The sequence below is a fragment of the Streptopelia decaocto genome, assembly GCF_964273445.1.
Source record: "Streptopelia decaocto genome assembly, chromosome: 6".
NCBI lineage: Eukaryota > Metazoa > Chordata > Aves > Columbiformes > Columbidae > Streptopelia > Streptopelia decaocto.
Genome location: NC_138660.1, coordinates 41504648 through 41648826, shown reverse-complemented (window position 1 = coordinate 41648826; position 144179 = coordinate 41504648). Strand labels below are relative to the sequence as shown.

The 144179-nt window shown below is 38.2% G+C and overlaps 2 protein-coding genes and 1 long non-coding RNA gene across 3 annotated transcripts; 1 reads left to right on the top strand and 2 right to left on the bottom strand.

Annotated features, from left to right (window-relative positions):
- Positions 1–26398: 26398 nt before the first annotated feature.
- Positions 26399–77510, top strand: COL3A1 (collagen type III alpha 1 chain). The gene is made up of 51 exons (XM_082057196.1): positions 26399–26611; positions 44404–44609; positions 46393–46431; positions 47012–47128; positions 49252–49323; positions 52758–52823; positions 53436–53489; positions 53706–53759; positions 54504–54557; positions 54715–54768; positions 55206–55259; positions 55755–55799; positions 56004–56057; positions 57020–57064; positions 57769–57822; positions 58206–58304; positions 58432–58476; positions 58595–58693; positions 59426–59479; positions 59622–59729; positions 60932–60985; positions 61110–61208; positions 61948–62001; positions 62355–62453; positions 62626–62679; positions 62811–62864; positions 63407–63460; positions 63762–63815; positions 64015–64059; positions 64151–64249; positions 64344–64451; positions 64985–65038; positions 66034–66087; positions 66192–66245; positions 66849–66902; positions 67238–67345; positions 67558–67611; positions 68094–68147; positions 69507–69668; positions 69783–69890; positions 70679–70786; positions 71201–71254; positions 71432–71539; positions 72199–72252; positions 72364–72471; positions 73094–73147; positions 73377–73484; positions 73892–74174; positions 74640–74827; positions 75018–75260; positions 76289–77510. The coding sequence occupies exons 1-51, from the start codon at positions 26533–26535 to the stop codon at positions 76433–76435; spliced, it is 4383 nt and encodes a 1460-aa protein (XP_081913322.1). The 5' UTR covers positions 26399–26532; the 3' UTR covers positions 76436–77510.
- On the bottom strand, positions 73113–83960 carry LOC309441917. Its single transcript, XR_014184498.1, has 3 exons — positions 83825–83960; positions 82929–83025; positions 73113–73174 (listed from the first exon to the last, which is right to left on the bottom strand). It is a non-coding gene; the product is annotated as an uncharacterized lncRNA (long non-coding RNA).
- Positions 83961–84726: 766 nt separating this feature from the next.
- Positions 84727–138438, bottom strand: COL5A2 (collagen type V alpha 2 chain; the record flags this gene model as incomplete). The annotated part of the gene is made up of 52 exons (XM_082055982.1): positions 84727–86381; positions 87248–87472; positions 89295–89482; positions 90555–90846; positions 92329–92436; positions 93139–93192; positions 94051–94158; positions 95489–95542; positions 95659–95766; positions 96097–96150; positions 96303–96410; positions 97495–97602; positions 97723–97884; positions 98977–99030; positions 99223–99276; positions 99384–99491; positions 100311–100364; positions 101502–101555; positions 101692–101745; positions 103516–103569; positions 103694–103801; positions 104660–104758; positions 105221–105265; positions 105592–105645; positions 106213–106266; positions 106750–106803; positions 106902–106955; positions 107066–107164; positions 107551–107604; positions 108324–108422; positions 109132–109185; positions 109690–109797; positions 110795–110848; positions 111294–111392; positions 111498–111542; positions 112012–112110; positions 113729–113782; positions 117040–117084; positions 117931–117984; positions 119208–119252; positions 120477–120530; positions 121254–121307; positions 123588–123641; positions 125137–125190; positions 125763–125816; positions 126353–126397; positions 128420–128497; positions 130979–131089; positions 135208–135261; positions 135927–135959; positions 136665–136697; positions 138316–138438. 52 exons carry the CDS (start codon positions 138436–138438, stop codon positions 86235–86237), a joined length of 4272 nt encoding a protein of 1423 aa, XP_081912108.1. The 3' UTR covers positions 84727–86234.
- Between the last annotated feature and the right edge of the window lie 5741 nt (positions 138439–144179).

Genomic DNA, 144179 nt, shown 5'->3' with positions numbered 1-144179 from the left:
AGTCTTGGGGTTCTATCACTTTAAAAACATCACTTTCTTTGAGAATAGCCCGAACAAATATCACACATTTCTCTTAAGATTCCATATTATTCTGGTTTCAGTCACCATCGTCACCCCCAGTTTACATCAGAAGTAACCAAAAGGGGAAACCAGGCTAAAGCCACAGCTGCTGCTCTGATATGCTGCTTCATGCCAACATAGTTCTCTCAGATCTGATGTTCTGAGGAAGTTTTGTATTCCGCGTAAGTGGGAATGGGGAGGTGGACACATGTGAACTTTAATTTCAGCCTTCACAATGCTGTCATGCTCAGCACAACTTCAATTTGCATTATTCCTTTTACTGCAAATGAGATCAGATCCTAGTTCTCATCTTCATGTAGATTATATTGTGTTGTCAACTGAAAGCTGTAGTTCTCCTCAGCTTCATCATGAGCTGAATCACAGAGCTAAACATTCTCAAATTTGTATTGGAAGGAAGTGAAATATAACACATGCATATGAATCCTGTGGCTTAAGTCCACCTATGCATGTGATTTCTCAGTCACTGTATTTTTATTGCTTTTTTGCTATTTAAAGTAAGAATTGCAGAGGTATAGGAAACCTCTTACATCAGCCAAGTATAACCATCAGCTCTATTCTCTGTTTTTTTCAACCTTTAACAGTTATCATGATTGGAGAATGACAGACACATTTGGCCAGGCAACCTAAATGTATAAAACACACTTTTATAGCAGAGTTTTAATCTGGCAAACTGAGTCTCTACAGCTTGTAGGCCAAATGGGAGTGAGACAGAAATAGCAGCACTTGCAGAAGAGCAGCCACCTAGGTCTGTGCCAGAAGGAGAGCCCTACCAGGGCAGGCATCCATTGCTTCAGCAGCCCTTGGTGCTGTGGTCATAGGGAGCATGAACCTCACTCAAAGTTCTGGATATGGTCCAGAGCAAGAAGACATATGGGTGTTGTCTGGTCTGTCTCCAAGAGGCAAACCTCAGCTTTTGCATCGTAGCCCTTCATGCTTCCAAGTAGTCTACACAGCAAAATACTAGAGAAATTGTGAAGAATCAGTCAGGGTATCCATGAATGCTAAAGCTATCATATATTCCAGGCAGGTATTTGGATTGACCCAGGTATTTATTCAAGGAATGTGCAAGCATCTGTGCTATAGCAGTTATGCTCAGTATCACATTCTGTTTACCTCCTCGTGTTTTTTCTCCATCTCTCTAAAAGTACAGCCATAATGGAAATGTATCGTCAGTTCTACTGCTCACTAATTTCCTACTCAATGTTATCAATCTCATAATGAGAAACTCGAAACACCCTATGGTGATATTCCACTAGAGTAGAAATGAAACACCTGAAGAAAATACCTTGGAAGCATCCTACCCTCTGAAATTCTAAGTCAGGATCATATGCAAAATGCTCAGAAATGTAAAACTAGTCAAATCTTCAAAGTCAGACATTTCTATTTTCTCTCATTAGAACATTCCATCTGCAAGTAATATAAGTAAGTGTGCCTGAAGACTGGCTTCTAATGGTTTGGGGGTTTTGGTTTTGTTTTCGTTTTTAAGTATAAATTAAATACAAGTTTTCTTGATGCATTATTTTGTTGTTTAGGAAACTGTTTTCCAATTTGTGAAAACCATACTGAATTATTGTTTAAAAGTATCTTTTACTTTTAATGCTACTTATAATCATGAATATCTCTTTCTTAAGTACTTAATACAGTGTATAATTTAAGTGTGAGCCAAATCTCTGTAAATGCCATCAAATAACCTGGATTTCTATAACTAACTTTCCAAGTAACACATTCTGATTTACTGCCTTATGGGAAACACAGGAAGGAACAATAGGACTAGAATATCTTTAAGGGCTGCTCTTTAACAGAAGTGGAGAAATCTAGGTGCAGAAACAGTCTTTGTAGCATTTATCATCTCCAAGTTTTCTTTTAATTCTAAATGTGAATTTAGTTATTTATGTTCACGTATTTATCTTCCTTTATATATATAGTAAGATTCCAGTGGGCATAGGATAAGGTCAAAGTCTTGCTTCACAAAGTATGACTTTCAGAAAGTCTTGTTCTCTCTGGCATTTTCCAGCTCAAGAATTCAGCAGTCAGTTGGAGAGAGAAATAAGAAGGGAACATTTCTGGGGGCTGAGCAGCAAAGCTTACCATCCAAAACTGAAAAGACTCCCAGATGAATAGAGCAAACCAGACAGTCCAGCAGACATAAACTCTGGCCTGTAACCTGCAGATAAATCTGTTTGCATGGACTATTACTTTCACAGTGCAATGATGTCAGTGGAAATCCACACAGAGGTAAGGATTTGCAGGCAGAAGCCTGGCTCTGCTCAGGTTAGGGAAGCTGCTCAGGTGTTCCATTTCTTTGTAAAGTGAGACAAACATTAAGCGCTTGCTGCCATTACACACTTCTACAGTACACTGCGATTCAGTTCAAGACACTTAGAGGTGCTAGCTGTCAGTCAGAGCTGGGTACTGTGTTCTTCTTTCATTACTGGGAAGTTAGCTCCATATCTTAGGGAAGGGCGTGAGTGAAAATAAAATTTTTCATCCTGTTATGATCTCAATTTTCTTGCCATACAACAAAGCTGTATTCAATTTTGCCCAGTTTTTGGTCATGCATGAGGAGACACAGTCTAAGAAAAGGTGAAATTGGGCTTTTAGCAGAGTTTCTTGGGACAGTTGACTATTATGTAATTAATAACAGCAATGCTATAATGTTTATACTTTCATGAGAAAATTATTTTCACAACTACATTTTTTATGCCAGTTTAGAAATGCTAAAGGTATCTTCTGTGCATACACCCTGTTATACCCCACTCATCAATTATGACATACGGATGAAAGGTGTTTTATTCATTTATTGCACAATGTTGTTATTCCAAACATAGACACATATTTTACAAATATTTTTAGTTCTGTTTCCTCTTATTGTCTCTACTTGCTTTTTCCTGTCCTGATTTTGTATACTCTTAGCCAAAAAGTAACAGATGTCCCTTTCATTACTAATGCGGAAGACTGAATTTACTCTCGGAAGTATTTAGAGCGAAAAAGAAAGTCCTCCGAGTAATTCAGACTTCTGTGTCTCTTTTCTTTCACTGTGTCTTTGCTTCTGTTTTGTGGGGTGTTTTTGTTTTTCTTTAGAACCACATGGTCCTTAAAATAACCTTTTTCTCTCTGTGTTCAGAATGCTCTTCTGAAAGTGTTTTCTTTTAGGAACCTACACTAGTTTACACTAGCTTTTTATGGACCAAACCTAAGAGACACTGAACATACAAACTTTACTCTAAAATGTATAATGTATCTGTCAGGTTCGGACCCTAGTTATCAACTTCAGAAGCTAATTCTCATGGTAAATGTCATCCTAAGAGAGTCTTGACAGAGTTCTACCTGAGGCAACTGTCGTACTTAGTAAAGAGTAGAAAGAATTGCCTTTTTTTTTTCTAAAGTAAATTATTTTTGTTTGAAAATCTCCTTCTGGTATCCTGTAAAAATTCTGAGTTTGTGAAGTTGTTCAGGAGGTACATAAGCTTTGTTCTTCGAATGCTTTAGGAATCCATATAAGTATATACTTTATACTTTCCGAGCTTGCAAAGACAAAATTCGTATTGAGGGCAAGTAGAAGAGCAAGCTTTCTGGTTTGAATTTCATGCAGGCATAAAGACAAAAAATAAGCCACATGTTAACAGCAGTTACCTGAAAGTTTTGTTGAAGTCTCCCTGTGGCTGGTTTAAATACATTCTTGTTTCTTGTATCTTCTATACTTATAATTTTGTTTTATTTTGTCTTGCCTTTACGCTACTAGGATTTCCCACTCACCATCACTTGGTTCCAAGAATAGTGAAGAGCCACCAATCATTTAGATTATGAATATAGTTGGATAACTTTCAGCTTGTATTAATATCTATATATGAAACAACCAGTTGCCCTAAATTCAATTTGTTGCATTTGCATATACATTCACAGAGCTCCACAAACAATTTCTTAAGTTTATCAAATTTTAACATCCAGTCTGCCAGGGATAAAGCATGTGACTGAGAAGAAGGGGCTCTTGCATCTGTGCAGGTTGTTCTGCCTGACATTTTATTTTAACACAGGTATGCCATCTAAAACTTGTTGCTTCCACTAGCACACTTCTAATGTAGATGTTTGAAAGAATTACATATATATACACTTCGAAATGCCACAGTGAAGGCACATTGAAAGAGAATGCAAGATCACTATGGCAGTTCTAGCCTTTTCACTTTAGCATCTAATAAAACATAGAAGGCTAATGATAACTGCAAAAAGAGTGTTCAGTTCATTATTAAAATACATTTTTAAGTTGATTAATTTTAGCTGTAATCTGCACTGTGTTAAAGTCATGCAAGGAGCATCACTATAGGGAACAAGCATAGTAGCTCAATATCCCATGGAGCACCACTGTTGTGGCTAGAGCTTTCCATATCACAGCCTTGAAGCTCTGGATGAACGAGGCTATAAAGGCCTCTTAGCCTCTCCAATGAGTTATTTCACTGCTTTATTCACTTTAAAAAACACAGACTCCTCTGACTTTAGCTACTACTGCTCTCTGGCATAGCTGTATTATTTTATAGGACACAAACCTTCCCACACTTCAGCTTATGTCTCTGGCAAGTCAACCAACCTCTCTTCCTAAGGGCCAGAACGTATGGAAGGCAGCCATGCAGCTGACATAGGTTGATTAAAAAGACTGAGATTTGAGAGAGCAAGGTAATGAGTCCTCCAAAATGGGAGGCTCTTGGAAGAAGCTGTTGCTGCTGCACCTGACTGACCTTTCCGTTCATTACTTCTGGTCTCTGCTAAAAGCATCTTGACCTTCACAAAACATACTTCAAAAAAAAAAAACCTTGGACTAAGCAGAGAGGAAAAAAATTGTGTACCGTATTGCAAGTTTTTTACTTCAGCTGTTCATTTGCCACTCAGAAATCCATAGGGTTTAATGCCTTCTTTGCCACAATTTCTTTTTCCCTTTCAAGTACTTACCAAACTGAAACACCAGGGAAATCTTCAAGAGCCTTAGACCATGCTGTCTGCTGTGCATTTATGAGTTACCGTAGTGATACTTATGGCAGTCCTTTATCCTAGCCCCCTTTTTAGTCTCTTGTCAGGGTGTGTATTAAATAATAATAATGTGAAAGGACACCTTTTACTGGTTAGATTAAATGCTTCTATTTTACTGCTAATTGTGTCATACATAGCGAACAATGTCTGCATGAGCTCAGAGGGATAACTTTCTTGATAATCTGTGTTGTAGTCCAGCACTGTTGCCTATTAAGTGCTATCTGCACACAAAAAGCAGAGCATTCCCATAGGCCAATGTATTTGTTCTTGCAGGTTTTGTCACTGATACATCTAACAAAACATTTAGGGAAACCACATTGTGATGACAATATTTTAATCCCATTCTTTTCGTACACATTTTATTTCTTTGCACAGAACTGTTAACATCCTAATAAATATTCAGTTTGGAGTATTTAATTTAGAGTATTAAGCCCAGCTTAATAGACTATGTTATATTTAACCTAAACACATCAGGTGAAAATCAACAAGTTAGGGCTTTAGACCATGCAGAACACATTTATGAAATGTTGTCCTGACCTAACTGGGATTATTCAGTTATTTAATATTAAGTTTAAAAGCTTTGCTGAACTAGGACCTTCTTTAACCATAATACCCTTCTTGCTTTTACAGAATTAGGAGGAAATATGAGAAAACTAAGCAAGACAATCTCAAGATCTGTGCGGCTTCCCTGTTATTAATCTGTAGACAACAAAGAGAAATAAAAACAGAAGCAATACCATGAAATGGAATTCAAGGTGAATGTGAGTAAAAGGCTTCTATTGAAATATAACACAGAAAACTTTTGAATATGTTTAAGCCAGAGACATTTTTCATGTTTCTTGTTAACATTAAAGCCCAGTAGCCCATTAAATAACGAAGAGATGCTTGTTGTTTGTTTTTTTTTTTTAACAATTTTAGCGTTACAGTCTTCAAAAATCTTCCTGTCCCTATTTAGCTACATTGCAGATAAGGCTTAAGCCTGTAAGGCTAAACTTGCTTGCAGCCACAGAGAAGTGCCTCTAAAAATAGTACAAGTTAAGGCTGCCACAGTGTCCTATGATGATGACTCTTAATTTATATATAATAGATAGTAATTTTTCAATATTTTTTTTGCTTCTGCCCTGTGTGGGACCCCTGTGTATTTTCTATGTTATTTTTGTATTATCATAATCTTTTATGCCCAATTTTGGAAGGCAAGGTTCAAGTCTTCTGTAATCCCTTAGACTCCCGTAACATCTTTTCCTAATCTCAGGCATAAATAATTTTCTATCTTATTTTCCAGTTTAGAGAACAATAAGCATAGTTTTTTATTGCATTTACTCTAGGAAATCTCAGAAAAAATGCAGAAGCACTAGCTCATTTATAGAAGTTTAAAGTTTCACAACCTTAGAAGAAGGAGCAGTTCTGAAGCTACACACCTCTTAGTGTATTTTGAAATCCTTGTTTTTTTTCTGTAAATTGTGTTTTCTAATTTGCCAAATGTAGAAAAGTATAGCTCAGCCAAGCGTGAGGCTGGTTGACTAGTTTGTGGTAAGTCATGCTTTTTCAGCCTGTGGTGATCCTCTGCTTCCTTAAAATTGGCCATTTTGTGGGCATTAAGTATCATTTTGGTGTTTAAACCTCTTAGAAAACAGTTAGCCAGCATATACAGCAGAACCTGAAATGGAGAACTGAGTTGAAACAGGTAAGGCTTGGATCCGAAACATCTGTATCGCTTTATGAACATGGCACTTTGAACAAAACGATGAAGTATAGCAGAGATGGTGCCCAGCAGGAAGGACGATGTCATTCAGCATGAATGAAGTCTGATGAAGCTATAGCTCGTGACTGGCCTGAAGTTTAAGTGTTCAGCAACAAATGAAAAGTTAGGAAGTCATTTGAAAGAACAGAGTGAAAGAATTTATTATATGGTGCTGAAATAATCAGAAGGCACCAATTAAATGTATATTGTTAGGGTTCTTTTCTGAAAATTATTTTTTGTGTTCAGTATCTTCTGATGAGTGTGTCACATGATTCCTTGTCAGCCCAATTATTTCCAATAATTATTTCCCAAAAAAAGGCAATTTTTGCAAAAGCAAATATTCTGAACTTTCTAGTGATTGTTATCCATAGTACCAAACTGCTCACTCTGTTTTTCAAAGGTTTTTAACAGTCTTGTGAACTTTATGTTTATGCAGTCTTGCATTGTAATTATAAAATCACAAAATATAACCCACAAGGTACCACTGAAAGAATTCTGATAGGAACAAGTTCAGGCACAGTTTACGTGAAATATTCTGGCACTTCTCTGTCCATTTCTGACCCAACCATTGCTATTACTTTATGTCAGTTCCAAGTTTATTTTGAAAGTCAGAATGTAATTTTTGTTCATGGCATGATGATCAATGTGCTGCCCACCAACAGTGACCATCAGATGAGAAGCTGAACACTTTATGGAAAAAAGGGAAATCGCTGTGTGTTTTGGTGTTTTGTGTTCTTTTGTTGTTTTGTTTTGTTTTTCCGAGGTCCCTGTTGCTTGGGCACAGAGCAATTTGATACCTTTCCTTCCCAGTTGCCAGAGGAGGATTTGAGACCACACATTATCTAGAGAACAATGATTTGACCAATACTCTTCAGTCTGAAAGGCAAATGGTTGAAGAAAGCTTTTGTAGCACTTTATAAAATAGTGAGTAGAATGAAAGAGATACATAAGGAATAGTTCTGTGCTCCCCTGAGCTAGAGGGCATCAAATGAAACTGGCAAGTGGCAGTATCAGACTACACAAAAGGTTTATTTCTTTACAGAACACGACACAGTTTGAGTTGCCAAGGCCACGTGCCTTGCCATGGGATGCTCTGAATGCTGTTTGTCCGAATTCAGAATGCTCCTGGAGGACTCGGGGGTGGTGGAGGGGTGGAAATCACATTTGGAAGCTATTAAACACAAACCACCACTTGTGGCTTAGGACATCCTTCAGCTGCAAATTGCTAGAAGCAATTTTACTCCAGGAGAGTATCAGTCTGTAATTGCTTTTCTCTAACACTCCTCCTGAGGGATCTGCTGGTGGTCACTGCTCAAACTAGAATATGGGACAAAAGGGACCTTTAGTCTGATCCAATATGGGGAAAATAATTTTCTTGTTCTAAGTAAGAGATGCACACTGTCTTTCGTAGAAAAATCCATGATACACAGTGGTTCATCATTAAAAGGGCAGTGTTAAGCAAAGCTAAATATCTTTTTGACATAATACATGAGCTGGACATATCACATCACATTTACAAAGATGTTTTGCTTGGTAGATTGCCAATTTTCTTATCTGTGACCTAGATTCTGTCACATATGTTTCTTCATGAAATAAGGCTGCATTGAGAATGCCAGTCTGTGTATTAGTCCTAAATGGCTAGAAATATTTATGGATCAGGTGAGTTCTCTTGTAAAACCCCAGGCATCTAGTATTTACAGCTCATTTAAACTTAAAAGTGTTAATAACTTCCTTGGGCAACTATAGGACTACATGGAAATATACATAAATAATCAATAGTTATTACAACAAAAAGCATTCAAGATTTTGGATGTCTCTCTGAAACACAGTGAAGCAGTCCCTCTCACTAATGAGTTCTTAAAATTGAAGTCGAAGTCTCTTAACAGATTATTTCAGGGAATACTGTCAGAGAAATGGGAAGGCAATAAAGGAAATTATTTATATATTATAGAAGTTGCATAGGTATATAATGTAGTAACCATATAGCTATGATTGCAGAAATAAAGCACTGGATTCATAGGTTTTGTAGGGCTTTGTGTACATCACAGTTAATGATGACAAGAAGAAGACCAGGTTACTGTTATCACTGTGCTCAGATAGGAATAACATGTAATACTGTATTTTGCAATGACAGGAATTTGCAGAAATTAGAATACATTTAAAAAAACAAAACAAAAAAAAAAATGAAGCTCTCAGAGAAAAGAGGAGACCCATTTTTTTTTTTAATAATGATTTTACGTCATCAGTTTAGGACATGAAGAAGTAGTTTGCCTGCATAGAAGTCAAAGACAGATGAAATTTGCTATGGAGACAGAGTGAGATGCAGACCACATAAATATGCACAGTATGTTATTTTAATTCATTCCAAAAGCTGTAACTCCGAAAAGATTTTCAGTCTGTTCTTTTAATTTACTGAATAGACTCATTTCATACTCTTTTTCATTCTGTACAAGGGTAAAGGGCTAGCAATAGTTTGCTTAATTTGTTTGCTTTGTTTCCAGCAAGTCTTTGGAATATGGAAGTATTAAATGCCTGCAATTTTTGCAGTGGAGTAATCCTGCTCCAAAAAGTTAAGCTACTAGTCAACTGCTCTGATATCTCATACCCTTAGTTTTCTAAATTAGTTAAGAGTCCTGTTCTGTTTCCTTGCCGGTTATCTGACCAGTACATTTTGCTTTAGAACTCCTGTGTAACGTACCTGAGGAGAAGGCACTGAACTGGCTATTTTTGTTCTTTATGCCATGTCTGTGTTTTAAAATTAGGTTAATTCCTTTCAATAGACTGACATAAACCTCATGACTAGTTAATACTGAGTTGTGACAACAGCTGTTTTTTAAGTGAATGGATTTTGCATAGTCTGCTGGTTGCATATTCTCTTCTCCCATTGTCAAGTTGTAATTTTACCATCACTTCTGGTTTAGAGTTGCTTAAATCTACTCCCAGCCTACCCACACTTACTGCAATGCTGTGTGGGGTCAAGGATCAGAACGCAGACAAGGTATCTCATTTTGTATTATACTGACACCTAATTTAAAGCTTTGCAATATCAGCCATTGTATTAGTTTATATCTTTTTACTCCATTGTGGAGATTTGAATACATAAGTACCCATGTGATAATTCGTAACAACGTTTGTTTACTTTTGGTTCCTGATTCATGGACTTTGAAGTGCGGATATGAAGATACTTCACACAGTTACTATCTTGTGTGTATTTTATAAACAACTCTTACATCCTAAGTGATCATAAATAAATACTGAAATGGTCTCTGGTGTAAACCGTACATTTACTAAAATCTTATTCCTTGACCATTCTTGTGGATGATTATTCTCTAACAAAGAAAGCAACACTAATTCAAGGAGCAGTATTATCTAGCAAAGCTAAGAGCTGTATGTTTTTTAGTGGCTTGTACACCACAGAGCCTTACAGAAGATTCAATATAAAATCTAATGCTACCCACGCTGTCAGGAAATACATTTTCCCTTAGGTAGCATCTCACATCCCATAAGAAAACATGTGGTCTAAGAACTACAATCCTTTAAGGCCACATCATGTTGCCTTAAGTTCATCATGAGCAGCCTTTATTTAACTGTTTATAGGATAAATGAGTTTGCAACATAGTCCTGTTACTTTGAAACTTTCAGTCTTGATTTGTAAATCGACATCTTTTAGAAATCTTTTAAGTGAGCAAATATATTTCTTGCCAAGCCAAGCAGTAGCAGCTGTTTCCTTCATAGTAGATGTTGAAAACCAGCCTTTCAGTCTGTACAGAGGACACTTCCACATTGTGCATTATCATCATCCATAGCTGCTCGTAGCTGCAGAATGGCCCCATTCTATACTGGCTTTACGTAGACGTCTTCCAATCCAGAATCTCTTCCACAGGGCCCACAGAAATTTAAAAAAAAAAAAAAAAAAAAAAAAAAACCAAACAGGCAGTTGTGTGGTAGGATCTGGAAAAAAAAAAAAAAAAAGGAGGAACCCATTGATTGTCTCTGGTGAAGATGGCTGTTCTTGCCAGCAGCTTAGGGTGTTGTAATTGAGTGCCTAATAACCTATTCACTCCTTTTGAGCTGAATCATGTACAGAATGAGCTCTAGTGTATCCCAATAGTAATAGCTCTTTTCTTGCCCAATCTTTGAGCAAAGATTAGACTTCTGAGTGTTGCACCTTGGAGTACCATTACAGTTAGTTCATATTTGAAGTACTACACAGGCAGTAGACAGTGGACTTGTTATCAGTGGCATGTACTTTAAACAAGTAGTTTTTAAGCATCTCAATTTAGTAAAACTCCAGACATTCAGAACGAAAACTGATTCACTATTTCCTCAACAGCCATACTGTAGGAAATCTTCAGAGAAACATCTGTGGCACAAGGTCTCACTGAATTACAGCATATTTACGTAAAAAATTATTACCATCCTTAGAATATGGTAACACTGTTCACATCTTTCTGTGGCCTGCTCATGTCCATCAGACTTTGCTTCTACTTAGGTGCTGTGTTTTCACTTCACATAGCAATATGTGCCTGGCAGAGCTGTCTTTAAGTGTTAGCCAGCTCACATCCACACATGGTTGTGGCTGGGACCACTCAGAAATCCGGGGACACACAAAGATTAAAGGAATTCAATGTAAGAAAATTTCAAAATAATTTAACAAGGATTTCCACATCAGTTATGTGCAGTGAAAATTATCCAAACATTAGATAGTTGCCCAGGAAGACACATTTGTTTTGAGGACCAAAATGTGTAACATGGAAAAAACTAACTACCATCCTGAAATTATTAAATCAGTGGATTCTAACCCAGGCCATGAGAACAGCACCAGTAGCCATCCTGAGTGGAGATGTCAGAATAATATGATTGCTACAGAGCTCCAGGAAAACAATTAAGCTAAATGTAATTAAGTGGTATAATTTGATTTTAAACTCCAAATCTAAATAGTCCACAAATCCCTGTAAGGTCTTCTGACACACTTTCACTTTTATCTTGTTACTATGCTACAAAGAAGAGGTGCAGATCTAAACATTTCAATAGGATTTGGCAAGTAGTTTAGCAAAGGATTATTTTGACTGGTCTCCACATGTAACAGTATGGTAAAGGTCTAAATTCATAATAAAAATAAGGAAGTCAAGGAGAGCATTGCATTTGTATCAAATATGAAGTGAACAATTGCAGAACATTACCCAGATTACTGAGAACTGAAAAACTTGATGTGTCATGCTGTTCTCTGTTGTTCTGTCCCTGGCATATAGGAGGGAAATATTTAATGACTTTGCTAAATGCTGTAGTCAAAGCAGCCCTCTGGTTTGGCCTGCCTGTAGACATTGCCTACTGCTCTGGATGCCATCAAATGCTGCGTCAACAGTTCATAAACCTGCATGGAGAATTATTCTTCTCTCTTACAAAAATTGATAGTTTTCCAAACAAGCTCATCTTCAGTTGGCATTTTAATAAAAAGACTGCTCTCTTGAGTATATTCACGAAGTCTTGGAGACTAGAAGTGGAAAGGGTTTATTAGGTCATCTAGTTTACCCGTCTGCCAGCGCATGATTGTACACTGTGGTACAATTTTTAATTCTTTGGCTGTCAGCATTTTGTGTCATGTACAAAGCGGAGCAGGATTCATCAGTTTAGACAAAAATTCTGTGGAGGAAGGCCTCTCACTGCATGTCTTGTTGACCTTAACCAAGATAAAAACTGGGAGATTTTGCATGTTCTCCTTTCAGACTGATACCACAACCAGTATTTTTGGCATAAAATTACATCAAAACTGAAAAAAAAAAAAAAAAAACAAAACCAAAACTTTAAGGCTTACTCTTCAATTGTTCCTCTAATTCATTTTCACCAGAATATAAGACCTTATGCACCAAATCAATTGCCTAACGCATGGGCACATACTGTGTACTGTTAACACCTTGAATCTTATATTTTGGTTCTCTTTAACTATTGTAAAATCCTTGGAGGAAAAAAAAAAAAAGCCCCAGCACAAATGCATAGGTATATAAAGGCACAGTTACAGAACTGAACACAAGTTTCTACACATGGTTAGAAAACACATTAAATCTCCGAAGGTGTTTGGGCTAAAATCTACTTTATATACAGAAGTAATTGCTTTCAACGCATATAAACACAGCGGTTCCACAGATGGATTTTTAATTCAGCTGCTTACAACTTCTCCTGACAGTAATTTCTAGGTGCTTTTATTGATTGGTCTCCAAGAAAGCAAGTGAAACAGATTCAACAACAGGAACGAAGAGGTACTTACTTCAAAATACTTTGTTTGCCTTGAAGGACACTTATCCAGAAAGCAGGAGACCTTAGTTCAAATCTTTCCACCTAATTAAGGAAGTAGCTTTGAACTTTGATCTTCTAGCATATTATTTATAATAATAAAAATCAATATTTGAGATAGGACATGAATCTAGAACACCAAACCACAAATTCTAGTCCATTTTTTTGGGGCTCTAGGGAAAGGAATGGGAGCTCTTATGGATGTGAGCACCTTAAAAAGAACACCCTGTAGCAAAAGCAAAAACAAAAAAACACCAATAAACAATGCAAAAAACCCTAAAATAATTCATTCTGAATTGATTTATTTTGTTCGGCAGCTAAAACAACTGAAACTTGTTTGCCTCACCTTATTTATAACATGTGTTTAGTAGTCATTACAGTATCAAAAGTTACAGACAGTTTAAGTGCTTTATAGAAAGAAGAAGTCAACTGTTCATTTTTCCCAGGCTTTTACAGACTTACTGCTATCTAATCTAGTGTCCACAAACCCATTCTAAACACAGACTGATGTAAAGTAAACACTGAAGCTTCAGTATTAGATAAACAGAACACTGAAGATTGAATTTTTTTTCTATGCAAGTCTTCTCAACTTAATTTACAAAAACTTTCCATATGTATCAATTTTCATGGGACTTTATAAACTTCGCATTTTTTTCTTTGATGAAGTCTGCAGGAGCTTTGATACTTTCAGTAGATGTGAATTCAGAAAGAAAAGGAGGTGCTGTGTACAATAACAAAATGTGTATTTAATACATGGGTCAAGAAGAAAATATTTTTCACTTATTCCAGAAAAGGAAAAAAAAGATAATTTAAGAGACATATCTTAACTTTTGAGAGAGCTTTTTTATTATTTTTCTGAAACTTTCATGCTTCTCTGACATTAAGACTTTCACAAAAGAGAGAAGTTTTAGTGGGAGCTTTAGTAGATTTGCAGAAAGAATTGTGTCTAAACATGGCCGCTTTTGCTTAATTTCACAGAAGCTAAGAAAAGGCCTGGGAAGTGGTTTTCAATGAACTGGGTAAGGGTACTTAAAATGGCATTTGATAATTAACACTGTAGAGGAAGATAGTGAAACATTTTGTAGGAAAAAACATGCTTGACCAGTTGAAGATTGTGGTATTAGGAAAGACCAAAGTGATCAAGTATGAAACCAAAAACTGAGGAGTTGTGACTAGCTTTATATCCAGATCATACTATGGGTGTTTTTAGAAAGATATAAATTTTAAGCATAGTAAACAAAACCATAATTTTATGTGCCAGAATAGGCAGAAGCTAATTTTGCAGATGAATGTAGATATCTAGTTACTTGGATTTTTTTAACTGGCCCAGAAAACTTGGTCAACCACAGTCTGAAATTTTCTAATTAGAAAATACCAAGGATATTTTTATTGAAAAGGTTGCAGGAAATCGTACATTAGTAGTATTTTCTTTAAAAATACCTGTTACATTTTTGCTTGGGTTATCTGACTAGAAAATACAAAATAGGAACATTGAAGACAGAAATAAAACAGTGCAGGACAGTGAACAGGGCAGAGGTGTAAAACTCAGCCAGAATGGAAAAGGCAGATGTGGCCAGGATAAAGGAACTGCAGTCCAGACATTCCAGAGAAATATGTAACAGCTTTTGCTAACACTCCCCTCCTTAATTAGTGCTTAGTTATGTGTGTTCTGATCATCAGAGGAATTTTCACAGTTGAGAATCCAAAGATATTCAACCCTGATGCAAATTCCTAACCAGCTTTCACCTTGATTTTAGTTAGGTGCTCAATAACTAATCAATAATTTTTTTAAGGTTTTATGATAAAGTAATGTCTACGTATTGCATAACATCAAGTTTCTTCACATTACCACTTCTGTCTGAAGCACCAAAAATACAAATTTATCCAGGTGAGTTAGAATAATCCCTGAGTTTACACACATTATTTCTGGTCTGGATAAATTTATGAGGAAATGTTGCAAAAAATACATGCCCTATAAAACAAATCTCCAGGCGGTTTCTTAGTCAAGACATTGGTCATAAATTTTCCAAAAACAACAAAGTAGCTTTTACATAAACATTTGTCCTTCAGGGAAGATCACGTGTGGAAAAACAGATTCACCATAAGGTCATTTTATTCCTAGACATGCCAGAAATTTGCTTATATGAGTGGATCAGTGAAAGGTGAGCAGACAGATCAATACCTCTGCTTCTGCTGGTCTGAAGTAACCAGCCAGTCATTTTTTGTGGGTGGTTCTTTTGCTTTTAAAATCTCAGCTGAATAACTGTGACTCTGTCCAGGCTCTGACTTCCCAAAGTACACAGAGATTGGGGAGTGGATAACTAACAACTGTGAAAATATCTTGAACATCCAAATATGCTTTCCAAGTCAGTCATCTCATGAAACACATCAAACCTGTGAAAAGCAAGGCCAATATATAATAAAATATAAAATAATTATAAATATAAAATATATAAATATAAAAAAAACATAAAAACAGCTGCATTTTTTAAGAAGTTGATGTGTGTCATTAGAGTAAACAGGGTGGGACTTAATGTTTTCAGATAAGAAATTTTAGGTTCAGGTTGATGAGCCAAAGACAATTAACAAAAAATGTTTGTTCCAAGAGAATATGCTAAAAACATAAAATGATACAAATAAGCTGGTAAGCTTGCAGAGAAATATGGCTGTTATTGTCCTGTTCATTAAGTTGTCTGATATTCAAATATATCATTTTATCATTATAAAAATCAATGGAATTAAAAATCATACCTGGTTTCCGAAGTCTTTCTATTCAGAAAATTTTTACAAGCTCAAAACTTGCACATCCCTGAACTTCTAGATGCACTAAATTGCAAAGGCTAAAAGCCCAGGTAGTGTTTTTGTTTATAGGGTTATCTCATACCAGAGTGTATTGTGGAGAACAAATGGGTCAATCTTTATATTAATTTATTTCATGCATCATATATTTCATTCATTAATTTGTCAAAATGTCTGACTCCAGCCTAGTTCCATGGGTGGAGATTGCCATGTGCTAAAGAAAACACACTGCTCTGCCATTGCCGGCTTTGCCAGTGAGTTTGAAGACAGAAGCCAGCAGCAGAGCTGCCCCTGCCCTCGGACACACTCCTTCTGCAGAGCAGGAAGGCCCCAGCGGGGCTGAGGTGTCAACCCTCTCACATTCCTGCATTTCTGCAGTGTGATCTGAGGCTGCAGTTGTCGTCCATCCACAGAGTCTGTGGCTCAAACATCAACCTTTGCCTGCATAACTGGCCTGCTCTGGTTCCTACCAAAATGTGAGTCTTATAGTCCCTGCATCCCTTTTCCTGCTTACTTCAGCAACATTTATCCTATACACCTTGACAGTTCTGCTCCTTGAATAGCTGGTGCTCTCTGTACGTTTTTACAGTTGTCTGTATTAATGCGGAGCTGTTTTGATGGTTTTCATTAGTCAAGTTTGAAGGAAGGCAGAATGGCCCAGTTGGCTCAACAGAGGTTAGGTGGTAACTCATTGCAGACAAACCTGCTTTCATGGAAATAAAGTTGTCTAAAGATAAAGATCAATTGTGAAAATATTCCAAATATTTGTATTAATGTGTGACTATATCATGTGAGGGGAGCATTTTACAGTATTTATTTCACAGTCTCGCATGTGCGAAGATCATTTTATAATACTTATGGCTTAAAGAATATGAGGTGTCCTTAACACAGATATTTCTTATCTGGAATTAATACTAAAAACATTAAACTTTAGTAGTCAATTTGAATTTGACCTACTTGTCAAAGCAAAAGGCAAAGAAGAAATACTGTAAGCTCTTTGGAGCAAACTTTTCTGTTCATGCTACAAATGTAGTTGCAGTGACAAAACAGAACACAAGGAAGAACGGATTTAGATGTCCTTAATTTTTTTATTCTGTTAAGTGGTTAAGAAAATACTCATTAGTGTGATGACTGTGAAACTCTGAGATGGTAAAAGAAAGAGCAGCTTCTAACTCCTGATTCCCTCGAGATTGCAAGAGACTGCAGGGTCAGCCAAGTAGTGACTTGTTGATGTGAAGTGTCTGGGTTGTGCCGTGCTGGCTGTCAGGGGGATCGCTGGATCGCTCTCTGGGCACTGAGGTGCGGGGTTTGGAGAGCCGGCTCTCCAGCCATCGCAGGGCTGAATAGCTCATCTTGTTGGGGTTTTTCCTTTTGGCCAACTTGACTCCAGATGTTAGTGGTGCTCTTTGTTAATCCAATTATGTATAATTAAAGCGAGGACCAGGTCAGAAGCTACAAAGAAGAAAATGCAGTGAGTGAAAATGGCAGGTATATACAGCACTCAAGTGTTGGAGGGATCCTTATCTTTTACAGGTGGATACAGATTCCTACTGCGGAAAATAGGGCCATATCTATAGGGGTCCTATTTCTATCTCCTAGTAGATGCTGTATGAAGGTGAATTTATAGTAATTTTGAACCTAGACCAAGCCAGCCTAGATATATAAGTGTAACTTTTGGGTATTCAAAAGCGCTTCAGTAGCAAAGAATGTGTTTAGTCACTTTGTATTGACATGATGGAACTGTGATGTTTGTACTGTGTTTAATGTATTTGGGGGTCTGGCTTATGTGTTGTTCAGCTCATTGAAAATAATATACTGCATTTAAAAATTGCAGAACACAGTCTCTTGTAAATTTCTTCTCTATCCAATGTTGTTTCCCACAGCTATTCTTGAAGTGGTAGGAATAACTCTACAGTGAGAGAATATTAGTTCTTTCATGTACCATTTTTGCCAGCTTATTCCACAGAAAAAGGAAATAGATCAAGATTCTTGCTTGTTCATGCTTTCTTTCCAGTGTTCACTTCTTTAAAAAGACCTGGATGTGTCTATAAATGTGATTCATATCTACCTTCACGTTATTCACGTAATGAGCATCTATGTGGTTTCACTTCTGTTTTATTCTAAAAAGAACATTCAAAATCTCCTTTCAGCTTGAAACCTGTAAGAGTATCAGCCTTCAATATCAGTTCCAGAAACAGATGCTGTATTTCTGGGAAGGACTAATAGCTATTTTTTGCTTTTGAGGAGTTATTACCTCTGCACAAATACCTCTGCACTGCCATGCTAATTGTACTCCAAAACAACCAGTGCACTAGGTCCAAAGGCAAACTAGTGCACATTGTTTAATTGATAACATTAGAAGTTATTAAAGATCATATTCTTTTAATTCTCACAGTTTTAATTATTTTTTACTCTTTGCTTAACAGAAATTGCAATTCATACTACTTGTGTACTTTTACAAGTTCCACGTTAGAAACATCTCATGAATATAGAAGTATTGCTTCTGATAGCTTTGCAGCTTTCCTGAGATACTGATGAGGTGAGTTTTTCTGTCATTTTTTTGAAAAGAGTGTTTCAATAAGGTTTCAAATTAAAATTCTGAAAAGACACCTCATTCTAATTTCAAAAAGGTTTAAAAAAAAAAAAATAGAAAAGACCCCTTTACCCCCTTCTCCTGCACCTGCATATAGATGTTCGATTTAAATATATGTTGTTTTTTCACCTACATGACATTTTATTTGCAAGTTAATAAAAAAGAATATGACCAAAATGCAGTGTCGAAATTTTGAATGTTCTCTGTTCATCTTCATTAGAAAGCTGCTTTAAGCTAAAATTTGAAAATCCTCTGATCACTAAAATGATGGTACCATAAGTTTGCACTTAGGGTGCATATGCCTTGTACTGCAGGGCATAGCTAAATAAGCTTGCTCATACTGTTTTTTATCATGAGCCTGCGGCAACTATCTTGAATAATGCCTGTATGCTCCAGGTCTTTGCAGAGTTGTGTTCAGATTGTACGTCACTTTATATAGCTTGCCATCTTACTGGATAGCAAGTTCTCTGGAGTTTAAGTAGCTACCTTAGCACAAAAAAATGCTGTAACTAGTGTTTTATACTAGTGTTTTATTTGTATCATAATGTAATCTGCACTGAGGGGCAGTTACACTGAGGCTGCACTATGATATATTTTGTGAGATTTTATTTTAAATAGGAGGTTTCTGAGGACTAATGGTGAGTGTTCTTTGACTGATGAGAAACAAATTTGAGATACATGACAACTCCATAACTGTAATTCTTTAAATATGGCACTGGATCAGGACCAGGATATTTTTCTCATATCTTCATTTTGTGTTTGTAGAAAATATTCTCTGTTCTTTATGTTGTAATTTCCCATTTGCTTAATGTAAAGATGATACTTGATAAAGTTCTTGGAGACCTAGAGATAGTATATGTAAAGCAATTAGCAATCTTGAAAACTCTTCCAAAAGAAGAGCTTTCCTTCACTTTCTGAGTAGTTAATATGCTCATGGGTGATATCTTGGGAGCTGGAAAAATAACAGTATGCAGTGGTTTTGTTCACAATGGCAAAACATGAAGAGGCACAGTAAGGCAGCTTATGGGAAAGATAGTACAATAACAAGATTGACCTTCTGACCTTAATAAATTAGGAAGTGCAATTTCTAAATCAAAAACAGCACCAGAAGCTCTGGGAATGGAAACAGGCTTAATTCTCTGTTGTGCAAAGAGCCCAAGATTTCCATAACAGCAGATCAGATAGTCAGTCCTGTGTGTCTGCTCATTTCACAAATTCTCAACAGCTGTGTGTTCTGCTGGCCTTGGGAACAAGCAGAAGCCCGTGGGGGACATGTGGGGTGGGTGGCTGGGGGTCGGCACCCTTTCCATGCCAGTGAGATGCAGAGATGCCCAGGAGAGGGGGGATTTGAACAGTCCTTGGTTCCCCCCGGGGGATCTCTTTGCTCTCCTGCAATGTCTGCTGAACTGACTGAACACTGCCACTGCAGTAAACAGCGCACTGCAGCACCAGGCAAGAATGATCCAGACCTCTAATCTTAAAATAAGTACTAATCAGATATAGTGGCATTCACTGAGAGGTTCTTTCCACTGCTGCTGCTTTTTAATTTTCTGCATGCAAGATTTCTTCAATAGTATGGGTCCTGGAGCTTGACTGATCTCTAGCAAGTGTTGGGTGGAATATTCCTTTGAGGATGGGGAGTTTGGCTGGGCCTGCGAAGGTGGGGTTACGTGTATTTTCATTTAAAAGCATACTCTTAATTCTTTGCTCTCAAAATCATGACTATGGTAGTAAGGAGTAAAATTTCACACCTCTACGCTGTTTATTAAGAAAATGTTGCTATATTGTTCCAGTTAAAAATAGTTTTCTGTTATATTTACTTCCAATTTTCCATGAGACACAATTGTTAAGAAGGGAGATAAAAAGCATTTCTTGTCTTTAGGAAACAAAGAGTAAATAGATCTCAAATAAGTCATCACAATCTTTTGATTCACAGACTAGTTTAAATCCAATTCATTAATATAATTGTTTCAAGTAAAAACACAAAAATAATAATATTAATGCCACTCTTCATGCCACAGAGTTTTCAGGGACGAAAAAGAATGAAGGTGTGGTATTTTCTTTCTGTTTTCCAGATTATTTTTCCTAACTGTTTACCTTGGTCAACAGAGTCCACCACAACTTCATTGTTACTACTTTGGGAGAGTTTTGTAGTAGCTTTCTACTCAGAGTATCCAAGAAAACTTTCCCAGACTTGCCTATCATAGCCCAACGAGTTCTTACTAATTTACAGTTGATATGTCTGAACTAGGGTTTTCCACTCTGTAATATTAAAACAAAACCTGCTAGCCCATATAGAGCTTAGCCATAAAATTAGTTCAGATCAGTACCATAACTATAATACATGCCTGTTTATATTTTTTTTAATATCTTCTTTGTTTGCCATTGTACCTGATGTTATTAGTACAGACTTTGAGGCTTTCAAATACCAGGTGGTGATTTAATATTCTTAGGACAGGATTCATCTTGAGAGGTACTTTTAAAGCTACCTTTGAAAAGCAGAACAGATCAACCCATATATCTAAACTAAGGTCCTGAGTTGTTTTTTTATGCATGACATTGGACAGATTACTTTGTAAGAGCTGCCACTTTCCAAGAGCAGATATACAGTGAGCTCTGTGACAATATACTAGAGTTAAGAGCAGAAAAAATAATGTGACAAGAGGTCATGGATCAGAAGAAATTCCACAAAATAGATGTCAAGAGAACACTCGCAGTCAGCCTCCCGGGCCACCCACCCGCTGGTACGAGCAGCGGCAGAGCTGGCCCCGCGGGACGCTGCCCCTCCTTCCAGAAACCCAGCTGGAGCCTGTTCCTCCATTCTAGGAAATCCGGGTGCTCCTGGGGACACAAGCAGCCCTCGCAGTCCAGAGGAGAACGTCATACCTGCCTCATGCCATCAGCCAGTGAAAACTGCTCTGACATTACTCCTCAAGACTGCTATTTCTTTTTTTTTTTTTCTCCAGACTGGGATAATCACTTGCCATGTTCTCTGACCTACTTACATGTCTCTGGTGGCCTTCACTTAGAATAGTTATTTTTTCAAAATTTAAATTGTTTTGCCTTGGTAATTCCTTTTGCTTCTAATCATGTCAATACTGAACAGACCAAGAGTTAAAACATTTAATCCTGTGTTCTTCTATTTTCTGTTTTTTTCTAAAGGATGAGTCATACAAGTAAGGATGGTCTTTTGTTATTCCTTAGTAAACTCAAACAAGAATATTTATTCCTTCATTAGAAAAACAATAAATCAGCAAACAGAAAAATGTGAAACAACAATTTTAAAAAATCTTGGCTGTATCTTACAGTTATTGTTCTTTTTTTATTAAAAAAAAAAAAAGCATTCACAAAATGTGCAGGATTGCTGGTGCTGAAGCCTGAAAGCAGGATCCCCTTTCTATGCTGGCGCCCCATGTGAACCAAGAGCTGGAGGGCAGTGAAGTCCAGTCCACATGAGCCCTCTGGGAACTGCGTGGACTGTCTGCAGCAATGGTGACTTCTACACAAACCCCATGGCAGAAAGGATAACCTGCTTTTTATGATAATTTCTTATTAGACAGGTCTTTCGATGGTTTTAACAGGGTTTTGTTACTTACAGATGTGGCTGTGTAAAACTAAACATAGACACCATTTCACAACCAAGTTTTTTCTTAAATCTATAAATATTTTCTGCCCTTTTATGTTATTTTGATGCTCAACAGCCTCAAGTTGTAGAGCACAAAAGCCTTTACAATACACTCTCCAGCCACAAAGTTGTGTAGCTATTTCATTAAGTAACTCCTTAGGTGGGTAGGATTGTAGTATTTCTTTTAAAAGTGAAGGTCTGGGGTTTTTTTTCCATTGTACAGTGGAAATCTGAATTAGGGACAAGAAGACAGGATTTCTTGCAAATTGATTTTGACACCTCAGTGAGAAGGAGGAGCATCCTTACAGAGGCATTGGGCCAGCATTCTAAATTAACAGATTCCATCATTGGCAACAAGAGTAGGTCTGTGTTCAGTACAGAAGAACCACACCCTGGCCATAGATTTTGAATTCCCCAGCATTCAGTACACCCAAAGGTCATTAAACTAGTTTGGCTTGTGTCCCTCCTGCTGTGAAGAAAAAATGCTGTGGGTGCCGTCTGCTTCACCCTTATGCAGTCAGAATGTTGGCTCTGCCTTAAGAGCCTTCACAGCTGTGCTGTAACACAGTTCCCAGCATGACTCAGACGAAGAATTTTATTTAATCTGTACAGGACTTCTACAAACAAAAAAAAAAAAAAAAAAGAGAGAATTTTGTTTGTGAAAACCATTGAAGCCAGGTGAAGCTGAAAATGGAGCACATGTGAACAAGAGGCTGCATCTCAAAAGCTGATGTCCCAATGCCTTAGAAAATAATTTCAGTGAAAATGGAAAGATGAGAGAAGAATGAAACAATTTCATTGACTTTGCCACCTTAATTCCTGTAATTGTCTGTTAAGATGTCAGTCATAATTTTCATTCCTTATAGCTCATAAACAGGAATGGTTGAAGAAGTGTGTGGGGTTTCTTTAGTGGCTCTAGATTCAGCTTTTCTGGTAGGTCAAATGTTTTTAAAAAGTGGGCTTTAAGAGAAAACAATGTCATAGATGCATCTTAACAGTGTGTGTTGGTTCACTAAGTACAATTTGGGGAAAAAGAAGTTGGAAGTTGCTTTACACTTGCCTAAATGCAGCCTATTTTTTTTTCATTCCACCCCTGTGCCTTTGATCACTATTTGCACTGTTTGCAGTATTTTCTGTGAAATTCTACACTCCATTTTAAATTCCAAGATTCTTTACTGTCATTAAAATCCACACAGAACACAAAATAAATATCTTATTCCTGACACAGGGGTAATTACAGTGACAAAAACTGAAGATTCTCAGTTCAGATTAAGCCCTTTTGGAAACAAGGGATGGCTGCCAGCCTGTTCTAGAGGCCAGAACTTTGGGAACTCTGAAAGTAACACTTAGATCATTTGCTTAAGGACTGACCTTCTGGGGAGGTGTGGTGGACCTGAGGTCACCTGTAAATGTGTAAGAGTGTGTCTCTCATTTGTCTTTCTGAGAAGAACATCACTAACCACAAGGCTCAAACATACTCAAGGAATCCCAAATTGCAGGAGCAGCGTGCAAACTCCAGTCATCTGACATAGAGGTAGGTCAGTAGTTTTTGTCTACACATATGTGATAGTATCTGCAGAAAATCGTGAATACGTCCAATAACTTCCAGAAGTGATTATTGCATGTTCTCCCACACAAGAATGGTCCAATTCTGTTATGAGTAACTTTTTCCAGTTTCGTTCAGATGCCAAGACACTACAACCCTGGGAAGGTGTGTGTTAACCAAGAGCTGCTTACTAAATTCTCCAAAACACACTGCAAAACTCCAGAATCCAGACAGCTGGATTTTTAGGGGGGCTGTTTCTGTGCAGAGGATGTGTAGCTGAGCATTTTCATTTGGTATTTGCTGAACCACTGCAAACATACTGCAGAACCAAAGGAAGACAAGTTCTGTAGGTTTTTGTGGAATGTAATCATTAAGTGATATTGGTTGTGCTTCCATGCAGAAACTTCAGGATTCATTTCTGTACAAAATCAAGCACATGGATTGATATTGCAGTGCCTATGGGAAATAGTAAGTGTAAGAAACTAGTTTATAAACAAAGGTAACCAATCCGGAGCTGTTCTTGGAATTTAAGTTTTACTCAAACAATCAAGTGATGTTGTGTGAAAATGGAATGAAAGTGTTAGTGAAAATAAGGGAGTCAGCAAGGTTATTGCTTTTTTTGAAAGTTTAAACTTCAGAAATATAGAGAAATGTTTATTGCGGTTAAATGGTCTGAAAAAAATGTAGAATTCAATGTGAAAGTGGCTTTAAGTCAAAGACCGTGATCAAATTTCTCTTACTTTGACCATTTAAATGTGAACACTTACGATGTAACATTCATTAAGTTTCATGTAAACTAAACAGTTATGTGGTGAACACAAAGGCGTTAATAAAGAAAACAGAATGCTAATAAAAAACTGATCTGCATGTGATATTGATAAATAGTTAACTTTAATTGTCATTCCATAGCTGAGAATGCTTTGGGTCCAGTGTTTGGTCTGTTTGTGCATTTTTGTTGAAGAAAGCCAAGCAAATCAGTCCAGGTATTATTAGATGCTGTGGTTCTAATTTATGTCCTGTATATAACTCCAAAAGAGAAGAAAACCTTATAGACCCATGCATAACAATTGGAAGCATTCTGTCTTACATTCTAGGATAGCTCAACAGGAGGTGGTTATCTGTTTGTTGATTGTAGCTACTTGAAGTTTATAAAACAAGTAACATAACCTGTTAAGTAATGTAATACTGGGTATGAAAACCCAAAGGTGCCTGAAATAATTCCACCATCCCAAAACAGGTGATGTGGGATACTGGGCAGGGGGTATTTAATGAACGCAAAAAAGCAGTGTACAATTCCTTTGAAATGCATCAAGCCATTGATACCTTATGAGTGTAAAAGTCACAGAAGAGATCCTCTGCATATGTTGAAAATGGCATCAAATTATTTAAGATCTCTTCATACTTGCTTCAGCCTCTTCCACCTCATGTGACCCCAGCAGAAGAGGATTTACCAGTTTAAGTGCAAATGTATTTCAGATAAATAGGTTTAGAAATGAGACCAAATACCTATTAGATTAAAAGGTATCCTCAAATTGCTCTCATTTGTTATGCATACAGAGATATGGGTCCCTTTTTTGGGGTGACATTAATGAATTATTGATAGGAGGGATGGTTCCCTGGGTCACTGTAATCTCAGCAACACTTAAGAATAAATGAATGAGCACTCCTGCAGTTAATGACCTGGATCAAATTAAGTGAATGAGACCAGCAATTAGTTTGTTCATTGTTTTAGCAGAGATGCACACTGTGGCAGCTTTCTGCATTCACTTTGGAGTCTCCCAAGCTTACACTTAAAGCTACATTCCCAGCAAAACTACATTCATAACAAAACCTGCTTAAGACATTTTACTTGGAAAAGTAAGTTTGTGTGTTCTGGTCCTAATCTCAGTAAAGTTTTGCATGGGGTAAAGAACTAGGTTTAAAAGGGATTAGTAGCCTCAAGATTTCTTTGTTACTGTTGTTGTTCACCTTCTTGCTTGAGGAGCACAGAGTAAAGAAAAGGTGGTACTTGTTCTGCATTCCTTTCAAATGTCATAATGACAGCATCAAACTGAATTATTTGAAAAGTTTTACTTTGAGAGATCAGTGCTTCTGATTTGGAATCTTGTTTTCTTCTTTTTTTTTTTTTTTTTTTTCTAATGTAAGGTTTATTCCCAGGTTGTGCAAAATCATGGTGCAAAGCAGAGATGGTGAGAAAAGCACTGGAACAGAAGTGTTGTAATTGTCAGACCTTCCTCTCATTAACTCTGGTTGCTCATCAGCAGAAATTCCCAGGTTTGCTCCTCCACTTCTGGGGTTCTTTCAGTTTGTGCAGCCACATCAGGTATTTACCTTTTATCTTCATTAAGGAGGCCTAAGAATTAAAAATCCTCCTTGGGCTGTACCCATTGACTCCTAATTAACATGAAAAAATACTTTGCCACAGAGGGTTTACCACAGGACTTCCTTTTTCACATGCATATATCTCACATGCAGAACACACTAACTAGTCATGTACCGTCTCAGTGTGCATTTCGTATGCACACAAAAGTTCCAGATGTGCTGTGTATTTTGTTTAGTTGACTTTATTCTTCCGTAAAGCCAAGTGAAATATTAATCATTCATTTACTGTTAGGGGATGGGTCTTCTTCTCATGTTTCAGTAAAGGGGGTGGAAAAGTAAAGTAAGCCAATTTTTTTCCTATTTAAGGCCAAAGCTGGGGAATGCTTGTGGCTGAGTTCTGTACATGGCCCGGTGCTGGAAGGGCAGGGAACAACCGATGTTGCTATTTTGAATAGATTTTTCTTCCCCCCCCATTTTTATTTTTGCACAGAGAGTCTCATGTCTAATATTTAGACATGATGAGCTTTGTGCAAAAAGTAACTTTGCTCATTCTTGCGGTGTTTCAACCCTCAGTTATTTTGGCACAACAAGACGGTGAGTAATTCAAGCTTCTTATTACTTAATGTTTGTATTTTATTTTTATTTTCACCAATTATTTTAATAGCTTTTAAGAAATATGTATTCACAAATCTCACCAGAACACTTTTCCTTCACTAATTCAGCAGAGTCAGACATTTAATGCTGAAGCTGAAAGCTGTAGGAGTTTGCATTACCATCCCAAAGGTTTCTCTTTACTTTATTTTCTTCTGTGGTTAAAAGAACTGTACAGTGCTGCCTGCCCTAGCTGCATTTGTTCTTGTTCTTACTTGTTTTCCTGTGACAGACACCAGAGAGTTTTTAAACTATTTCTTTTAACTCTTGGAACAACATTTTAACTTTTAGCTCCGTGCTGCCTACAAGTTACTTGCCACAAGCAGTAAGTCTTTGCTTCCAGGTTTTTTTATTTGGAGTTCTCCTTTGTACTTGTGTGTTTTCCACTGGCAGCGTGGGGGGTTGTTTAAACAATTTGCATGCGGTGAACAGACTTAAAATTCTCACCAACAGTTAGAACTAACTAACGGTTTTTAAGACTGATATAAGAAAATACGTTAGCTTACAGGATTTTTACGTTGACATAAAGCAGGAGGGTAAATTAATTCCCTCATCTGAAAATTTGAATTGTGCATCTGCAGACTGTTTCAGTCTCTCTTGAGCCTGATTAGCAGCTGATGGTATCCGGGACTCCATGCAAGTGTGTGTGTGCATGTTTACAGAGAGTGAGAACACCAAAAACTAAGTGAACATGGAACTTAGAGGGGGAAAAAATTACTTTGTGTATAATAATTCAACTCAGAGTGAAGATAAGTGTGGTATGAGTATTTAAGTTAAACAGATGACATTCCACAAGTACAGCTGACCTTTTTTGGATGTGCTCTGTTCCTGCTTGCCAGACATTGTAAACCAGACCTTCCTTAAGATAAAACATTTTTCATTCTTGTAAATATAAAAGATCCGCAATGTATTTATTCCCACAGCATGGCAATGAATAACTTTACAAATAACTTGATAAGCAGGAGCCAAATACACTTTAGTGTAGTAAAGGAAAGCCAAATTCCTTTCAAACCACACCCTCCCCCAGTCTGTATGACAGAAATCATGAAAAAGATTACTTGAGCCATTTCATGGCAAACCTGTCTGCCTCAGCATACCTGGAAAGGCACCGCCGCCGAGGCAGAGGCTGTGAGTCCACCAGCAGGCTCTTGGCAGCGGGGCAGTTGGAGCTCAGGGGCTGTGTCCATGCGCAAGGCAGGTAACAGCATCTGCAACAGCACCGTACCCAAATACCAGCCTCCCTCACCATGCACAGACACAGGCTTAGCCTTGGGAAGGGTCTTTAAAAAAATCCCCATGCATGTAAAGCTGTTCTGCAGAGAACAAACATAATATACTGTGAACTGATGCTTTTCTGTTTCTGCTTTTCCAGTATATAAACTATTTCTTCAGTAATCCTGAGAGAAGAAAAGTTTATTAAATTTGAGCAAACACATGCTGTGACTTTTCCTCTGCTTACAGCAGCAAATAATATATGTATTGCATATATTTAATGTGCATTACGTAGATCTTTACAGATGCATATATATCTTTACAGGGATAAGGGCTAAAGGACTATCCAATAGAAAAAGAAGGAACATCAGTTTTATTTCTCCCAATAAAGAAATCCTCCCTGAGCATGAGGTCCCTTTCCTTCACTCTGGTCATATCCCTGGACATTTCTGAGGTGCAATATATGTATGTAACTCAAGAAATGGTAAATTTTGGGTAGAAGAACGATATGTAAATGAAGTGTGAGGGAGTATTCTCATTTTTCTGCCACATTCCTGTTTCATGGTGTAGTAACATTTCCTTACTGGGCTAACTTCCATACTACTTACAGGGATGAGGTTACACAGAGAGACTGATAAAACACCTAATTATCCCTTAAAATAGCGAAGTCTCTTCTCTCTTTGGAATGTTCCTTTCCACACATTTGAATATGATTTTCTCACAGCGAATAATAATTGAAGGAGTTGATTATTAGCATCAGTAATTCATGTGCAGGGCAGTGATGGATTGTGAAGCCAAAATTTCCACAGTTCAAAAGAAAATTTCCAGACATGCTAAAATGCTCTCTCTTGTCAAGAAAAATGTTTATATGGTTAGTATCAAATGTAAGTCAATATAAAATTTTCCTTGGGAAAGCCTGCCAGGAGGCAAGACTTGGCAAGATATTAAGGAAACTGCTTGATATACATGAAATTTAGGATAGTCAGATGTATCTCTGGGCTATATTTCTTTGTCTTGCTGTAATAGCTAGGAATGGAGATTTGAGTACAGCCTCGGGCTGAATCGCTCTTCAAAAGCTTGGAGCTGGATATCCTGGAACAAGCCATGAACAAAAGCTGTTATGTCCACTAGGGTGCTTTTAGCCTGCAAATGAAATCACCTTGACACAATCCAGGTTTTCTGATGTGTGTCAAGTCAGTGTAAGTTGTTTGCAACCCTTTACCATGTTCAAGATAAAATGCCTCCTGGTGACTGACATGACATGACATGAAACTGGTTCTTCAGAGACGAGAGATTATTCAGATTCCAGCAATGTCTGTTCAGTTCCACCATTCGAAGGTACCTTTACATCCTGCATATTAAACTCCAGAAAGTGTAAGAACTTTGAATGGTCCTTTAGGAAAGAAATCCATTCCCTACCCAGCCAGCACAATTTGTGCAAGCATTTATTAGCCTTACAGTCTGCATTCATACCATTTATCTTGAGTTTGTGGAGCTGATCTAGGCAGCTGCTTCCAGAAGACAGCATAAATTTTAGCTAGACAGACTGGAGGTATTTGGCAGTTTCCACTGACTACAAAGGAAGCACGTGCACAGCCCCGCTCACGTCCGTGCCAAATGGGAGCTCAGGGGGATTTGGGCCTGTCTCAGCCGCATCTGAGATGGGTAAGGGATGTCTCAGTCACCTGGAGTGTGACACATCTCAGAAGTGCACCCCATAGTCCTTTGAGAACTTGACTGAGGTCATCCTGAAAACCCTACTGCTCTCGGAGCTGTGTGAGAGCAGAGCCAGAAACCCTTCATTAATATTCCAAATATTTTTTTGCTGTAATGTAGTTTAGTGTTTCCTTTGTAATGTAAGTATTATCTTGGATGTTTGGTCAGGAAGCACATTCTGAGGTAATGACTGAATGCTAAAATATTTCTGAGAAGATTTATTGATCTTTTGTATTACTTCAAGTTGCAAATTACAGTTTTAAAATGAAATAGAACCATTACACGTAGGTTTCAGAAGGCAGTATGCAAAGAACTCTTTATGCTGAGCACCTACTTCTGATGTCCCAGAAGAGAAGGATGACATTTTAGGAAAACTTGTGAACAGCTTTGTTTAGCCATTTTGCTTTCTTCTTTTATTAATTTGAAAGGATTAAACAGGTAATGAAGTGGATGGGTACTGCACAGATGCACTATATTTGTGAGACAGTTAAACTGACATTTTTAGCTTTTACGTATGTGCAACATTGCATATATGCATATTTTGTTGATAAATTAGCTAGTTTAAGGGTAATGCTAATGAGAGTCAGAAATACCTTTCCTCAAAGGTTTTGGTAACATGGAAAAGTCCTTCTGCAGAGTTTTGAAGGTAAAACCAGATGATACATGTCTGTGTGCCAACAGCTAATTATGCTCTCATAAGTAACCTAGACTATGTGAAGATATGAAAGATCAGGGGTCTATGGCTCTTCCATTTTTCCTAACTTTTTTACCAAGCACACAGCAAGCAAGGTTATGCTTAGGAAAATGGAAACATTTCTTTCTGGTCTGGAAAAATCATGTTAAATGAAAGCCTGGGGAATCCACCCCCTCTAAACATTACATATATATGTTCTTGGAAGTATGACAAATTTCATAAACACATTTTAGATCATACATCCCTGGAAGACATTAGCCTTAGGACAATGAGACCATAATATATCCCTTCCATTATTTTCCAGATTTGTCTTTTCATTTGAGACCCAATCTACATAGACTGATTTCTTTTAAAAGTGGGGATGGAATTAGAAACATTCATTGCTTTATCATAGGAGGAAGAGGTAGAAGGGCGTTGTCTCTCTCACAAATATTACTGTTGGTGCCTCGGAGTCCTTACATTTGCTCCCTTCTCAGTGCTGCAGATTACAAGCAGATCCTGTTTCCTTCTCCAGCTTCTGCCAGAGTTCTGAGGTTTCGCATAGGCAGCCAGGTGACAATTGCAAAATGTGAGTGGATGCCAGCCTTACACAACAGCTGGGTGTTAGTCTTAATTAATGCTATTCAAGAGAAAGGAAGGAGTGAATTGCTGTCACCTTTTTGTTTCACAGGCTGGCTGATAAACTAGACTGACATGGATCAGTTAGTCATTGTCCCAGCTGTGTGCTGATGTTGTTCGAACCTTGCTTTAATGAGAAATGTGCAGCAAATGGGAAATACCTGGCATCATAATTGAGAAAGTATGCTCTAGGCCAGTAACGGAAATGATGCAGACTGTTGTTTAGCACTTTGGATTAAAAGCAATTTCTTCAGAGTTGAAAGGTTCATCTTACCAGTAGGGGGAAACAATAACAAAGCGTATTTTCCCAGGCTAGCGGGCACTGTGAAAACTATATTGATCCTGATGTTTGTATGGTAGGTTAGTGATCTGGAGAAGAGCACAAGTCACAGCTTCTCTTACAGTTGCAAGTTTTAATTTGTTGGTTTGAAGTTATAATTCATCAAAACCCACAGAAGTGGAAATTAGTGCAACAATCATGTCTTTCAATGTTGCAGATTATGCTGTCCTTTAGTCACACTTGTTTAAGAAATTAGGCAAAAGTTCTCAGCTAAGAAAAGGAAAACTGTTGGCAATGGTAAAGCTGTTGTTAACATAGGGGGGGGTTTCGGTCTTGAAGTAACTGGATTCGATTCCCACATCATTGCAGAAATTTGATGTGATGGAGCAAAATTCAATTTGTTATTGGCAACACCCAGAAAAATAAAACTGAAACTTGAAAAGGGTGTAATAAAATCTTTTCTGATTCAACATGAGAACTGATAGCCAGTTGTCCTTGTGGTAAATTGTAAATTGCACAACTTTTATGTGATTTAGAGTTCAGTACATACCATCTGTATGTCTGCAGTTTTGAGATGTTCTGATTTTTTTTTTTTTTTTTTTTTTTTTTTTTTTTTTTTGTGGCAGATGATAAATAACCTTCCACCCAAAATGGAACAAAAATGTTAGTGTCATCATTTTACCTGCTGTAATACTTCACTAGCCTATAAGAATATACCATGTACAGAAGTAGAACTCGACACAGATGTGATTCCTTGACTAGGAGTGATGCAAGAATTGTTATTTTGCTTCTGTACCTTCAGGTCAGGCTGTTGAGGGGAGTGTGAATGGGTGCAGAAAGACGCTGGATCCCCTGACCCTCAGCATGCTGCCCATCTCCAGCTGAGGGGATCCAGTGGATCCTTCCTGGAGAGGAGGCTGTTTGGGGCTGTGCTGCTCAGGGTGATGTTATCTCTGTTTCAGAGATGCTGCCTGGTGACTCACTGCAGTTGGCTTCCCATGGCCATGTTGCTGCCAGGTGTGGGAGCTGGTCCTCTGGCTTTGTTACTGCTGCAGGGCAGCTACTTCTCTATGGGTTTTCTTCCTTCCATTGAATCTTTAGAGGCACTGGGTTTATAAAACTTTACTTCTGTCCTCTCCATGGCTTCCCTGACAAGAGATGGTTTGAAACTGGCAGAAACTATAAGAAATTCCCACAAAATTTCCTGATCTTTCTCCATTCAGCACAGTCAGACGCTTTGTGTTTCAGGGAAATAAGATTTATGTGGAGGGATCATGCCATTAATATTTCTCATATTGCTTTGAGACTTTGTAACAGTTTCAAAGATTAACCCTTACACTGCTCTTGGCTGTGACTGATGAACTGATAATCTCTACTGGCAGTAAAAAATTACATCTACCAGGAGTCAGTTTCTTCTTTAAGTATGACAGAGATAGAGAGGTGTGCTTAAATGTCAGAAGGGTGCAAGGAGGAATGAGTTCCATCAATTACTGTAGACCAATACATCCTTCACAGAGAGGCATAGTAAATTGTATTTTGCATTTATATTTTCAAGCTGTCATTGTATTTTTTGTCTTGTATTTCATAGGAAAGGCTCTCTCCATTTTGCTCTGAGAAAACTTAACCTACTTCCAACCACTGCTTATATTCATTTATTTTCACTTCAGAGCCAATCTTCTTGTCTCCAAGTTTGCAAAGTTGAAGACTCTGCCTGTTTCATGTCAAAATGACAATGGAAAACATGATATAACCCCCTCCAACAACAAGCGTTTGTTGGCTTTAGTTTGGATAAACTTCAGCTCTGGGACTTCTGGCTTTGTTTAGTGAAAGTACAGCAGGAGAGATTCCTTTCAGATTAGCTAAGAGACTACTTCCATTTTCCTTCATTTACGTCAAACCCTTCATTTAAACATGAACTATCAGAGTGAGAATGAAAACGGTACCTCTTCTAACAATGTGTGCACATTTTTGCCTTGCTTTGATTCACACAAGTACTCCATGAAGAAACATCTGCCAGGGAGGAGAAAGCATGCACAGGACATTAAACAGGAAGAATGTGATGATAATGGAAAGATATATATTTTAAGGCTGAATGTGTTTTGTTATTTTAAAAGCCTAGGCCTTCTCTTACAGTTAAGGGGAGAGACAAATGCCACTCAGGAAATGGGGGATGTGACTTGTAGATTTAAGACTTTAGCCAAGTTTGTACCAGAATGGCCATCAGCATTACACAAAGCTCTCCGCAGCCACAGGAGATTCGTCCCTTTCTGCTGCTGGTTTTCTCTTTCTGTCACTGTGCATCCCACCCCGGAGTGTGGCACAGGCACCTCTGCCCTCCTCCCAGGCAGCAAAACATTTCCTTCCATGTGCAAATCTTGTGTGGGCTGCTGTGGTGGTTTCGGGTGCTGCTCTGTTCCCAGCCCCACCACGGCAGAGGGCAGCAGAATTGCAGGAACAAACACCCTGTGCACGTTTGCAGTAGTAGATATGAAAGAATTTGTGAAGAATCCAGGTCTGCACCTGAAAACTACTTCCCACACCAATTCAGCATTGGTAGTTCTTGGAAAACTTCTGGACATGATTAGTTCCCACTGACATTCCCCACAGTTCACGCCCAGTGACCAGTTGGTGCGTTAGCAGACTGTCTGATGCAAACATCTCTTTACCTCTGTTCTTTTCCTTTGTGCTGCTGCTTTTTCTTCTTTCTCTTTTTCTTCTTTCCATCTCCTTTTAGGAAAAGAAGTAAGTGCAAAACTGCAGCTCCTTTTTCAAGTAAACACAAAAGAAACAATTTCTCACCCAAACACAGCTAATGGCAAATATGGGAAGCGTCAGTCATTGTTCCTTTGATGTTCAGTGTAATAGCCACACTGAGCATCAAAGGAGGATGAACTACACCCCGCCATGTGTTCCTTCAGCTATAAGCAGTGAAAATAGTATTCATATGATCTTGGAAAACACTTCTATGTTCATGAGAGGTTCTTTAAAACAAAATTATATATTTTCTGTGTTTGGCTTTAAATCAACTGTATGGTGTTTGCTTGTTTCCCTGCACAGCAGTAGTCATTCTCTGCCAGCTGTTTAAGAGAAGAATGTCCTAGTGAAAGCAAACAATAGGCTGTGTAGTGGGAATTGCAGATCTTTGAAAAGAGTAATTGAAATCTGCTCAGACATTTTGAAGATTCGTTGCACAATATTCTAAGCCTGTTGGTGGCTTAGTCGTTGGCAGGGTGGTCCTCTTTGTAGATCCATTTTTATTTTGTCTAAACAGAAAAGCATAAATGTGAAGGAAAAAAAAAAAAAAAAAAAAAAGGGGGGGTAAAGAAGAGAGGCGTTCAAGTCCAAATGATTGTTCTTCTGTTAAAGTAGCTGAAGAGAGAAACAGCATTGTAAACTTCTTTCAGTGAAGAATCAAAAAAATCTTCATTTATCAGGTTTTCCCTGGCTTAGGCTCTTCCACTCCTGCCTTTTAAGGACTGCAGCAGATAAGCTCTGGTGGATCTGGCGTGTCTGCTGGAGATGTTCGAGCCCTCCTCTGCGATGCAGAGCTGCTTATTGTCAGCCTGTGCCAGCAGCTGTTGCTGCACAGAGCAGGGGAGCTGCGTGTGTGCCAGGCTTCAGGCAGCCGCTGCAGTAGCAATGCTCCTGACCTCTGATATTAATAAAAAACCCAGCTCTGTGCACGCAAGCCCTTCACTGCATGAGAAGTGTGGCTTTTCCCTGACAAGGGAGCTAGTTAGGAAGATGCTTAGGTCTTCACACTTGAAAAACAGGCAAACTTGATAATTAAAAGTGGCCCCAAAATGGTCTGTGGTACCCTGAGAAAACCCTCACAGTATTCACTTTCGTAGCCTTAGAAAGTTGACAATAAGAATGTTGTATCCAGTGTACAAATAGCTATTTAACATCCAATATGAGGCAGATTAAGAAGAATTTCAAATACTGCTGTCTGTATCCAACATGCTGTCCAAAATGGATGTGGGGTGAATTAGTTCAAACTGGAATGTGGAGTGAATGAATACAAACTGTTTTGCAGATGAAGCTGAGTTAATGATGTTCTATGCATTCAGAATCTCCCTCCTGACCTTCTGAATTACAAATACCTTTAATTTATTGGCAGCCAAAGATATGATTCTTTTCTTTAGACAATATGCCAGAGTTCTTTAATCCATCACTGGAATATGAAATACAAGAACCAAAACCTTCATTTACTTTCAACATTTGAAATTACAGGGAAATCAATAAAATTGTGCAGGGAATTGTGTTAGTGTAGAATTTGACCCCCTGCTGCTTTACTCATCTCTGGTGTAAATTCACTATGGCCATGGGTTTATATTGGGGCTGACTTTGTCCAGCGTATCTGAAAACATAAATGATATTACCATATGTACCATACTGCATTGTAACATTTCCCATCTGTTTCAGTCTCGGGAGAGAAGCATTGAATCAAGCTGATTTCTTCCAGGGGAAAACACAGAAACAACATTGCATAAAATTGTTAGCCTCTCACTGAGCTAAGGGGAAAGAGAAGATCATGTCCCACTTGAAATGTTAATCACCTGATAAAAATCATTTTAATGACTAAGTTAGGCAGTGAAAAACAAATCATACATTTTTTTATCCCCACAGCCTTTGTGCTTTGTATTGAGAGAAGTGTAAACTACCCTGAATTAAGTAGTTTCAGTTCAGCCTTTTACATGAGGCGCTATGTGTAAAGCAAGATGTAACAATTATGTTTCCAATAGTTTCCACTTAGTAGCTCAGAAGCTGAATCTCACTTTCATGATTCTTTGGATCTGTCAGACTGATTGTACAGTTTGGGAAACCTGCTTGTACACAATGACTTTTCCAGTTTTTCTTTATTCTTGCCAGGACAGACCTATTGCAAGAAATGCTGCAAAGCCTCCTCCAGTGTTATAAACTATTTGTGTCCTAGCTAAAATCAGAAACACAGAATTATATGTCTTTAAGATATAGCTTGGAAGTGATTTTTTTTTTTAAAGCTCCGACAAAATGTTGTGCTTTCTTTAGAAATATGTATGGCCAGCTTCGTATGGGATTAAATTTGAAGTGTTCATGTGTTCAAAATTAAGATTACCTTGGCAGTTGAACTCTGACTGTAGAAGTCTTCATCGACTCCCCAAGGAGTGGGCAGGATTTATGTTTGAAGAAACTAATAAATCTATAAAATTATCAGTAATTACATCAGACCTTGAATTTCTGTCAGTTTCTGTTTGGTTTAAGACTTAGAAACAAGTCTCTGTGCCATTTGGCATCATTCACTTTACAGACAAGGAGCACATAAAAATCAGATTACTGTAGTGAGAATTTATGCCAGCACTGCACTAAATACCCACAAATAAAGTGATTGCAGCCTGCTGCTTATTTTTAGAGTGACACCAAATGGCACAAAAGGTAACGAGCCAAACAAATATCGTAATGTAAGGACAGAAGGCATGGAAAAATCTCATAGGCCTTTTACCAATAATTGGAAGAGTGTCTGAAAAATTATGCAATGCTCCCTCTAAAAGGCATTGAATGCACTGAATTAAGATGCACTTCTTACTGTGTGTCTTGCTCTAATGTAAACAGTTGCCCTTATTAAAAGCTTTGATACTGTCAGGTGCTGAACACCTTCAGTTCCCTCCAGAATAATTTAAAGTGGAGGTTCTTTAGGTCTGATCCAAAGCCCAAAATCAAGGCAGATTCTGATTGGGTGCTGTTTACTCTTCATCAGGAATGAATGATACATTTTCTGCACATAATAGCGAAATAGGTCTATCTCTACTAAAAGGGCAGAAGTATAAATATATAATTGTCTGAGTTACAGATTCAACATTTTGAGAGAGGACCTTGGAGAGGAAATCCCAGAACAATGTCTCACTGCAGATGGTCATTCAGGAATATCTTCCTCCCTTACAAAAAAACAATTTAGACTGTGGTGTTGTCAAGGAATAGCTAACAACAAAGGTAGTATAACCATATCTTGGATGCATCGGATATTTTCCTCAAAATGACTTTTTTGAATTCGGAAGCAGGTATAACAATTCCCTGGGCAGCCCAAAAAAACAGCAAGGTAGATATACAGCAGTCTACTCTATCCTGCCCCTCATTTGACTCAGTTTGAAATACTAGTTTTGCCAAAAGCAACCCCCACCAACTAAACAAACAAACAAGCAAATGTCTTTGCATTTGATTTTCCTATTGGCAGTTCTGAAACAAGAGAACTCTTCTGCCATTGTTCTTCGTGCCGGTCCCCAGCTGAAGCCAGAGGGGCTGTTGTGTAACAATATCGCTGATGGGATATTGCTGATCCCTACTTCGAAGCAATGCTTCTGTGGCAGGGTGACCTTTAGAGGTTGTATGAAGAACATCATTCAGGGTTGTCAATATGCGTTCCTGAATAGAGCAATTTATGAAGCATAAATGTTGAGGCAGAACTATGTGACAAATTCAGCCACTTTTAGACCACATTACCTTTGAGGAGAATAATAGCCCTCTGAAGATAAAGGAGAAAAATTAGAGTCCTTAACATAAATCACACATTGAAAGATAAGAAAAAAGCCAATAATCTGCAAGGAAAATAGAGCTATTTTGTGTTTTACTTGGTAGCAGATAACAGCACAGGGATATTTTTTAATCCTGATATTTCTAAAACTTCTAAAAGCCACAGAAACGTTGCAGCATGTGGAGCTTATAAAGATGAATGAAGGCAACAAGCGGTGATTTGTTTAAAATGCAAATACTTGTTTGTACCAGTGTAGGCTTTTTTTTTTTTTTCCCATTTTGTAATCTGAAAGACAGATTGGGTGGGTCTCAGAGCAAGGAGAGTTCGGCTACATGACATAATGATCTTTTGCCTGAGAATCCAGTCTCACTGTACGCTGCCAGTGAAATGGTGTGTGTCTCCTTTCTGCAGCAGCTCTGACAGGCAAGTGCAGTACTGTGTTTAACCAGCATTCGTTTATGCTGCTTTCTCTTTCTTGCTCTGCATCTGGGAAAAGAGGAAAACATCTGGGATTGGCACAGGGGCAGAGCTGTTCAAACACCAGCTTTTTTGGCAGACAAGCTTCCTTAGCAGTAAGAAAGCTTCCATTTCAGTCTGAAAGCACAGGATGTAGCTCTTCTTCTTGTTGTGAAACCTGGGAAATCTGTGAACCATTCAGTCATGCTCCCTTTCCATTCCACCCAATAGTTATTCCTCTTACAGTACATGGAGTGGAAAAGGATTTTCAAGATGGACCTGCACTGATTTTTCACAGCCTGCATTCAAGTGTTTTAAAAATTGAGGTTTCATCCCTTGATACCTCAAATCACATGGTGGAAAAGCCTCACAAAACATTACGTCAGTATCATTAAATCTGAACACCTGCTAATAGGTTGGTATGCACAAATTGGTCCTTATGTCTTCATGCAGTCATGGATTCAATTAATTAGCTGATTGTTTTAATACAATTCTAGTTGAGAGAATGTCTGTCAGCCTTGCAGCTGAAAAAAAAAATTGTTAGACCATTTATATTCTTGTATGTCTACCTCTTTCCCTCAGTCCTATAAAACAGACACACTTTCAGACTTTTCGAGTGCTCAGCACTTACCTGGCAGGAGAACAAGCGGCCAAACCAGGCCATCCTGTCTCAGCAGGCCAGTTAGTTCATTACGAGAGTCCATTTGTTTCCATTACTGATTACGGGATGGAATGAGTATGTTTGATTTTCTTATAAACATCATCATAATACCAGACAGGGAGCTCAGACCATTTGGTTCGAGGTAGACACTGTGGCATTCTTTTCTGCTCAGTAAATGGAAAGCAGCAAAGCTGCAGACACTGGAAGCGATTCCTCCATCTACTCTGGTGTAGGGGAGAACTACAGCATTTCCATTGAAAATGAACAGTGTTATCTCCTTTCTACTTTGTTCCTTGGTTAAACAAGGTATAAAATAGTGCTGGAATACACAATAAATAGATGTATTTACTATAGAAGAAAAGTAAGAAAAGTTTTTGAAGTAGCCATCCTATAAATCCAATGGCCAAAACCAAGTCAGAGTAAGGAAGTACAGGCTTTGTACAGTTAATATTCCATAAAAAGCAACAGAAAGACCCTTCTTAGCTTCAGCACACTTTCAATCTAGTCAAAGTCAGAGGCAAGACCTCCTCCATTTCAGTGCTTTAGACTTTACCAGAGTCACTTCAAATAACAGCAAAACTTGTTTGCTGCGTTCATTGTGTTTGTAATCAGATTCTCACAGATCAAAGCTCCTGGGCTTTGCTTCCCAAGCCATCACCAAGCAGCTGCTGGAAGATCGTGAGTCACCTCTGTGTGGACAATTGCCCTTTCTGAGTCAGAACCAGACAAGTTCAAGACGTTCTTTAATTTCTAACTGTTTAGTCACATCTCTGCAAGTGGGATATGTGTGTCTGCTACTAATGCAATAGCTGGACATTTACTTTGCCTGAAGTGGAAAAGCCTGTGGTTTTTGAGGATACTATTAGGACATTTTTTCCTTTTGCCATAAAAATATGGTTAAGTCATGATCATAGCACTTGAAGAAATGCAAAGCCAAAAGCAACTACAAAACAAGTCGCTTCTTGGGTTGTAGCACTTGATAACAAATTCCCATTCACCCCAGTGGAGTTGGGATTGTGTCCCATACGACATCTGTGATCCTTTGAGCCTACAATGACCATATTCGTTTCCCCTGTACACGTTTGGGCTCCTCTATATTCCACAGTTATAGGTCCTTTGAGACCAAACGGTGATTTTCTTTTCAGCTTTCTCTATTGGTCTGCTTACATACAGCTGCTCATCTGCTTAGAAAATGGGAAAGAATTCAAAAGCAGCATATGATGAAGATGGTATTGCCTTTTTTTCTTTTCTTCACTTTTTAGGCTGGCCCAGGGAAATCCTGCTCACAGCAAAATGTTTTGAAATGTGGATGCTCAGTTAACAGCATAAATGCAAACTTTCGGCCTTTCAAATATTAAACTTCATTGTTTTGTACAATGAATGAGAGACTAATGCAGCTTCCAACAAGCCATTGCAATAGCTGCCATAAAAGTAAAGTGCTGTATAGCCACCGTATTTAAGGCTTTGGGAAGAAGATGATTTTGCATTGCCATAGACAAATACTGTTGACTCTCAATATTTTTTTTTTTAAATCTTAGGCTAGTATATATGTTTAGGAATCAATAAGAAATGCTGGCTAAGGCAAGTATTTGACTGTTTTACTGCAAGTCTAGAACCTGGCAAGTCAGCTTTTTTATAACCTTATTATTATTATATGTTACTTGCCAGTGCTTTAGCACAAATCAGCTTTCCAAAGGATTTTGGAGCTAACAGTTAATCTTTATGAGCAATGCAAAATGCATTATGTCATAACATGCTGACACACAGATCTACATCTGAGCACAGAGGGGGTGTCTTAAACAGACTAAGTCTTCCCAGATGTAAGTTTCCTTTGGAAACCTATTTAATACTTTCATTCTGCCAAAGGCCACAGTGATTTTTATTGCAGCTCTCCTAGCTTATTTCTTAATTCATTTAACAATGTCCAGAAAGTTAGAAGCAAATATGGATGTCATAATATCCAGATGTCTTTAATTTTTCTCTTTTATTTCTGTTAAATGATGCCATCTACTGTAGAATAACTGAATGACAACTTCATAAAAATGCAGAGAAATCTGATTTATTTCCTTATCAATGGTGGTTTCTGACACATTTAAAATTTGTATTCTTTTCACCTATATTGTTAACTAAAATACGGAAAGGTGAGTAGACTCAGTCTGAAAAGCTGGTCACTGAGTAAAGCCTCTGCTTCAGAAAAGATAAGCTGGCTCAAAACCAGAGCATTTTCTAACCAGCTTTGCAAAAAATATGGGAAAGGTGACCCTTATGTGTTCCCCATTTGAGCTGTCACCTTCACTGTAAGGCAGGAGGATCACATCTCTGGAAATGCCAAAACAGATCAATGAAAATGAAGTAAGGATGAAGAAACAATTGACATATGAAAATGCAAACTCTTGGTTATTAATTTCCTAGTAAATAAGAACCTTGCTGTCTTAAACACATAGCTAAAAAAAAATGTGGTTTTGAAAGGATAAGAGAGTGATACTGAGAGCTGAAAATCTGAATTTTAAAAATAATCAAATACATTGGTACAGAAATGTTGTGTACATTATGCATTTTTTAATATGTGTATGCAAGTCATACACCTGGATATTACATATGAATACAGTAACAGTATTAACTTCTTTTAGATCTTTATCATGGTATTTTTATATAATAATTATGCATAAACTATTCTTTGTCCTAAACCAAAGAAAAAATGATCTCTTTCTTTCCTCATTATGTTTGTAAATGAGAAGGCCATTTTAACCTGTGGAGCTGGGGAGTGCTTAAGCAGGGTGACAGCAAGTACATCACTCTCAGGTGAAGCGGATCTATGCGGACCCCTGCTCTTTAGGGTGCATTTTACATGGATAACAAGCTCTAACCTCCCCAGTAGCTTTGATTTTATTCTGTGTCCCACAGTAACCTGCTTTTGAGGTCTTCTCGTATACTGAACTACTCAGCTTTTGCCACTTTATAGTGCAGGTTTTTTCATGAGTCACTAGAGAGTCTATAAGAAATATTTCATTCATAAAGCTGAACTTCTCATTTTTAAAAGACATTTCAGCCCTCTCGTTTGTCAGGAAATATTTGTCATTGCTCTTGTCAAAGCTGGTCACGTGTTTTTTTTCCTAAGTGCCTGCAGTGAAATACTGGTTTGTTAGAGGAAAGAAGTGTTCCTCTCAGTAACAGCAATTAATTAAGCAGAGAATCAGCTTATTTACCTGGGACCCACTGACATGGTTCTGCAGCATGAGAAAACCAAGTGGGAAACGAAGCAGTTTTTTTAGAAACTCATTGTAGCTTGTCAGCCTGAGGAGCGATGTCTGGATTTCAGTGAGAGGTAGTGGCTGATAAGCGGTGTCCTTTGGAGCAGCATCTGATGCTGTCACCCTGTGTCACAGTGGATGTGAGGAAGACGCTGTCCTGGAAAGAAGCTGTTCTTCTCCATCTCTCTAGTGCAGGATCTGAAGTTTCTGGAAAGGTCCAAAAGGTGGAGAAACAAAGGGAAAAGTAGATTTCTCAGTGATAAAAAAATGTCTGAGAGGGGTTAGTTTTCATATGCCACTGGAATGTTTTAGATTTGAAGATTTTTCATGTTGTCAGAGGAAGGTAAAATACTGGCTTCCAGACTGGTATCAAGTGCAGAAAAGATTGTTGGCTTGAACATGTCTGAAAAGGATTTTTGAAGTATTTTGCATCTTGTTCTAATCAAGATGATGATCAAAACCAACCATAAATAGTGTCAGCCTTGACAAGTCAACCTTTTCCTGTTTGTTTCTTCTATAATTGAAGTGCAGAAATAACATGGGTTGGTGTATGCAGAAGGCCTGTCATGGGGTTGAAAATGGGAGAAGAACCCCCCTGTCCCATGCAGTGCCCTGCTCCAAGACCACCCCTCCCCCACTCTGGTTCTCCACTCAGTGAGCCAGGAGGTCTTGGTTGTGTTCCCCATCGCCCTGACAGAGCTCGTAGAAGGAGGTGACCAATTTCATGGCTGACATAGAGGAAAAAGATGGGTTAATGTGGACAAGGAAACACAGCTGAGTGAGAGAACTGGGAAGGGAGCAAAGTCTGAAAAACTAAGCTTGGTTGAGTACATGGCACTAGAGAAAGTGAATTATTGAGATATAAATGGCAAGAGGATTCAGGGAAGATGAAAAGGGAAGTTACATTTTATGGGAAAGATGAAACCAAATAAAGAAAAAAGGGACTGAAACAGAAGCATGAGAAGAGAGGAAACATTCAAGTGTGTACCCAGCCAAAGAGCATGGGTATGGGTATGGAAACAAATACTCACAAATACAGATAGAGAGAAAAAAAAAGAATGTAAAGAGGAAAAAAAGAGACCAGTGTCCTAATGGGGTAGTGTAAAAGAGAAGAAAGAGGGATGAAAGATGCTGCATGTGAGAAAAGAGAAAGGGTCTGCATAAACCACAGGAGTGAACTGCACTATAAATTTGGACTCAGTCTTGTACTACATGACCATTACAACAATCAAATGGCATTCAGAATTTTCTGTCTGGAGCCAGTGGTAATTTTAATGTCAGAGCTTTGAATTACGTGTTTTGGTTGTCTTTTTTTTTTTTTTTTAATTTTGAAGGATGATATGTAGTAGCTTACTAACTCTGATGTTAAAATCTTAAAGAAGGTGTAGGTACACAAATAATACTCCAGATTTTTGTTTGCAAACTGAATTATTTTGAATTATTAGTGGAAAAATTTTATTCCATTGTTCAAGACATTCCAATTTGCAACCTGCATTTCCAATTTGAGACTTCTAATAACTTCTACAAAACTTACAAGGAGCTTGTCTACCTTTGTAGTGTTATTTTCATATTGGTTTATTAAATGCTTAGGCTTTTGGGATCTTGTTTCTCAAAATTTAATGTTTGAAGCTGATTTTCATCAGTCTCTTCAAATTCATTATCTACACAGATTTGATCAGTTGAGTAGCTGTTGGAAGGAATTCACAAAGCCATGAATATTACAGATTAACAGTGTTTTTTTCTGAAAATACAGACACTTGTAACATTTGAGTGGGCTAGATCTCGCATTAATTGCAAACCATTTGGGCAATTAATGTGAACATTCTTTTAGATCTATTGCATATGTTGCCTTTCAAAAACCGCTTTGAAACCACTTGCTGCCAGCTATTAATGCAAGATGCAAGCAACAAGAGTTTGTGTTGGACAGACGGCTTATTCCGCATCCATGCGTAAGTGCTCATGTTGGCACATGGGGCTGATGCTACACTCGTTTGAGAGACTTGGCACGTTTGCTTTTTAGCTGCAGCAGAGAATTCAATTGCTAATTACACAGTAACTCAGTCTGACACTAAAATTACTCGAGGCAGAAGATTATCACAGATTTAATTGGGCTTTGGATCAGCTCCAGGAGGTTTCCATTGATGTCTATTTATAGACTCAGTGGAGACTCTGCAATTAATGTAACAGATCCTCCTGATGTCTGAAGTATTTAGCCTTTTACTTCACATGCATAAACTATATTACAATATGAAACAGGCTGTCCAGCAGCTTTCATGTCATCTTTGATTTGAAAAACACATTTGAATTAATATTGGACACTATTTTGCCTTTCTTTCCAGTCGCAGGATGTACCCATCTTGGGCAGGTTTATGCTGACAGGGATGTTTGGAAACCAGAGCCATGCCAGATCTGCGTGTGCGACTCGGGATCTGTTCTCTGCGATGACATAATCTGTGACGACCAGGAGCTGGACTGTCCCAACCCAGAGATCCCCTTTGGAGAGTGTTGTCCAGTTTGTCCACAAACAACACCACAACCTACAAGAGTAAGATTGTCTCATTGTTAGTTTGGTGTTGCCACCTTCTTGATCCATGTCAGCCTCAATTCATTTTCTTTTAGTTGCTTTTCTTTTAACTCTTAAGCCTGTCACTTTCTGACTCTAGGCAAATAATTAGGATGGGCAAATTTTGCTAAATTAAATTTAAAAACACCAGCTTCACAGACTTTTCTATTTTTATTTTATTTTTTTTTTAATTCTAGAATACTTCTGTATTCTATCAGACAGTTGGTACCAGGTCTCATAAAATACTTGTTAGTTCTTGGAGCTATGCAGCTGAAAGCATTACATCCTTCAACCCCGTTTTATGTAGAGAAAAGTCACAAGTAAATAGTACAAAGAGGCCGAGGGCAACAATTAGCCATTACATTTTTCATTTTACAGAGACACATAGGAACAATACAGAAGCGTTATTTGTTGACAGCATGCTCAATCTATATCTATGAAACTAATGCCAACACAGAATTAAAGAAAGCATTTTGCTAGTCTGCATTTCTTATCAAACTCATGTCTACATCTTCACAGAGTAAATTTCCTTTTGCAGAGATATTGCAGGCTTAACGTCCTGTAAAGGAAAGGTGATTCAAGTCATACATCCCTAATTTATCATCATCTTGGTCACAAATAACCATATTATCTCAACCAGTTGCAGCAACTTAGCCTCAGGAGAATCAAGAATGTTAGTGCATGCCAAAAGCCCTGCCTAAACCACCTCAGTGAGTGAGCCAGCTATCCTGAGCTTTGAGGTTACCTGAACATTTCATCCTGGTTTGAGATCCGTGAGATTCTGTTAAAGTACATAGATTTTCATAGACACTCTGAAGATTCTTATCCAGGAGATAAGAGAGTGAAAGATACATGTATATGGAAGAGAAAAGAAGATATATTTCTGCAGCTCTGTAGTATCTAATCTGCTTAGATATGGAATGTCAAATACAAATATATCACCCAGTGTTAGTTGCACTGTGCTAGTGCAAGTGTACGACTTCCAGGTGCCCTGAACTACTTCACTGAACTGTTTTATAGGTGTAAACGAGCGGTATGTGTAAGCACGCTGGAGATTTGAGCACAGATCGCTCTCCTGTGGAGTCTAGAGACTCTTTTACCAGTTCTGTGTCTCCTGATAATGGAGAACATGTAGGACTACTTCCTGCAGCCTCTGTCTTCAGTATAGCAGTTTGGTCAGCCCACTGGGAGCTGCCCTGCTGCCCTTGGATGGTGTCTAGGGAAATGCCACCCTGAAAGATCCAAGGTAGTTTCAGCTGAATATTCTTTGCTACAACTAGCTGCTGAATACATAGAAGCTCTTCTGAACTATTAATTGAGAATCCAGATAATAACATGTAAACGAATTATTAATTGAAAAATAAATAAATTGGAGGAGTAGATCTGAGAAATTAAATTAGCTACATTATCACTCTCAACATGCTGGACTGAGAAGGCTGTAAGGAAACCGTCCCTTACAGCTTTCCACAGTGGAATCCTGTCCCCAGTGTACTCTGTGGCAAAGCTCTACTGACTTCGTTAGTGCCATGATTTTGCCTGCAGGAGAGGTGTAGCTTTACGGATGAGCAATGAAAATGCAAATGAAAGACTGACTAAAAACCCCACAGCTTTTAAATATACTGAATAAGAATAAATTCAATTAATGCGATAAAACTACATTCCAGTGCTTAAATGTGGTTTCCTCTTGTTTTATATATATTTTTTCTCAGTTTTATTTTGATTTTCTTCCTTAATTTAGTGACTTTTCTTTTTTTTTTTTTTCTAGACTCCTGGAGTAATCAGCCGAGGCCCCAAAGGAGACCCCGTAAGTGCAACTGTCTTTTTTTTTTTTTTCCCAAGGAAGGTAACAAAATCAAGAGCCAATTCCCACTGTGCTATATACCCCATTCAAGCTGCTGAGATACCCAGCTTTCATTGATGTCTGCACTATCTGCAAGACTATGCCATATAGTTGTTCTGAAGCAGCCCTTTGGCTTCAACAAAACTCTCAAAAATTTAAATTGGAAAAACAGAGAGTTTAGTCCAAACTGTATTACATTTTGGGTTTTTTCTTATATTTCTTCCAAGTAGGAAAAAAATGAATATCTATGGACTCCACTAGCAGCATGAATTTTAGATTCAGGAATTGACCTGTTTAATATTTCTAGTGTGTTTGATCAAATATCAGCTGCAAGAAGGCTCCAGCAACTCAGAAGTGTTTTCGTGTGTGAATTCTGTCTGCTGTGTCTTTCCAGAATGTTCAGTTGTGGTCTTATGTTTAACAGAGCAGGTTTCCCACCACCATTGCACAGATGTCATTAAGAATGTAAGGATTTGTCCTGTGATGCCCTTGCAGCTGGAGGCAAATGCTGACGTCTGTATCCGCTCTGTTTGTGTCTTTGCAGGGTTCTCCTGGGGTTCCAGGCAGAAATGGTCCCCCTGGCCCTCCAGGACAGCCGGGGAGTCCTGGAGCCCCCGGACCCCCCGGGATCTGCCAGTCATGTCCCAGTATAAGCGGAGGTGTAAGTTATCATTACATTCTGCTTCTAACTTGTTGTTCCTACACACACAAAGCGGTACTGTGGGCAACTGTCCCTTGCACCTTCACACAGCCCTTGCTTTCAGTGGCATCTGTCTCTCATTTGTGCCTTTGAAAAACACAGCTGTGTGGTAGGTCGTTTTTTTTGTTGCTGTTTTGGGGGTTCGTCCACAAAATTCGGCTGAAGTGCAGTTAACTCTCTGCCTTTTAAAACTTTTGGAGCCAGATCTGATGAAGGACTTAACTCAGAAATAATCTGACTAGATAGAAAATGTATAGGAGGAGGTACCTCCCCTCAAGCTTACTGAATAAAGAACTCTCTCACTTTCCTATGCTTTATCCAATGTATGTTTAATAAGAAAAGATTCCCAGGAGACTAGACCAAAACACGGGTCCACTGCTTGCAGGAAGTTCTGTGTAAGTGCTCTTTGTCATGTTCCCTCTTCATTTCTGACCCACTGAATCTTGAATTCTCTTCTGAAGAGTTGGGCAGACTCTGAGAGAGCTATTTTTTTACTAAAGTTTCTGTGCAGTTGAATTTGTTAAGGGTTCTGAGCCACAGCTAGCACTTCATTAAGAGCCAGCATTGTCTCCCATGGAACCGAGTAAGCCCGGCTTTACAAGGTGGGATTGCTTTAGCACAAAACTGTTAAAAATTTAATGTTAAAACAATTGCCACTTTTGAACACAGGCCAGTGTTTATAGCTTCTATGTATGATTCCTGCTCCCAGGTAAGCCAAAAACTGAGGAAAGATGTGTTGGTTTTATTTAATTCTGAAAGGATTGCATCTGAAGCACAGAGCTTCTGGGAGGGGTGTCCATGGATCAGTTCACCAGTTTCAGTAGACATCACAATAACTTACCGAGAGCTACTGGCTTTGGGTTGGCAGATGCAGACACAGGGGAGGATGACAGGCTGAATTAGTCACCCACTCGAATGCTGTATCAAAGACGTGCTGCTGAACGTTGAGGAGAGGGTTATGATCAGTAGCACAGGAGTCATCTGGTGCCTGGGCAGCAAAGGAGATGAGTCCACAGTGGTCTGGGTTACCAGCAGAAGACCTCATGTGTTCAACCTTTCCTGCTCAGCCACCTGTGTGCCACTTACAGATGAGATGCATTAATGCCATATTATTCAACTAAGCTGGCTAATATGTGCATAATAAAATCAACATGTGCCAATTAAGAAGGAATTCCTTGCAGAACTGACTGTAGAATTTATAGTGTTTTTTTTTTTTTAAACATCATTTTATGTAAATGGGTGTGTCAAAGATGTTATCTGCTCTCAGAAAGTCACACAGGCCATATTTTCACTCCATGCCTTGGACTGAGCTTCCACTTGTTTCAAGACAAATTGTCAAAGGCATTGAGGCTTGGCTGTTTGGGATCAAAAGTGATGATTGTATTTGAATTCTTCAGAGTGATATAGTGAAAGAGAAGGAGGAAAAGATGGAAAATGCCATTAGGAAAAAAGTCTAAAACTCAGTTTTCTGAGATGTGCAATTTCTCGCATGGGAAAAAAATATTAAAAAAAAAATTAAAAAATCATTTGTAATTCAGGGAAGGACAGACTTATACGTAGGTAAGTTTTGGCATTTTTTTTGCTACAAAATACACTGAATGAGACTTTCATTACTCAGAGGTAAAAGAAATTGGGAAAATAATAATAAACTATTGCATTCTTTAGTGCAAAAGAAAATATTTCATCAACTTCCCTGAATGACAATGAAGTCCAACAGAAAATAGACTGAAATAAAATGGAAAAAAAGAAGCTTAGGAGGAGTCAAACAAGAATAAGAGAAGAGAGAATGGTAATTTTTGCCTCAGCTGAGGCCCAGCTGTCAAAATGAAAACCAGATGAGCACAATATAGGGAGCTGACAGTACCATGACCACAAAAGAAAGATATTGGCTGGGCTTCTTTTATGGATGCTTATAATATATGGCAGCTATATGTCAAACAAGTACTACTCAATAGATACAAATGAGTTATTTCCATACATTTGCAATACCAGTGTAAGGAAAGTCTTATTTGATTTGTAGCAATCACCTTTTTTCTTCTTTTTCTTTTTTTTTTTTTTCCTGTTTTTCTCTATTTCTTTTACAGAGTTTTTCTCCACAGTATGACTCCTATGATGTGAAGGCTGGTTCAGCTGGTATCGGTTACCCACAGCCCATTGTAAGATGATATAGCCTTTTTTCTGTTCTTTTTTTTTTTTTTTCCTTAAGAAATTTTCTACTCATAGATTATACCTTGGATGTGTATGTATCCTGATTTGAATTTAACAACATACGTTTTAATTTAATTGTTGCCTGAAAGTGGAATGCCATGTAAGGCAGCACTTTGCTTGGCAGTATCATACTAGAAAGTAACAATAGATTATCTGGGGGGGTTGCCTTTTCTCATTCTTTTTTTTCCTTTTCTTACCTCCTTTTTCCTAATCTCTTGCTGGTTCACTTTCATATGCTACCTAAACATTTCTCGCTTTCTCCCTTGCATACCCTTCTCATGTACCTGCTTTGGTATTCTTCTACTAATTGCTTCCCTCCTCTCCACCACATTTTTATCTCTTGCACTGTCCCTAATCTCCCTTTACCCATTCAGCAACATTCTGTCTTTACTTAGTATGGTACTGCAGACTTGTTTACTTTCCCACACCTCAAATTTGCCTGATAACGAGTAAAACTTTCTTATAATCTCTTTTTCATCCCAGAAGCAGTCAAGAGGTTTTCACCTTTTCTTTTTACGATTACCACTTTTTTTACCCACAGCTGTTCAGACTGTGCACTAAGGATGCTGTGTTTGCCCACTAGGCCTGGCCCAAGCTTTTCACAGTTTTTTTTAGTGAGATAATGCATGGATTGCCTGAAAGAGTTATGCATGAGCTATATAAAAAAAAAAAAACATATAAAATAAACTCCAATGTTACACCTCATGATTTTCCTTTTAGGCCCTAGGATTTAGAGATGTTCACCACTGATGACATGCAGTGTTCTTGATTCAGGCACTCTGCTATACAGAGGATTTGGTGAATTACTATTATTTGAAATTGGCTGCTGCTTCATGAAGCATAATGATTATTTTCAGTCCAGTGCTGCATAACAAGGTTTGAATATCACATGTTTTAACATATTAAGGCAGCTCCAAGCAAACATGTTATTTCTCAGGGATCCATCAGATCATTTTGTGAAACAAGTTCTACTAATCATGACAGCTGTTTTTCCTGAAATATAGTTCATTATTTTCTCACCTTTATTTTCATCCATTTATTTCTACCTTGTTCATTTGTTAATGTGATCATCCATCTGATTTTGAATTTGTTTATTCATTTACTTGTTTGCAGCTCCTCACAGTTTTTGCCCACAGCTTATCATATCGTCTACATTTTGCTACTTGGTGTCTTAATATGGGATGTGCTGAACCAGGCAGATGACTGAAACACCTTTCAGCTAACAAGCATCATTACTCCCCTCTATTTTGGCATTTTTTCTGAGGTGCTTAGTGGTTCCTTGTGCTCTGATTTCTGGATTTGGGTTAAAAAATAATAATTTAAACATGTGCCCTAGACTGTCTTCAGCCAGAATTGTCTGTATACTCCCAGGTCATACGCTCTTTTATATTGCATCATGCAATGCATGACTGCAAAGCCAGTTATAGATGTGACTAAACTTGCTAGAACTAAATAATATTTATCACTAACTATCACTAATTTATTTGTTAATTTGAAATAATTGAAATAATTTGGAAGAGTAATAAAATAAAAAATCCTAGCTATAGCACCAACATTTGTCTCTGGGTGGTGGCCATGCCTGGTATTTCCTCAGTCACACATCTCTCCAGTCCTGTCTTCCCAGCTGCTTTCCATTGCTTGTAGACCAATGTTGTACTCTATGTCACAGATTATCTTCACTTGCTCATATAACCTCAACATATTGCCTTTGTCTCTTTCCACCACTGCACATACTCTGAGTAAAATCTGCTCATTTGTTCACAGTCTGAAGATGCTGGCAGCAAGCAAATCTCATACCTAACTATCGGTTTATCTCCTCGGTGTGCACCTTGAAAAAAATAACATCTTGTTGGTTTATAGTCATACATCTTCTCAGTTGATTGAATTGATGAGTTGATGGCTCCAGTTCATGTTGAATCCAGAGTTATTTTCTACCAAAGAGTTCTAACACTTAGCATCAAGGGATAGCTTGTTGTAGTCACACATTGAAGGCAACCCGATTTCCCCAGACACTGACTGCTCTGCCACTTGCTGTACTTCTTGTCCTAGAAAATAGCAAATATTTCAGTGATTCTCTTTTGCAGACAAAAGACAATCTGTGAACTAATATTGACATAGTATATTGGTAGTATAGTAGTATACTAGTACAGTATAGTAATGGTATTTATCTTGTATAGTAAGTTAGGTCCACGTAACGTGTAATACATGACCTATTCTGACACAATATGACAATAACCTATGAAATACATTATGTGCAATATTCAGGTATGTAATAGAATGTCAGTACTGCAGTACATGGTGTTTTTCATGTAATTCATATGCTTCAATTGTTTTGCCTTTATCAAACCCATGAAGTGTTTAATTTAACAAAAGATTTTTTTAAGGAACAACATACACCTGCAGTAAACCACTGTGCTAATTTTCAAATATTTTATGGTTCGCCATATCAAATGTTTTTGTAGTTGTTGCTACACGAAGCAGAAGCATCAGCACTCTTCCCAAATAGACAATGTCCTTAGTAATATCTTAATCCCTTTTTTTATCAGTTAAAATAAGGAACAGTATTACTGATTTGAGTAGAACTATATATATATGGACCTATGAGTCCTTTGGTTAGTCCAGATATTATTTATTTATTATTGCTTAGTACTGTTAAAGTTCAGAAGAGATTTCACTGGTGAAAATGCTTGCCTTACTGACAATAACAAAAATATGGCCTTAAGTCCTGTAAGTCCTGTAAGTCCATACCTGTAAGTCCTAAGAAGTCTACGGTCATAAACAGTTTATCATATAAAGTTCTTCTATAGTTTGTGTATGTAAAATAGCTCCTGAATGCAGGTGAGAAATTTTAAAATTGGTTTTAAAAAGCAAAATCTGGCATCAATAGAGTAGCAAGTAAGTTTGTTAGTACACTTTGGCTCCACCCCTGAAGATGTAATGAAGCTCAGTCACATGGCAGAGAAGCTGAAGCTCATTTACTTGTTTTAACAAAAAAGAATTCCAGTTATCTGTTCTTCCAGTTTAGGTAGCTAAAAAGATGAGCTGTGAGCATCTTTCTGGGGGTCTAGAGAAAAGGGGAATAGTGAATCGAAAGAAAAAAATTACAGCTTTGAAAATATCTTGTGGACTATATTAGCTAAGGCTGCAAAGAGAAACCCAGTGATCCCTTTTCTGAAGGGACTGTAGGTACCAGGCAATGTATTTAGCAATGTATATATACTGCTGCTGCTTTTTTACTGCACGAAGTGCACGTCACTGTGGATTTTTCTCTGTACTAACATGTAAAAATTTCTTTCACAGTTATTGGTGACTATTACAACTGCATTAAGCTTCACAGCTATATTACATTAATATGATGACTGTTCTTTACTCTGCACTACAGAGTGGCTTTCCAGGACCCCCTGGCCCCAGTGGCCCTCCTGGCCCACCTGGTCATGCAGGTCCCCCTGTAAGTAAAATTAATCTTTTCATAATCATCTCATATTCTTTTATATGAACTTCTCCTTTTCTCTGTCATAAATATTAGGCACATTTTCAACTGATAAATCTAGATACTATGCTGAAGAATTTTATGGATAAATGTGATCTTCTGTTAATTGGGTTGGACCATCTCTGCACCACCAGGACCCAATGGCTGAGTGCCATATACTGTGCTTGCTTAAGGCCATGTGTTCCCTGAGCTTTCTGCAGTTCTGTGGGGTGTCAGCTAAGGTTGTCTTAAGAGATACCACTGCCTCTCATCCTCTGTCAGCAGTCCCGAAGATTTATTCATACAGAATTTTAAGTGGAGATAAAGGAAAGTGGGAAGCCTAATACACATTAGTGTATTAGTGAATATACAGGGTCTAGAGTTTTTTTATGTACATCTCCTTTTAGAGGAGCAGATTTAATTCTGTTTTCATTGAGACATATTCTGCTTGGTTTTGCTAATATGACCTTTTGTTTTTTGGTGGCGGTTCTGACTACCATTTTCCTTATGATTATGCAATTATTATAAACCAGAGTAGCACCATGGAATGATGCTTGTTCAAATCTTACTTGTTCTTTTGCTGCATTATAGGGCTCTGCTGGATACCAAGGTTCCCCTGGAGAACCAGGACAACCTGGCCCTCCTGTACGTATACATTGCCTGTCACTATATATGTTAAAGGCATGACCTTACAAGCATGAATCTGTGTCATCACTGCAGTGAATTGAAATCGTACAGTTCATTCTGTCTGTTTACTATCATGTATGTCAAATATACAAGTATTTTATGACACCAAATGCATTTTTAATTTGAAGAGTCTTAGTATTTTTATCATAGTTAATAGTAATTATTTTTCTACAGGGACCTCCAGGCCCTGTTGGAATGATAGGCCCAGTTGGTCCACCAGGAAAAGACGTAAGTTCACTATTATTCATCCAGTGATTAATAGATGGGAAAGAAGAAAGAAAGTGAATTAAATGGTAAGACAGCAGAGCACATTGATACCATTGCATTTAAGAATTTTTAACATCGCCCTGTTTCTCGATCTCACAACATGACTGTACGAAACTAGATTTGGCTTACCTTAGCTATAAATGTCTGTTCCAAAAAAGTTTCAATTTCTGCAGGCGATTTGATAGACACAATTAAAAACAAACAAACAAAAAACCCTCAAGAACAACAACAAAAAATAAGCATAAAATATGCTATTTTGATCTGGTGCAAAATAAATTAGCAGTTTTAAAGAAAAGCAGACAATAGTGCTAGCTGTCTGCTCCCTTAAAATCTTGCTCTAAGAGTTAAGTGTCTTTTGTGTCACAGCTGGGAATCCTGAATAGGTATAGTACAAGGTGAGACAAGCAGCTAAAGTTTTTGTCCATTTTGAGTGTTTCACCATGAAAAATAATTTTTCTGTGATGACCTCTTCCTAAAAGTTGGCTTGAAATGTTAAACGAAATCTTGTGCAAAATTCTGGCAACTGTTTTTCGGAAGGTGGTCATATAATGAACCATCACCCTGCTATAATTTTTCCTGCTGTCTCTGGTGGAAGCTTTACCTGCTTATTCTGACTCACCTTGATCTACTAGGACTGGTTCTTTGTCAGTAACCGAAGCAGTGGCAAAGCAGTGAAAAAAAAAAAAAAATTATTTGTTTCAATAGGGAGAACCAGGAAGACCAGGCAGAAATGGAGACCGTGGAATCCCTGGATTACCGGTATGGAAAAGTCCCCAGTAACAATGGTCTTCTAATCAAAGGTTATGTTTTCCCATTTTGAGTTAGTCAAACGAATGTAACACACAATGAACATTGGCTTGTGCTCTTCATACAGTGAGTATGGGATTTATTCATCTTTCTATATTTGTGTGTTTAGGGTCACAAGGGACACCCTGGAATGCCTGGGATGCCTGGTATGAAAGGTCAACGAGTAAGTATTGAGCGTATTGAGTATAGCTGAGTCTGTTACTCTACTCAAATTATGGTGTTGCCCTGTTGTGCTCTTTCAGTTCCCAGCTAAAGAGACTGAATAATCAAATTAAAGGCCAATTTCTGGAAGATGTAATCTGACCTTCTGTAACAAAGACTGTTAAATTTAATCTAGTTTCCGCAATTGTAGAGCTCCATCCCAAATGCTGGGCTGAAGCGTGCTTTTCAGAAAAGCATCCGCTCTTAACTAATAGCCACGGAGAGATGGAGGATACAGAATTTTCTTTCAAAAGGTGTTCCAATAGCTCATAGCACTCATTATTAAAAATATGCCCCTTTATATGAGTTTTTTATGAGTTAATATTCTGCCAAGAGGAATCAATTTTTCCAGAACCCAAGATGAATACTTTTCACAGAAATGGTTTTCCTTTCTCACAGGGTTTTGATGGAAAAGATGGTGCCAGAGGTGACAGTGGAGCTCCTGGTCCAAAGGTAAAAATCTGTAGTGTCATATTTGTAATAGGTGGAGTAATACCCTCCATCATTTGCTATATAGCTATGCTTTGCATATTATGCAATTATAAAAATCCATTAAACATTAAGGAAACCCATTGAATATCTCCATGAAAAGAATGCGAATCATGCCAAAGTCGTTAGACTTTCTGAACCCCATCATGTCCTAATTTTCCAACTGTAATAAAGATGAGAATCCAAAATGAAAGGACATGACTGGGTCATCTGACTTTATTGCCTAATGTTAAAGGACCAAGTCTTCCTGATGTTTTGTTTTCTGTTTAAGTGTTTTGTTCTGGCACTTGTTTAGACTTCTCAGACCTCACAGACTTCGGTTCATGCTGAGGACGCTCAGCACCACTCAGAAAGGGGCAATGGATTGGGCTGTCTCGTTTCATGTCTCTCCCCCTTGAATAAACAAAAAATGTTTGCACCAAAGTTCATTCTATCATTGGTGTTTTCCTTCCATAACAGGGTGAAACTGGTCTTCCTGGAGCAAACGGAGCACCAGGCCAACCGGTAAATATGTGTATCCTGTAGTATTTGAATGGAAGTGCCAATGGCACTTTGCAGTTAACTGAGTTACTCATCTTTCTTTTAACTTTAATTACTCCACTGTATGCACTGAACAATAGAGAGAGATGCAAATAAGAGCAATGGCTCTTTGCTCAGCCATATTATTTCGGGAACTATTTAACAGACTTGTTTTCTTATGTTTTCTAGGGACCAAGAGGTCCAGCTGGTGAAAGAGGAAGACCTGGGAATCCTGGTGGCCCTGTAAGTAATTGCAGCTCCTGTTCCTAACCAGAAACAGCACATATTTTGTTTGAATATGTTGAGAATTCCTTGCTACCTAGATTTACCTTTAAACAGTTTTAATGCAAAGGATTAGAAAACTATACAGCACCTGTAAAATCATACATGAAAATTTTGAGTACCCAATTAAAGATGTAACGCTTCTAACTCACATGTTCACCATCATATTTTCTATTTCCTTTTTTAAATGGATAGATCACACATAGTTCAATATTTCAGCATAAGCTCAGGTTCAACCAACAGGAATAAGGAGGAGCAGTGGAAGCAAAGGGCAGCAGTGGAAGGCAGAGAGAGGGAAAACTGCAATCTCAGAAGGAACTTGCAAGAAAATTATAAACTTACTCTTTGACTGAGATTAGGGGGTACGTTCTTTGCTCTGAAGGAAATCGTAGCTCATAGTACACAACACAATCAGTGACACACCACTGAAGTGTAATAACCAGCAACTTGTCCATACAAACACTGTATAACCTGAGGAGCAGACCTGATATAGTATGTCTACAAGACAGGCAACAGGATTTAAACCATAGCACTGTTTGTTAGGGTTTTGGAGTGAAATTTTAGTCTTTCATGTGAATTAGAGCTGTTACTTTGAAATATACATCTACTGCAATCCTATTTAACTGTCCACACAGATGATGCTTTGTAACTGTTATTTCCTTAAGAAATGTAATAAGAATACATTTTTACATCTTGCTGTCTAATCATTACAGTGCAAGTCACGTAAAATGTTGGATATTCCTTCACAAAACATTGAATTATTATTTTAGAATTTCACAGTTGAGGAATACTTGGGTCTTGGTCAACTAAGTAGGAATGTACGGACACAAAAAGATGGTCTGTGAGTCATGCACATTAAAGCATGTGGGTTCTGTGTGCAGGGTGGTGCTCCATACCCAACACCTCTCTTCTTCTTTCTGTAGGGTGCCAGTGGCAAAGACGGATCTCCAGGAGCAGCAGGCCCACCTGTAAGACTTACAGATGTTTGACTTTCAGTATTTGTGTTTCTCAAGTCTAGTTACTTGTAGCCCACGTTCTGCAGTGCTGGCAAACTCAAGAAGGAGCATTTTATTTAATTATGTTTCATAGCCATGCTAGTTGAAATATTTGAAACATACAGTGCAATAAGAAAGCTTTAACACTGTAAATCAGGAAATGCCTAAATCCAAACCCAGATTATTCTCAGATAGCATACTGATGGATACAATTGCTGTTCTCTATGCAGATCAACTTTTGAATGGTGTTATCAAATACATTATTTAGTTGCCTGAGCTGGGCAAAAATTTTTATTTTCCATCTGCCTAGAAATGTGACCATGTCAGCTTCAATGTGTAACAGCTATATTGGCTTTTTTTTTGTCCTACACCTTTTTTATAATTACAACAAATTTCAAACAGTTTTTATAACTTAACCTCTTTAATGATAGCTTTCACGTTTTTTGAATTTACAATACAGAAATTTAACTGAACTTGTAAAAGTAAGGGTAATTAAGATGTAGGTGCAATATTTTAGGACTAGCCAAATTTAATCTTTTACATCATGATTTATATTTGCTATTTTGCCAGGTGTTTCCTTAGAGAAAAATCTCATAATCAGGCACTTTTTAAAAACTTAAGATTAATTCCATATGGCTTTTACCTTTTGCATTAATAGTATTTCTTTCACTTTTAAGGGTCCCCCGGGTCCTCCTGGAACTGCAGGATTCCCAGGCTCTCCAGGTTTTAAGGTATTCATCTACAGACGCATATTAATACAAGATGCGGTCCTTTCTCTAGTTAGCCACCTTATGTAACTATACATCTTTATTTTATTAATCCTCCATTTTCTGGCTGCTATTACACTGTTTGCAAGAACTGATTTGCTTTCATATGCAGCACAATACAAACTCTATCCTCACCACTTTCATTAATATCTCCCCCCAAAACACCATGAAGTGGTAGATCAAGCTGATTTGGCTCTTGCACTCAGCGGTAGTGGTGGTGGTGATAACCTTCTTCCCATATCACACAAAGATGCCACAGTAGAGGAACAAGCTGTGAAGCTCATACTGATTGCCCTGGAGACAAGGCTAAAATCGATTAATTTTCTCCCTTTACTGTTTTTCTGTAGGGTGAAGCTGGTCCTCCTGGTCCTGCTGGGTCTAGTGGCAGTCCTGGAGAGAGAGGAGAACCTGGCCCTCAGGGTCATGCTGGGCCACCTGGGCCTCAGGTACACACACATATACCACATTAGAACTGGGAAGTGTTGTGCCACCTGCCCTTCACAAAGCCTTGCACGTCATTTGGTTTAGTCCTAGGTTAGCAGCAACGGTAATTTATACATTTATATTTTTCAGGGCCCTCCTGGAAGAGCTGGAAGCCCTGGCAACAAGGGTGAAATGGTAGGTACCTTTCCTGTCACTGTCTTCTGCTGCACCGTGTTGGTGAGGGTACTGTTTGGACTGGGCAGTCCAACAATGCTGTGCTGTCCTCATCCCCACCTGGTGTCACTCTCTACAGGGACCTGCTGGTATTCCCGGAGCTCCTGGTCTGCCAGGAGGCCGCGGTCTTCCTGGTCCTCCAGGTACAAGTGGAAACCCTGGAGCAAGAGGCTCTCCAGTGAGTTACTAATATTCATTACACTGTTTGTACAAAAGTATGGTGGAAGCAGTTCTGATATAATTTTTTAAAAAACTGAATTTGTCCTATTAACTGGAGATGGTCTAATAAATTATTTTCTAATAACAATAGGAACTTATTTCTTATAAATAGGTATTTCTTTCATACACTTCTATATTCCTATAAGTAAAAATTATACAGAAATATAATATTTGCTTTCCTAAATTATCAATTCTGAAACACACAACAAAAAAAGGCTTGTCTAAAATGGCTACGTTAGACGAAATCCGTTGATTCAAAAATCCTAATTTCACCTGTTTAAATTCCCATGGGCTGAGTCAAGAGTCCACTACTCTTACACTGCCATTCACCCCAGCAGGCTCTTTCCTGACAGCCTTACACCACATGTAGCTCTTTGTCAGAGAAAATACTCAGGGACTTCAAGTAAAAGTCTTAATGATGTCTGAAATAGCTCAGAAACAGACATAAAATTTTACTCAGTGGTGTTTAAGATTCTATCACTTCTTGCCCTAAATGGATTTTTAAGGAGGCACATGCATTCCACATCCCAGCTCAACTAATGCTAATTCCTTTGCAGAATGTCAAATAATAAAAATTAGTCAATAATTGGAAAGATACCGCGTCTAGTTCTTGGTGGTTTAGTACATCTAGTAGCTCTAGTATAATACCCTGTTGCAATCCATAATTTTAACGGGATTTTCTCCTGTTTAGGGAGAACCTGGTAAGGACGGTGCAAAAGGAGAACCAGGCCCAAAAGGCGAGCGTGTAAGTGATTTTTAAATGCGTTTGGAAACTTCTTCCAAGAAAGTCAGAACCCTGAATCATTCCCCATGCAACACTTGGTGTTCTGGGGTTTTTTTTAGAGACTTCTAACTTCATAGCTGGGCTTTTTTGTTGTTGTTGCCAGGGTGAAAATGGCACCCCAGGTACTCCTGGACCTCCTGGTGAGGAAGGCAAAAGAGGTGCAAACGGCGAACCCGGTACCCCTGGTACACCTGGTACACCTGGAGAGAGGGTAAGCTGCTGGGGGTGGCCACGCAGATGGGGCACGTTCCGAGTTCACACAGACACAGCAAAAGCTGGTGTTCAAAATGCTTCAAGGAGAAATTTGGCTACATACCAGTTCTCACCAATTCCAGAAGTGAAACTGGGTTATGAAACTGGGGAAGAGGCTTATCTAGTTCCTTATCTGAATTGTAGCACTTGGCTCTATCTCCATCTGAAATAAATTAATTTCTTTTTTTGATATTGAAGAAACAGTGATTTTATGTGCCAGGAAGTGGTATTGAAAGATTTGTGCTGAAAAGCAACAGTAAACTGTGAGAACTACACAGGAAAAAAAAATAAATACAAATTTCAAAATTACTTCTCAGTTAACAAAAATGAACAATCACAACATTTCAGCTCTGGAAAGTGAAATTAATGCAAATTCTTCTACATTCAGGATATGTCTTTATGTCAACATCTTCATTGCCAAGAGATCTTAAATGTCAATAATGTCAATAAAAAATGATATTGTCAGGATGTCTTCTATGTTATGATATCTTTATTGCCAACAGGTTTTTTGGCTAGTAGATTCCATAATTTTCCAAAGAACCTTCTCACAGAGAAACTCCTGAGTTATTTATTCAACAAAATAAATAGCAATACCCTTAAAAATTTAAATTCCTGTTCCCATCTGAAGCAAAGGAAATTGTGCTGATCTGTTTGTAACACCTACTGGTGATAATTGATTTGAGTGTTTGCTGAAGCGATGAGGAAACCCAAGATGCAAAGTGAACTTATTCAGCATATTACATATATAAATGGGGCTGCAAATTTATTTTTATAATTCAAATTTCTTGTAAGCAATGAAGATAGTAGTAAATATAAATATTATAACAATAGACCTCTTTTCAGTATTGAATTAGAAGAAAATAATTGTTCAAGACTGAATGGATTATTTTTGATACAAATTTGGAAAACTCATGAAACAAGTAACCAATGCTGGGCCAGTTAAAAATAATGGAGGATGGACTATGATTTCAGAAGAAGAGTTGTATCCAAAGAGAAAATAATTCTGTAGACTTTCTTGCCACAGTGAAATGTGATTTCCATCTATTTCTTTCACTGGTTTTCATAATAACATGTCTAATGGTAAATAGTATAGAAAAAAAACAGTTGCCATTACCTAAGTCCTATTGCCTATGATCCATATTTTGTTCTTTTATTCGGCAGGGCTCCCCCGGTTTCCGTGGCCTACCCGGTAGCAATGGACTTCCAGGTGAAAAGGTAGAAGTCTTCCTCTAGAAAAAAACCCCAAACTTCTGGAGGACCCGTGTGAATTTGAGTGGAAAATTTCAGATTCAGTCTGATGCCGATTTCCTTGCTGTGAGTTGCAACATCTCATTTGTAGGGTCCTGCTGGTGAACGTGGCAGCCCAGGTCCTCCTGGCCCCAGTGGACCTGCAGGAGAGCGTGGACAAGATGGAGGCCCAGGGCTTCCCGGAATGAGAGTAAGACGGGACATCTCCAAGAAATGGAGATAAACTCTATTACAGATGCCTCATCTGAGCTGAGACAATACAGGAGTCCAATTAGAAAAATGCAATCTTAATTCCTTTGAGTACATACATACATTCATGTCTCAAATAACCTGTTTCGTAGTATATACAGAATGTAACAACATTCTCTGAGCTATGCTAAAAATTAGCAACTGCTGACAACAAATGTATTGAAATTCAAAAGTCAGCCTGACTGCAGCTAAAGAAGATTTTACTGGAAATGGCAATGAATGATTTAAAATATAACAAAAATAATATTTAAAAATATAAAACAAGTTAACTAAATGCGTTTTAAATTTTGTTAAGTAGAGGTACCTAGTCAAAATTGTTTCATTCCTTGATTTTTACCATCTGAAATGAGTTTTCTTCCCAAATAATGAAAGAATACCATTTTTGTGCACATTGGTCAATGTACAATGCATTGATTATATCCAATGACTCTCAGAGAAAGAAACTCCTAACAAAGCAATTTGTTAGCTTTCTCCAATTTTTCTCCTTAATGAGATGGGGGGAAATGGGAGGAGTTTTAATCTTCATTAAAGTGGTTAAAATCAAGCAAGTAGTTTAAAATGTGTTGCTATATATTGATATTTGTGTATTGTAACTTAATACTGTGTTGTTATTTATGTATTGTAACTTAATACTGTACATTTAAAACTGAAGAATAACACCTTTTTCTCTTTCATTGTAGGGTTTGCCTGGAATTCCAGGAAGCCCTGGAAGCGATGGCAAACCTGGCCCTCCAGTACGTACATTGTGCAAATATTTTAGCCCAGTCCTCCTACTGACCTTACCCTCATCCCACAGTATCTACATGACAGGTTGTTATCGCAGTCAGATTGTCTCTTTTTTTGTTTTAATTACCAGCGCACTTTATATGCTGTCTCATTGTAATAACATTCTGTAAATCTTGTCATTTAATACTATTTAAAATACAGAGTATACAGAAGCTTAGTTGAAATACAAAACACATAATAAGTTTAGGTGACAATGTCTGTAGCCTGATCTCACCCTCACTCACTATTTAACAAGTCATGGATATTCCTTTATTTCCCCTAACAAATGCCATGTTGTCCTTTTTTTTTTATTTAATCCCAGGGTAGTCAGGGTGAATCTGGCCGCTCTGGTCCACCTGGCCCCCCGGGCCCCCGTGGTCAACCAGGTGTCATGGGGTTCCCTGGTCCAAAGGGCAATGAGGTGAGTGGGATTTCTCCATTTTTTTCAACTGTTCAGCTGCTCCATCATGGGACTATCGGGTGCTGTAGCTTTAAGTTATGCTGCTTTAAACTAAGCTTAAGGTGCATTGAGCAGAAGAGGAATTCTAAATGTGATCTCTCAGATTCTAAATGTGATCGTTCTCTTTTGTAAGGGTGCACCCGGTAAGAACGGAGAAAGAGGCCCTGGTGGACCACCTGGAACACCTGTAAGTTTCATTAACATTCTGTTTAATTACACATTACTTCACTAATGACATAATATGAATTAACAATAATTTTATAACTCCTAAAAATTATATCAACCCATAATAAATAGCATAATTTTGTCTTTCTGTAGGGTCCTGCTGGGAAGAACGGTGATGTTGGCCTCCCAGGTCCTCCTGGACCTACTGTAAGTGGGGTGATTGTGTAAAAGACTATTATGAGTTATTGCCAAGATGGTCTGGTATCGGCAGATAGAGACTGTGAACTTAGGGAAGGAAAACATTTTTAATGATATAAAGAATTCTCCTTTTTTGAAGACAAATAAAAGAGCTCTTCTTTGCAGTATTTTAATAAATTAATACTCAAAACTTTGTTAGGAGAAACCTGAGTCAGGTATAGCTAGTATAAGTTGAAATGAAAAGTCTATTTAGAGCTCTTGGGTATCTACCACCTTTTTAAACTGAAGCAATTATTGCTCCCTTTAACATTTATCAGAGCTGGCATTTCAGACTAGTACCAAGTATAAATGTGTCTGCTGAATTATATCTAATGGTTGGAACAAAAAGAGCAAATACCAGAACACCAAGATATATTAGCCTTTCAGATTGTGCAACATCGTCATCAGATCATGATAAAGATACCTAGATTAGAGGTGGTGTGGAGGTGTTTATATGTTGAAATGTTCTCAGACAAGCTCACTTTTTTTTTCCCCTCTTTGTTTGATTCCAGGGTGCTTCTGGGGAGAGAGGAGAACCAGGACCAGCAGGGCCACCTGGTCTCCAGGTGCTGTGTGCTTACTGTTTGTTAGTTTCTGATTGTTTTTAATAGACTTAACACACAACTAACACACAGAGAAATCAACCACTTGACAAAACGTCTTGCTTAGTATTTCATAATTGCAAACCAGATGGCTAGCTCAATAGATCATGTCACATAAACCCACTAGCTATCAAATTAGCACCTCCTACTTTGTAAAGGATTGCAATGAGTTGGCTACACATCTTTGTCTCAAAAATATCTGCTAGATAGGAAAAAGCATAGTTTATCTGTGTAACAGAGATAGTAATACTGTTCCTTCATATAGGGATTGCCTGGTGGACCAGGACCAGCTGGAGAGAATGGAAAGCCTGGAGAACCAGTAAGTAGTACTTCATTTTTTAAAAAAAAAACAATGACAAATATATTAGATTACATTTCCGAACTCAGCTATCGGCACTCTGCAGAGCAGAGAAGTCTGCTTTAAGGGCTAATAGGCAAGAGAAACAGAGTGCCATCCACAATGCAGATTCACTAAGTGCATGGACAACTTACTTAGATTTATTTTCTATCATAAACAGGGGCCAAAAGGTGATATTGGAGGACCCGGATTCCCAGGCCCTAAGGTAAATCAAACAACAACAGTTTTCTAATTAAAGTAAGGAATTAACAAACTATGAGCTTGCCAACCAAGAATAACACATTTCTTTGCCACAGGGTGAAAATGGTGTCCCAGGTGAACGTGGTGCACAGGGTCCTCCAGGGCCTCCTGGAACAAGGGGTGGGCCAGGTCCTGCTGGCTCAGAAGGTGCCAAGGTACTCACAGACTTGCTTATTTCCTGCTACTATGTGCATCATTTGGGTTCTTTTTTTTTAATCTTTCTCTAATTATTTTTCTGTTACTCTTCAGGGTCCTCCTGGACCTCCTGGACCGCCTGGAGGCACAGGGCTGCCTGGCTTACAGGGAATGCCGGGAGAAAGAGGAGCTTCTGGAAGTCCTGGACCAAAAGGCGATAAGGTGACACACCCACACACACACTGCCAGATTTATACTAACTCCGTTTTTGCTTCCCATAAGGCACTGGATTTGTTCATGTTTTCACTTTTGGCCTGATCTCAGAGGAAATGACTGTGTAGCAGTATTGTTGATTTAGCAGTGTGATATCAGTCCTGTATGTTAAAAAGATACAGGATTTTTCACCTGGTTTGATATATTGCTGGATACTTTGCTGTGTTACATCTCTTGGGGGAGGGATACATTACAACAATTCTGATCAAGCTGATAAACAGTGACAATAGTTCATACCATGGGGAAACAGTTCGGCATAGACTCCATTTTGAGTCAATTTGGGGTTTTTTCCATCAAAGTATTCAGTATCTGATGCTGAATACTGGTGAGAATGCCATCCCCAAGTTTAGTTTGGTATGATCACAATAAGGAAGCCTGGTTATCTTCTCCTCAGTTATGTTTTAATCCTCCTTTTTTTCCCCTCCTTATGCTTGTTTTATGCTTGCTTTTTGCTTATGCTTTTTACATCCCATCCTTGCTAGGGAGAACCTGGTGGCAAAGGTGCTGATGGCATTCCTGGTGCAAGAGGAGAGAGAGTGAGTACTCTTTATTTAAACATCTAGCAGTTTATCAATTAGCTTCACATAGTCTACACTTAAAGCATGAGTAAACTTAAAATAAATAAATATAATCTAGGAGAGGTAAAGTTGTAATCGCATTGTATTTCATCCAGCGGTGCAAATCTGGTTTCATTAACTAAACTAGACTTAATATTAGTTTTTGTGATTACAACTACTTGGGTAGATACTATAGATTTTTTTTGTAAGCAGAAGATTATAATTAATTGGGACAATGTTTTGGAGGGAAAGCACTGATACAGAAGTAGAGAAGATGTTACTAGCTAACTAAATCTAGCTGACTGATGAGGAAGATGCTGGTTATAATGAAGCACAAAAAGACAGGATGACAGTAAGTGTTGTCGTACAGAACACTTCTACAGGTTACTATATATGATATATTTATACATCTATGTAGCATACACACATAAAACAGACACTTGAAATACATACATATATTTACTGAGTACCTGCAAGCAGTATATACATGAAAATAATGACAGAAGTGACAAATATAAAATTGAAGGTGTATGAGATGTAAGAAATATAAAAAATGTATTTCAAACCATCAGGTATCCATTAAATTCTCAAGGAAGAAAAAAGAGGCTAGTGAAGAGGTGTTGAACATATACTGAAAAAATATGGACCAATAATCTATATGAAAATTTAGGGCAAAGGATAACTTCCATTGTCTGTCATTGAGAGAAGTTTTGGATTAGGTTTAGATGGTGGGGGAAAAAAGGAAAAGAAAAAGAAAAAGGATAAATCAATTGGAGACTTCTCTCATTGCAAAATGGTGTGATCAGTGTCGCTCCAAAACATACTTGCAACCACACTCCGGCACTGTAGACTTGCTTCCATTTAAATACCTATAGCAACCTGATTATGCTGAAACATAAATGCTATTGATCAAAATAGAGGAATTAACATTGTCATATTTTGATACAAAAATGCATTATTTTCTAATTTTTTAGGGTAATGTGGGTCCCATCGGTCCTCCTGGTCCTGCTGGCCCACCTGGAGATAAGGTAAAGCGTCCTTTGTAATGATGTTTGACATTGCAAACAGCCACACTGGTGGCTGTCCCATGGGAAGAATTAAACCACCCAGTGATTATTCTTGTTTCTTACAGGGAGAGACGGGTCCGGCAGGAGCCCCAGGCCCCGTGGGTTCCCGTGGTGGTCCTGTAAGTGACAGCACTTTTCTACCAGTAGAACTTTACCGTGGCTCATCTGGCCATGTATAGACATCAGTGTGGCACCTGCTCTGCTAGGAACACATGTGGCTTGTGGCCAAAATAAATAAGCATATTTGGCTTCTGTTGGCTCTTGGGATTTACAGGTGCTAAGGTCTTCAGAAGATCAGAGCTTATAACACTGTAAAGGGGCTGGTGGGCTGCGGTGACAGGTCAGGGCAGGAGCATGAGCAACAGTTGTTTCCTTCTTACAGCTATTCAAACTTTTAAAAATATTCTTATATTTGTATTTTAGATTGATAAAACAAGCATATTTGGATCTCAGCTGGATCTAGGGAACACTGTGGATTTTGCTAAGGGTTTATAGAGGTGTAACTGAGATTGGTTTGTCACACTTTAGATAATCTTCAGATAATTCCTGAGCAGTTGTTTTTAGAGCTCAGCACCAACTCTTGGTTTGTTTGCTTGTTTTTTTTTCCTCTAAAGGCTGGTAAGACAAAGAACTTCAGCAGTATTCATGGGAGTGTTCCCTAACTTGTAAAGTGAAGCCTATCTTTCTAACATCTTGCATTGCTGACCTGTTGTTTTCTACAGGGTGAACGAGGAGAACAAGGTCTTCCTGGACCTGCTGGCTTCCCTGGAGCTCCAGTAAGTATAAACACTTAAAAGCAACTGAATGTGATTATCAGCTTTTAGTTTCTCTAACTTCATCCACATCTCAGAAGGGTTTCCTGTAACCTCTTTAATATACATACCTGCTACATAATTGGCTTAATTTACTACTGTTTCTGTACTTGGTCACACATAGTGCAAAATGTCTGTATCCTTCCCTTCCTGTACTGGTAGACCAACAGAGTTCAACTGCATTCACATTTAATTTAATAGTTAAGTTCCCTTCTGAATTGTACCTGGATAGAGTTCTTATTACAGTGATATCATTTGCAATTTTTGAGTTGTAAAATAACAATATAAATTTTCTACAGGGCCAAAATGGAGAACCTGGTGGGAAAGGAGAAAGAGGCCCACCTGGTCTGAGAGGAGAGGCTGGACCCCCTGGAGCTGCAGGTCCACAGGGTGGTCCTGGTGCACCAGTAAGTTTTTGCTGTTCCTTGTTGCTTCGGAGAGAGGTTTCTTGAGTTCTCAGTTCACGGTTTATGTTCCTGACAATTTTATACATACTAAGCTCCCTCAGGATGGCTGGGCCCAAGTGCAAGCATTTGAACTGCCTGACACTTCATGACACTTGTGGTATTTTTTATCTATTTATCAAATCATTTCCTCTATCTCATTTCCTTCCATGTAGGGTCCACCTGGTCCCCAAGGAATAAAGGGAGACCGTGGATCTCCTGGAGGTCCTGTGAGTATCTCTTTGACTTAGACACTGATAAATAACTCCATCTATTACAATAAACATGATGAAAATGAAAAATAATACCTTCAATGACTTCAATATCTGTAGTTCAAGAATAATTAGTGTTCCAGAACGAGTAATTAAAGTTGAGGTGTTTAGTGATCTGGATTACATTGATTTTAGTGCCAAAATAGCTTTTGGCACACTGACCCAAAGCTATAAAATGGCTTATCTACACAGTTATTAGATTTACATGCTGTCTTTGCCAAGTTTCTCAGAGTCCACTTGTTCACCTTTGAGGAACATGTGAGACCTTTCCTTGCCAAAACAAACAAAAAACCCCACAAAAACAAACAAACAAACAAAAATGTTTTAAGCAAAACAGCTAAATATTATTCAAAGTCAGCCACTGTATAAAAATCAATTTGTTCATGTTTTTCTAATCTTCAGAAAATGACAACTAGAAGTATTGATCTCATCTCTTACAGGGTGCTGCTGGTTTCCCTGGTGCTCGTGGTCTACCTGGTCCCCCTGGCAGTAATGTAAGTTGTCTTATCCCCCTTTTATTCTTACCTTGTGGATATATTTAGACATATATTAATATCTTACACTATATTAAGCTATATGTACCTTGACATGAATATAGGATAAACAAAAGCACTTTGACTATGACTTAGGGGAAAAAATTCTGCAAAAGAGCATTTATTCTCCTCTTATTTCATACAGAATAGCAATTTATTCTCTTGCTGTCTTGACACTCCTCCTGTTACCATTTGTTTTCCAACGCCCATCAGAGCTAGTGGAGTCCTTCTCCTGGATCAGGTCCTTATTTCTCTGGATGGCAGACATCCTGTCTTTGCTCTTGTTCTTTTAAGATGCAAGAAATACTGAATTCAGCACCTTAAATTGATATGCATTTCCAAAACTATATTTTGTAGATCCCTGTTGAGAATTTTTTTAGTTGCATGTAGGATGGAATGGCATAAAATTTCATTACCTTGGGAGAGAGGAGTTTGGAAAGATTCTCGTGGCAAAATTTCCTCTCTTACGATCTGGGCTACATCTGAAGTTTAAGCTACCAGTCTGCAGTGTCCCACTATAAAAATGTATGCTGATGTATCAGCTAATTCCAGTATTTTACAGAATATCTATGTGTGTGAAGAGAAGATCAACATGCATCTACTTTTTATTTGCATGGTCAAAATTAGATTCTGATTTTTGATTCCTTAAAAATTAAGGAAATACAAATGATACAATGGATTTAACCCTTTTAAAGTAAAAATTGTAAGTTATCATCTTTTGTTGTACAGTAACTGAGATATAAAGAAAACTTTTGTATTTGGATAAAGAGATGTTTGTTTTCTGCCTTATAGTTACAGACAGATACAAATTTGAATATTGCTGAATAAAAAGTAGGATTTTAATTAAAGGTCCTATCAAAGTCACTGTAATTCTTCCATGGATTGGCTGAGAGTTTTAATGAAAGACATTTTATTCTGCACTTGTCCAAGATAGCCCTTTAAAGGCATCTGGCTTTAAGTGATTCAAGAAATCAGTAGAGTCTGCAACTATTTCAAGTTTCTGTGGCAGAGCCCTAGGTAAGGAACGTATATCCTGTGTTGGCTGCATGACAAACACTGGGCATCCAACTGTGCAGGTGTTGGATGATGCAAACCGTATGTCCAGACAGGAGGGAGACAAAAAACAGGTTTGAAAGTGGTAGGTGAAAGGATTCTCTTTATAAGACCAGATCAGATTTGGGTGCATAGAGGTTGGACCCTAAATCTACCTTCAGGCAGTGAATCATCTGCTTGGCTTTCATGAGGAAAGATCAACACCAGGGAGCATGCACTACTGTTTCAGATACAGCAGCTCACGCTCTTCTTTCAAATTCCTTTTAGGGCAGTCCAGGTCCCCCTGGTAATGTGGGGCCTGCAGGCAAGGATGGACCTCCTGGACCCCCTGGTAGCTCTGGTTCTCCTGGCAGTCCAGGACCTGCTGGAACAAGAGGTGAGCCTGGCTCACCTGGTGAAAAAGGGCCACCAGGCGCACGAGGAGAAAGGGTAAGTACATGGCCAGCCAGTTACACTAATTGACAGGGATTGTCAAGAATAAGAAGCCACCTGATGAATGTTGAAGATCCCCAGTATTGACTGAGCTGACCTTTTCCTAAACAGGGGGCACCAGGTGAACCAGGTCCTCAAGGCATCGTCGGTGGCCGAGGTAACACAGGTTTGCCAGGTCTGCGTGGCCCAAGCGGTCCTCCCGGGATGGCAGGGGCCAAGGTGAGTGTGCATTCTCTGCAGCAACAGCCCCAGAGCTAACGCAACAACTGTAATCCAGCTCCTAAAAATAGCTCTGTGTTACAAAAAGGTAATGAATGTGTCGTATTCTTTGTCCAGAGACAACACACTGTGCAGTTATTTTTGTTTACGTCCATAAAATCAGGCTTTAAAATGTCCAGTAACAAGCAGCTGCAGGATGCGAAGTTGATTTTAACCCCCGTTACAAAGAGTCCTGGAGCAGATTATCTAGGAGTCTATAACCAGCTTCACCCACCTAAGGAGGGGAATGGGCTATGAACTCTCATTGAGACAAGAATTGAGTCATTGTTTCATGCTATTTTTGCTTAATTCTCAATATGTTTCTTGCTTAAATATTATGATCCAAACAAGAAAATACTTTCACCTCTCTCTAGAAAAGGTGGTGCAAGGCTTAGTTTGTATTTTGTCATTAATATTGTGATAGAGCAGCATTTTTTTGTTAACTGCTTTGGTTGTTGTTTTTAGGAACAAAACAAGAGATCTACCCATTTATTATTTCTTAGCTGACAAAAAAAGGAATGTTCCCTGGGTTCAATGGCCTTGCATGAATATTACTAGTGATGAAAAGAAACTAGTTGGCCAAGTCTTTATCTTTCTTATTTTGAGTATTTACAATCACCAAAGTCACCCTGACCCTTCACTTTATTAGGTTTCCTTCACAATCACTGCATATTTAATTAAAGATGCATAACACGATGGTATTATTTATAAGTATTTATCTGAAACAAAATCCTTTCCCTTTTGTTCAGGGTGAAGATGGTAAACCAGGCATCAATGGTGTCCCGGGAGAACGTGGTGCTCCTGGTCCACAAGGTCCTATTGGGCAGAGGGGCTTACCTGGAGAGCCTGGCCGAGATGTGAGTGCACATGTTAGACCTTCCTGCTCTAGCGAGCACGTTACAGATGGGAGACTCAGGCAGTAAATATGCCGTAAGGGTCACAAAGCCTCCCTCAAGCGCTTGATGCATAAAGGGCCTGGCCAGATTACATCCTCACATAAGGTGGCGTAGGCTGCTCTCTCTTCTCTACCTTTTACTACCACGTGTGGGCCACGTGTCTGTCTCACTTGCAACTGAACAAGAGACTGTGCTGCCTGTAGGCCTACAAAATAATGCAGGTCTGGTAAATCTTTCATGGGTCCTTCCACCTCCAGGACCTCTTCCCTCTTGAAAACTTTCTCTTTCTTTGATGAGATTTAAGCTTAGTGGAAAACAGGCTGTCTGCTCATCATCCAGCTTAGGAACAAATCGTACCACTCTTTTTTTTTCCAGGGTAACCCTGGCTCAGATGGCTCACCTGGACGTGATGGATCCCCAGGAGGCAAAGTAAGGAACCACCAATATCTTTAGATTGCCAAGTAAATGTTATGTAGAGATTACAACATACATAACTATTCTGTCCTCTGTAACTTGTTCCTTGAATCTTTTATGCTCCACTGAATGCAGTCTTTACACTACAGTTCAGTAAAAAATTCAATTTCTTACCCTGTCGGCTATCTGCAGGGTGACCGTGGTGAAAGTGGTTCTCCTGGCCCTCCTGGACCTCCTGGTCACCCTGGACCAGCAGGTAACACCGGTGCACCTGGAAAAGCTGGCGAAAGAGGATTTCAGGTAAGACCAAAGCAAAAGCTTACTGCTTATTTACAGACCTTTCCTACGCCAAGTCCATTTCATGATGTAATGAAGTACAAGTTTGGAAGAGTCATACATTTGTTACTGTCATAGTTCTTGGCATTGAGGATCTCTTTTGTAAGAATATCAAGGGGAAAGACATCACAGTTTATGTTCTTGACAATTGTATATATACTAATCTCAAAATCCACGTACCTCTTAGGATGCCAAAAAGCACATCATCCCAGTAGGTCCTGTCTTAATTTCAGTCCCATCTGGTGCTCATGCACCTCAAGTGATGTTATTTATTTAAACTAAAGGAGTAACTTTGGAAGTCCTCAAGTTATTTCTGAGAAGTGCTGACACCAGCACAGCTTGAGCGCTGAGCACCTCACAAAATGAAAAAGGGGTCCAGTGCATGTGGTATGTATTGCTGCCTACAGGCAGCTGAGTAAGACTACTCATAGAAGAGTAAGACTACTCATACTATTCATAGAAAAAGGAGCTGACCAAAATTCTTGCTGATTATTTAGTGTGTGCGGAGCTTCCCCTTGTTTCTGAACAGCTGCTGGCTTTGAACATGCTGCTTATCTGGAAGTAAAAAGGCAGTCTTGTCATCTCCAGGTGATCCATGCTATCTTATTCTTATTGTGTCACAGGGTCCACCTGGCCCTCCTGGCTCTGCTGGTCCTGCTGGTGCTCGAGGTCCTGCTGTAAGTCTTATTTAAAAGTACTTGTGATATCATACATTTGCAATCTCCTGTTACTTGGGCATTTTTCTTATTTCTTTGTATACCGTTTTTATTGTAAATCTACTCCGAAAGGGTCCTCAAGGTCCTCGCGGTGACAAAGGTGAAACTGGTGAGAGAGGCAGCGCCGGCATAAAGGGTCATAGAGGATTTCCTGGTACCCCTGGGCTCCCTGGTCCTCCTGTGAGTATTCTGCACTCGATGGGGAATTATGGCTGGTCTTAGTTCCTCTCATTTAGGTCTCAGGTAACTAGTTAGCCTTAACTAATTTACTGAGGAAAGAAAATTTACATATATATATATATATATATATATATAAAGAACCTGTGTAATTTGATTACCAAATGTGTTGGAAAGTCTAGTTCCCCTGAATCACCCTGAATGCACCTTTGTGGTGCATACAGACAGCAAAATTTTTAACACATTTGTAAACATGAATGTTTGTCAAATTATGTAAATAACTTTACTGGTAATATGATTTTATGGCAATATACAGTATTTTGAGCCTATAGCTATGTATTCTTATGAATACAAGATTCCATACAAAGCTTTTGTGGATGCCTTTTGGCTTTCTTGCCTTTTGGATGATATTGCATCACTAATATTTTTTCATATAGAGAACATTTGATATTTTTTTTTCTGGCTCAAGAATGGCAACCATTCTTTCTCATATTTGACATAAGCTTTTTATAAGGATGTGTTTCATATAATCTTAAAGATGTTTCAGTGTCTCTATTTAACATACATCCAGGTAGATACAAAACATTACTAGGAGGTGTACAACTTACTTATCTTTTCTTCATAGGGTCCCCTGGGTCCACAAGGTGCAATTGGAAGTCCAGGAGCTTCAGGTGCAAGGGTAAGAAAAACTCCTTACTTAGCGTAACTGGAAAAAAGATTCAGACTGTTTGGCTTTTTTTTTTTTTTTTTTTTTTTTTAAATAAAAGCCATCTTAGGAGGCAACAGTTGACCAAAGACACCTGATAAATCATACAGAAATGTTTGAAATCTCTCACAAAGTATTTCTGAATTTGAGATTACCTGGTAAACTATTGTGACCGTATTATTTGTGTTCAACATTATTCTAGGGTCCCCCAGGACCATCTGGGCCACCTGGAAAAGACGGGACAAGCGGCTATCCAGGTCCCATTGGTCCTCCTGGCCCTCGTGGCACCAGAGGTGAAAGTGGCCCTGCAGTAAGTAAATTGTGCACACTTGAGCACACAAATCTTCAGGGGGTATTCTTTAAACATAGGGTGCTCTCCCACTTAAGTATCTCCCTCTGAAAACTCTGTACTTCATTTCTCCTAAAGCCAATAAAAGGTTATTCTCTGGATTTTGGGGGAAAGGATTCCTTTCTCCTTCTCAAAGCCCAGACAGAAGACAGACAGTTACAACTTGACAAAATTAGGAAAATAAAATTTGAATTTTAGGAAAATAAAGGCCTAAAGTCTAACAGATGTTATACGTAGCAAGTACCATTATTTAATGAATAAGTAAATTAGATGTTTATTTGAGAATTCTAATTTTTTAAGATTAGGATCCACAGACTTTTAGTTTTAATCTGTGATTTCTACTCAGCACTGCGTTCACTATTTTTTAGGGTCCACCAGGCCAGCCTGGTCTTCCTGGTCCTGCTGGTCCTCCTGGTCCATGTTGTGGTGGTGGTGCAGCTGCCCTGGGGGCTGGTGAAAAAGGTCCAGTGAGCTATGGCTATGAATATCGAGATGAGCCAAAAGAAAATGATATCAATCTGGCTGAAATAATGTCTTCAATGAAATCAATTAACAACCAGATTGAAAACATCATTAGTCCTGATGGGTCACGGAAGAATCCAGCTCGTAACTGCAGAGATCTGAAATTCTGCCATCCTGAGCTCAAGAGTGGTATGTTAGCTTTTTATTTTCACCCGTGGTAGCAGAAATTGATTTTTTTTTCATTAATGCTGTTGTTTTGTGTATTTAAATCTACTATAAAAAATTTGATTTTTTGAACATGTCATTATAAAGACGATAAATATAATTTTAAACTTTAGTTTCTTATGCATTTACTCAATATATACACTGACTTCAGCTCCACTCCCTACATGCTTATAAGTGAACATTTGATTAAATAACTTTACGAATAAAAAATGTGAGTATAAGTTCTGTATGTCAAATGTCACCCATATTACAGTATTCACATGAACTCAGCACATTTTTATATCATCTTATTTTCTGTGGCATCTCTTCTGTCAGAATTAATATACTTCCTAATGTGGCTCAGGAATCTGGCATAGAAATAAGCTTCACATCACACAGGCAGATTCTTCTCCAAATATACTGAACCCCTTAACATTTTTCTACCTCTAGGAGAGTACTGGATTGATCCTAACCAAGGCTGCAAGATGGATGCTATTAAAGTATACTGTAATATGGAAACAGGGGAGACGTGCCTCAGTGCCAACCCCAGCACCGTGCCAAGGAAAAACTGGTGGACTAGCGAAAGCAGGGGCAAGAAGCACGTTTGGTTTGGAGAATCTATGAATGGAGGCTTCCAGGTAAGAAACTTCCACACCTTTAGCTGTCCAAAAGGTAGTACACGCATTGTACTGACCTAAATCATAATGTACTAAAAAATAATCCTGAAATTAAACGACACTAAGCGTTTAGTGAATGAAATAATAACTATATGGGCCATCTCTAGACATGACTAAACAAAACCTCTTGCATGTGCGTTGTGCTCCGCAGTTCAGCTATGGAGATCCTGAGCTTCCAGAGGATGTCTCGGAAGTTCAGCTGGCCTTCCTGCGCATCCTCTCCAGCCGCGCCTCTCAGAACATCACCTACCACTGCAAGAACAGCATCGCCTACATGGATCAAGCCAACGGAAATGTTAAAAAATCTCTGAAACTGATGAGCTCTACAGAAAGTGAGATCAAGGCTGAAGGAAACAGCAAATTCACATATGCTGTTCTGGAAGATGGCTGCACTGTAAGTAAACAAGACTTTAGTATGGTCATTTAATAAATAATTCCCTCTAGGGGACTAGACTCCATAATAAAGGAAGAGAGAACTTGGCATGACCTTGGTAAGGAAAGGACACAGTAAAACCTAATTGGGGAAATTTAGATCCTCTACACCAGAAGTGCCACTCCAGTAGCACTCCCATTTACAGCCGTGCTCACAGCTAGCTCCCTCCTTCAGAATCCAAGTCAGTGAAGTCACAGTGACCAAGTTTTGATCCATCCCATGTCAACTCTAAAACTAAGAGTAGTAGGAATCATCTTAGTCATACAAAAACATCATGGCTAGCTGAAGCAAGCCATGGGCTGTTATTGGGGGGGGAGAGAAAGGCATTTTGCAGATAAAACATTGCTTCACTGTGCCTTGCTAGCTGCGGCACAAAGTACTGGAGAGGAGCAGTAATATCCATGAGTGTGCTGGTCTCTGAGCATCTGCAGCCTTTTCAGTAACAAATACAAAACACCATTAACACTATCCACAATTTCTCCCTCCTGCCATTTAAGATCCCCAAAGCACAACAAACACTGACCTATATGGCAAACCTGCCATTTAGGATGCAGGAACGCATCTACTCTGTAGCCACTTTGTGGCTATTTCTTTCACATGAACATGAAGAGCTACCTCATTACTGCTGTTGCCTTTTCCTGAGGCTAAAACTAAAGCCACTTTACAAACAGAGCAGCTATTTGTACAATCCCCAGCACACAGAGCACATTTCAGCCCAAGTCAGGGCACAGGCACCACTCCAGAGCACTCTGTCCATGAGGGATCCCATCCCTCTGAGCCACGAGGTCTGCAATCCTACAAAGCCTCACATAAAAGGTCCAGAAATTAAGAATATCTATGTGTTCATTCTAGAGAGACTGCAAGCACTTTTCATGGTGTTGAGAGGGACACATTAATAGAAAATCTGAAATCCAGTAAACTCTAGGATAATGTTCATTATAGCTCAACACTGATTTATCTAACATGCTTGTTCATTTCTAAATTCACAGAAACACACTGGTGAATGGGGTAAAACAGTGTTTGAATACAGAACGCGCAAGCCAATGAGGTTGCCCGTGGTTGATATCGCACCCATGGATATTGGCGGTCCTGATCAGGAATTTGGCGTGGACATTGGCCCAGTCTGCTTCTTATAAATCAAAGACCCTGCTCTTTCTGAAATCCCAGCAAACAGGTTCACACTCCAACTGTGCTCCTTTGTTTTAGCCTTGTCAGCTAGTACAGGTGACCATCTGTATCCCAGTTATTTATTAACAAAATTTCTGGGGGAACAATCGATTTGATATCAAGGTTTTTTTTTTGTTGTTTTTTTTGGGGGTTTTTTTTTGCTATTACACAAAGTACAGTAAAAACGCTTTTATGCTCTATTTTTTTTTTTTTTTTAACCAAATTCCATCTTCAAAAACATGTCTCCTTGGTGCTATAATACAACTTCAACACTTAATAAACCAACACTGTGCTCAATTAGTTGAATGTCAGCCAATTTACAAAGCACTGATTGCTCCCAGTACCAAAGTTTACCCTTCTTTCTAAGATGCAGTCCAGAAAGCTAGAAAGACCTCCCTGTTTCAACTACCTCAACATGGACAGAAACTGGGATGTGTCTGATGAGTCAAACCAGGAATCAATTAAACACATCAGTCAAAACACATTGGGACCCACTGGTCAATTCAGTGGAATCATTAGGTACAAAATTGTCCATTTCTGTACTGATTAGCTGTGAAAAAGTACAGTGTATTTTAAGAGTTTTTAATACCTTAACAGCAGTAGTCACCATAATTTTATTGTTGGATTGTATGCTGTTATCAAAGGTGCTTCTCTACTTTCCTGTCATTGCTGGTCAAGACCACTAAAATTAGGGAAGTGTAAAAGACTAATATGATGGTGCTAATGTATTTTTCACTCCTAACTCTGCAAGTCAGGGTTATTGACTTGCTCAAAAAAAAAAAAAAAAGAAAAAAAAATAAAGGATTTAAAGCAATTGTAAATGTCTCCTGTCAGAGATTGTCATTGGCATGTCATAGTTGAGAACTTTCTCCCTTCACTCTGTAAAAGTCAATCAAGATGCAAAATTGTGAACAACTTCCGTCACGTTAACACATTTATAGTGTTGAAGGTTAACCATCTTTGTAAGCTTTTATATGGTTGTTGGTCTATTCCTTACAGAGACACATAATAAAATATCGTAATAAAACTCCTTGTTTCATAAAACTGACTCTCTAATTTATTTTACTATTTGTATCTCTTTCTTCAAGCAACTTACTAAGGCAGGACACAACTCTGGTACCCCTTTAACTGAACATTTTCTAAGATAATCTGTTTGAAGGAAAACTTGTTAATCCTAAGAGATGCAATTTATGGCGTCATACTATGACATTTTCTTTCTTACTTTTTCCACTCAAGCCGCTGGCTCATTTTTTTCAAACATGGTGAACAGCTCTGACAGCAAGATCCAAAACACCACCCATGCTCAAAGTAATAAATAACATATATCTCTTCACATAGGGTCTGTCTCTGCTTTTAAGGGTGTCAGTGTGTCGGGTCATGTAGGCATGTGTGCAAATACGGGGTAGAAGTGACTCCCACGTAGCATTCACAAGCCTATACATGGCAGAACACACCTGTCTCTAATAAGGGCGTGCTTCACCTGCCAATACCCAGCAAAGCACTGCCCACTGCACTTGACCTCTCGTGTGTGTGTGTGTGTGTGTCTGTCTGTATGTACATATTCCTGTCTTTTTGTGTGTACCTGTGCCTGTGGGTGCATCTACCTGCTTGTGCCTGTGTACATGTGTGTCTGTTTGTGTGTGTCCATCCATATGAGTGTGCAAATGTTTCTCTGTGTGTCTACGTGTGTGTCTCAGTGCATCTGTCAGTGTATCTTTCCTTGCGCATGTGTTCGTACGTGCCTGTGTCTCTGCATGGCTCTGTGTGTATGTCCATGTGTCCACATATGCATGTGTATGTGCATGTGTGCATCTGTCTTTGTGCATGTGTACGTGTGTCTATGGGGGATTGTGTGTGTCTGTGGGGGTGTGTGCATGTGTGTCTGTTTTTCCTGGAGGCGGGGGGGGAGGTGCGCGGTGTCTGTGTGTGTTATGCATTCATAATTAATACCTGAAATTCCTGACTCCATTTCACTGGCAGCAACAAGTTTTCATCTGGCATTTCTAGAAGGTTCATTTCTGTGGTGGGTAGAGGCACAATGGTTCTGCGTCTTCCTATTACAAGTAATGCTAAAGTAGGAAACCATGAAATCCTTGAGACATGACATAAAGCAGAGGATTGAACCTGAGATACCTCTGGGACTAGAGAAAATAAGGACTTTTTTTTTCAAGTGAAAAATCCTGGTTTTAGTGCCAAATTCCACTTGAACAGCTAATACCTATTTTTGATGGCACATTTATCTACAAAAACAGTAATTAAGGCTTAGTCAAACTAAACACATGCATTTTACTTGAATGTAAATGCAGTTACCTGTTGGTTCTCATATGATTAATACTATTACTGCACCCTGTATAAATCACATGGAGTTTTCTTCCTAACAAACATAACAGTTAACAGTGGCTTTACAGTCAGATCTTCCCAGTCCAGCTGAGTTGCAAAAGAAGAACCTAAAGAACAGGCAGATGCGAAGGGCTCAGCTACAAGCAGCTTTTTTTTCTGACAAGTACAGCCACATTTACAGTAAGGGACAAACTGTCAAGTCACTAATAGTAAAAGCTAATTTGGGGGAGGGACTAGGAAACAAATTGACACTAGTATTACAGATCTAAAGCAGCTTCTTGAAGAATGCAAAGAAGAAACAGCAATTCATAAATTTCAGCTTTGCAAAGAGAACTGAAAATAACCAATACTCCAAATCCCACAGAAATTTAGCTCTCTTAGTCATAATAGGACAGGACAGAAGTAATCTGCAGTTTTCTTTTCATCTCGTATCTTTCACAGAGGTAAAAATCTCACAAGATAATCCTCAAGTTATTTCCTGCAAACCACGAGATCCAACAGGATTGGATCACTAAAAAGATGCAACTGCTCAGGAACGGAAGTGGGCTCAGTTGCAACTGGACCCAAGAGACTGAAGAACCTTCTCGTCAACATCCATTTCCTCAAGCCCTTCCTGTCTGCCTGTCTAGACATCCTGAGGACAAACATACATAGTATTTCTTGTATATGACTTTCATTTTTTCCAAGCATGAGCAAAGTGTCAATGAAAAGACTGACAGCCATACAATTTGTCAGTAGCAGAGGACACCTGGTAACAAACGTGTGCAAAGAGCTGTGAGTTCCGCTTGCCTTTGATCTTAACAAAATTAAGATCTTGCCAACTTCCCAGGAAATCCCCAAACATACTATTTTCTCACCACTTCAGGAAATTCTACGTGTTTTGCAGAAAAACCATTGGCCAGGTAGTTTTGTTGTCCCCAAAACAGGGTTCTTTATCTGGTGTGCATACAAAAGGCCAAATTTAGCACACAAAAAGGAGATACTTTATTACAGAGATGCGCACGTCTGCATTCTGGAATAAAGCCAGCATGACAGAAAGTAAGGGCACGATATACAAAATCTTATCTCTGCATTCACACCCTAAAGAGCCAATTGGTTACACATTTGCATATTGCATTACACAATCCTTTTAGCATATAATGAGCAACGTTCAGCTAAAGCACACTTTATCCAACAGCCTTGAGCTATGTGTTAGAACAAGACTTGACTAATTGTGTGGGCTTCAAAAGGCCTAAAGCTGCAAGGTCAGTAGTGTCTATAGTTCATGATTAGGTGTTTTGCAAGTCACTCTTTGTTATATGAGCAGACTGGCCTAAAAGTGAAAGGATTTATCTATCTTCTAGCTTGGCAATTGCAGACAGGATTCATGCTTTTAAATGATGACAACAATTCCCCCCCTTCGAGACTTATTTCTGTGCATCTATGTATCAAGTAAGTCCCACCTTTTCTAAACTCTTTTAGTGACTGCAGCACACCACTTAATCACACACTGCAACATAACATACAAACATACAAATGTAACCATGGCTAATACAATCATTACAACCAATTTCTTAATTCGCGTCCCTCTGCCTAGGCATCTCATTGGCTGAGGGCCCTGTCTGTTACATGGGGGTCCCACCCCTCTTGCCTCCCGGAGGCGGTGACCATGAGAACGATCACCGTGCCTTGGGGGACAGGGACAGCGGGACAGAAGGTGCTGAGGGGCCATCAGCGGCCCCATTGACAGCCCCGGATCCCATCGGGGTCTCTGTCACTGCCACACACGGGCAAGGGGAGGAAACCACACTCCCAGAGAAGAGCTCCTGCTCCCCAGTGTGAACATCACACGGCTGAGCGTCACATCCCCATCCCCTACAGGGCAAAGGCAGTGGCACCATATATAGATGTATATATATATATGTACACACATATATATATGTATAATATCACTTTGAAGTAGCTCATGGCATGTCTCACCACGTCACACTCAGGGAAAATGTCTTCAATAGTGGACTGTACTTAGTGCAGTACCTTGGGTAGTAGTATTGACGAGGAGAATAGCAAAACAAGCTATTTATGCTTGTACCGAATTTGTGTTCCTTTACAATTTATTAGTTACTCTGCGTTAATTCAAACCAAGAAAATTCAACCATTTGCATCCTACTTTCATTCTGCTCTGGATATCTGTGCAGTCAAATTCTTTCATAGGCTACTTGTGACATAGAAATGAGGAAGAAAGGGGAAACCAATGCTTCTAAGAATCTTGCACCTGGCTGACTTGCTGATGAGCCAGGGCCAAGCTGTGTTCACCTGAGCTGAATGAAGAGTGCCCAGCCAACCGTAGCCTGGTTTGCGTATTCCCACATGAGTAAAACTCTCAAGCAGGACTAAGGCACAGGAAAGAGGACATCCTGCCTGCGTTTATAATGTAAAGCAGCCTTCAGACTGCTCTGAATTGAAGAGGATGGAGAGGCCAAGTCACCTTAGAGCACCACAACTGTTTTAGGTCCTGCTGCGACATTCCCTTCTGCACATTCTTGCCCTAGAGGTCTGTTAATTTGTTAAGTAGTTTAACACAGATTTACCATCCTGGTTTTAAGTGAGTTTAAAATATAACAGTACTGCTTTTCTTGCAAATTAAATGTAGAAATCATGATGAAACCTCTTTTTTTAGAATAACTGTCTTTCTAGACAGTACCTATTAAAGGATGTCACAGGCACATTATATGAGGGGTAGATTTTTTGACTGATGCACAGTCAAAAGAATCTGGGTGTGTAGAAATTTGGAGTCTGCATCTGAAGTATTTTCCTGCAGTCAGTGTAGTGGTAGCCAATACTGTCAGTGGAGCTGAGGAGGTGATTCCACCCTTTTTACAGAAGCAGCTGGTCAAATCACACTTTAGACCTTGCTCAGCTGCTACACTAGAGATAGAGAGACCACCCTAGACTCCTCAATTAGGAGAGAGAGTTCCCACCGCAAGTGTTGATATTTGCATGTGTGTCAGTGGTTTTTGCTCAGACTTTTTCTCCACTTGAGTTGGCAGAGAATCCTGACACACACACACAGAAGAACCAAAGAGAAGGTGGCACAGCATTCCCTGGCACCCTGGTAAGCTGGGGGTTTGAGCCTTACAGAAGTATTACTGGTGGATATCAGTGCACCTGAAAGGCAGCTGTACAGCAGATATATATATTCTTAGCCAAACTTGTCCTACAAGTTTGTTTGTCCTCCTGGACCTACTGTAAGTGTGGTGGTCCTGTAAGAGACCATTATGAGTTACTGCCACAGTGGTCTGGTATCTGCAGATAGAGACTGTGAATTGGGATGGGCCCACACAGAACCAGAAGAGTGAGGGTGTGGGGAGACCTTAACAGCACAAATACAGTAGCAACACAGGCACAACTATACTTAATGCAACATAAGAGAACAACCATTCATTAAAAATAATGGCTCTTGTGGGAAATTGCCTCATTTTATGGTTAAAATAGCTACCGTTTATGGAAGATGATAATTACATGTACATAACAATATTAATCTGACATAAATTACATGGTAGGAAGTCTTTTGATTGGAGTTGAAATTTTATGAAAGCAGCTGGTAAAAATGCTGACTGGTGGAAAAATGGATTAGAAAACCTGTTCTTAATCTCCACAGCACAAAAAAACAGCCTCTGTAATCTCCAGTACTCCTGTGGCTGAGCGAAAGGCTGGTAACAATTACTCAACCCTAAAACTGAAGGTTTGGGAGCTTTCTTCTAAAAAAATCCACAAGTCATGAAGTCTTTGATTAATAATTTCTACTAATGAAAGTTGATTACTGGAACAATTTTAAAAATCTCACAAAGAAATAGCCAAGACCACCTTGAAATAGCTTAATTGATCTAAATACCTGGAGTCACTTATCAAGCCACCATGATTCTGATACTTCTCCACTTCAATAGCAAGGTCTTCGAGATAATAAAAATATGAAACAGATCAGGTACCCGGTAAATAAACAAGAATTAGTTAGAAAATAAAGCTGGCCTTCAGATGATTTAGATTCTAATCTTATTGGTTTTTACTCTAATTTACTGTGTCAGCCTGCAAAAGGCTCTAGCTTTTATTTTATACTGGAATACAATTTACCAAAAAAAATCTTACCTGACAATTTGAGGCTAGCAGCAGCATTACAGTTACAGAGCAGCACATCAGAGGTCTTTCAGGGGTGTATGGAAACACCAACACCTCCCTTCATGCTCTAAATTTAAAAATTAAAATTTAAATTTTTTAAAAATTAAATTTAAAATTTAAAAATTAAAATTTAAAAAATTTAAAAATTTAATTTAAAATTTAAATTAAAATTTAAATTTAAAAAATATAATTTAAAAATTAAAAAAAAATACTGTAGTCTATATAGTTGAAAGAAAGGCATGAAGTTCAATGAGAGGTGCGGAAAAAAAAAAAAACAAAAAAAAACCAAAAAAAAACCACCAAGGAAATAAGTTGCCCACACAGTAATAAGACGGATACAAAAAATTTCTCATTCTGATATCCAGGTTCTTATTCAGTCATGTGTGTTACGTCAGTTGATATTCACACACTTCATAGCACCAAATTACTATGGCTCTTTGTGGCAAACGAGCAAACCCAAAACAAACAAAAAACCCCCAGCCCATCTCAAAGAGTTTCCTGGATGGTACCAACAGCTTTAAGATACCACTTCTTAATATTTATTTTCATTATTTGCTTGGAACTTCACTTTCCCAATTACTTGCAGGCTATCACCTAAAGGTGCGGACCTTTTCCAGGACACCAGAGCTTTTCTTCTGGTGAACACAACTCCCTATTGTCTGCAGCACAGGGAATATTTCAACACCTCCTTTCTACATTCCTTATGGAAATTATGTTTAAAAAAACTCAAACACAGCAACAATCCAGCAAACCCTACTGTAGCAGTAAAATTTTGCTGATTAGAGCCTAGTTTTAAATAATTATGAACACCCATGTGTCACACCACCTTAAATAATTATGAACACCCATGTGTCACACCACCTTACCTCCCTTTAGGTGATTCTCCGTGGCCATCACACCCCACAGCTGCGCAGCTCCAGGCACTGCTGTAAAGCCCCCTGAAGTGTCCTTGCACCCCTCTTTTTGGTGCAGGGGGAGAAATGCCTGCTGCAGCTCGGTGTCAGCCATCCTCTCCGCTGGAGGTGATCGCGTGGGGACGAGCCATTCAATGAGTTTGTGTCTCTGCAGCTCTTCACCTCTAAGGTCAGTTTGCCGTCAGAACCAGGGCAAACAGTTGCTTAATGATTGCGGTTGGGACAGTTCCTAAATTTGAATAACTACTAGGAATTAACTCGGAAGTTGGCTAACATCAACAACTTCCCTTGCTAAAAAATAAGAGAGGAAGCTAGATATTTAAATAAGCAGCAGTGTAATTTGTAACCCTCACTATTTTGTGACATCAGCTAATTAGCCTTAAGCCTCTATTTGCAGGCAGTAACTTGAAGGAAGAGCTGTCTACAAGAATTCTGAATTCACAAAGGGGGAAAGGTCTTCCCAACACACACTTTGCCATGCTACAGCTGGCCTGATAGCTTTAGTAGAGAAATTTCATTTCTAGTGTTCCTTGTCAGCTACACATCATTTATATAAGCTGAAAAATGTGTTATTTTGCAGAACTGGTTATTATTTATTATGGTAACACAGCTTCATTGCAGTCACCAAATTAGAATATATTTCTTATTACAAATAACATACCCATCTCAACCAAGACTGAAATTTTAATAGATCTTTCAAAAAATTATGTTTGTTTATTGTTACCAGCAAAGAAGTCAGGTCTGGCAGGCTCTGATTTTTAATTCAAGTAGCAACAAAACAGAAGTTTAATTTCCTGGAAATGAACTGATTTGGGACACACTAAGGAACTCTACAAAAATGAAACCACTTTACATAGCAAGAAGCAAGTATTTAATTAAATGCTTTGCAAAGATACATGAATAAAGCTATGTGCATGACTTTCTTTAGGGATGGCCCCAGCTGTTTATTTTTTTTAAAGGAACAAACAAAAAACGTGGAGAGCACAGATGCAATAAAGAAACAAAAAACTAAGTAAGTTTGTACCCACATACTTTACAAAATAAAGCATGTTAGTGGTACAAAACATTCTATATACTGTATGACCAAGAAATAAATGCACTGTAACATTGTTCTCTCAAACACCATAAGCCTAACAGCTAAGTTCTGAAAATGACATTGACAGTAGGCATCTTTATTTCATCAGCCTTCTACAGAGTCATTTAGCACCATCACTTTTTGTTGTTGTTTTTGCCCTGCCTATCGCCTTTCTCAAAATAACAACAGAAGCATAGCACCTTTTAATATCTAAAATAAAAACAGGAATTATAATGCATCCCAACTTCCAGAGATGAGGTAGCTCATGCTAAGAAATGATGGAACTTTCTTGCCTTGACAACTCAAGGCAAATAAATCCAATTACTGGTGATGCATGTCTGGATGTCAGGTAAAAACAATTAATTTCTAAACTTTCTCTTTATTAGCAATTGGTCTGGTATACACGTGAATGATTTGCAACATACATAAATTGGCACCGTATATAAGACAGCTGTATAATTTGATATGTAATGGCTTCTTAGATGGGCAAGTATTGGAAAATCAACAAGTATTGGGTTTAAGGTGTATTTTGAAGATTAAGGATAATTTAACAGAATTACACAGATACTTTGTGAGAAGTGAAGTCTGGCCTTAAACTTTAAGATATGGGACACCTCTATTGAAAACTCATATTTACCCCAGTAGTATTTTTACTTCATAAATTAGTCATGGCTATGGAATACTCTTCTGAACAGACTATTACCTAGGAAAGTGCAGGAAAGACAAAGCCAAATTAAAATGATCTTGCCTGAAGAGATGATCTTCTACAAAACATATAAATTTCTGTTAAGGACTATCATACTTGCAACCACAGGAAGACGAACTGGGGTTGAGGGAAAAGGTTTGATTAAAATACAGCCAACAGTTCACAAAAGTGCTCTACTTTTCTGTTTTTCAGTAGGCATCCAAGCACAAGAAATAATCCTTAGAGCTTTACATAGGCCCACATTAAAACTACCTATTTTGAATACCTGTAAATTTTGAAATAATTTGAAACAAAAGCAAGGAAAAAAAAGATTCATATTACTTTTTAAAGGTGGTCATCAATCCTCTTAAAATTGTACTGATGTACTAAAAAGTTGCTTTCAATCATTTAAAACGGAAGGTTTGTAAGTAAAATAAATATTCCAAAGGAGGCCGGGCATTTAAAAAGAACTGTATATACAATGCTGATCCAATATCAGCCATTACTTCAAGAGTCTCAGGATTAACTTCAATCAATCAGTCTAAGTTCATGTGTTTAATTGCTGCTGTTGCTGGGTACTGTGTTATTTTCCCCCCTTCCTCTTACACAAAGCAAACTGGCCCAATTTCCATTCCAAATTCCTGGTCCATACTGCCAATGTCCACTGGTGCAATATCTATGATAGGTAAGCGTGCCACGTTCTGTGTTCTGTACTCAAAGACAGTCTTGCCCACATTCCCATTACGTTTCTAGAAGGGAAAAAAAAAAAGAAGAAAAACTTAGGCCAGAGCTCATGACAGAAACAGCCTGAATCCCAGCTGCTGAGTCTGTTGGCTGAGGTCGTTCAGAAAGATCTGACTGTACTTTCTCTGAGCAACACACCCTCGTCCGTACTGCACTTTGGTTATTTAAAAATGTATATATCTTACTTTCACAGTGATGAACAGACCCATTATATTGACATAGCAGGACTTCCCCTTTAAGTTGGACTGATTCTTCTTTATGTTATACAGTTTTTGTCTATGTGTTAATATGTGCCTGCACACATATTTTTGGGCTATATTCCTCTAAAGCACAGAGAGTACTCTAATTTATTTCAAGTGCAAAACTAATTTTAGAAATATTTTGCCAGTATCTTGGACTCGGCTGAGAATGCTAATGAACATGAAAAAAGTTTACTACTTGCTGGTTTTTATGCCACCTAAGAATTTTTGGAGGCAATATCTTCCTTTCCAACTCAGTCATAATACCAACGAGTTTCCTCCAGTGTGTTGCTGCAATAATCTCACCCATCTGGCAAAGAAATGCTTAAGGTTATCTGACCTCTGAGTGATTCCAGACACTGGAAAATGCGAAGTGGCAAGATACATATCTCAGTATGCTCACTAGTAACTAGTAATTTGTAAATAACCTCTATATAGTGCAGACTTCTATTATGGAAAGCTAGAACTGTAGTAAAATACCTATTTGATCAGTTACTACTATAAGTCATGGTGAAATTCTGAAGCACTTTAATTGCCCCATTCTACAGGTTTTTTCTAAATCAGGAAGAACTGAAGCCATTGGAAGACAAAAGTCCTTTGTCTCCATAACATGACAAAACCCCCAAACTTACAGAACAGCTGTCATGTAGAACCGTGTATCTGAACCGGCTGTTTCCCTCTGCTTTGATCTCCAGGTCATTGGCTCCTTTTAGAATTACAGCTTTTTTCAGGTTCTTAGTCTGGTCATCCATGTACCCAACACTGTTTTTACAAAGATAAGTGATATTCTGGGAAGCTTCCTTTGATAGCAGGCGCAGGAATGTCATCTGAGTGACAGCTGTATCTCCATACACAAACTGGGAAGATAAAGAAACAGATGAACATGAAAATTACATGAAAATTCATTAGGAGTTCATGAATTTTAGAAACAGCTATCATTATTGTAGCCCTTTCCAGACATGATTAGCAGGAGCCCTATTGCATAAAATTTAGGAACCATTGCTTCTGTAATTTGCTTCCAGTTGAGGATGAAGAAGTATAGACACCCTCTAGTAGGGATCATTTCGGAGAATTTTAACCATAAATGTCTGCAAGTGAACAACTAAAAGGCAGTTGGGCCTCCAGACATGCCAAGTTTTGGAGTGAACTCTGCCACCCTTCAAAAACAGATTTAGTAGGAGCTAAATTTTATGTATGAAATAGTGCATTAGATCAACCTCGAGCTAGGTCAGAAACGTGCAGCACAGAAAATCATGTTATAGTCTACCTGCTATACTGCAACTTTAGCAGCTTGTGTCCTATAAGGTTTGTATTGTATTTAGAAGCATCACAATCAAAGTTTGACTATACAAACATAACTATACATTTGCAGTTGGACTTAATAAGCTAATTAACTTATACAGAAGTTTGAAAAATACTTTACCATATGTCACTTTGTCTATAAAAAACAGAAGCAATTTTTCTAGCAATAACAAAAATTCTAAAATTCCTGAGATATTTTTGCTAACTGTGCAGGTTTCTTTTTATTTATGCTTTGTAAATCACTAGGGTTTTGGGGGAAAGCCACAAATGACTAAGAATGTATACATTTCTCTGAAAATGGTGAAGAAAAAATAAAATCTTATGAAATCACACTCATTTTTTACAAAATGCATTATTTCTGTTTAGCATATGACTATCACACACATCATACTGCTAGTTATCAAATCTGACAGTGTTTTCTGAAATGAAATATTCTTTGATAGTATTCCTGAAGATAATTTCTTCCTCTGAAGAGCATGTGACTTACAAAAACCCTATGTGTAGCTCTGCAGGCAGCTAAACATCCACTGTGATATCTTGGGTCATGGCAAGTTCTCCTGAATTTAATAATAAGTGAAAGCATCCCAACAAAAGCAATCAATATCACTTCTGTTCTCAATTGCTGAAGTTCTGAACTGTCATCAGGAATCCAACTGATCCAATAGCACTGTTATTCTTACACACCAAATACTTATTTTTAAAGATATTTAATTACTTGCCATGAAATAAGTAATGAAAATATTTTCTGTGCTTTTGATTTGACAAAATAAGAATACAAATGGCAAAAGCTTTTAAATTAATTATATATTTTGCATAGCATAAGCTTCTGTTATTTGAAGGATCATTAAGCCTACATTTAGAAGCTAGCACAGAGGGAAAACCTGACAGAATTCTAAAAGAGGAATTTTTTTTGCCTGGACACTGATGCATCCAGCATGGAGCATTCTGACACATAGGATAACAATCACACTTCTTTTAAAAATGGATTAGCTGAGAGAATTTATCAAGTAAGCTTTGTATTTTTTAGCAGTAAAGAGCTTTGTAGGGGAAAAAAGGTAGAATTCTATTAAAACAGCAGTGATTTAAGTCACGTATTAGGTTTTTAAGGACAAGGATAGTGAGTTACTGAAGTGGACTGCTAGAAGAGTTGAAGTTTTTGGGAGAAATATATAGCAAATCCTGCCTTAGATGCACTTGCATTGTTATTCCCAGCTCTTTCCTGTAATTACTGCATGATAACAACCAACTGAATATAAGCCAGTCAAATCAATTGTTCTGACTGTAGTAGAATCTGCTCAGAAAAGCAGATGAAGTTCTAAATCAGAAGGAAACGAGTTTCATATAAGTCAATTCTTGACATTAAATAGATTTAGTTACCTGTGATCCCCTGTTCATATCAAGACCATACCAAATGGGCTTTACATCAGATGACCTGCTGGCCCACCATGTTTTACGTGGTATAGTAGATGGGTTTGCAGAAATACAGGTCTCTCCAGTTTCCATGTTGCAATATACTTTTATAGCATCTTCGACACATCCCTGGTTGGGATCAATCCAATATTCACCTACAAAGAACACAAAATGTGACTCCATTACATAATTTAGATTCTTGAAATAAGTGGGGAGATATAAGCAAACGTATGTCATGACAGTACAAAATACAAGGAAAACGGGCACATGTTTCACATAATCTGAGGCACATTTTGATGTGTGTGTCAGATATACACTAGAGCGCTACTTTAAGATACAAGCTGATCAATATTTCAAGACTTGGAAGCACAGACTTGAAAGTTGTTTAACGTTAAGGTTGTTTAAGTCCATTGCAAAGCTCCTGGACACTCCAAGTGCATAAAGAACACACAATGACTAGAAGACAGTTTTCCCTACGTAGGAGAAACTGATGGCAGCCTCTCCTAATGTTGGAGGCAAAGTTTCAGGGAAAAAAGCTGGTAAGGAAATTATGCCACAAATTATGTCTACCTTTCAGTCTGTTCTTATTTGTCACTAGTAATCCATATATTAATAAATTATTGAAAGTTCTAAATGGCACATTAGTGCAGGCTGACCAGAGAGGTTGTGGAGTCTCTTTCTCTGGAGACATTCAAAACCTGTCTGGACACATACCTGTGCGATCTACTCTAGGTGAACCTGCTTTAGCAGGTGGGTTGGACTGGATGATCTCCAGAGATCCCTTCCACCCCAAACATCCTGTGATTACCCCCTACAAGCTGCCACTGTGGAGCAGCAGCAGAGAATTCTTCATGGAAAGCACTCACAGGTTATCATCAGCCAACAGACAATGTTCTGAACAAATAACAACTAAGCAAATATTCACAACTGGTGTACCAACTTAGCTCTGTCATCATATAAGTGGTACTCCATGGTGAAAACACTTCCAGAAGTAGTGTTCCGTGGAAGTATAAAATATTTCAGATTTTAAAATACATCCGAGTAAATAAGTAGAGGATACATTAGAATATATACTTCAATGGCAAGAAGAAGTTTTCAAGCTCCTAGAGTGAATGTCAATTTAGATCATGAAAACCTGTATTACATGTTTTTCCCAGTGTCCAGGTATCTACTGGAAATAAAACAGAATCATCTGACACATGCAGGAGATGGTGTGTTTGTACGCACCACTCTTCTTGGATGGGTGGCACAGCTTCAGATCATCACAAGTCCGTGCTGGGTGTTTCTTTGAACCATCTGGGCTGCGCATAGTCTCAATCTGGCTGCTCAGTGACTTCAGTGTGGCATGGACTCCTGGGTCTGTTTTATTATGGTCATCTGGGGCTGCTTCATCTTCAGTAAACTCGGGTAGCGGATCTGCCATAGCATCATCATAGTGTCCCATGATGTCACCAATGGCAGCAGTGAGATGGCCTGGAGGTCCCGGAGGGCCAGGAGGGCCAGGATCACCTGGCGGACCCTAAGGTTGTTTTTTTTAAAAAAAAAGAAAAAGGCAATAGAGGCACAGAAGAGTAAATACTAAGCAAAATTATAGCAAAGCCAGCCACTAATAAAGCAAAACTTCATGGCCAGTCACGCTTATGTGCAAGGAAAAGTCAAACATAGATAAACAATTCACATTTCCAGGAACGGGAGTAAGAGATTAGATCTGAACGTCAGGTATTCCTCTCTGCCTGTCTTAATACCTTGCCCAACTTTTCCTTACTCCAGATTTCAGACTTAACAGCTGGAAAAAGTCATCTAGGAATGGCCTCCTCATTCAATTTTTTTAAGCCATCTGTCCCTCCTTGTTCAAATCCCTGCCTAATAACTTTATTTATTAAAATTTCCAACAGCTGTACGTGATTTTCAGAGCAATCTACAATTTATGCTTCCCCTGAGTCACCTCAGGCACATTTTCAATTAGCAAAGCCTGAACAGAAAATTTGGCACTAGAAATATCTTTGCATTTCTCCTGTACAGTACCGAGCTTTCTGGCCAGAGGTATGTAAGACAGAACCTACATCATCCTGACTTGGCAGAGCAGGTGTTTTCCTGACTAAGTACCTTTGACAGGTTGTGAGGTCCTTCTGTGTGTTGGAACCTGAATTGTGATTCTTGTGGAAGTAACTGAGTCTTGAGACAGACTGTATCTGTTAATAAACATATTTCCACCTGCAGGCTCTGCTAGCTCTTCTTTGGCAGCAGAAAGTCTGTAACGTGCCTTCATTGTCAGTTTGATGCCCTGGTGCATCAGATGGTATATCAGAATGTGGCATTTCAGAATTCACAACTAGTGCTCCAAATCTTCACTACAGAGCACACACCCAAACTAATGCATGCTGCATCTAACAAATGAAATCTTCTATTCTTAACTTCTATTTCTTGCTTTGTGGTTCCAATTTATAGTTGCAGCAAGTGACCATGGAAAGCAAAAGTAAAGCTACTGGTATTGCTTGTATTGTCTCATTTCATAGATGAAGGATCAGGATACACATTATATTCTTACGCTCTACCATAGACTATTCATTCAAGTCTTGGTGTCTCTCCACAAGCGGAGATACCGAAAACTAGCAGAAATTCCCATGAGACAGGGTGAATATTAGCACACGATAAACATGGAGAATACCATGTCTTACAAGACAGAAAAAGCAGCAGGAACTGCCTTCTCTGACCTGCTCATTATTTTATTCTACTTTTATTCCACCCTTTCCAATTCTAAGCAATACCATTCTTTTAACTCTTCATGTGATCATCCAGATCACCCTTTTCTCAAATCCCTTTAATTTTCTAACTTATCTTCCTTGGAATAGGCAGTTACTTCTGGATATTTTTTGGAGAAACTGTATCAAATCTTACCATTTGTCTTGAGCTCATAGATGTTTGAGAAAGTGATGCAATGGACTGTAAAAATCTCATTATTTGAAGGTAATCTTTTCCCTCCATATCCCCATCAACATACCTCAGGTCCAGCTTCTCCCACACTCCCTCTAACACCAGGAGGCCCAATTGGTCCAAGAGGACCAGGACTTCCATCTTTGCCAGAAGGACCAACTGGACCTGGAGGACCCTAGAAAATATGAGGAAGAAGGAATGTATTTTAGCATTTAATAAGAAAGATATATAAAATAGCCCTTTACAAGCAATCAAATTATTTGTGTCTATTACCGAACTTTTTAAAATCACACTTTTTCTTCTGCTCTAAAGGTAAGGAGGCAGTTTCAATGCTGTTCTTCTGAAGTCAATAACCTCAACCTATATACCTCATATCAGCTGTATATTTTTTCCTGAACCATTGAAGTGGGTTCAGTTCCAGGTGCTACATAAAGTGCAGTAGCTGCTGTATGCCCACATGTTTAAAGACTGTCACTTGGGAATATCCAAGCGAGCCATTTTTCTCCTTTACTTTTGGGTCAGTGACATACATTGGGCATATGAAAGGCAGAGTAGCAATTAGCAGAACTGCCACATACATGGCTTTGCATCAGCTGCAGCAAAAGTGTCTGTAAAAAGAGACTGTAGCCCTGTAGTTACTCTGAACTGACCTTTTTATCTAGCTATAAACTACACTTACGTCAAAGCTTTACTATATTAAACAAGTTACTGTCTCTCAGCAAAAGATGGTAGGGTAATCACATGACACTGAAGTCAACAAAAGCCAGTGAAATGTAAGTGAAGCCAAAACAGAAGTCTGATTGTGGGAAGAAAACAAACAAACAAACAAACAAACAAACAAACAAGAAAAACCTTAAACCTGAAATGTTATACTCACCCGAGGACCAAATGGGCCCGGGATGCCAGGACTGCCCTGTTCACCAATAGGACCCTAAAGTGAAGACATTATTATATCATTCTGACATCCGAAGCATATTCCTTTAGTTTTAAGGAATTAGTGCATAAGATACACAATTCTGTATCAATAAGATCATAAGTACATGAATAATGCGTAGTATCTTTCCCTCTTAGGATTAATTTTCATTCTATTGTAAAAAGACAGACTAACAACAGTCATCACAATTTAGAGTAATAGTATTTACTGGTACTATGCTATATATAAGTTGTTTCTGCAGAAAAGCCTTGCTTTCACAACCTTGTGAATCAGATTGGCTTACAAAAGAGTAACTGACAGTGCTATTATGAAGTGGAAAGATGCTTTGGGTGCTGAGGTTTTTTGACGACTCTTTTGCTGCGTGTTTAAACTTTCAGCTCTTGCACAGGATCACTGAACAAATGTATTGCCACTGAAATAATGAAGTTCTTGCAAATATTAGAGAGCAATACCATCACAGGTCTCATGGGATTTTGCATGTGATCCCCTGACTGTAAAGAGTTCAAATGCTGGCAAAAAGCATTTCACACCCTAATATGCTTATCTGAAACTATCACCTTTTGTTTTCATCTTGTGCTGACAGGCCACAGACTGCCAGTGATCAGTCACTGCAGCTGGCAGTGGCACAAATGGAACAAGAGTAGAAGAACACGGGTTTACCTCATCATGCGATAGTATTGTAAAAGTGCATTAACGATACTAGCAAGTACAGACTGCCGGGTGACTCACAGACATCTTATGGGACAAAAATAACTCATGTTTGCTTTTTTTTTTTTTTATTCTAAATAATTATGTTACTGATACATCATTTAACTACCAAGGAAATTAAATTATAGTGAAAAGAGAACAACTTACAGGAGGACCAGGAAGACCTTGAAGCCCAGTGAAACCCCTGTGTCCTTTCTGGCCTCTATCACCTCGATCTCCGTTGTCACCTTTGTCACCACGAGGTCCTTGGGGACCCTGTAAATATCAGTGAAAAAATTTAGAATCCTGAACTGAAAAAAAAACCAAAACAAAACCAAAAATACCAACAATCTCTAACCCCCTCACTTGATTTTAGACACTTCATTCAGACTTCCTTCACTTTTAAAGCTAGAAAGAAGGTGATTCTGGGGCAGCCCCAAGAATATGAATTTTTTTACTGAAGAATAAGTACATAATTACAGCAAATTGTGTTGTGTTTAATTATAGTTGTGATAAACTTAGCCTATTTATCTTCAGAATACAGTCAAAAAACCCCCTGTAATAACGACACTAAATAATTTACATTACAAAATTTTTAAGATTGAGAAATTTTTTGCCTTACTGGATATGGCAAACAATTTTTGGAAATAAGATTGAAATATTGTGGATCTCTCACAGCCTCATAATGACAAAATGTATTTTCAGTATGAAATTCTTTGTATTGCATCTTTACTTCTCACAGCTCCTTTCGCCTCCACTTTTATTAAAGTACAACTGAAGTTACATTCCCCAGCTACAGACAATGACATTCAGGCTCCCCAGTACAAATAGCTCGCTTCTATTGCCCTCACAATTTCATTCTTGGTATTTTTGATAATTTCAAACTTTTCATACTAATTCAAGAATCATTGGAAAAAAATGGCTTCTGCTTTCAATTCCATATTTCTCAGCCCAAACTGTATGCTAAATTTCTCAGTGCTAGATTCCAAATAGTTTATCAATGGCCTCATTAGCCCTAACTACTCAATATACTTTTCCTGTTTCTCATATGACATCTGCTTAGGGACAGGACAACATTCTTCTGAATTTCCCAAGTTTGCAATTAATTTTTTGTTCCAAGTTTGGATTATAAAAGACTTATGTAACACAAAAAGATATGTTTTGTTTGTTTTCCCATTTGGACTGAAGTCAGAATCTCATGAGCTGAATTAAGGCAGTTTCATGGAAACAGGTGATTTTGCTATATTTTTGCCATTTTTATCTAAAAATCTGTCTTTTACTTCAGCATACATTTCTTTATCTCTTATTTGAATTGTCAAACATACACTTCAGCCATTTGCTAACTTAGGTCCTACCATCATCTGGGCAGCAATACACTCCCAATAAAGAGGCTTCCAAAGCATTTGTTATTTCTCTGCAAAGCGTAGGAATAATAGTGTATTCAAACAGATGTGTCCAGCTTTGCAGCTCAGAAGACTACCTGCATCCACTTGCAGTCAGAACACTAAAGGTTGAACATTCAGCATTCTAATTTGGGCTCAGTTTCTCATATACTTTGCTGTACAAAGTATGTCAGAAAAACACACAGTGACCACGAAGGACTTACAGGCAAACCTCTCTTTCCCGCACGACCAGGGGGACCCATCGGACCTCGGGAACCCTACAAGGATTACATACAGAAGATATGTGAAGCAATACACAAAAGCACATATGATAGCCTGTTAACAAAGTATTTAAAAAAAAAAAAAAAAAAAAAAAAAGGTCTGTCTCACTTACAGTTTCACCTCTTTGACCAGCATCTCCTGGAGGGCCAACAGGACCTGGAGTTCCTGGACCCCCTGGGGAACCTGGTAAGCCTGCAGGACCAGGTTCACCACGATCACCCTGCAAAATATAATTTCAACATTATTTATCTAAAGAGAACTGGACTACACCAAAGCAAAAGGACTCTAGCATTGCTAATCTATTTTCTAGTTATTGAAATCTACAAATATATTCCTTCTGTAAGAACTCAAGTCTGAGTTTGTGGAGGCAGGTGGTCTTAGCTTTTAGCCAGGCTTCCTCCACTTTGAGAGGTACTACTTATTCAAAGCTGTGATGCACTTTCAGAACAAGTTCTCCGTTCAAGTTAACTAAATGAAGAGAAAATCTACAATAAGTCAATAACAAAATGGAGATTTCTAGAAGTGACTTAAGAAAACAATATCTTCTTACACGTTCTCCAACAGCTCCATCTCGTCCAGGAGTACCATCATTGCCAGCAGGTCCCTAGAGTTATGGAATAAAAACAGGGCTATTGATCAGCTCTGTTATCTTGCAAGAAGAACTAGAAAGTCATTCTCCACCTCTAAACTTCAGGTCAAGGAGAATAACCACTAGACCGTCTTTTTTTTTGCATGTTACAAGGCTCTAATACTTACTTCTGGACCAGCTTCACCTACAGGTCCAGTGGCACCTGACTGGCCAATAGGTCCTGGGGGACCTTTATCACCAGGTGGCCCCGTGGGACCTTGTTTTCCTGGAGTACCCTAAAAAAAAAAGAGAAATATATCAAAATTTTAATCACAGTACAAAGAAAACTACTGCTTGCAAAACACTACTCATTAATCCAGTCTGAATTATCATCAATGTTTGTAACTTCCAAAAACTGATAAGTGTTCTGATAGATTTTGAATATATATTTAATATACTCCGTACTCTTAAGCAGTGTGTGTGAGTTGCTTTTGAACAGGCTTTTATTGACTAGAAACTGCACTTGAAGTTAGTCTATCTAGTAGCAATTCTCTAAGCACACACTCCCTTGATATATCAATATGTTTTGATGGCATTATCTGCAATAGGTAATCAAAGAATCATAGAATGTCTTGAGTTGGAAGGGACCCACAAGGATCATCAAGTCCAACTCCTGACCCTGCATATGACAGCTCCACAGTTCACACCATGTGTCTTAGGGCATTGTCCAGATAAGGTATTTTGACTCTAGAAAAATGTAATACAGTTTGAAAATTTTGTCTGTCTCAATACCAACAAATCTTGTTAGCCTGGAATAATTTCTGGCCAACTTCAACTCTATGTTGACTTTATGGATCCAGTGGTAATGGTAAATCCTCCATACCATCCATTTTACTAATACTCTATTTAATTACTTGGTCTCCTGGATCATTAGGCTTTCCAATAAATATTTATAAATCCTACATGAAAGTAAAAAGAGCACAAATGGCAATTTTGAAGACTGTAGATCACAGTTGATGAAATAGCAGTTACAGAGTATTTACTCACATTCAAGTGACCTTTGGGCACCTAAATGGAGAGTCTGGGGTTGTTTTTTTCAAGGATCTAGTTTTAAGTCAAATAGGAACATTTTAGCCAGAAGTCTTAATGCCATTACCCACTTACTCTTAATTCAGCTTCAGATCTTCCATTATGGCAGAAACAATACCTCCCACCTCACACATTTGTATGGGATTTAGTTATTTACTATTCTCTCTATATTCACTCCTGCAATTGGAGTTTTCCAATGTTTTCCTCATGCTATGGGGCACTATACTCTCAATCCCACAATGCCAATGAGAATGCCCAAGCTGGTAGCGCATTGACTTGGCTGTAACTTACTGCAGGACCCGGCAGGCCCGGCATGCCTCGCTCCCCTCGCTGGCCGGGCATTCCAACAATACCTCTTTGACCAGTAGTTCCTGCTGGACCAGGGGGGCCATCTGGGCCCTGCAATCCACAGAGGATAGAACAACATTACTATCATTTCAGTAGCAATAAGTATAAATAACAATGAGACCAAGCCTAGGGCTGGTCTAGGGAGAATTAGTAACATCAAGCAGGACATACCGGCTGCCCGTCTTCCCCTGGGTCACCCTTGTCTCCAGGACCACCAGGGGGACCAGCTGGCCCTCGATCTCCCACACGGCCATGAGCACCAGGATCACCTCGAAGACCTGGGGGACCTTCTTTTCCTGGCTCACCAATAGGCCCAGCAGGCCCTGGAGCTCCCTATGGAGATTAGAACACTTCATTACATTGGACCCTTTTCAGAATGGGACAACGCAATTCTAAGGACTGTGTTTTGATTAACTATAAAAATGCATACTCTAAGGAAGGCTCAAACTGTGAATGAGCAGAGAGCTATTATAATCTCATTTATGATCAAATAAATACGATGAAAAATACATCTCATCAAAATATATCCAAGCTCCACCCCCCATCTGCAATTTCAAATTCCCTCCCCTTTAAATGACACTCTTTTTTATCTTATTTATTTATTTATTTTTACCTCAGGTGTACAACTACTGCTAGAAAACTTACTTTTGCCCATTATTTCCAATATCATCAGGCTAAAGTTCATAGTTAAGCTTTTCATTCACGTGTTACAAATTCGTGTTCTAATGGACCTTCGTTCATTTGTCAACTACTTTTAAGACTTCACATTTATATTATGTTTTTCATAAACTTCACCTTTTGATAAACTCACAATGACTGCAAGTTATTTTTCTGATCAAAACATTAAAAGGCATATGAAGAGTTCTACACAGTTCTCTGTGTAGACTTGAATCCTCACTTATTGATCCACAGCAATTATTTTTTTAGTGTTTCAGAAAACGTTTAGATATGAGAGATTTTGTGGGACTGTTCTGTTGTTTTTATTTCCCAGTTTATTGTAATGGATCTTATGAGATAACCTGGCAGAGGACTTTTCCAAAAAGTCTCTTAACTTCAATTCCCACTGAAGAGACAAAAAATTGTAAAAGTACAGGAAGATACAGGTTGCTGTTTTGTTCCTGTAAGCAATTAAGTCATTAGGGCAGCTTGAACAGCTCAAAGCTCACTTAACTCAGTGAAAAGTCTTGCACTAATCTGCACACACCAGCACTGGATCAAGCCCAAGACTAACGAGTTTTATTTAATGAAGTCAGATGTAATCATGCAGTCACAGAAGTCAGTGCTGACAAGTTGTTCTATTGCACCAGGCCATAAACACTTAAAATAAACTTGAAACACAAACACCTTTCCTGCTTTATTTAGTCCTCAGGTTCTCAATGATGAGTTTATAAAACACACCTATTAGGAATATGACAATTGACTTACAGTAGGTCCTGGAGGCCCAACTCTTCCAGCAGATCCTGGGAATCCAGTAGCACCCTAAAAAAAACATTTTAATGCCAACTTTATTGAAAGAAATAGAGCACTGGTTACTTCAAATATTCTCAGCTGAATTAGTGAGCAAATGTTATATTCACAAACTGAAAAACAACCTGAGGAATTATACACATTACATAAAATTTCAGTATTAGATTATCGGCAGTCAGGTCACAACAAATAAAATGTACTTACTGGTGGACCCTGAGTTCCTCTACCACCTTTTAGACCAGGAACACCTGGTGGGCCCTAAGAGGAAAGGAGAAAGAGAGGTGTGATAGTGAACACCCAGGATATTTCAAATAAGCAAGATTAGCCTATGCCACTCATTCTCTGGTGATGTTATTTACACTTACCGGTGGACCAGGAGACCCAGCAAGACCCTGTGGTCCTGGAGATCCAGCATCTCCTTTCTGTCCAGGTTCTCCAGGTTCACCTTTCACACCTGGCTGACCATCAGGGCCCTATAAGAAATAATATTTAGAAGAGACAGCAGGTCAGAGAATACTAAATCCTTCCAGCCTAACAAAGTCATTTTGTAGGTAATTACTAGATGGCAAAAAATAACAGGAGAACATATCAGCGCAGAAAGCAGTGCATTTGCTCAATGGTTCAGTTCATGAGAACTGTGACAGTACGGCACAGTCTTTAGATTGCATTTTCTGAAGTCTGTGAAGTCAGAATTTCCATTTAAAATATTTTCTTATCTAACTCACATTTTTCTTTCCTTTAGATTTTCTATTTTCCTCAGTGGCTATTACATATCTAAAAGCAAAAGGGAATGAATAAACATTGTTTTTTCCAGTACTTTTTTTCCCCCACCAAGGGAAGCAGGTGTCTGACTCTTTGTGAAAGGTCTGAAATACAATATTTAGCCTGTGGGAACTTTGGGGCTATTCACATGAAAACTCACAAACCTTCCATTTGGTCCATCACTCATTCCAGCCTTCACTACTCATAGAGCAAATCTTTGCTACCATCAGTAGATTACACTTTATAACTTGCCTCATTTTACTCTCAAAGGAGCAACACAGCATATTCATGAAAATATGAAATCTGGTGAACAATTACATAATCTTATCAACAAAATCACTTTTCAAGTATCTAGGGTATTTATTGGACCTTTTTCTTTACTTGATACACTGATGGGAAAAAGAAACAGCTCTTTTTGCAACAAAACTGTGACTCACGTTACAGAAAACCGCAGGATTAGTCATAATGAAGGAAATTAAGTATGTCAAAGCATGACTAAAGGAAACTCATTAGTGTTATAAAACACATACCGGAGGACCAGCAAAACCAACAGCACCAGTTGGGCCATTTTCTCCTCGGGAACCCTGGTCAAAAAAACATAGAATAATTTAACATAAAAGTATTTCTATATACAGTATAATTTTCAGTTAAATATACAATAAAGGATACTAACTATTTACTCTCATCAGTGTAATTATTCTTGTGTTCCATTAGTCAGAATCAAACGATCTTTTAATCAACAAAATAAACAACATTAACTATGAAGTTAAGATCTGCCATGCGTTCAAGAATATATGTAAATTTTCAGATTTTAGAGATGGATGGCATGTGCAGGAAACTAAAACCACAAGAGGAGAAATTCTGTTCACAACCACTTCCAGTGATAGCAGGATTAGTCAAAGTGCACACACTTTATGGAACCCACCATTCCAATCAGATAGACTGGGAATAAAAAAAAAGTATTAGTTCAAAGATGTATTCTTCTGCAAGGTCAGAACGGACCATGAGCTGCTTCAGCTGAGCTTTCCACACAATGTTTGCTTGGAAAAGAAGGAACTGAAGGCTGCCAAGCTCCAGCACTCCCCAGAGGGCTGGAAGCTATTCCAGTTTACACTGCAAATCAGGCTGCTCTGATTTATGACAGAGACATAATCAATTCCAAGTATGAAGGATCTAGAAGGGCTGAGCCTCTAACTCCCTAATCAAAGTCAACCCTTAAAAACCTTAAAATCACAAACAGACCAAAGATGACAAGAGTTAGTATAATTAGATGAAAACTAAGATATACTTCTGTGCTTTGTCCACGTAAATATTTGTATGTGTACAGTAGTATCTGCTATAGGAATGCTTTTAAAAGGATTTAAACAAAAGTGGTGGCATACTTTCAGGAGTGAAGTAAATAAGGGTAACTCTGCGTAAAGATTGCCCTAAAACAAGTACAGGACAGAGGAACAAAACCTACCAACAGTTTTGCAAGTGCACAGCATCAAGACAGAACTACAGATTTTGACAACAGAAAAAAGAGAAGAAGAAGTGGAAAACATATTGGCAAATGAGACAAAACCTGGAGTTTGGATCAGTGTTAGGTATTGTTAACTTATGACAGAAAAAAAAAGGCACCACAAAACAAAACAACAACAAAAATAAAGAATAAAAACAAACTCAAACCAAAACACCAACCAACAAAACACCAAAACAAACAAACCACCGCATTTACTCACAGGGTTTCCACGGGAGCCAGGAGGGCCAACTAGACCTCGAGGACCTGGTTCACCCTTAAAATAAAATTAGAGGTTATTTCCCAATATTAGAGACAATATTTCCCAATATTAGAGACAAGTAGCAAAAGTGCCAATAAAGTATGGCAATTTTAAGAAACTTCAGTAAGGAACAGCATAAAAATCTGTTTACCTTTTCACCAGTGGGACCTGCTGGACCCATTGGGCCTATTGGACCAGGGAGACCCTTTTGAACAAATAAAGATAGAAGGAAGTTAAAAAGTGATGCTTGAAAACTGTTAGTTTGAAACTTCTTATATGCTACTATTTCCATTTGCTTTTTCATTCCTTTAAATTCTTCTCCTTTATCTCTGAAATCATGTTGGGTCTTTACCTAAAATGTACTTGCATTTTTTCTCCCAGTGACCAAAATCCCTGCTTTCATTCATTCTGTCTTTCTTCACTAACTTCTACTTTATGCAGTGTTTATGAATAAAGCCAACAAAAGTAAGGCCCTGGCTTTATTTTTGCTCTCTCAGAAGGAAATAATGTCCTTTTTTCCCCTACTTGTACAGAAGCTCTCTATTTATTTTATGCTAGTATTTCATTTAAATTAATTTTGGTGTGTCCATCATGACTTTTGAAGGTCAAGTTGTATCTTGAAAACACCTCAAAAGTGTCCTTTTCCTTTTCATAAGGCAGTTAGGTAAATAGGTTCTAGTCTCTCCATCCAAACCCATCAACTGCACGTAATGATCCTGCAGCACTATCTACACTACCTTCTTATATATTTAGATATCACAACTACAACTCTTCTTCACTAGAAGCAGCGTACCACAAACTTGCACCAAGTTTATCTCAAAAAAAATTCCCCATTCCCCCAAAATCTGCACCATAACTTAGTCCAAACTGAAGAGCAATTCAAAAAGGCAGTGCTAACAAAGGATACTGCATCACCATCAATGCTCTAGTGATTGGTAGCAGAGACATCTGCAGATATCTAACTTTATAAGAGGGATGTATGTTTAGTTCACCATTACTTTATCTGTTCATTAGTTACTGTATGCTACGTTGTTTTACAATGAGTAAGAACTGTTCTGTATCTTTGGATACTGTCTGATTACAAAGAGGTTGCAGTTCACAGCTGCTAATTGTGAATTAGTGCTTCTGTATGCTAGGGTTTCTTCAAAAAAAACTTTTTTTTTTTTTAAGTAGAGACTTAGTCCAGTCAGAATCCTCAACTTTCTTATTTATCTCAGACTTCCAAATGCTTAGCAGTTAGTACTCCAACTGGCTTGTAAAACCCAAGCATCTCAGATAGATGCAATTGAGGTAAAAAACAACTCCAACAGCTACTAGGAAGAAAATATAGTCAGTGCATACAGAGCGAACCCAGTACATTTGGGATGGACAGCTGGTCTAAGCAGAAGCGTACATGCAACGTGTCTCGAACATATTGGATTTATTTCATGTGAGCAGACCAGCCACATTATTTATGCATAGGAGGTTCAAAGCTTTCCACAAGCATCAGTGACTTACTGCCCATGTGGAACTCAGTACATTTACAGGAATTTTCACCTGTGAAACTCGGGACAGCTGGGGGCAACTCAATCCAAACAATAAAGAGGCATCTGCCTTAGTCCAAAGAATCAGAACTGGTGGGTTTGCTGTTTGGCTATTGATCTTTGCCTGTTCCTTTTTTCATATTTTTACTATAGTCAGCTTAGCTGAATTCCAAATGAACATGCTACATTTGGGAATCCTTTCCACTGACATCTTAACTCCCATTATTGATTACACAAAACAAAGGCTTGGAACACAGACATCCCAAAACATTGTGTACAGCTGTCTTAAGAACCTTGAAGACCAAATTTGGAAGGTAGGGGAAATGAGAATGACTGTCAACCCACGATATCGCCAAGTTGAGTAGGATTTAACTTTATGAGCTGAGTATCTCTAGCACAATAAACAATCTGGTATGTGGAGAGTGGGTCTAGAAAGAGAAAGATTTACTTACTCTTGCCCCATCGTTACCAGCTGTACCTTCAGCACCTTTCTCACCTACGCCGCCCTATGGACAATACCCAGAAAGTCTCAGTTATGACACTGAATGCTGTGCAGTTCATACCTTGGAACAAGTACAGAATAAAGAGACAGGTGATTCTACTCAGCACAACCAAGGTAACCAGACTTACTCTGTCGCCCTTGGGGCCAGGCGTTCCAGCAATCCCTCTTTCTCCAGGCATACCCTGAAGACCCGGTGGGCCTGGATCACCAGGTGTCCCACTAGGGCCTGGGCTTCCCTGAAACAAATAATAAGTTGTTGTCTATCCATCTGAGAAGTATCTTTTGTCTGTAGGCTGCAGAACACACTGTGCCTGTGTTGAAGTCTCTGAGCTACAGTTTTACATAATAATTTTATCTTAAATTTGGATGTTATGCATGTCCAAATACTTTTCTTTTCCCATTGTGTTACTCAGGAAGTCCACTTGTAATACCATAGTCCTTCTAAATACATTACTATTTACTCAGTGCATACTTGGAATAACAGGCGAAAAAAAGAAGCTCAAGCATCTTTCTAACTTGACCTTGATGCCACATGGGTCTATCACACAAACTAGCTACAGGTAGAAGTTGCCAGGGGCAGAGATGCTTTACTTCTCACAGCACATGTCCATTTACAAGTCCTGCACTACCAGAGGCACTCCCCACCTGGGGTGACCTTCCTAGGCCCAATTATATCAGTTGCAGGTGAGAGAAAGGCATGCAGTTTTCAGTATTTTCTTTTACACACTCAACCCTGCCAAGTCTCTTTGTGTAAACTGACATGATTCTTAAAACTGAGCCATTGCCAGAGGGTTTTCTGCAGTTCAGAAATGGTTTTGCCCCATTCTACTGTGAAACACTAAAATCATTTTAAACTTCAGAACTGTATAAATTAATACAAAATGTGATTTCTCAGCATTTTAGTATCTTGCTAGTTATTAATATTGTTAGACCAGAGTAACTTGTATGTCCTTCTTGAACCCTTATATAAACAAGATACCTTTCATGAAAATATATCCCTTTTATAACTACAAAGCGCTCTCTCTTATGTTTGTGCAGATAAGCAGAATTATGTATTCCATCACTGCAGCTACACAAATGGCCATGCAGCTTACCTTTGGACCATCAGGACCATGACCTCCAGCCATGCCCTTTTCCCCCGGAAGTCCTGACGCACCTGGTTCTCCCCTTTCCCCTGGATTGCCACGTTCTCCCTACAAAATGGAAAATTATTAGTTATTTAGAAATCAGGATACAGTTCTTGTAGACAAAATCCTACAACCACCATAAACACAGCACTGCTATTTGAACAAAGAGCCTGTGAACAAATTCTAGAACTGATTAGATAAAAAACAGCTTTATGCTTTTATTGTTGAAGATAGGGGAAAGAGCACATTTCTCAGCAAACTAAAAACTGTTACTACACAGCTGTAAACCAAATCACTTAGCAGCTTGTACTCAAGTACTCAAGCAAGTACCACTTCATGAGCTAAGAAACTGTTAAAGGTGGTAAGTTTTTGCAGAAACCATCTTAAAACGTATCCACGTTTACAGCCATATTATTGATGGGTAAAAAAGTCAAATATTCACGTTAGCTATTGAAGTCCATTTTATGTACCAACTTTCAACCTCAGAGAACTGTTATAAATGTTTAAACTCTGAAAAAAAACACTTACCCTGGGGCCCAATGGACCAACAGCTCCAGGATCTCCAGGAACACCCTAAGCAGAACAGAAGCCACCATTAGAACGAAGGAATTAGTCACAGCCTTATAATTACGGAAATTAGAGATAAATATTTTCACTTCCAAAGTACTGTGAATGTAGATGGCTCATTCTGTATATTATCTGTCCATTACAAGATAGTCCAACTCTGTCCAAGAAGACGGTTGGATTCCAGTAATTATTTTATCCAAAAGCAGTTTTCAGACAGCTTGCAGACTACATCAGCACATATTTTGAAACAGAGTGTAAAACTAAATTACAAAGAGAAGAACAGGTAAAACTGCTTCATGAAGTGAATTATTTTTAGATTACACAGAAATTACCTGATCACCTGGCTTTCCTCCCTCACCTGGAGGACCTGGTGGCCCAGGCAAGCCCTGTAAAAAAGTAAATAAAATGGTCACTAAAATGAAAGTTATTTACATCCGGATGTAATTAAGTCACCAAGAATATAAATGTAATATTATACTCAATACCAGAGTATGCTCTCAGACATCCCCAAGCAAAATAGTTACATTAATATTTCACGGAAGTGCTTTCCCCCCTCAAAATGAGATGGCAGTCCTTCTTTAACATTTATAGGACATATGTATATCAGCCCTAAAGTTTTCCATAAAGAGCGATTGACTTAATTTAATTAATACTTCGTTATCAAAACAATTCTTTATCTCCATATTTCGAACACCTTTGGAAAACCTCCAAATTAAAACTGAAAACCAGCAAAGGCTTTCCCAAGGGACACAAGCTGGCACATAAGCCTTTGCCAGTTCAGTTCAGAGCACAGCAGATGTGAAAGCTAAATATCACTAATTATTCTGAGCATCATCGCCTTAGTTCTGAAGTTGTGTTTTGTTAAACACCACTCGATTGAATTTCTCCAATTTAAGCTGTTAAAGACACGGCCGTTTATTTATTTTCTTTAACAAAAAAATGAATGCACATACCTGAAAGCCCGTAGGACCTGGAGGGCCTTGTTCTCCTCTTTCTCCTGCCAGACCCTACACATAAGAAAATAATAAGTATAGAGTAGAGGAATATTGGCAGGCTCCACAATTTTTATTCCCTCTGAATACATACATTTTCAATTATATATCTGTTTATTATACATTTTTACTTACCCCAGGCCAGGGAATACCCTATCTAAAAGATGTCATAAGATGTATGTAATTTCTTTAAGACCCCTCTGCCCAAAATTCTGCGCTGATAGGAAATCACTCAGTTCCAATGAAATGAAGGAAGGTAGGAAAATGAACTATGAGAAAATTTTGCTCCAACTTGTAATGGTCAGTAAAAGGAATTAGACTATTGTTTTTTCAATACAAAGCTTCCATTTTTCTAAGAATTTTTTTTGCTTTAAATGTTCTTAGGATTTTTTGTTTGGAATCAACAACTGGCATGAAGACAGACAAAAAATAGAAGCAGAAAGAATAATGAATGGATGAAATGATGGGGAGGAGGCAGAGAGGGAAAAGTCAACTTACTGGTGGGCCAACAGGACCAGAAGGACCAACTTCACCATCTTTACCAGGGGCTCCCTAAATTAAAATGACATAGAAATAAGTCTTGTATAGTGAACATACACAACAGAAAAGCATAATTTTCTGTAATCATTGCAAATAACAGGCAGACTCACTCTCTGTCCTGGGACACCTGCATTGCCTGCTTCTCCGGGTTTTCCAGGATCTCCCTAATTTGGAGAAAATAAAATGACTATTTTTAGATATTGTTTTCATCCACAACAAATGTATGCAAATGTTTGAAGTTAAACAGATCTTGAGTACCAGGTGCAACACTTACACTACTGCCCTTTGGCCCAGGAAGGCCCATGCTGCCTGGCTGACCTCTGATTCCTATGGAACCTGCTGGACCTGGACGTCCGTCTTCTCCAGGAGCACCCTACAGAGAAAATGCATTTTCCACATTAAATTGGAAAATGTTTGTATATATAAAAAATAAGAAGACATAGCCATAGCCATGCTGGATTTAACTAAATATTACACCATTTTCATCATTGAGGCATTATGTACAAATAATTTATTGTCTCCTTGAAAAGACATTTAGAAAAGATATTTAGTTCAAAATGGTTTAAAAATATTGCAGCAGCTGCTAAACAACAGACACTGCTACACAGACAAAACTAAAGGAATGTTTTCTGCACTAATTTTGGAGCGGAGAATTTAAAGTGAACACTTAGAAGACGAAATTTCAAAAATCAAGAAAATTCAAGTTAACGTTTGAATTACTGTTTCCTTACTGAAAGAACTAATTTTAGTGTTGCTTACCAAGGGGCCAAGTTTTCCTTCAGGGCCTTGAACACCTGGATTTCCTGTCAGACCCTAAAAGCAGGAATAACATTGGTGTGAAGTTGTGCATATAATGCTAGAGCAACAGAGAAATGTAAATAAATTCAAAAGATACACTCAGTCACTACCATGGTACAAACACTAAGATTTTCCTTACACAAGAACCTTCTCTGTATCAAAGGTCCTCATCCTTATCTTCACTCCACAGCATCATCCCCCACTGTCTTTGATCTTCCCTTTTCCTATCCTTGCTTTTGTTGCTTTTATCTGTCTTGAGCTTCTCACAGGCTCATCCTTATTTCTGCCAACATTACCCAGTGATCTATATAACATCTTATACTTGCTTCTTCCTTTCTTTCCTTTTGTGATATTCCAAATTATCCCCAAAAATTTTCCTAAAAAGTCATGTAGATGACATGGACAACTCAACCATGTAAGTTATCCATCATCAATTTGATGAAGGTCTTGCCTTCAATTCTTGTTAGTTGTGGCAACTATGTGCTTTACAAGCACACATCCTACAGTTGCATTAGCCAGTCTCAATCAAGATTATTTCTTCTTTTTATGGAACCTGTGCTTCCCCATATCCGCAGGGAAAAAAAAACCCAGGTATTTTGGCCTTTGCCTTTCAAGAAGCACCACTGAAATAAGTCCATTCTCGTGTAAGAGCTTCTCAATTCTGCAAAGTTCATTGTTGCCTTCTAAAAACGAAAAATGCCATGGCTTACAGTGTACTGCTGTTAGTTCCTTACCCTTGCACCCGGGAGGCCAGGTTCACCAGGACGCCCAGGATCTCCCTGACCTCCTTTTGGGCCAGAAGAACCTGCTGGACCACGCTCTCCTTGGGCACCCTAGAAAGATACCAACAGGTTACTAGTTAACAGGGAGAACAGTGGCAGTAACAGAAGGTTAAATAAAACAGTCATGTTCTATTAAGGACTTATTTTTGCAAACAGACTTCCAAATTATTAATACTTTTATTATTACCACTTTTTTCCCAAATTATTGTGTAAAGTTGACTCTTCCATAAAGCAAATTTATATGAGATTTCTAGAATGCCTGCATTTTTCCCAAGAAGTTAGGAATTTACAGAAACTCTAAACATATGTGAGTCACTTCCCTGAAAGTGTTAGGAAAACCAAAAACAAGCCCATCTGTTCAAGGGACAAGTCTATAAAACTACACCACACACAAAGAAAAGGCAATTTTTCAAATAATTACCTACTGTAGAGTAATATAATACATAAAACAATAGAATAGAACAAGTCAACATCTCTTGTCTATTCACATTTCAGCATGAGGGAGCATTAAGGCAGGGACAAGCAAGCAAAGCTGAATATCACAGGAATGGAAAGTGACTTTCCCCAAAAAAATTTTAGTCATTCTGACCCCATTTTGGCATTTATCAGTTCCTTTTGATCCTGCTTCCAGTGATTCTGAGGATCTGCCTATTTGCCCAGTAGCAGAAGATTTTAATGGAACACTTTATACCTACATATCTGTATATATGAAAATTTTAAAAATGACCCAGTAAAAGATGTACACTTTAATTTCATTTACCTTTGGTCCAGGCAAGCCATCAGAGCCTGGAAAACCACGGTTACCAGGAGCACCCTAGGAAAAGCCACAGACTCAAGATTATTATCTTAATTTTTACATAACTTATTGCAAATAAAGTACTAGATTTACGGTCTGGGGGTTCAGTTTATTTCCTTACAACTTTCTTGCTTCAATACTTTAAACTTGGGTGTTTTTTAGCACTTGGAACAGTAAAAATTTCAAATGTTTCATTCATCCATGCTGAACAGCTCCTTCTATGTGAACAGCCTCCTTGAAAACAAGATGAGCATTTGTACAGGGTTAAGCAAAAAATCTGCAGATTAAGCTCATCGTAATCTCCATCATTTCTCCTACCATACTATCCTGTTCATGGAATCCATAAATGAAAATAATGAAATTATCCAGTGTAAAAAATAAAGTGCAGTATTAACTGCTGTTAGGAAAATAAAGATTGACTGCACCCACAATGAAGCTGTAAGAAAATTCATGGTCAGGTCAAGAGGTTTTTCAGCTTAGCAGTGCATCTCTCAAGAGCTATAATTGCTTTGGATTGCTTACCCGCTCTCCAACAGGACCTGGTGGACCTACTGAGCCTGGATCACCTCGAGGACCTCTCTTCCCTTCTTCACCTACAGGGCCAATGGGACCCTGGGGACCTTGTGGGCCCTAGTGAAAGTAAAATGTTTTTTAAAAAAAACCCACATTGTTACAATCACCACTTCTCAGGTATATTGAAACTGACTGTCTTCTAAACATCATGAACATTTTTCCAAATAAAAGAGAAAAAAAAAAGTTAGGTTTTGAGTCAGTTAAAAACACAGCTTTTCAGCATCAGCTTTTCTCTTGTATCATGTTTATAAGGTAATATTTCAGTAAGAAGTACACTATGAATGAACTGTAATTCTGCAGTTTGGCTGTACAGTGCTTCTTATAACCACTTCTTTGATCAGCCACAATAACTTGTATTGACTATTATCAACTGGACAAGCTGCAAAGGATTCAAAATTCAGTGAGACTAGTACAAATTCTCAAAGAAGACAGTCAGTGATAAGGAAACCATTACTTCATCTGTACATTTTTGTCAGTTATTAACATGATCGTTTAATGAGTGAGAAAGAAAAACTGAAGATTGTTTGACTAGTCAAACTGAGTCCCACTCTGCAGAATCACTTTTCTTCCAAAATTCACATGGTTACATCATGGAATTAGCCATGTTCTCAAAAAATCTTGCACAAATATTACTTTAATGTATAAATAAAATATAATTAGCATATACATAACTGTATGAAGCATTAAAAGTATTAAATTTAAAATAAAAAGGGCTTTAAACCTGTGTGCTCTTAAGTGTCCAGAATCATATGGATCCATTTCATATGAGATAACGAAATGAGAATATGCACATTTTGTGTGCTACAGGAGCCTCAGGAGATGCACTAACTGGTTTTCCTCTCCTTGAGTCCTGGAAGGCCTATATTGGGTAGGTGATTTATAACATCAAAAGACCTGCTGGCCATTCGTTGTTAGTACTGTCTAGCCAGGTTGACTGGGTTTGTCCTTCACAATCATTCCTCTCGTGCTCATGAGCTTTGGAAGCATTTTGAAAATTCTAAGAACCTATTGAAAATACTCATACAAGCATCTTACAAAGCATATGGAGACTTACAGGTTCACCTTTGGGTCCTGCTTCTCCCTTGAAACCTGGGACACCAGGATCTCCCTGAAAACAAACACATGACCAACACCTCTAAGAATAAAACTCTGCATAAGTCATTTGACCATTTTGTATTATTCTATGAAAGAGAAAATCATTTCCTATTTCAGTTAACTAGTTGTAAGCAATATAATAGGATACTAATTAAGGTTTGTCTTTCCCCTTAGCGTGCTTGTTTATTACGATGTTATCAAGACAAAACTTAAATGTGACAATTTCAGGAGATAACTCTTACTGTTTGTCCAAGTTTATATAAACACTCTACTTTCTTAGACCTTTACGAAAGCAAACCCAGTATTTTAGATACACAAAAATTCCCAAGATCTGAGTGTCAGCATACTCACTAGCATGCTATTAATTTATTTAAAGGAACCCCACTGCTAATCACCATTTTAGATTCACAGAGTGGCATATTCGCAAGACATTACAGTTCCCACAGAGACATCATTACCGGTTGGCCTCGAATACCAGGTGGGCCGGTACTGCCTTGTGGTCCTGGGGAACCAGGGGGACCTGAAAGGCCAAGAGGTCCTTCAGTGCCTGGAGATCCCTATAAACAGAAATAACAGCAAGCACAGTAATTTAAAACAAACAGACAAAAAAAAAAAAAAAAAAAAACACAATCAAGCAATTAACAGGTGTTATGATCACTTACAGTTGGGCCCTTAGCACCTGGGGAACCATCTGTCCCTTCGGCACCCTAAAAATAATGTACCAATCATTAAAATTAATTTTAATAAGGAGGGTATCAATTACAAAAGCAGAAGATGATAGTTACTTTCTCCACTTTACAAGACAAGACAATAAAGGTTATTAAATAAACAAAGCAATGCAAGATCTGCTTGTGCAAATGCCAATATGAGTAACAATCTGTGCAAATGTGACTTTTAATCTTTAAGAGCCTATGCTTAAGCTTAAGTTTAAAGTACTTGTAGGACTGAGACTCCATCAGGCTGTGCAACTTCCAGTTTTCCAAGTTGTTTTAATTAAATAATAAAAATTAATTTTCAACAAAATAAGCACAAAACAAATGAATAATACTTTTTTTCCCAGAAAAAGAAAGGTAATTTGAGCAAAACTCAGTGCCTGTGGAGTGAAGTGTGCAAATTCCCTATAAAGAGGCAACAGGCACAAGCTGAGCACTGAGGAACTCAATTTAATGTACTTACGGGAAGACCTTGTGATCCAGCTGGGCCCTGGGGACCTGTTTCACCTCTTTGTCCTTGAGGACCTTCAGGACCACGAGGACCTGTTGGGCCAGCTTCACCCTAAGATTTTACATGAGGAAACAACTGGAGATTATTTTTGCTCTAAAAAAGTAGCACTTTGAAGTGACTAAGAAAGAATACTGAGTTTATAAGAGAAAAACAATTCAGGTTTGGAAACAGTTTATTATTCTTAAAATATATTTTAGCTTACCTAATTCTGCTTCCACTACTTCCGTGTGAATGTAAACTTTGAAAGTACAAACAGAATTTTTCCTCAATGTATACAAGGAAACTTTCTACAGAGGAGCAGCAGTATATCCAGTGGCCCAAATCAGATCAAATGTTTCAGATAGACATCTCCCTCTAAAATCCCATTATGTATGTGTAATCTGGTAACTTTTTTTTAGCTTCATTAACAGCTACTTCTAAAATTTAGAAATTATATCTGGGCGGGGGGGGGTTGCACAGTACAGATTAACTCACTGTTGCAGCACTACATTAAATATAAAACCTGTGTCAGATTGGACTGGATGCTCCAATAAAAAAATTACTCCTTTGAATTTTATCTTTATATAGAAAATTTGCCTTTTGGAACTGATGGCTGGTAATATCACATCTTCATAGCTGAAGGCTACAGCTTCATTGTGTTCTCTGCTTAGCTTTTATGAGTTCAAAGCGGCTATCCCAATTTTATATCATCTGATGATCAAACTCAAAGGTATCTCCTCATCTTCAAAAGGTTTTCACTGATTCATCATGGGACAGCTTCTCCAAACATTTATTTAGATATTAAGTAGTGCATAGCCATACCAAAACATTTTTATGACATGCACTAAAAGGTCTATCATTTAATTGTACACATTATGTTAATACTCTTACTAAGACTTGTTTCTAAAAATCTGTTTCATTAATGTTGCCAGCTTCACAACAACACAAAACATCTGCTGAACTTGGCTACCTGACTAAATGAGAATTTCTGCTTGAATCATTTTTTCCTATCATGTTTTAGGAATGTAAAGGAACAAAGAGGAGCAAGTGGGTGGAGAGCAAGTATAAGAAGTGTAAAGAAGCTGTATGAGTTGCCTTTTCTATCTTTGCAGACATGTTGTCAAGGCTATGACAAAAAAAACATTGAACGCTTTCTTGAAAAACAAGAGAAGAAATTCCCATAAAGACAGTGTTTCAGCCAGTGAACGTTGTCCATTTCAGCCCAGTTACATAGAACCACAAAAGGTGGTAGTCATCATTCACTCTGTTGTGATGAACTGCAGTACATCTCTGCTGGGGTGCAGTCATTTTCCTTACCAGTCTGGGTTTCAGCACTAGAAGATACTGCTTCCATTCTGTCTTAGATTACGTAACTTGTAATAATGCAACTTGTCATTCTTAGAATATGCTGGAGAAGATTCCTGAGGCACAGTATGACAGTCATCTTACAATCATCCCTTCGCTCAAGGAAAGCAAAAGCAAAGAAAGTATCCTAGCTGTGGTGAACTGTGATTGCTCCATTTGGCTTCTGATTTCTATCGGCTGGCTCAAGGTCTTAACTAAGACTGATTCCACAGCAGCTCTTAGGGACGTGTATACACATCAGTCTGAACTCTATGTAGTCTGGTACAAATTTTTAAATTCTGTGTTGTTAGACATATCAAAAAGATGGTTTTATTTTATTTTTTACCTTTACACCAGGAGCACCTGGAAAACCTGGAGAACCAGTTATGCCAAGTGGGCCCTATAAAAGACAGACACACAAAGCTGTAATTCTGCAATTTAGATCACACAGATTAGTATCTAATTACTGGGTAAATATGTTTCTGGGATTAAATGTATATTTTAGTCATAAAACATGTGTTCATAAAAATCCAAAATAACTATAAAAATATTTTATAAGTAATATACACACATTTTATGGAATTGTGGTGCAGTACTTTAATAATATATTTACTGATTTCAGCAAAGTTACAACTCTTAATTCAGCTATTAACGCACAAATTGCAATAGCAGTTGTTTTTCAATCTTAGTTTTTAACAAAATATTATGCCCTGCTTTTGTATCTATGCTACTGTGATATGATAACGAAAAGACCAAGCATTTGTCCTACAGAATGTAGCAAGTAAGAGTTTCAATTCTTTCAAATTTAAAATAGTAATCTAGAAAAATATATATATATATACAAGCCATGTCTACATTGAAACAACTGGGTTGTTAGACGAGATTTTTCAGGTAAGCAACATAACAAGTGAAAACATAATTAAAGGTTATGCAGCTACATGCCCCGCTTCCAACTCTTCTGCTCCACTGAGATTCCCAAAATCACAGCCAAATTAATTTGTGAGCTTTAAAACATAGGTTTTCTATCAAATTTTCAAGGCCGTATAGACAAAGATGTACAGCAGAGACAGTTTACTGCTTGGATCTTTTTTCAGAGAGAGGCGGGTATTTCTGGAACAGGAAGCGAAGGAAAGGCTGGGTTATGCCACACCATGGAACACAATGCTGTGCAGAGGGACATCTGCAGCTCCCAAAACCACGGTGGCTCTTCCCAAATAGCATTAGAGCTTGAGATGGTCGATGCCGCTCCTCTGGAGAGGGGCTGACAGCTTGAGGAGAGCATAGGATTGATGTGGCTGCACTATTTCTGGTTCTAGAGCTAAATTCTTGGTGCACTGTGCAGGCACAGCTCAGGTGGCTGCAAGGACATGAAGCCTGGGCAGGGATGCAAACAGCTGGGGCTGTGTTACATGGTAGAGTGTCCAAACTCACTAAAGCCCAAACTTCAGGTGTAGACACTAGAATACACCTGTATGTTATGACGTTAACCTTGTTTTGCTAAACAGAAAGACTTCCAATTAAGGGCTTTAGAGTAAACGGATAAATTGATTCCATTTTCATAATGCATCTTGGACTGAACAAGACACTTAACAGAAGACCTTCCTACTGTATTATAAACTCTCTGGATGGCGGCACTCAGTGGTTATAAATATTCACTACAACACTGTTCCCTGATGATCCCTCTTCATTTTTTCATTATATTCTTTCTTTTAGTAAAATATGATGCATATTGCGAAAAAATGTTCTATGTAGCAAAGCTCTGCTGACAAACTTAATAAGAACAATCTGTCCTACTGAGTATTAATTACAGACAATATTTCTGCCATGACCTTGCACTGGATTTCTACAGAACTGATGTCACAGTTCACTAAGTATACTTTTGAAAACCTATGTCCCAGTCTATTGGCTCACAAATATATGTCTGCCAGATCTTTGTCTTGTTGCAAGAAGAGTTCCAGAATTCTGGTATACCACTGCACTAACCCAATAACAATACATTTCATTAACATCTCCTCCAAGTAGAAATATGCATTAAGTACCAGTATCTCCCTTGTGACACTACATGGGATTGTATCAAAAATGTTGGCAAATCAATTATCGTGTCCAGTGAAGCTGAGCTCATATTTTATGCCAAAGAAAAATTCCAAGCTTCATGTAGAATTTCATAACTTAGGATTCATCTTTTATTAACGCTATAATTTGTTTTCAATACTGAAAAAATCTTGTCATTGTTTGAAAGTTTCTTCTAACGAGATACACTTCTTTCATGATATACTAAATAATTGAATTTTGCAGCTTTTAGACACTAATTTTTGGAGCTTCTACTACAGTTAATTATTTCTTAATGAAGTTTCTAATAAAACAGTTCGTTTGCTAAGATGACACAGGTAAATGAATTTTGCTCAAGATTTATATCACTGTTAAATAAAGAGTGTGCACAGAATGACATTTTAATTGCAGGCAAGTGTGTTTTGGGGTTTTGAAGAGGTTTTTTTTGTGTGGTGGTTATGGGGTGGGTTCGTTTATTGTGTTGTGTTTGGTTTTGGGGCTTTTTGTTTGGTTGGGTTTTTTGGGTGGTTTTTTGTTGGGTTTGGTTGGTTGGTTGGGGGTTTTGTTTGTTTGTTTTGTGGTTTTTGGTTTGGTTTGGTTGTGTTGTGTTGTTTTGTTTTGGTTGGGGTTTTTTTGTATGTGAGGGGGTTGTTTGTTTGTTTTAAACTTGAATGTTTCTCAGTGGTCACGGTTCAGGTTGGCTACATCAAGGGGCAGAAACTGTCAACCACATCCTAGAAGTAATGCTTCAAAAAAAAGCAAACAAAAAAGAATACCACATTTTAAAAGTGGAAGCTGGCCTTGAACAAATAGTACAAGATCATCATAAGCTTTCATTTGCAAAAGCAACACATAATTAACTGTATGTATGTGAATAATCCCACTGGCCTTCCAATACTCATGTGAATTAACTTAAATGCAGTTCACAAATGTACCACAAGATCGGATTGTAGGATTGAAACCACCGCCCTTTGATACACTGACATCCAGTTTAACGTGCCACAGTTATCTGCAGCCCTGTTGCAATCTTGTGGGAACTTGTACAGTCACGCGTCCCAGGCTTTCTCCATTTGGCAGACATTCACACACAGGCTTCTGGTTCCACCCTCCAGTGCATGACTGTCCATAATTAAAAGGCTCTCTTTTACACATTTTGTAATGGATCAAATGTAGGCAGCAATTTCTGCTATCAGCAAGTGGCATTTCTTCTTGCTGGGAATGGCTTAATCTCATTTGTCAGTTTTGTATGTGAAGCAAGATAATATGCAATTATAAACTGTTTTATGTTACAGTGTATATCTTTAAGACACTTATTCCCCTACCATAGGGATCCCATTTCATAAAAGCAGCAAAGCATCACCTCCCCAGGGAAGATGCCACTCCTCTGCAAATTAAAACCTTCAGATGAAGCGAACTACAGAGTATAATTTCTCAGAGGACAGCACTAAAGCTAAATTGAGTAGAACTAGGAATCACCTACAGATAGTTCCAGGTGCACTTAACTGTTACCAGCAACTGCCAACAATTTTTTGCACTTCTTTTGGTAGTGTCAAAAGGAAGTGGGAAATATAAGGTGAAAAAAAACAGGTGATTAAGAAAGACACTTACCATTGGCCCTGGCTTCCCAGGCATACCATGCTGGCCACGTCCACCCTAGATATGAAAACAGACAAGACAGAATATTCATAAGAACCCTAACTATTTTTTTTAACTGTAGTTATTGTTAGCATTTGTGATAACAGCCACACATACTAAAGGGATCAAAGAAATGCTGGATTGCAGAGTCCTCCAAACACTGGCATGGAAAACTTCTGTAAGAAATCATGCTACTCTTGAAGTTAATGGATTCCTCCATTTTCAGAGAGGTCAATATTTTGACAGTGTAATTGTATGGAGCACATAACAAATGGAGGAAATAAAAGTCATGGGGATAAATGCCAGAAAAAACAACACTTGACACCAGACATAAAGCAACAGAAAGAAATTTCAACTCAAATATGATCTCATCTCATCCCTCTTTTTGCTGAAAAACAAAATACTTGTTAAGATGACAGCTTTATTACCTGGAATTAAATGTGAGACTTAAATTAAATTGGAAGTCTGAACTTTCATTTTAAACTTTTTTACAGACAAAATCAATACATGTTATTTCTAGTTCAGTAATTTTTGGTGAAAATAGCCTCTCAAGAAATTTCACAAGGAAGGCAGTTTTGCATCACAGAAAAAAAGAAGTGTTATGAGAGTATTTAGCCTTGTGGGCAGCTCTGGTATGAGAAATTACCATACAGCTTGCATTCTTCTTTTAAAACTGCTTTTGACTTTCAAAATTTATAGCACAGGTCTTAGCCCACAAAACTACTGCTGTAGCTTAAGAAAGTTAGGGCTGGAACTTGCCACTGAAGTGACTCCCAGTCACATGAATAGACACTTTCAGGCTCAGGGATTTAAATTTAAGTAAAACAAGAGAAGAATTACAAAGAGAAGGAAAAAACAACTTACAGGGGCACCCTGTGGTCCTATTCGGCCTCTTTCTCCTGGCATTCCTCTAGGTCCCTTGAAAAGAGAACAAAAAGTGCATCACTTAGGAGCTCATCATGGCAGAATAACAAAAAGGGGAAAACATAGTTCACTGGACTTTTTTCCCCCCACAGTGGAAAGAACACATGCCACTCCTTCCTTCTTCTTCTTCTTTGCTTTTTACTTTTTTTTTTTAATTTACTTGACTTTTCCTTTGCTTCAAATAAGTTTTGCATTTCAGCAACTGCTCTTCAGCAATTTTCTGCTCAGTATCCTTTATTTGCTTTTCACAAGAACATGATCAGCTTCGCTGAGACTACAAGCATGATAAGGACAGATGATGGAAACAAAAGCCACAGAACCAAGTTATTTTTTTTCCTCCTGTAGGTGTAGTTTATCTTGTCCTAGATCAGGAAAGAAGTAGCAGCTTACACAGATCCTTGCAGCCTCGCAGGCTTGCCCAGTGGAAATTTAACAGACTGTAATTTCTCTTTTCCTGTTCCAACAGTATTTCAGGTTTTAAACACATCATAATAAATTCTGTATATATACACAAGGGTCAATAATGCAATCTAATTTACTACATCTCATTCACAAACTAGGTTCTACTTCAAGGATATTATATTCTGCATGACACAAGATAGCGCTTCGCATACAGATGTCATTATATGATATCAGAAAGGTGCTTTACTTCCAGAAGCACTGCTGAGAGTCGATTTTTGGCGTGTTACACTACTCACAAGTATTCAGCTCTCCAAAACCACATCTAAATGAAAACTTCTCTGAGAAAAAGTTTCTGCGTTTCTCTTCCATATCATTCTTATCCTTGCCACAACCTCCAAAATCCTCTGTCCGTGGTTTTCTTAGCTAGTTCATTTCTGACCTAAATAATTCCATTTCTATCTCAGAGAAACCTAAATCAGTTGTTCTCATATTGAAATCACTCCACACGAAGCATTAACATGTAAAAGAAAATTAGTCACCCTACACTTACATGAGTAGGTAAACAATCACAAAACATTCATGTGTCTGTTGAGCCTTCTGATTTATCATTATTATCTATGGTTGTGAATTGCAAAGAATAACAGCTTAGAGTGGACCAAATTTAGTGTTAGTGTAATAGAAAACAAAGCCTTAATTACGAGAAAGTTCAGCTTCGTGACATCAAGTACAGATCTCAAAACCTTAAAATTCCTCTTGGAAATAGCATTTACAATCTTAAAGCCTCTTTGTTAATACCCAATGCACATGACACTCACCAGAGGACCTGTTGGACCCATGGCGCCTGTTGGTCCAGATTCTCCCTAGAAATTGAAATGAAATGACAAAATTAGAGGAAACGGGATTGAGGAAAATGGAATTATATGTTTCCTTCCTGTCCTCCGTGCTCATGTTAGACGTAAAAAGCACATTTGTGCAGTCACCTGTGTGCATCAAGGGCCCTGCTTCCCATGCCCATGGGAAATGCCATATTTACATATTCTTAGTGAAACAGATTTAGCTCCTACCTGTTCTAGCTGACAGCCCACACTGTCCCACACTGTCAACTGCGCTTTTTCTACCATCTCCCTTCATTCCAGCCTCCACAGAAAGCAGTAGGCAATTTCAGGAAAGAAATATTTTCTTAAACGAACTCTCTTTAACTACTGATTTCACATTTAAATTTAGATCTTGGAAGCTTCACTTAATTGACTATGTTTGTAATCTAGAGGAATAGTTCAGTCCCACGGGTGATTACTGCCTACACTAGGCCAAAAATGTTTCAGCATCAGCACTGATCAACGTTGAAAAGCCTGAAAAAAAGGTGTTCTATGCTCTTTTAAAACACCTTTTAACCCATTTTGAAAAGATTGGCTCCAGTTGGCTATCCTCTGTTACCACAGTTTTGAGCTGAATTTATAATGGTGATGCAGTATCAGTGAAGGTCAACAATTCTAAGAGAATAAAGTTGTTAGATGAAAAATAGTCAGTTTGATAAAATATATTCCCTCTCCTCGCCAACACCTGTTTCTTTTAAGCCAATCTCAAGTTATGTAATCCAAAAGAGGAGAGTCTGATTTTAGCTATGCTTTGCTTTATTTTATTTTATTAAAAAATGTTAGAAAAATGTTTTCCCTCTCTCAGCTTGGTCACATAAAGCCAACAAGAACAACAAACTGGCCAAGCGGAAAATCGCAAGATGTGCACTTGTCTTGGTTAACAGACTTTGTTGTTTTCAGTATTAAACAGGTGTCACAGACAGAACACAGTCAATTCACCTAGTGATACCTTATAGGCCTAAAACCGAGCCCCAGCTGAAACTGTGACCGGCACTACTGAACTCTCTTCTTGTGCAAAGCCCAGACATGTCACTGTACAGCACTTTATATGGATCAAACACACAGTGTTCCATGCAGCGTCTCCTCATCATGCAAGTAGTGCTGACAGGAGCAGGTACAAATCTGTGTATGAAAGATTGCCCATCTTTCACTATTTTGGCATTATAGAAAACACGCTTAAGCATTTAGTTCCTTGATCCATGAAAATACCTTTGCTCCAGCTGCTCCAATTTCACCTTTTGGACCGTCAAGTCCTTTCAAGCCCTGTAAGAGTTATAAAAATATGGAGAAATTATATATGTACAGACACAGAGCACTCCTATTCTTACTGTTAAAATACCTCGATACTAAAGAGTTAAGAATGGATCTGAGGTGGCAAGACCAAGAAAGGAAAAAATAAAGAAGAAAAAAAGAGATGGAATAAAGTTTTTAAACATTTCCTAAATGGAAACCATTTGTACAAGGTACATTTCCTTGGATTTGGTTTCCTTTTTTAAAACAAGAACATTTTTTAAAGTCCTAAAACAACAAGGACGAGGCTCTGAGCCATGGGAAACCTAGTTATTCCTCCCCAGAGTAAAATTCTGGCCAGAAAACTTGGTAATTTGTAATGAGTCCATGTTGCAAACATATCCACCTCTCAAGTTCCCCACCCTAGTGCAAGACTTGCCAACAAAGTGAGAGAACTGTCAGGTTTGTGCCTCCTGAAGCTTGGCAGGGCTCACGCAAGCTCTTTCCAGATTCCCAGATCATTTGAAAATAGAGTGAAGACAGCACTAGAGAATATAACACAGAGGTCAGCTTAAAGGGGAACAGCATTGATTTTCTACAAGGCCCTCTTCCTCTCAAATGCCAGTGATTCTGCTGCAATTGGCAGGACTAAAAGTGTAGTAAAATTCCCCACTAATACAAAAGAAGCTGAGTATCTTTATAATGAAACTGCCTGGAAACATCATCTATAAGAAGAGGGAAAATCCTGTTTCTTACCCTGTGACCCTTGAGACCTGGGAGACCAGGAGCACCAGGAAAGCCTCGAGGCCCCTATATAGGAAAAAGAAAAAACAAATAAAATCCTTATTTCTGCAGACAAACCTCATGATAATGCTGCTAACAGGGAAGAGGGCAGCAGCATTAATACAAATACTCCTAACACTCCTTCACTTTGGTGACATAATATAGTGAGCCACAGCATTTAACTAGGTCACAGAGAATACAGCATAACATGCTATGAAGTTGGACGGTCTCAACATTATGTACATTTTCACTGATATTAAAGGTTTTATTGTTTACATCAATGTATGATCAAACCTCAAATAGAAGTAATGACTAGTTGTAGATCAAGCTTGGAAGATTAATATGAAGAAACCTTAATTAAGTAGCAATCAAACCTCAGAGCTAAGATTTAAAATAAAACTGAAACAGAGGCCAAACTGCAAACTGTACATATTCTTTCAGAATTCTTTCAGTCAAGCAGAATGATAAACAACTTTTATTCAAACACACTTAATAATTAAAGCAAAGTTGCCTTGTGTGTAGTTTTGTACCAAGTTTCCCTATTTCTCTTTCGGAAAAGACAAAGTAATGGAAGGAAGCAAGGTGCCTCACGTTAGAATATTAGTCACATTGATTTAGAATGGAAATCCCATTAACACCTTCATACTCCCAGATAACAACAATTCAGCAAACTGCTTAAACAAGTCCTGTCTTCCTTTATGGTACCTCCGAACCAATGTTCTCAAAAAGATTACATTTCATACCTTTTGGCATAGCAAAAAATCATGAAGATATATTATAGAGAATGAAGCATCATGAAGCAACGTTGATATTCAGAGAAGCGAAAAAGAACATCTGAGATCTCAACATTAGACAGGAGAACTTCACATACAGACAAGCTGTTTCGTTATTAGCAACTTAAAAAATGTCTTTGTCTTCCCATAGTCAATTATATGGATAGTGTTTGATCATAAAGTTCAGTAGGAAATTACTCCAGAGTTTGCCGACTCCTAACGAGAAAATTACTTTATAAAGGTATGAAATTTCTGAAATTAATATATTAGAATGCTTTAAATTATTTTTACTGTATGAGTTTCTCAGTGAAGGATGATCCCTGTTGTCATACAAGGTCTTGCATGTAAATTTGAAATTGTACAAGTTATGCTTGTTTAGACTGAATGTATATATCACCTTATACAATGAGGGCAATCAAATGATGAAGCACGCACATGGGACAAGCCACATGGAAAGGAGGCAAAATCATGCACAAGGGAGAACAGCCATCAGGTCTCTCTGTAGCAGTCTAAGGGCCTTGGCGTTGATCCAGCCATGGCACACTTCTCTGGTAAGTTATCAGGGTATTCAGTGGTGTTCTCTACAGCGCTATGCCATTGCAGCAAATTCTTAATGAGATCTTTTTCTGTGTATGCAATTGCAGTACTTCTTTCCTTCATAAGAAAGATGCTTTCATTGAGCAAAACAGCTTGATCTGAACAGAACAAGACTTCAGAGACTACATATGTGTCAAGCAGCTTACAAAACGTTGTATTTCATCCATAAAACTTCAGAGGAAAGCTTACAAAACAACACATTCTTGTTAAAAATTCATTTATCTCTCCAAGAGATCACATTTCCCATTGCTAACAAAATTGCAAGGCAAGAACTGGACACTTATAAAGGAGGCAGCTTAAGAGATGATGTGTATCAGGTGGTTCTGGGATTCATGTGAACCCTCTTTTCAGCTACACTGCAGCTCCCTTCCAGGTACAGAAACCTGACTAATGAAGGTAGAGCTCTTAATATGGACCAAAATTATATCATTTTATCATCAGATATGCCTGTTCCATTTCTAGAGTAAAGCATGACAAGTATCCTCTGCAGTACAAGTATGTATTATTTTGAAACCCTTTAATTACATTTGCATATTGAAATATATATAAAAATAAATTCTATACATCTATGATACAATCTCCTCTTCACCTGACCTGAGACTGACTGTTAGAAACAGTGTCACCCCAACCTGACATCATTTAATAGCCTCTGAGCGATTCCTGCACATGATTGCAAATGACCATGTGAAATATCAGGAAATGAAGTACAACTGTCATCTGTTTTATGGATATTTCATCTATGATACAGTTGAGATGTGCACCTGTGAAATGATTCTCAGGATTAACTTTTGAATCACCTCTGCTTCTGAGCTATCACACTGATCTGGATCATTAGAGTAAGTGAACTGAATGGCAGAGCTTTGCACTCATTATTAAAAGAGATAGTGACAACATAGGTACAATCATTTTGTTAAAATGTAAATAATTGTGCTCTTACTGGAGATCCTGGAAATCCAGGCTCACCGGATTGTCCTGGTCTACCAGGTTCACCCTAAGGAAAGAAAAAAAGGAAGACATGAAAATAGCAAATGTGAAAATTTATATATATATATATATATATATATATATATATAAAATAAGTTTCCATTCAAACTAACGAGGACATTCACATCTGTATTATATATCTTCACTTTACTGTAACAATTTCAGTGATATGAATCATCTGCACACGTGACTAGCAATGTGCATTAGAGACATTAACTTTAAAAAGTTTTTAACAAAGAATTGCAGGAACTGAAGACTGGTCCAAAGTGCATCTCAGCATTACATGATGGCGCTGCAATGTAGTTTTCCTGTGTATTAATGAGGCAACGTTTTGTCATCCTCATGCGGACAGTCAGATCACTTTAATTTTCCATGGGAACAGAAATCTAAATCTGCCTGCATTGTAGCTTGTTATTTCACCTTCTGTTCAAATCTTTTAAAATATGCATAACTTCATCCTAGGTCAGTGACTACCTTTGGTGTGAAAACAGAAAAAAAGGTAGAACCAAACAACCATATTTTGAAGATTAACTGAAGTTCTCCAGAATCACAACCAAACACGCCTTTATATGCATCAATCGGTTCAAATACATGCAGGACTCTGGGCTGCAGGAATATGAAAGGCTTCAGAAAAATCGTTTCTGGACAAAGAGAAGGTAAAGTGCATCACACATACAATTAGAGAGACCCATACATGCATCGGAAATGGAGGAAGTTCTTAGAAGAGTTTCAAGATTTGTTTTAACTGCATTGAGTTAACCATTTACAAAGATTCTTATAATTCTTTGTACAGTTTAACGGGAAAGCAGCTGTTACATAAGATCTGGTAATTTTTTTTTTATACTAAAATATCCAGCATCTGCAGTTTTCAACTAATTTCCAAGTTATAAATCACATATCAGATGGATTTAGTGTGCTTTGCAAACAAATAATATACACCTACCAGTAAATTCTCAGGCTGTTGTTATAAAGTACATACATACTTACACAACATGTATAATACATACATCTTAAATATATGTGTACATACATGGATAGGGTCATAAAATCAGTTATGAATATAATAAATTATTAAGAAGTTTAAAAAAAAATTAAAATACTAAATTTTATTGTCCATATCCTGGTGTATGTTATCATTACAGTTATTTTAATTCATCATGCAATCCCAAAGAGAGGAGATGCCTTCAATTGTCCCCTCCTAACAGTGGTGTATTACTATGTTTGATTTCAAGAAAGACACCTCAGTTGAAGAGCTGGTTGAGCCAATAAATAATAAAGAGCCAGTGCTTAAACCTTAGGTATGATGGTGACATATAAGGAAAACAAAAAATCGTCTTGAAATGGGTTGCTAAGATTGTTATGACACTGCACTTAATGAGGACTATGATTATAAAGAAAAAATACAAAAGAGTTACAACAACCACAAGTTAGTCACTGTCTCAAAGATGCCAATATTTGTTTTATTAAAAATAAAACAAAATACAAAAGAATAACAAACTTACATCTTCACCAGGTTTGCCTGGAGGTCCCTCTGGTCCACGAGAACCAACTGGACCCTAAGAAATAAATATATTTGTTGAGAAGTCACTTTAGCCATCACTAAAATATATATTTGTTCCATTTCAAAGACTGGTTTTACAATAATAGATGTAGAAAAAGGATGATTTTATGTCTAAGCACACTTTCTTTATTTTGCAGTGCTCTTTCTAACCATCCTGCCCCTAAGATACATTCTTTAGGAGGAAAAAAAAAATCACAGTTGCTGTTGTTCCAAATCTCTGGCTCTTACTTTTGCTTTTGAGTCATTTTATTGCCTCCAAAAGATAAAGGTCTTATCCTCCTTTCTGTAAGTTACACTACCAGGTACAGTTTTACCAGTGCTTAACCATCCTCAGGTCTGTAATGGAAAAGTCATAATGATTGATACTATAATCATTATTATGCACATTCAAAACCAATTCAAGTTCACTGATTTGGGACAACACGCTTTGAACAGCACAACTCTTGACTGAAGTTACTTAATAGCTTTGGCCGAGACAGCACGAAAAAAAAAATGGTTCTAAAGTAAAGATGTATAATATATTGTTTGAAATTTTATTGTAGAAATGTTTGTATTTATTAGTCTTACCATAGGTCCTGGATCCCCAGGTTCACCAGGTGGGCCTGTGGGGCCAGCACCACCCTAAAATTAATCAAAGATGAATACAATTACAAATTCCCAAAAGTAAAAATATAAGGATATAAATTAAAATCTATGATCAGGAAAATCACAGCCCGTGGGACAGTCTGGATTCTAATGCAGAACCAGCTCAGATTGCAAAATGAGTGAAAGTTGGATACTAAAATCCTTCATGATGTAGATAAATCCTGTGCCCTACACAAATCCCACTGGAAACTTAACACCATGCCAACACTGAAACCAGAACTGTCACCATTTTCATTTCTGTTCCCTCATTAAAAAAATGTGTGTTGGGTTAAAACCTTGTTAAAGGTCTAATGAACTGCTCTTTTGGAGTTAATTTCTCTGTACAGAGTACATCTGGAGCAGGGCTCTTGAGAGCAGCATGTTCAGCTTCACCTCTAGACGAAGATGTGTTCATCTGTGCATCACTGAAGATAGACATTGCCTCAGAGGTACTCACACACACACCAGTTACTATGTGCTTTCCCTTCAGCTCTGGCCAATTATTTGAAATCTGCCGAGGTGAAATTACTCACTTGTTTTCCTTGGAGACCTTGAGGACCTCTTGGACCCACTGGACCCTATCAAAAATATAATTTGTTACACACTGGAAAGTACCCTTTCCTATGTAACGTTCATCCTACAAAGACAACAACACAGCTTGATAGTGATCTCCATGATAACATCTATATGCTCTTTTACTCAGGAGACTGATGTTATGAATACAAAAGTACATAGAACAGAAATTTCCAAACTCAAAAAGCCACAGAAGTGTAAATTCATTAGTGGCTGAAAATATGGGTTTGCTTGCCTGCTGGAACCTCGCAGTCCCTGGAATCAGTCATAATAACCGGGCTGCCTGCATAGATCCACTGAAGAAAATGTAATAACAGAATAGTGTTGGGGCGAATAGTCTTCCCTTGAAGGGAATCTCATTACTCAGATTCATCTCATAACGGAATCAATGGCAAAATAAATTCACGCTGCTGTTCTCAGCCGTGAGCAGCAAGAAGCAGCAATGGAAGTACATATTTTCATGAATCATACAAACCACCAAAACAGCTTCCAAATGGTTGTGGTTTGTTACACAAAATTCAGATTTCCCCTTAAAAAGTTTCATGGGATTTTAAGAAAAAACTCGTGCTTAATTGTAACTTATACTATGAAGTAAGCACTATCTTCTCTGAAAGTATTTCTCTTGCTTATTAGCAATACAAAAATATCTATAGCAGACAATAATGTGCATTTTGACAGAGGCTCAAGATTTGTGTCTTTTACACACAATTCATTAATGTTTACTAATTTTTTATGAGGCAAGTGTAGAAGAGTGAGTAATAGGCCACTTAAAAATTCTAATCAACATTAAAAACAAAACACAATGGTTCAGCTGAATGACTGTCTGTTACGCAGCTTACAAGGAAAGTAAAAAGATATCAGAGAACATGATGAATCAATCCAAATACAGTGAGTGCCAACTGACTTCAGTAGACTTTGTGTAAGGCCTTAGACCTAGACATTGAAAAATGCATCAAAAGACATATTATGACAAATCATATTTGAGAACAACAAAAGAGATACAATGTCTCGAGATGAATTAAGTGAAAGGATTAAGCAAAAAGATGGAGGACAATAAAGTAGGCCAGACTGGTAAAACATATCATTGCATTTGCAGACAGGAAATTCACTGAAGAGAGACACTCATGAAAAAGCCAAGTTCTTCTAAGAAATCACTGCAAAAGTTAATCCCAAGGTAAAATAGCAGATTATCTTTGGAATCTTTCAAATTCTATTGAAAGTGAGTTTGATGGTTACTGGTGGGGACCTGGAGGGATAAGATTCAGGTAGACAAACTCATAGACAGTACAATCACTAAAAGATGGTTTCCTTAAGAATAAATATTAAAAATAACAGCAAAGAGGGTAACAGTATCTTCAAGATAGCACAATGTGACAATACATGTAGTGAAAAGAGATAATATTCAAAAATAACCACCCCAGGAGTTCTAGCAGAGTCAGCTTAGGGTGGTCAAACAGTTTCCACAGATGGTTAAAAATTTCAGCGTTACCATTAAATCCCCCATGCACCAAAAGTAAAGAGCATATCTAAACAGTGATAGATGCCAATGATAAAGCTGGACCCACTGGAGAAATAGGATGTCTGTCTTAAAATAAGAAAGAACAGCTTTTAATTAACAGCTGGTTTCACATATAATTTTTAAAATTACTACCAAAAATAACTGTCTTTGGAATCACAATGTTAAAAGAAGCCTTCAAAGTTACTTATTTGTTTATTCTGCTTTGCATTATACCTGACACTTTTCAGTTACTCTGCAGTGACTCCAGGAGCTGTTTTTTTTCTTGTACTTTACTGTCAGTAGCTGCTGTATTTCAGAAGGAGGGAAGGAAGACAACAAGAAGGCTAGAGGTAGGGGGGGAAATGCTTGCATTTTAACAATATTTTTTCACTTTTTTCCAGGTACTGTGCAAAACGGCACTAAAATATACTGTACTTCCAGGTTCTAGAGAGGCATAGCAAGTTGAAGAGGATTAATTCCCCTTTGTGGTTTTGCATATGAACTCCACTTCTGCCCAGTTTGGTCTTACCACTGCACCAGGCATCAGTCCCATGTGACTACCAAGTCCAGATTTCTCATCCAGTCCGGCCATCTGAGCTGCAAACGGCTGAAAAAATAAGATGGGTGATTTTTAGCTGTCAGTCATTTTGATGGTTCATAAGGCAAACATCCATGCAACTGCATCTTCATCATTTACATTGGCTTTGCATGGCTAAGAACTATATTATTGGTTTAATCATTACAAGTTGTGTTCCCTGTAAATTTGAGGAGGTTTAAGGCTTCAAAGACCAGCCAAATGCATAATTTTGTTGCTTACTGTTCTGTCTCTATCTTGATTTCTTATCAAACAAATGGAAAAACAACCGAAAAAATAGGAAAGCCTCCTGCAAAATTAATTAGATTTCTTTTACCATCTTCAAATTTAAATCACACCTTAACTTCACCTGCAATATTCTTTCACATCTTCTAAGACTCTGTTGTGTTTTCACTTATTGTGCTTCATGTTCAGAAATATTTTAAGGTAAATGGAAATGTAGCTGATTTTATGATTGCAAATTAGAATTTTTTAAGTGTGTTGCTCTTATCCAGCAAAATTGAAGGCCAACGCTGTTCATGCCAAATCATAGAGACAAATGAGAGCAGGGAGAACTTTCAGTGCCCTCCTTCTTCTGCAAGCACATAAATGAAATCAACAGTTTTATTTTGCTTCATTCAGAGACATATCCTCACCGCGGCAGGCCAGAGCTTACAGTGGTTGAGAAGGAGCAACAGCATAAATGTGCATTCAAGTCTTCTAAGATAATCTAAGGAATACAAACCTGTGCTGGTTTGACTGAAAATGAGTTAATTTTCTTCGTGCAGTTAGAAATCTTTCTTTTTCATAGCTAGCACACTCATTATTTGGACTTAGTTTCAGAACAAGAGATAACACCCCAGCACAGAGTCAATGTTTTTAATGGCTCTGGTCTGAGAGCCAAGGACACTCTGAGCACTCTGCCCACAGGTGTGAGGCAGTGAGGAAGGGGGCATGGGTGGGGCAGAGCTTGACTGACAGCCAGACTGATCAATAAGAGTATTCCATCCCATTAGCGTCATGCTTCACATTTAAGGAGAGTCGGGATCTTCTGATCTCTCTCTCTCAGGCATTCTTGCTCTTGCTCGCTCTCAGGCATTTTCTCTCTTGCGCATTTTTTTTCTTCACTTTTTTTTCAGCACCAGGGGAGTTTGGTTAAGGACATTTAGTTTGGCCATTTGCCATTTTGCAGAGGCCTCTAAGCTTTTCTGCCTTTTTCCTCTTTTTTCTCTCTTTGGGATCAGCTGTTGGGACAAGGTGCTACTTCCTGGGACTGGTTGCTTAGTGTGGATAGAGTTCATGAGGAATTGCATTGAGTATCTTTCACTTTATATTCTATTTCTTTTATATATATATATATATATGTATATTTACTAGTAGTGTGTTAGTATTTTGTTATTTTATTAAACTGTATTTATCCCAGTCCAAGTTTCTCCTTTCCCTTTCAATTCTCTCCCCTACTGGGAGGTGGGCACTAGGAAGGGGATGAGTGCATGGCTACGTGGTTCTATTGCTAGCTTGGGTTAAACCATGACAAAACCAAAAATGTCTTAGATTTCTGGCCACACCTATTATTTCATATATTCTGTCGAAATCTATGAAGGATGATGGTCTAACACCCATCCTGGTGCTTCTGTGATTCTAAGGGGTTCCTCTGTGCTGAAGATATTTACTTGGGCTGAATTTGCTAGATTTGGGACTACTTGGAAAGGTGGCTAAGTCAAGGAATGCTGCCTAAACTTGCAAGCTGTTGGCCTACCACAAATATTTCAGCTTATTGTCAGTGTAACTACTGTTTTCAGTAATGTTGCAGGAACAATGGAGTGAGAAATCAAACCAACATATCTTCCAAACAGCCACAAATGTGTAACTGAATATACTTGAAAAATTCAAATATGTATTTTATTATCCATCATATTTAGTGTTCCATAGAATTTGGACAGGGGAAAGAAAAGGAAAATAAAAGGAAAAAAAAGTTGCAAGAACACCTTGTCTGTATCTATAGCTGGTTAGCACTGCTTTTCACAAACAATTCCTTACTTAATCTTCTCAGTGTTAGTCTAAACAATTCCAGCAAAAAGTATACTTAACCACATTTTAATTTCTCTCATTCGTTATTCTGTTATTTAAAATTCATCTTGGATTTTTTTTTTCTTTTTTAATGTTCTGATTTGGTACACCAGTTTCTCTGTGCTATTGCCCAGACCCCTTGGGTTTAAGTCATGTGGAAGTAACAGAACTCTACTGAGGGGTTTAGATTTGGGCACCTTGGCTTTTCCAGATGCTAAAATCCATTGCAAAAGGTGTGTCCTTTCTGAGGTTTCTCATGTTCAAATTGCCCCAGTTTTTGACAGAACTTGCACTGCCACTAGCTGCTCTCCCTCATGACTGGGAGAGATGAACTATGGCCAGAGTATTCCGTGTTCACTGAAGCAAAGAGAAGTTACTCTCTGTGTTACGTGTATCTAGCCCAACACTCACTCCATTTTCTACTAAAGCAAGTGTAAAACCTACCCTGCTTAGTCCATCTGGTCCTGGGTGGGTTGGATGCCCTGGAGGACCAGGGTCACCAGGCTGGCCAGGGATACCAGGTTCACCATCAATCCCTTGAGGACCACGAGGACCCTAGAAAGAAAATCAGAAATGCCAACACTCTGCAAAGGTATTTGTTAAAATCATCATAACGAGCAAACAACTGCCTCGTTTGTGATAAATCTGGGTTTCTACAGAAAGATCCTCAAACAAACAACATCCCCCAAGACCTGTTCCTACCTTCAGATTAGAAGCACTGGGTAAAACTAGTCATGAATTCAACATACAAGTAAACTGCAATAATTTCTCCCACAGGCTCTTTTAGATACTCAGGCTTCCTATCATTACATACTAGAGAATACTGTTCCTGAAAAACTATTTGGCTATGCACACAAAATAGAATATCAAGAATTTACTTCTAAAATACAGATAGCTCAGATTATTGTACATACAATACACATGCTTAAGAAACTCCAGCATAAGGCTGAATTTTTACAGCCTCCTGACATCATAAATGGTTTAGGTAGCTCATCCTGTTGCTGAACTCTCAACATAGATACACTGCCAAAAATACAGAGGAAAAAAAAAAGTCCCTTGGTGTCAATGGTATCCCTAGCTAGTATTTGAAGAATAGGCTGGAGGCCATCCCATTGTTCCCATTTTGATCACTCACTTTTGATTCCTAAACTGCATTCACTTTATCTTGTGCCAGCACCAAAATTAAATATGGAAGAAGCTACTAAAACATTAGTGGAACAAAATCACTAGCAACAGGGCCAATAAAGACATACTTCAATCATAAATACAGACTTTGAAGTGCTTGTCACTACTGCTTTCTCCGTTAGAAAGAAAATGCTTGACTATGGCAAAGAAGAATTTTATACTGTATAATGAGCTCTTCTATTATAAGGACCCTTAAATACAAAACTTTAGAAGCCTGGCTCAGTGAACCATCTTTACAAACATAATTATAATGAGATTGCTTGTATTTCCATGAGATGAGGTTTCCTTGCAGTCTGCGACACATTTCAGTGAAAATTATGTCTGATCTTTTATGGTTTGAACTAGTATGGTTGCAGCCCCTTGGGAAATGGCTACACTGGGACAGCACTGACAAGAGGATACCTGGAAACTCCCAGTGAATGAGTTAATTGTTTTAATTACAGAAGCATTTCAGTAGGAATAGAACCTCAGGATCATCGAGTCCAACCATAACCTAATTCTGGCACTAAACCATGTCCCTAAGAACCTCATCTAAACACCTTTTAAACCCCTCCAGGGATGGTGACTCCACCACTTCCCTGGGCAGCCTGTTCCAATGCCTGACAACCCTTTCTGTGAAGATTTTTTTTTCCTAATATCCAATCTAAACCTCCCCTGGCACAACTTGAGGCCATTTCCCGTTGTCCTGTCACTTCTTGATCTGTCTTTATGCTCTGAAATTCCTATAACTCTAGCAATCAGGGGAAAATATTTTTCTTATCAGACATGCATGTAGACACACACACACACCCCTACTAGCAGAATGAGTTGTGAATAGATGGTACTCTGAAATAAATGAGAAGATCTGTGCATGTTGGATGGAAGCAGAAGGTTCTAGCAGAAAACTTTGTTATTTAATATTTCTATTATAAACAGAAGTACACACTGTCAAACCTAAAAGTGCATACTGTCCAGGGGAGGAAAACAGTGAGTTCTCTTCTTTCCTTTGTTCTCAGAGTAAAAAGAAAACAAAGCTAAACATTTTTTAAAAAGACAGTTGCCTACAGCTACTGGTTTTCAATATCCAAACCAAGACATCTTAACAAAATCTGATACAGAAAAGGGTCCTTTTTTGTTTCTTTTAAGAAAACGATGTAGTTTTTGGTGACCAAAAATCAACCTGCTTCAAGAGCAACATTGCAACCCCACACCCCAAAAAGTCCATGAAAAGCACGTTTGTATTTGCAGGTGGCAATTAACCAGTGGTATATAACAAATGTGGGAGAGGGGGTACTAAAATCTTGAGTATAATTTATTTATTTTTTTTAAGTCTTTTTATTTTCTTTCACTGTCTCAGGTCAGCGAGGTTTAAAACAAAAAAAAGGAAAACCATTCTCAGATAGGCCACGAGGTGGCGCAGTTTAACCACGGAACTGGCTCCGTTGGCCTTTTAGCTGGGGCTCCCGCTGCTCAGGGGGGGTTGCCTGTAACGGAATAAAAGGAAATGCAGATCCTGGTAGAACACTCTCAAACTGCCATCTGTTTTGACTGCTACTGCAATTAAAATCGAGTGTAAATCCGTATTGAAACAAAACATATCAATGGTTGTGAGCTTATTTTCCATATTCAAAAGATCCTTTGTAAATACCCGAAATTGTATCAGGCTCCAAAACTCGCCCTCCCCAGGTGCATTTTTCAAATACAAACATTCTATTCCCCAGCTGTTTCTCACTCATTATTACACTAACAAAGAATTTGAAGTAAAAATTACATTAATACTCCTGAATTCAATTTACATCCAAGGTTCCTGCTTTTGTAAAAAAAAAAAAAAAAGAGAGATCCATAGCAAGATTGAATTCCTTCTCCTCACTAATCAAGTAGGAGCCCATTTAAAGAACTAAAAAAAAATATGCAAAGAAAGAAACAAAAGGTTTGGAAATGTGTGTTTTGTAATATCACCAGTTGGTAATGTATTTACCCAAACTCATTTTATGAAGGGTGTCTGTACAAGATTAACCACTCCATGAGGTATTTTAAACAAACTGCAAAGTGCAGGAGAGGTTTTCATAACATAAACTGCAGGTGTGAGTTAACTTTTTTATTTTCATAGAATCACAGAATCATTTTGGTTGGAAAAGACCATTAAGATAATTGAGTCCAACCGTTATCCTAACACTGCCAAGTTCACCTCTAAACTATGTCCCTAAGCCCCACATCTACAGGTCTTTTAAACACCTGCAGGGATGGTGACTCTACCACTTCCCAGGCAGCTCATTCCAGTGCCCGAGAAACCTCTCAGGAAAGAAAGCAGACACAACAAATCCCACGCTAGCAGTCACTCTGTAACTAAAGCAGCGCTCTCTGATTGCAGACCTACGTTCTGACAAATGCACAGCTCACCAGAACCTTTGACGTAATGTTTTCAAAGAAGCTGACAGGTTCCTAATCCCTCGGTATACCTTGAAAGCACTCTAATAACCTGTGTCAAAAGAACTCAAAACTATTTACAGCCTTTTTGTATTTTAGGTGGTTCTAGCCACCACTCTGTAGACACATACAAGGGATGCATGACACAGAATCAGAAATTATTTAGCATTTCATTGATAATACTGCACAGTAGTAAAGCACTTCTCTATAAACACAGTCAAGATTCCTCTGCATACCACAAGATTTCACAATGACTTCCATTATCCTTTTACACATCTTGATAGTTATTCATCAGACAAGCATCTTACGGTGGTCTAGAGAGCAGCAGTGGCTTAGCATCCATCTCAGAGGATACACACTTGCTCCATTGCTTTAGGAAAAAGTGTCATAACCATATACAGACAGCAGGCACTCGCTGGAGGAACAGCACAAAGGACTCAGTTTTCGGCCTATGCCTAAACTCAGTATTGGCTTGCTCAATCCTGAGGGAAAGGAAAATATCCACACAGAAATTACAATGCTACAACTCTTGAAAAATCTGCTTTTAGCAGCTTCTGCTCTTTGACCTAGCTTTTTGAACAGGAACGTGTCGTCTTTGGCATTTTCAGCACTCCCTTTTGGCCTTTCTGTGGTTCTCCGCATGCAGACACTGAAATTCCCTTATGAAGTCTTTATTTCCACTGAGCAATCTTGATTATATTATTCACCAGCATACCAACATATGTAGTCATATATTAACTCTTGCTAACTTCCTGAGCTTTGCCTTTTCTGAAATACTTTGAGCCACACAGTTCACACCGCTTCTGATGCACAGTACTAACCAGCAAAAAGTCAGCGAGTTTTTAAACAGGCAAATGTGATGTTCCAGATTTGTTCTTTTTTAAACCTGCCAATTATCTCAAAGTATTCAGGTTTCAATCTACCCAGGGAATGGCACGACAGAAACATTTTTGTTTGCTAGTTGATCCTTGGAAAATATGAGGTAAGTTCTGGTGACTCTAGAAGACACAGAGACAGTTTAAAGCCATCTAACCTTTTAAGGTTACTTCACTACTTAATTTCTGAGATATTTAATAACTTACAGGTCTTCCCTTTGGTCCTCGTTCTCCTCGTGGTCCTTGTGAGCCTGGAGGTCCCTAAAAGAAAGATTATAAATATTAAGTACTTTTTAAACCAGCTAACTATTAATAAAGCTCTGAAAATATGAAATGCAATGCTTATTTCAAAATTAATCTGTGGGGTCTTTTTTCACTTGATCATAAAGAAAACAGCTACAATCACCAAGTATTCAGTATTTCTTGTCAGTTGTGCCTTGCCTAAAGGGAAGGGAACCAGGATGCAGAAATCTACAAAACGGTTTCATCTCTCAGGTGCTCCACAGGTTAATTTAGCAAAGATTTTCTACATACTGGAGGCTTTTACTGCAGAGATGTACGGGTTTGAGAGACTCTTTTGCTAGTGCAGGATTTCTGCCTGCTCAGCCACAGCCAGACAGCGTCCTGCATCTCCTTCTACTCCTGCTAGAAAAACACTCCCCAGCACCAACCTCACACAAAGGTCCTCAGACATATTCATACGTGTACTCCAGGCACACATCTGTTCACTTAGGGTGTGGGTTGACCTAACACTGGTAAAATATCCCATAATCCCATTGCCTCCTCAAAGCCAGCGTCTTTGCAGACAACACCCGCTACAAGGCACGGAAGAGTCTTCCTTTGCATCATCCTCATGACACAAAAGAGAAATGGCATAAAGTGGAAAATGCTATCACCAGAGAAACAGAAGATCAAAAAATACTCACAGCTGGTCCTGGGCGGCCTCGTATTCCTGAAACCTAAAAACGGCAATATAAATTAAAGTTACCACACAACATTATGGCCATATTTGTCATGACTGCCCTACAGAAAATTAGGTATTGAAAAGTAAATATCAAGAGAGAAAATTAAAGTGCCAGGCAAACTGCAAGGCTTTTTTTTTTTTGGGGGGGGTAGGGGTGGAAGTGGAGGGGGGGTGGGAATGGAGGGGCGGGGCAGGAGAGGGGGGAACAGGGAGAGGAGGAGGAATAGATATCACTGGTTATCTCTTTCCAGTTTGGAGTCTTATAAGCAACATAAGCAAAATCTTAGAAGTATCATTGTTATTCTAAAAAAGACAAATTAAATAAATGAATTACGATGATTGAATCTCAACTTATTGATTTGTTTGTCGTCATGTGAGAAAAGGATCATAAAGATGGAAAGTGACAATTTATTTCACCAGTTTTCTCAAGTGTCTCTACACTTACTAAACACTAATTTACCATTATACCTTCACAAAATTCTACCTATAACAAAAAAAGATTATGACAATTTAACTCAATAAGCTATTTTACCAAAATGCAATTGACAGGAAATTCTAATGTTACATGCGTGAAAATGTGTAATTAATTACATTCATTCCCATTTTTGTTGTATTTCCTTAATTACTGCAATTCTGCTTTAGAGCACTTAAATGTACTTTTCTAGGGTGTGCTGACAAATGAAGAAAAAATCAGACTCACAGGTGGCACTATTCCAGGTTCTCCTTTTTGTCCCTGTAGGAAAAAGACACAAAAACATCAGATGGCAGAAAACAAATTAAAATACAATTAACTGTATCAGTTTCACCAATGCTAAGACTTCTCTAAGGTTATAACTGAGGCTATATTAAAGTACCAGAGATAGATAATTCATAGTATTTTTAATGACTATGGACACTGATTAAATCAAGGCTATAAATTAACAGACTAACTGCACAATACAGTGCACAATACAGAAGAGTCAAACTAAAAAATTACCACGATATTCAAGTACTAGAAAACATGTTGTAGTTCTGTTATTAGATTATTTGATTCATATGAAATGTAGAGCCCAGAGCAGCATTCAGATTCCATTTCTTCAAGGTATTAAATTAAATTTCATATCGTTAAACCTATGGACTTAAAGAAACCTTCATGTCCATCCGCAGTGTATGGACAGAACACGAAATGATTTTGCATAGCTTCAGAGTGAGGGACACAGCATTTGCCTTCTTCGAGCTGAATCTGTTGACAATGATTAAGTGTTACATAAAATAATGAGGTTTAGACCTGTTTGTCATATCTGTTTTATTAAGGATGAAAAGGAGGACTTTGTAAATATAAAAAATTTTCTGCTTTGTTTATCAAGTAATACTAGGCTGGTTACAGCCCATTTATTGCCATAAACTACCTCTGCATATAGAGTTATGCTGTTTTAGTCAGTGTATAATACTTCATCACCTAAAAATTATTTCAATTATTTCTTGTAGCTGCTTACTATCTTCGAAAACCATTTATCAGAAGCATTTTAATTTCTCCTGTAAGAACAGATCTTCTCTTGGTTTAATTGCATACTGTGAGTGATGCTGCCCACAGAAGTGTGGCTCTGTGCAGGTACACATCACCTCAAAGAACCCTTGGAAACAAAGAGCAACATAAAACATTTTTAAAAACTTGAATTTGTAAGTATAACTTTGCATAGAAGCTCATTACACTGATGCTGTAAGGTACCAGCTAGAAGGCAGAGCGGTTTCGGGGTAAGCTTGCCTAGCAAAGGTATCTCTTAGGCTCCCCTAAGTACACCTGAACCTGTAGGCACGACAGGCTGCAAAGCCCACATCCCAGCCATGTGTTACACCTGCGCAGCAGTGACACAGTTGTCTTGGGGTTGATACCTCAACTAGGTAGGTCAAAGCTAGCACAAGGACAGCTGGACACCATGCACTAATGCCTTGCACCGTAATACAGACGTGCCTCCCGAACAAAGTTTTAACAATTTCAGCAGCTGAGCAGCCAAGTCTCATCAAAAACCAAGCTGAAAGTTTTAACAGTTTGGCTTCTAATGACCCAGTGGTCCCTTTCCTCATTTTGTGGCACTGCTGGAGAGTAGTTTGGCACAACCAAACCACTCAAACTGGAATTCCTTTAACGAAGACAGCAGGGATTTTCAGGCAGGGGTTTCTCTATATTAAGATGAGGATTCTTGCCTGCATCTCAGCATTTTTTCCATGTGGACTGCAATCTCCCTAGCCACTGAGGAAGACCAAGAGGAAAGTATTCAGTATTTTTCATTTCTGTGAAGTGCTCCGAGGAGATGTTATAGACTCTTTTAACAGTCGTAATACATTTTTTAAAAATGTAAAGGGAATCTTACCTTTCTTCCTCTACCTATTAAAAAGGACAAAAGAAGAAAAGAGAGAAAAATTAATGTTTTTGCTCTGAGAGACAGATCATGGTAAGAGCTGAGTGCAGGTGTTACAGCTAGAGCCATCCCCATCCCTGGATGCGCAGAAGACGATGTATCACCTACAGGGAGCTGGGGAAGTTCCAAGGAACGTGCGTTCTACCTTGTTTGGGTTTGAGGAAACATTACACAAGTCCCTACTACAGGCTCTTCATCACTACTTTGTTCTATATTAAGCTAATTAACAGCAATTATGACTCCTGAAGAAATTGCTTTAATTATTATATATGGAATGCAGTTCAAAAAATGCAACAGACAGTATTAATGAATACTAATTGCAAGTTAAAGAGATTTTCTTTTAGGAAAATTGAAGGGGGATTGCTTCACCTAAGTCCTTCCAGGAAGAATAAATAGACTGGAAAAGACACAATCTTTAAGGTATACCATAGAAAGTATGCAAACAGGGAGTTAATTATACTTCATGCTAGCTTTTTTTTTTGTCTCACAAAAGGATCATGCGTCCATGTTTCCACTTTGAGGAAACACTTTATACTGTTTACATTTACTGTTTACATATAATGTTTACATTTATTTATCTATTGGAGGGGCCTCAAATTGAGCATTCTGTTAAACCATGCACTTATTTTATTAGATATATATTTATACAGTAAATCTATATTTCTCTTAATATGTTTATTACATATATTTATCGTAATATATTTATCTTTCAGTTCCAGAGGAACCACAAGAAGAAGCCAGAATTCAACCTCCTTGAAATATCAGGATGGAATTCAGATCAACCTTTTAGTTATAAAGCCCTTTGGGCTTATATCAGACTCATAGTCAGAAGAATACCATTCTCAGAGCCAGCTCAGCTGCAGCCCAAGACACAAGATAACTATCAAGTATCTGCTCTCTTCAGATTTAAACTTCCACCATGGAAACACTATTAGAAATTTCAGCATCCTGAAGTTCCTAATTCTTTGGGCTGTCCCTCTTTTAAAAAAAGCGAACTGGAAAGCAATCTTACCAATGGCGGGGTCAAAATCGCGTGTTGTGTGCGGACACACAGGACAGCACTCTCCTGGAGGCACCTGTGGGTTCTCACACTCCAGCACATCTTGACACTGGATTTCATCGCAAAGAATCGCTCCGTTGTCACAGACGCAGATTTGGCATGCTGAGGGCTTCCAGATATCCCTGTTCAGGTACACCTGGCCATTCTGAGTGCAGGCTATTTCTTCAACATCTTCTCCTAGATAGGAGAGAGAACAAACACTACATTTTCCAACTGTGAAATCAAAGGAGGAATAGGTCTGGACAAAGAAATATCACATCTGGAGGTAAGCAGCATCCCATACACAAAGAAAACAGTCCCCTAGCATAGCTGAATGTGATATTGAGGACTTTTAAATGTCAGCCATCTTAAATGTCTTTCTTCTTTTACCACCTTATTTCTTGACCAGAAAGAAGTAAAATAGAATCAACATGGAGTGCACAAACCAACCACAGTATCAAATGAACATTGCCTCCCGAGTCTCTGGAAGCCCTTCTGATCAGTGGGGTACTAACTCTGTGTTGAGGAACTCCTGCCATGTGTCTGCTCTTTTGAACTGTTGTGCGCAGGGCGTTGGGGATGTCTTACTGGGGACAGGAACCTTCAAGACTTCTGCACGAAACAGCATAGGCTACCTGCTCCCTGCTGCAGGTACCTTACACAGCCAGACTTATGGCAGTGTTGAGCAGACATGGCAGTGTTTATTGATAAGAAAAAAAAAAATCTCATTTATTGGGGTCTAGGTGTAAGGTAAAACCAACATGGAAGAATTCAAACTTCTAAAGATGACTGTCAGGCACTGTCCAGTGGCCCCAGCAGTCTCCCCTGCAAGGGTCCTGGCAGCAGTGTCTCCAGCAGAGTGGAGAGGATCCTCAAACTGCTCATTTGGCTCAGTTTTAATACTCCAGCTGGTCAGGACCCTACATGATTACCCCAGCACATGCATAAGTTATTGCTATGGATATGTATTAACTACACATGAAATACATCTCAAGTATTGTAACTCTCTATGAAAGACTATCCCACGTGGCCATTTAAATGGGAAGAGCATTGACTGACTGTATGCACAAGTCCTCTCTGCATACATATTCACACATTTCTACGGAGGTCATTCTATCTTATTGAAGTTTCATATGTCATTTTTAACCTAATTCACCCTGTTCACAGAAGGTTTATTTTCTTTCTTGTCTTAATATTATCCCTTTTCTCTCTTTTCCTTGAATTCCAATTTAAAATAAATTTCTTACTAATTATTGAAAATCTACTTAGAACTAATTTCTTACTAATTATTTAGAAATCTACTCAGCAGAGATTTTGCTCTCTCCTCTTCAAGCAATCTACTGTCACTAAGGTGGAAAAAATTCTCTGGGTTGAATTAATAACTTAGAAATTTCAAAAAATTCCCCATTTGACTGATGGCAGCATTTAAGGGGCCAAAACATCTGTTTAGGTACTGTTCTAGCCATACTTAAGTCTATGCCTTTGTTCTTTTTCTACTTTGTAGGCAAATACTCCAAATACCTGGACTTTTTATTTAATTAATGAAGTCAGTATATCTCAGTATCCCTCCCTAAGAACAAAATATATCTGAAAGAGAATTTAAAAAATCAAGTGGAAACTTTTCTTTAGTTATCCAACCTTTTACAGAATGACCTATCAGTAATAAATTTTTTTTCGCTTTGGCCCAATGAAGTTTTCGTCCTCTAAATGAACACAAACATCTGCAGAATCAACAAAGTGTCCCCAGGCTGCCCCTACACAACGGGTCACAAAGAATCCAGTTAAAATCATCATCTGAAAACGCAAAAAACAAACCAAACCAAACCAAACCAGATTTTTAACTACTACAAGACTAGGAATAGGGGCAATTATAGATATAGGACACATCCACTAGTAAAAGATCACGACCATTATTTTTTTAAGATAACCTGTTGTTAGCATAAAAATTAACAGCTCTAAGTACAAGGACGGTTTCACTGTTCTATGCATTTCTGTCCTAATTTAAACCAGATGTAAACAGAAAATCACAAATGAATAAATACGAACAGATTTGGGATTTCAGCTTCATGCCTTAACTCGAGTCCACTTACTCCATCAGTGTCAAAGCTCAGAGAAATGGAGCAGATGTGTCATTAACTGTTGCCTGCCACCACTAACTTCTGCAGCTTTCTAGCAGAAACCAAAATCCAAATTCATACCAGGTCAGCTCCTCTCTGCAATTGCTTTATCACATCAACTGACAAAACCATTCAAAGGGGTGCTGCAGAAGCTCAGGAGGAAATGTTTTCAGTGTGAAGTAAAGACACCAACCAAGTGTGCTGTACAGTCCATTTATGACATTGTGAGAATCATTTTCCAAACTGCAGATTGTATTTTGGAAAGCACTTTTCTTGCTTCTCCCTAGTGTGCATGACATAACGCGCTGTCTGACATATTTAGCCTTTTCCCCCCAGATGTCTGGCATATGGTCTATATCTTCCTTAATGTATCACCCACAGAACTCATTGTGCCGTTCAGGAGAGCAGCAGTTTGCATAAATGAAATTTCTAAGTTACTGAGCCCAAAGTCAGCATTCTGTCATAACTTCAAATAAACCACTTAGCAATTGCTTGGGCAAATCAGAGCTGAGCCAGATGGTGACCAGCCCCTGCCTGGGTCCCACTCAGCAGCTGAGAAAGGGGCAAAGACAGGGGAAAAAACGCATACCAACCTCTGGAAGTGTACTAAGAAGTCTGTTTTCCTACTGGATTGCAGATATGCTTATAAAAACAAAACAAACAAAATCCCCAACCAAACAAAAAAAAACACCACCATATCCCACAATACTCCTTGAAAACGTATTTTTTTAATTTTAAATCTTTTGATTACGTTTGGTGCTTCTAGGTTTCCTTTCTGCTGTGACTGTATTACACTGTGCTACCTAAAAATTGCAGCTATTCCAAAGCCAATTCATCCTACAAGAGCATTTTGACATTTTACTCTCAGGCCTCAACTGCTGGCATGTTATCCATCTACATCCAGACCAGGAAAGGCAGCAAAGGAAATTGTTCTACCATTTCCTCCCTGGTTTGCAAATCTGCAAGTTTTTTTATTTACAAAGACCAAGTTACAAACTCCTTATGTCACACATTCTTCCTACCTTTGCAGTTGTAACACATGGTGCTGAATGGCTTCAGAAGCAGCTTTGGAAATTCTCAATGGGGCAAAACAATCTGCTACCCTATTAACTAATTCCTTTCTCACCTACAAAAAGTACAAATCTAATGGGTATTGGACCTGACTAGCGAATCTACAGGGTTGCGAATCCATTGAAGACATTGAAACTTAGTTTCAAAGCAGTCTGCAAATATAAAAGGCAAGGTAGAAGAAACACCCTATGATGTTTTTAAGGACTCATTCATGAGCTGCACAAAGGACCTTCATGAAAGAGGATTTCAATGAAAAGCACAGTAAGTACAATGCAATTATTTTTCTGCTATATATTGATCTGTTGGAGCATCAGTTCTTCTTTAAAGAACTGCTTGATCAGAAGTCAAATAGCCAGTTATAGCTAGCAAACTAAATCATCATACTTGAAGTCTATGCATCAACAGTTAGGAAGTAAGAATCCCAACATGTGCAGTCACGCACAGGTCCAGTTTTGTGACAACACTGAAATTGGACTAATCACTGGGAGGGGAACCCCATCATAGCCACTAGATGGCTGTCAAAGCCTGTCAGTCATCACCAGCAAGTGCTAAAAGAAGTTTACACACAGTAAAGGTGTGCAAGGCACACCCTGCTTTGGGCATTTTATGCTGAGCTTGTTTTCCTCTCAAGGAAACGTCTCTCAACAAGCAAACAAGGCAAGTGTTTTAAAAGATAGCATATGAAACCATTTCAATCTTGTACCACCATATATACGTAATTTTGAAAACAACACCTGGAAATTCACTGCTGCTTGGTTTTCTGTTTAAAGTTACTCCATATTATTGTACCCTTATCGCTTTTATTGATTCCTGTTTCACATCTTGCATGTGAACAATGAATATAAGGCCTGGGCGTGGAAGAAGCTAGAATACAATGAAAGAAAGAAAATGACACCGTAAAAAGAAAAAATTAAGCAGGAGGGATGGGATGAGGGAACAAATTGTCTGAAGTATAAATATTTTAAAATAAATAGATAAGAACAGGGACAAAAAGAAAGACCAGAAAGCTCCACATCTACAAACAGAGAGGCTTGCTGAATCTGACATCTTAAGGCCTTATTTCTCCTTGCAGATGTGTCCTCAAAGCCCCAAAAATATACTCTCCTCTTACCTGACCCTGCTTATAGACAATATAATACGAAAGCAGTCAACCACCACTCAAATGGCAGGTATATGATGGAAGGAATACAGCTCTCAACACCCTACTCAGGAAAAAATGGCCTGGGCAAAACTTGCAGATATGTAGGTTTTCTGCAGACATCTACAGCTTCAGTTCACAGATTAAATGGTAAAGGAAAGAAAAGGATTTGACAGCAAAGTAGCTCCATTTCATTGCATTTTTACTAGTCCTACCAATGCGATAATTAAAGGAGCCTAAAGGCTGAGAGACCTACAGCAGCACAGAACACAGTCTACCAAAGGCAGAAAAGATGATGCCTGTTTTGAAAGCATAGTATGCCAGTTTTATGCTTGCTTATGCTGAGAGAGACTTCTTGATGCAAACTGTAACCAAACCCCAATGCCTTTGCGTTACTTAACATAAAAAGACTAGAACCACAGAGGTATAGTTATTCAATGAAAAAGGGTTG

Coding starts and splice junctions, on each gene's coding strand:
- COL3A1 (XM_082057196.1), top strand. CDS start 26,533: ATGATGAGCTTTGTGCAAAAAGTAACTTTGCTCATTCTTGCGGTGTTT. Junction 62,865..63,406: donor CAGGTCCTCCTGGACCTACT/GTAAGTGGGGTG, acceptor GTTTGATTCCAG/GGTGCTTCTGGGGAGAGAGG. Junction 75,261..76,288: donor TTCTGGAAGATGGCTGCACT/GTAAGTAAACAA, acceptor CTAAATTCACAG/AAACACACTGGTGAATGGGG.